General features: G+C 49.8%; 2 protein-coding genes and 1 pseudogene across 2 annotated transcripts; all 3 read left to right on the top strand.

The window, feature by feature from the left end:
- Positions 1-48,970: 48,970 nt before the first annotated feature.
- On the top strand, positions 48,971-108,337 carry Cacng4 (calcium voltage-gated channel auxiliary subunit gamma 4). The gene is made up of 4 exons (XM_059272015.1): positions 48,971-49,190; positions 99,783-99,866; positions 105,342-105,482; positions 106,886-108,337. The coding sequence occupies exons 1-4, from the start codon at positions 48,971-48,973 to the stop codon at positions 107,422-107,424; spliced, it is 984 nt and encodes a 327-aa protein (XP_059127998.1). The 3' UTR covers positions 107,425-108,337.
- A 7,313-nt stretch (positions 108,338-115,650) lies between these two features.
- On the top strand, positions 115,651-115,771 carry LOC131918194 (U4 spliceosomal RNA; annotated as a pseudogene).
- A 10,749-nt stretch (positions 115,772-126,520) lies between these two features.
- Cacng1 (calcium voltage-gated channel auxiliary subunit gamma 1) lies at positions 126,521-139,415 on the top strand. Its single transcript, XM_059269889.1, has 4 exons — positions 126,521-126,755; positions 137,177-137,251; positions 138,650-138,787; positions 139,189-139,415. Exons 1-4 carry the CDS (start codon positions 126,521-126,523, stop codon positions 139,413-139,415), a joined length of 675 nt encoding a protein of 224 aa, XP_059125872.1.
- Positions 139,416-143,106: the final 3,691 nt, after the last annotated feature.

Below are 143,106 nucleotides of genomic sequence, written 5' to 3'. Positions count from 1 at the left end.
CCTTTCTAGAAGATTGACAGGCCCATTTGGATTAACTCATGGTTGGGGATAATGGTATATCTTGCAGCTATGCGGTAGTCTTAAAGTTTTCTGGACAATTTCCAATATCACGCCTCTACCTAGGACCAGAGATAAAACTCAGACACTCATCAGAGTCCTACAGTTTCACTTCCTGGTTCCACAATGGTTGACATAAGTGAGGGGTCCAACCTCAATGACCTTCAAGCCTATTAATATCTCACTTGCCACCAAACAACCCCTGACCAAGAGTTGGGATCCTAATATTATTTAGGACATAGACAAGTCACTCTAGCTACTTCCCACTGAAGCAGGGTCTCCACTGTTGCTAACTTTCAGGCCTTGGAGGATGATAAGGAAGGCAGATAGATAGAATTAGAAAGCTACAGTACTATCCAAGGGTAGATTAATGGTTAAGAAAAAGAGATACAATTAAGAAGCAGTTAAGCACGCAAAGTTCCAAGACTGACAGGATCGCCACTAAGTACAGCCCATTTCCACCACGAAAATCCGAGGCCCAGTTCTAAAGCAACACATCCGAGGGAATGGCAGTTTCTGACATGGCTTGGATCTGATTTTGCAGATCATGGGAAGCAGAAGACATCAGCGGAATCATCAGGAATATACACAGAGCGTCTGTTGTGGTTTGAATGAAAAATGGCCCCATAGACTCATGTGTTTGAATCCTTGTGTTTTTCCTTTGGTGGTGCAGTTTGGGAAGGTTATGAAATCTTTGGGAGACAGAGCCTTGCTAGAGGAAACGCATCACTGGGGGCAGGAGGGTTTGTAGCCTCAGTCCACTTCCTGACATTCCCCCTCCCCCACCCCACCCCACTTCCCGTATGGATAGGATGCAATGAAACAGTTCCTGATTCTGCTACCATGCCATGCCTTCCTGGTCAATATGTCCTCTCCCTCTAGAGCCACAAGCCAAAATAAACTTTCTGTTACTTTTAGTTGTGGTATTTTATCATAGCAATAGAAAAGTAACTGATACGGCATTTAACCATGATCAAATGACATCTTCTAATCCTACAGATATGATAAAAATGGAAGCTAGATGACCATGCCAACAGAGAATACTTTGAGTTCACTAACAGATTAGCAGTTTTATCTTGGATGTATAAAAAGGCAGAAACAGAAGACTGGCTGGAAACCCATACAAACAGCAAAGGGTGGCTTTGAAATAAGACAGAAGGCAACAAACGTTTTTATTTTTCCTCTCATCTGAATAGGTTTTTAAGGTCACTTGTTGCTAAGTTTCTCAAGGGTCTACAGGAGATGTTCCAATGGGAAGGTCTCCTTTCCAAGGTTTGACTCAGGAATGATGAACCACCCGGCAAATCTTGAGACCTTGATGGCTGCCAGAGATGCTAAAGTATTGGGAAAAGGACTTTTCCAAAGAGGAAGCAATGCTTGGCCCTGAGGCCCTCCCCATAAATTGGAAACAGGTTTTGGTTCCAGATAGATTAGGCAGTTCCTCTAACCCATAATTTTGATAGCCTGATGGAATTCATTGGGACTAGAGACAAATTGGCTTAAAGATTAGGCTTCATTATCTAGAAGCAGATTTGAATACATAAAAAAAACAACAACTATGCCATAAAATGCCTCAAAGATGCTTAAGCCAAGAGCTCTGAATGAAGACCTAAGGAGGATTACTGCAATATTGCTCCCTAAGTGAGAATCTCCTGGCAAAGTGTTTTCTCTCTCTCTCTCTCACTCTCTCTCTCTCTCTCTCTCTCTCTCTCTCTCTCTCTCTCTCTCTCTCTCTCTGTGTGTGTGTGTGTGTGTGTGTTGTATAACCATTCGTGCTAGTATACATAGGCAGGTATACCAGTGTATGCATATATGGAAGCCACAGGTCAATGTTGGGTGCTTTATTCTTTGAGACAAGATCTCTCACTGAACTTGGTGCTCACTGATTTGCTAGACTGACTGACTGGTCAGTGAGTCTCGGGGTTCCTCTTGTCCCCACCTCCTAGCAGGGGAATTACCAGATTACGTCACCCTGCCTGGCTTTTCCTGTGGGTCCTGGAGATGCGAACTCAGGTCCTCAAGCTTGCCCAGTGAACACTTAGACATCTCTCCAGCCCCGTGGTAGAGTTGCTCAATGGAAAACTCTGGGCTCCGATTAGCTCATCCCATCTTTCCAGAGCACTGAGGTCTGCAAGAAAAATGAAGATAATATCTAATGCCCAGAGACTTAGCTAGAGAATGAGGGGTCTGGGAAATTAAGGAAAGACCATTACCACTTTGCAGTGATCTCGGGAGGACCAATCGAGCAATAATTTTAATGGCCAGCACTGAGGTAGGATTGGGTGAATGGCAAGGACTTAAAAGTCTGTAACAGAAGAATTTACTGGCTAGGGTTTAAGCCTCACTCCAGCTTTAGGCCTGAGAAAATATTGTTTGTGGTTAGAAAAAGCATGAAAGTCCTTTAATGTGAGCATGGTCACTGTGGCTGTGATCTGGTCTAGTTATCTGACATACCAGGAGTCCATCCTTGGGGGTTAGTGGAGGGACTTATAAAGACAGAATCATTGTTTGTCCTTTTAGAACAGGTGGTTGTGGCCAGATTTAGTTGAGGGTGAAGATAATTTGGGCCCCCATTTTTGTCAATTACCTGATAAAGGGAGGTCACTTCCAGGCAGACGTTACTGGATATGTATAGACAGTAAAATTTCCAAGCCTGGGAAGACAGCTCAGTCAGTAAAATGCTTGCCACGTGTGATGATTTGAATGTGCAGAATGTCCCCTGTAGGCTCATATTGTTGAACACTTGGCCTCCAGTTGGAAGTGATGGTTAGGAAGGTTCTAGAGCCTTGAGGAGGTGGCACCTTACTGCAGGAAGTATGTCACTGGGGCAGGCTTTGAGAGTTCATGGCTTACCCCACTTCCTGGCTCTAATCCTCTGGAATTGTAAGCTCAAATAAATCCCTTCCTTCCTTAAGTTGCTTTTGGTCACAGTATTTTGTCATAGCAAAAAAAAAAAAAAAGTAACTAATACACTGTGCAAGCATGAAGACCTGAGTTCAGTCACCAGCACTCATATAAAAAACCTGGGTGTCATGACACACACCTATAGCTGGAAGTTTTCCTGTGTCCCACTTGGTCCTACAGCCTCTCAGACCCAAGTAAATACACAGAGGCTTATATCAGTTATGAACTGGATGGCCTATGGCTCAAACTTCTAACTAGATAGCTCTTATATCTTAAATTAATCCATTTCTGTTCATCTATAAGTTGCCATGTGGCCCTGGCTTGCCGGTATTTTCACATCTTGCTTCTCCTGCCAGCGGCTCACAGCAGCTCCTTCTTCCCCTTTCTCCTCCCACTATCTCTGTTGGATTTTCCCACCTGGCTCCATCCTGCCCTGCCATAGGCCAATGCAGCTTTATTTATCAACCAATCAGAGCAACACATATTCACAGCATACAGAAAGACATCACATAGCACTTCCCCTTTCCTGTCTAATCATAAAGGAAGGTTTTAACTTTAACCTAGTAAAGTTATATATAACAAAACAGTTATCAACAAGAATTACAGTTACAATATCTAGTCTATTTATATTTGACAAATTTAAAGAAAATATTCTATCTATCCTATATTTGTAAGTCTAAGGTTTCTATAGCTTAAGTTTTCCTGCCTGGCTCACAGTCAGGACAAATCTCTTTCACCTGCCAGTCCCACATCCGCTCAGACCCAACCAAGTAAACACAGAGACTTATATTGGTTACAAACTGTATGGCCGTGGCAGGCTTCTTGCTAACTGTTCTTATAGCTTAAATTAATCCATTTCCATTAATCTATACCTTGCCACATGGCTCGTGGCTTACTGGCATCTTCACATGCTGTTCCTCATCGTGGCAGCTGGCAGTGTCTCTCTGACTCAGCCTTCCACTTCCCAGCTTTATTCTCCTCCTTGTCCCACCTACACTTCCTGCCTAGCCAATGGCCAATCAGTGTTTTATTTATTGACTAATTAGCAACACATTTGCCATACAGAACATCCCACAGCAGGTTTCATATCTAATTTCTCTTTTATCATAACCAAGAAAAATTATAACTATCCAGTCTTCAACTACATCAAAGACCTCAGAAGGATATAACATTACCTAAGTAAACAGGAAATGCATTATAAGCAACTTCCAAAATTCTGGAAATGACAGAGACAGCTGCCTGCCTGGACAGTCATCCAAAGTTCCTCTTTAACATTGGGACATCCATCTTCAGCCAATAGATCTAGAGTATTTTAGTCACTTCTCCCTGTGTCCTGCAGAATATCTTGCAGTTTCCTCTACAAAGCAGGAACCTGAAGGACCATCTTGCCTTGTTTTGGAAAAATTTAGTGGTCATTTTTCCATGCATCCTGAATATCTAGTCTATACAACATTTTGTCAGTCAGTCCAGGCAAGAACAGTTTCTTGCCCAAATGGCCAGTTTTGCCAAGAAGAAGATAAACTCCATATAGAGTGTCTTTGATGTCCATTCTCCTCTTTGAAGTAAATCCAGTGATGCCAGGAGCAGACATGTCTCATTGTCTAGGGAAAGTCTAAGTTTTAAAAACATTTTAAATGCCATATTCTGTAAGTCTTTGAAGAGTTTGAAGATTATCTACCTAATTGAAATATATCTACATATACCTAGATAACTTAACTAACATGATTATAATTTTGACTATCATAACTGTATTTCTTAATTATCCATTACAATTTAAATGAGTTACATAAATATAATACCTTAAACAAGAGTAGAAATATATATATACATATATATATATATATATACAGTATAACAAAATTAACTTTAAATTTGTAATAAACTAAAATCTACAGCAATGTAAAACATTTTAAACAAATTGTTGCTCTTTAAAAGTAGGTTCAATAATCTACCCTTATCATATCATATCTATATTATCCCCTTTGCTTCTTTATAAAGAGATTGTATTTATAATTAACCCCCTTTAAATAAAGATAAACATTTATAAACAATATTTTGGGAATTTGGGCATAGCTTCTCATACGACTTCCTGCTGGATGGGGATACTGGCAATCTTATGAGGATCCTGAGAAAATTAAGAATTATGGTCAAGTCCTGACTGGAATAGTCTGTGAGGCTGCATTGTCTGAGTCAGTTGCCTTGAAGCCATTCCGGATGTTGGATCATCTGGGCCATGGTGTCATTGGAAACCTTTCAGGGGGTCTTGGCTGATCAAACTATATTAGACTGGAAGCAATCCACAAGTTCTCATCTTCTGTGGAAACAAAAGCAGAACCTCTTTTTCAAAGCAACATATCCTTAGACACAAACTTTGAAGTCAAGACACCTTTAAATATATATATATATATATATATATATATATATATATATATATATATATATATACACACACACACACACACATATATATAGGCTTAACTCAGCAGCCTTTGCAATCAAATGTCTTTCCTGCAGTTTAAAATTCCAAAGACAATATAATCCAGATTCTCTGTGTAATTTCCATCTTTATGTGACTCATTTTTTATATTATTCTTATTGTCTCTTTAGAGACTTTATTTTTAAAAACTATTTCCTTATATAACTGTCTATCTTCCTTTTCCTCTCTCTTCCAAGCCTAAGTACATTTTTACATACACTATAAACCATTTAGAGGTTTATTCCATCTGAATCTGTTTCATTGTGAATCTATAATCCTTCTTTAACAAGAAGAGATCTTAAACTGCTAAACTGCATGGCTAGGACCAACACGGTGGCCTTGGCTGCTGACTCTTCGCACCTACACTTACCAGTATGGTGGAGGTACACCTACCACCATTTCTAGGAAGCAGCATGTAGCCCAGAAACCTGTTTTGTTTTGTTTGTTTAGTTGTTTGGGTTTTTGTTTGTTTGTTTTTGGGGAGTTTTCTTTTTTGGTACTAGTAAAAGCTAAATTTGCATTCAGTGCACTGCATGGCTTGGAGAAACCTCTGTGTACCTCGGCGGGAATCACCATGCTGTAGCTCAAGCCCACACGCTGAGAACCCACCACAGTGTAGCTCACAGCTTGCCTGAGCAACACATTTAGGAAGCTGTTTTTAGATCCATTTTAGAATCTTTTTTTAAAAGCTTTCTCAGGTTTTTGGTGGAAATTCTTGCTACCACGTTGGGCGCCAAATGTAGCTGGAAGTTCTCCTGTGTCCTGACTGGTCCTGCAGCCTCTCAGACCCAAGTAAACACACAGAGGCTTTTATCAATTATGAACTGGATGGCCTATGGCTCAAGCTTCTTGCTAGCTAGCTCTTATATCTTAAATTAACCCATTTCTATTCATCTATAAGTTGCCACGTGGCCATGGCTTACTGGTATTTTCACATCTTGCTTCTCCAGCCGGCAGCTCGCAGTGGCTCCTTTCTCCCCTTTCTCCTCCCACTCTCTCTCTTGGATTTTCCTACCTGGCTCCATCTTGCCCTGCCATAGGCCAATGCAGCTTTATTTATCAACCAATCAGAGCAATAGCATAAAGAAAGATATCCCACAGCACACACCTATCCCAGCAGCACTGGAAATGTGGGGACAGGAGGATCCCTGGAGTATTCTGGTCAGCTAGTCTAGCTGAATTTGTGAGATCCAGGTTCAGTGAGAAACTCTGAAAAAGTTATAAATTTTCAATAATGAGCATAAAGGTCAAGTGAAATGTTTGGTCATGAAAACCCATTGACGCCCACAGCAAAAGTCAGAGACCAGTTGTCTGGAGTATGAGGTGACAACAGAGTAAGAGGCCACAGTATCAAGAGACTTTTACACTACAAGGTTTGCTCGAGGCTGTCACCACCATTGGCTTATTGATTCCAGGAACAAAATCCAGGGCTCCCATCCAGGGCATCTTGGGGTCAGTAAGTCCTCTAGTGTCCTGTCTTGCCACGTTTAGGGCAAGGAGACTTAGAAGGATGCTCAGTATCGGGCACTCTCTTCTAGTGACCTGTCTTCCAACAGTCTGCTTCCTTTGGGCAAGATTACAATGAGAGATCTTAAGTAAGACTACAAGAAGTTCTGTATACCTTTGTTCTCTCTCTCTCTCTCTCTCTCTCTCTCTCTCTCTCTCTCTCTCTCCCTCCCTCCCTCCTACCCTCCTCTCTGTTCCTCCTCTAGATTCTGGTTATATAAAACAGAATTTTCCATACTGCTTTACTATCGGAGACTATCGGTGGGACTCCTGGTTCCCAGTGACAACTTTGGTCATTTTCTTCTGCTGTTGGGAGCAGACTGAGTAAGTAATCTAACCCAGCAAGGGATTTTGCCTACAAAGGAGGAAGAATCAGTTGGAGTATACTTTTATATGTCTTCTTTATGGAGCTCTAAAAGACAAATAAGTTTATCATGAGGTCACTGGTCGATGCTTCTTCTCTATTGGACTTTCCTCTCTAACATCTAATTTAACTTGTCTGACTACACTGGTTATGTGGAAGCAAATTAATTTCTTTCTTTTTAAGATCTGGGGAGTCTGATTTGTCTGAACCATGAACAGTATATCTGAGAAGAGAATCAATAGGGATTAAAGGAGAGTTACTCATCTAGAAGAGATAGAGAGACATCAATGGATGGTTGGGATATCCCTCTTGGCTCAAGGTTAGCTTGCCTTGCCCATTCCAAAGTTGCCTTGGCCAATGGGGATTAAGTTCCTGGCCAACAAGGGCCAAGTTTGCAAGGTAACCAGAAATCGTAACCCTGGGAGCAAACAATACAGGCTGGACCTAATATTGTTTGCGTTACATATTTACCGTGTCTTGCCTGATTTGCAGCTGCTTTGGAAGGCAGGGGCCAAGATTCACCCTCTTCATACATGATAAAGATACAATTATCTCTCTCTGATATAGCATGGATTTCCTTCCTGTAAGAATGTGGATAGATCAAGAGGAAACCCAAAAACAAATAGTCACGTATCCTGGTGGCTGAAGAGGATTGCAGGATGCAGTTAGTGTATTATGCAAAATAAGTGTCTCAAAACCTGACACCTACACTTTGCAGTCTGATGTTGCCTCTAAATCTGATATGGGATGTCTTGACTTTATCACATGGTGATAGGGACATCTGGAATATAAATTACATGAGTATAATCATCTCTTTCTGAAGAAAAAAAAAGGTACCTGAGATGGGTTAGCATGGATGTAGAGGAGTACAAAATGGAGCAAGAGTAACCTGAGTCATATAGTCCTGGAAAGTAAGGGAGATTCCCCAGAGCCAGGCTCAGAAATACATCCACCAAGGGAAATCGTGGGTAGGAAAGAGCAAAGAATTCCATGGTCTCAATCCATGAGAGAGGAGTCCATGCCTAATCATGATGAAGATGAAGAAAGCCTACTGGTAACCAAGAGACAGCAAAAGATGTCACTGGGATTTTAATCTGAGTTCTCATTGGTTCCCCAGTCCTTATGATCTCAACTGAAATAGTTAACTAAGATGAGACACAGAGAGTGGTGGGTAGAAGAAGACCCCCAGAGTTGATTGCACAGTAGGGTGATAGTGGACAATGACCAAAGAGACCACCACAGAGCAGACTTTCACAGAGTATGAGTGGGTTGTAGCCAGAAAGCCGTGTGTCAATCTACATTTTAGGTAGGCTTTTGTTCTATCCCTAGAATCTCTCAAACAGACAGCTTCCTCTAAGGAACAGGTGATTGACAGGTCTATTTGGATTCACTCAGGGGAGGGAAGAAATGGGATATCTGTTTGGTACCTAAAAGCCTCCAGCTACACAGTAAGCTTCAGGGCAGTTTAGTATGTCATGCTTCTACCCAGGACCAAAATACAACTCAGACCCCATGCTTTTGACCAGAAATCAATGCCCTGCAGCTTCAGTTTCTGTATCTATGGCTGTGGATAATAAATGAGGATCCACCCAATGATCTCCAAGCCTGTCAATATCTAGCTAACTACTGAAAAGTACCAGAAAAAGGTTAACGAGAAAAAAAAATTACAGGCTTGTTAACATGTATATTTTACACACACACACACACACACACACACACACACAAACACACACACACACACACACGGAATGGGTAGATCTCAAAGAGGTGGGTGGTTGTTGTTGCTATTATTATTATTATTATTATTATTATTATTATTATTCATAGTAGTAGTATTTTATTATTGTATGTGGGGGTGCAGCACCTAAGGAAGCCAGAAGAGGGAGGTGTATCTCTGAAACTAGAGTTACAGGTAGCTATGAGCCACCTGATCTGAGTGCCGAGAACTGAACTTGGGTCCCCTGTAAGAATGGTATGCACTGCCGGGCGGTGGTGGCGCACGCCTTTAATCCCAGCACTCGGGAGGCAGAGCCAGGCGGATCTCTGTGAGTTCGAGGCCAGCCTGGTCTCCAAAGCGAGTTCCAGGAAAGGCGCAAAGCTACACAGAGAAACCCTGTCTCAAAAAAACAAAAAAAAAAAAAAAAAAAAAAAAAAAAAAAAGAATGGTATGCACGTCTAACCACTGAGCAAAGAGGTGGTTTTGAAGTTTGTAGTATATGGTATATTCAAGAAAGAATAGTATTGTATTTTTTATTCCTCCTCCTCTTTTCTGTTTTATTTGGCTTTAGACAGAGTCTCATATAGCCTAGAACAACCTGGAACTTTCTAGGTAGACCAGAATGGCTTCAAATTTGTGATCCTCCTTCCTCTGCCCCGCTGAGTTCTGGGACCACAGGTATGTATCACCACATCTGGAAAAACAATGCATCTTTGGAGAAATTAGGAGACAAAGAAAAATGATACTGAGTCTGTGGGCAGAAACTTAGGCCACATGGTAGATACAAGGCTGATATGAACTAAAGTTCCCGGGGGGGGGGGAGGGGGAACATGTCTTTAGCCCTCGAAATAGACTTTTTGGGGGGAGGGGGGCTTACTTCAGTATCTGACCTAACATTTCACTAATCTAGCTTCCACCAATACAAAATCTAAGAAAGTCCTCAGACAGGTCCTGAAACCTGCTGTAGCATGTCACCGCAAATTTCCCGCCTCCTCTCCCGGTCAGGGTGTTTGGTAGATGCATCGATGCACAGCTGTCTTTGTTCTGTGGCTATGAAGGTTCATCTAACTGCTTGCATGGTGGAATGCGCCATTTGAGGGAACCTGAATCCATGTTCCTGGGCTATGGGTCACTTGAGGCTCATAATAAACTTCTTAGTCCCTTACAGAAAAAAGCTGTTCTTCATCAACTAGGTCAGAAGGTCTGCTAATATAATGTCCTCTGGTGTTATCTCCAGTAATGAAAGTCACAAGCTATCTGCGGTGGTTCTCTGACCCCTCTGGTAGAGGTGAAGAGATGTCTTTGTAAATCTATGTCCCACATTCAGGCAAACAGAGTAGGAGCAGAAATGGAGGGAAGGAGGCTGGAGGGTTCTCTAGCATGCTTAACTACCTTCGGCTCATTAGCCCTTCATACGTTGAGGCATTGTGTCCTGTAGACTGCAATTCATTGCATAATGTGATCAGAAATCCGCTATTCTTTACGTTGAATCATGTTCTCGTAGTAAAAATGTAAAAAAAAAAAAAAATCATGTAATCTCGTGTATTTGGAAGATTTTTTAAATTTTACGTGTATGAATGTTTGCTGTGTGAGTGTGTGTGTGTGTGTGTGTGTGTGTGTGTGTGTGTGTGTGTGCCTGGTGCCCGGAGAGGCCAGAAGAAGGCATTGGATCCCCTGGAACTGGAGTTGAGATGATTTGAGCTGTCACATGGGTGCTGGGCTCTCTAAAAGAGCAGTAACCACCTTTAACTGCTGAGCCATCTCTATAGTCCCCTCCAATTTTTTTTAACTTAATGAACTGTGAACATTTTTGTGGTATTATTTTGTATTAGTCAAATGCACTTTATTATAATTAATTGAACAATCCCCTATAGGTGGACATTTACATTATTTTCATATTTAATTTCTTAGATAATATGATTAACATGTTTATAGAGATACCTTGAGGGGCAGCTCTGATTCTGTTCTTGGGTTAAATTATTTTGCTTTGTTTTATTTTTGAGACAGGATTACATTATGTAGCCCTGGCTAGCCTGGAACTCACTGTATAGACCAGGCTGACCTCAAACTCAGAACTCACAGAGATCCACCTGTCTTTGCCTCCTGAGTGCTGTAAACAAAGGTGTGCACCACCACACCTAGGAAAGTTATTTTGTAAATGGAAATGCTAGATTAAAAAAAAATGCTTCCATTTAGCATGATGGACCATGCCAATAATTTCAACACTCAGCTGTCCCAGGTAAGTCACAAATTTTAGGCCAGCTGAGGTATATATTGCAAGCCTGTATGAAATAAGTAAATAAACAGTTTCTGTTCAGTTAAGATTGTTAACTCAGTAAGTGCCATGATGGCTGCTGTAGCTACTGTTTTTAAGGCAAGTGTTTGTGCCAGACCCCTTGGTTACTTTGTATCCCACTCAGACCGCCTAACCACAAAAATCCTGTATCCACAGCTTTGTGAGAAGGCACTGTCTATCACAATAGTTCCATGGAGGACCCAGAAATAAATGACCCCCGGGAAGACTCAAAGATGTACAGGTGGGAAACGTTCAAAGAAACAAAGAGCATCGTCCAGTCATCCCTTCACTTACTTATTTAGTAAATATTTTATCAAAGGGCTGGAGAGATGGCTCAGCTGTATAAGGCTAGACTCACAACCAAAAATGATCAAGTATCAAACTTCACAGACTGCATTAGACTCTGGAGTAGACAGGGACCAAGGATGAATTTCCCTGCCCGCCTCCGAGCTCAGAGTCTGGCGGAAGTCTTGGGATCCATCTGACTTTTTCAGAAGTATTGAACCACACGTCACGACACAGAGACACCCTGAGAAAATGAAGAGAAATGAGGTTGGTATTGTAAACAAGCTCATGCTGTAGGAAGAAGCCATACACAGCCGGGGCGTGGGAGGGGAGACAGTGTTACAGAGAACGCAGAGACGTGAACACAGTGGGTAAGTGCTGGAGAGGTGAATGATGAGAGAGTAGTGTTAGAGGAGAGGGTGGAGTTAGAGGAGAGGGCGGAGTTAGAGGAGGGGTGGAGTTAGAGGAGGGGTGAAGTTAGAGGAGAGGGCGGAGTTAGAGGAGAGGGTGGAGTTAGAGGAGGGGTGGAGTTAGAGGAGGGGTGGAGTTAGAAGGGGGTGGAGTTAGAGGAGAGGGCGGAGTTAGAGGAGAGGGCGGAGTTAGAGGAGGGGTGGAGTTAGAGGAGAGGGTAGAGTTAGAGGAGAGGGTGGAGTTAGAGGAGAGGGCGGAGTTAGAGGAGAGGGTGGAGTTAGAGGAGGGGTGGAGTTAGAGGAGGGGTGGAGTTAGAGGAGGGGTGGAGTTAGAGGAGAGGGCAGAGTTAGAGGAGAGGGTGGAGTTAGAGGAGGGGTGGAGTTAGAGGAGGGGTGGAGTTAGAGGAGAGGGCGGAGTTAGAGGAGGGGTGGAGTTAGAGGAGAGGGTAGAGTTAGAGGAGAGGGTGGAGTTAGAGGAGAGGGCGGAGTTATAGGAGAGGGTGGAGTTAGAGGAGGGGTGGAGTTAGAGGAGGGGTGGAGTTAGAGGCAAGGGTAGAGTTAGAGGAGAGGGCGGAGTTAGAGGGGTGGAGTTAGAGGGGGTGGAGTTAGAGGAGAGGGCGGAGTTAGAGGAGAGTGAGATCTCACTCCCAGGGATGCTGAGGATGGCTGGATCAACCAGAATCTACTTGTTTCAATGGAGTAGTCTGGAGACAGCAGAGATGAGGCACCCCAGCTGCTACTTCTTGTCCTGAATGGCAGATACCATTAATCAACCACCTCTTGCCGAAGCTGGTTCTTCTTCAACCCCTTGCTCCAGGCAGCCATGGCAATGCAATCAGAGTTTGCACAAACGACGAAGCCAATCTGCCATTTCTGGAATAGTCGCTGTCTCTCCTGAGGACAACAGACAAAAATATTCAGCTGGCACCAGGTGAGATGAATTATAGAGTGCAAAGCAAAACTATCTTAGGCACTGAACTTTGTGAGGTCGAGTCTTGGCTTCTCCACGTATCAACTGCAGGATATTGGATCTGGTAGAAGCTATTGGATGTCTATGGTCCTCGGTGCCTAGGCCTTCAGAAAGTAGGAAAATGGGATTACTAAGACAGTTGAGTCATGCCCAGTTTTATTAGTCACATTCCCATGACTAGGGCCAAAATCCCTGACAGAAGCAATGTAACAGGGGAAAGACTTATTCCTCACCTTGCTGCATGAACTTGGACAGAAGATCAGGGCAGCAGGACCCCACGGAAGGAGAGGTGGCTCACTCCATGGCAGACAAGAAGAGTGGAAAGACAGCAGGAAATGGATAGGACAAGACACAGCCGTAGGGGCTCCTTCTTGTAGCTAGGCTCCACCGCCTCAATTTCTCACAGCTCTCAAAATAGTGCCACCAACTGGAAGACCAAGCGTTCCATAGACACACCTGTGAGGGGCATTTCAAATTCAGACTGGAAAACTAGTCTATCCCTATTTATTTCAGTACTCATAACCTCTTTAACATAATGTTTTATTAATTCTTCTATCATTTCATACATGTTTTGATCATACTCATTTCCTCTCCCCTCCCCCAACCATCTCCTCTCAGGCCTACCTCCTCTTCCCTAGCCCCTTTCATATTTTCTTTCTTTCTTTTATTTTAAATTTAGAAGAAACGATGTGGCAGCAGATGTCCTGGTCCTCTGGCCCTTACAGTCTTTCTGCCCCCTCTTCCACTGTGTGAAGGGGTTGGTGTTATGAATGCATTAATTGGAGCTAGGTACTCACATTCGGTTGGTCTCTGCGTTTTGACCAGTCATGGCTTTCTGTAGTGATCTCTGCTGCAGAAAGAAGCAGGGTAAGAGCCACACTCTACTGTGAGTCTAAGGATCAGTAGTCAGCATGCAGTTTGAAATTACACTGATGTAAGGAAGTTGCAGTAGTAGATTCTCCTCCAGGTCCCATGGCCTCAGCGCCATGGGTAGTATAGGCTGTTTAAAGTGCCAGGCGTGAATTCCTTCCGTTAATCAGGCCTTAAATCCAATTAGGCGGCTGTTGGTCACCCCCAGGACGTAAGTGGCACTGTTAGACTTTTCAGAATATCGTACCATGTGATCATTGTTGTGGCTCACAGGCTGGGTAGGGCTATTGGTTGCTTTCCTCTCTTGACGGCTTGCATAACTCCTTCTGCTACTGTGAGAGCCTGTCTTTAGGCAGGAAACTTCCAGGTCCTGTGTCTAAAGTGTCAGCACTCACCATCTTGATTTCTTCATCTTTTTTTTTTTTCTGACAGTCAACCAACTTCCAAGTGGATCAAGATGAGAAAACAGGTCCAACAGAGGTTGGCCAAGTATAGGAATGTAGCAGCTTTTCTATGCAGACAGGGACAGAGCCTGTGACTCCAGCTGACCTCCAGGGAGAACTACCACTCACTCGAACCACGGCTTCATAGAAGCAATTCCCAGTCTGTGCGAGCAAAGAAGGGGTATCTCAGCTAATGTTCAATGCCACCGTGTACTTATGCAGGCCCGAGGACAGCCTGCAGCGGTCAGTTCTTCCCTTCCACCTTATGGGGCCTGGAGATCAAACTCTGGTCAGCAGGTCAGCAGCTGGACCCTTTACTGGCTGAGCCATCCAAATGGCCCCTCCTAAGGCATTTTGAAGATTCTCTTGGCTTTGCTTTTCCACCTCCCAGAGCACGGTTCATTTAGAGTGGACTTTCTGCACAGGAAGGCAAAGTTGCCAGTTCTAACAATTGGACTGAATTCTTCCTTCTAGAGCCAAGCAGAAATGAACAGTGAGATGCCTGGTCAGTGGCCAAAGAAAACCAATGTTTTCTGGTGATTGCAACAGGACGTGGCAGCCTTGGGGACAGTATCAAATCTACACACTCTCCAAAAAGAGGAAAGATAGTATGAGGTTAAAGTCAGGTGGAGAATTGTAGCCAAGAGAATCTTCAAAATGCCTTAGGAGGGGCCAGTGGGATGGCTCATCTGGTAAAGGGTCCTGCTGCTGACCTGAATTTGATCTCCAGGCCCCGTAAGGTGGAAGGGAAGAACTGATCTGCAGGTTGTCCTTGGGCCTGCGTAAGAACACTGTGGCACCTATGCCTACCCCCAATACACACCTATATAGACACATGCAAGAAAGGGAAAAGAATAGTCCATTTTCTTGGTGTTTTGTCTGGTCTCATTGTCTTATTGGGGGGTGCTGTTGTTTGAGACAAGGTCTTGCTATGTAGCCCAGGTTAGCTTTGAACTTGCCATCCTAGTGGCTTAGCCTCAGAAATACTTGGGATTACAGTTGTGCCCCATCACGTGGTGATTGTATAAAGTGGGGTTTTCGGCACCGAATGTATCAAGTGAGGACATAACTGCTCCAAGATATGGCTGAGGGCGAGGTTTTTATTGTAGATATGAGGAAGGGAACAGCCAGGGGCATCTGGAAAAAGGAGAGAAAGTAGTAAACTAAACATGGACAGCAGACTGAACTAGGCCACGAGAAGAGAGATTGGGGGAGAATGGGAGAGGAAGGGAAGAGACAGAGAGCAAAGAGAAGAGATGGCAGAGAGAGAGAGAGAGAGAGAGAGAGAGAGAGAGAGAGAGAGAGAGAGAGAGAGAGACAGAGAGACAGAGAGGCCAAGAGGACCAAGAGAGTGCATGGCCAAAACAGAAGGGTAGAAGGGTTATGTAGGAATGAGAAGCTGAGGAAGCCCCTGGGCTGGAGAAGTTTAGGGTAAGGAAGGAGGCTCTGAGAGAGGCTGGAGGCCAAGTGTGCACTTGGGTATGCTAATAGGCACCACAGTCAGCCATTTGTCCTGAGTTTCTTTGGTCCCTGACAGTGATAACTGTTCTTACCAGTAAAACTGGAATCTCACATGTGGACATGATGGGTATCTGGGATTATGCTTTCAGCATTATCTGAGTTAGTTATAGATTAGAAGAAAATCAATAGAGATTTCATTAAACTATGATGCATATACATAATGGAGTACTGTGTGGCCACAGAAAAAAACAAAGGTCTTATGTACCTCTTTGAATCATCTCTGAGATGTGTTTGTTTGTTTGTTTGTTTGTTTGTTTGTTTTGAAACAGAGTCTCACTATGTAGCCCTGGCTAGCCTGAAAGTTGATATGTAGACCAGGTTGACCTCAAACTCACAGAGATCCTCCTACCTCTGAAAGGATGCATGCAAATGGAGCAACACTGGCTGATCTAACAAGGACATCTGGGTGGCTATGGCCAGAAGGTAGAGGAACACTTCTCATCTATATGAGTTTTCTATCATGGGGATGTATTTACCAACTCAAAAAATTAAGTATAAAGACTAAAAATCATAATTTTGAGCATGGGCAGCTTGTTGTGGAATATTATGTAAAGAACAAAACAATGTGTTACATTTGTTTATACTGCGGAATATTACGTTAACTGTGTATAAAGGTGCATTAACATTGTTAGTGCTGCGTTTGTTTAACGATGTAAGGATGTGTGTTTAACTATGTAAAGATGTGTTGCATTTGTTTCACCTTTCCTGTGTAAGTTACCTGATTGGTCTAACAAAGAGCTGAACAGCCAATAGCTAAGTGAAGAAAGGATAGGTGTGTGGTGATATATTGTGCACCCCAATAAAGCTTACCTGGGGATCAGAGCCAGCCACTAATTTAGACATAGAGGTCAGGCAGTGGTGACACACATCTTTAATCCCAGAAAGTAATATGGCAGGACACAGAAAGGTGTATAAGGTGTGAGGAAACAGGAACTCTCTCTCTTGAGGTTGAGGATTTCGTAGAGGTAAGCTAGTGGCTGGCTGTTCTGATCTTTCAGCTCTCATCCCAATATCTGGCTCTGAGTTTTTTATTGTAAGACCTTTTAAGATTTGTGTTACATAGATGGGGCTGGCAGGGAGAGAGAAGAAAGAGAAAGAGGAGTAACAAGAGAAGAGAATGAGGAGAAAGAGGGAGACCCCCAGGGCCAGCTAGACAACCCCCAGGTTGAGAAGCAGTGACATAAGATATACAGAAGGAAGAAAGGTTTAAAAAGCCCAAGGTAAAAGGTAGATAAAGAGAAACAGGTTAATTTGTTAAAAAGAGCTAGCCAGAAACAAGCCTAAGCTAAGCCGAGCATTTATAACTAATAAGAAGTCTCTGTGTCATGATTTGGGAGCTGTTTGGTGGCCTAAAAGAAAAAGCCTGGTACAACAGCTTGCTCCTAATTTGCCTAGATTCCTTCATTTTGACTTCATAGTCATAGTCTCAAGAGCAGTTTCCAGGAAGAGCCATTATTTCCCTCTTCGTTTCCTGTCCTGCTGGTTGCCCTTCTTCATGTCTGAGCCTGGGTGCTTCAGTGAGGGAAGTGGGGAGAGGACAAGAAAAAAACCACAAGATTTCTGTGTGATTTTCACCATGGCCCCCACGAGTACCCCCACTCTGCTGTCATGGTCTTGTGTGGATCGATTCTTCACTGATTTCAGTTTGCCAGAACCAATGAAAGGCAGTGGAAATGACCCACATCATTTCTGTAAGTTCCAGGAAATCTCTCTGTAGCTTCTTTTTGCCACTCTCCTCTTGCCCTCAGCTGCCTTGTCAAGTCCAGGAAGATACAGAGCAAGAGAAGTCCTGTAGTATAAAAGATTGGGGGGGGGAGGGGAGTGGGAGAGAGGAGAGAGATGAGGGAACAGACCCAGCCAGTCACCAACTGCTGAAGGCAGCTTAGCCAGGAGCAAGCATATGAATGAGGGCTTACTGGATGCAGCATTACCATGTGGAGGCATTTGAGATGAGCTGACACTCCTGAGCCCCATGCAATTACTGAGTTAGAAGCAAATAAATGATTGCCACTCTAAGATATTAAGTGCAGGAGTGACTTCATGTTGGACAGAAATGAACTTGGGAGAGCATATCAAAATTGTTCCCTTGACATACAAACATTATTTCATCGAACATAAAGAAATCATTGTCCCAATTTCACTTATTAGGAAGCTAAGGCTACGGGAGGCTAAGTATGTGGCCAGGGTCATGAAGCTGGCATAGAACTACACTTGGGATTTAAACATGAGGCTGTCACATTCCAAAGGCTGCTTTCAATGGCTCTACAGCCCAGACAAAAGCTCTGAGGTCTCTAAGTGTAGAGAAACGGTTCCAGGAGAGGCAAAACACAGCTCTGTCTCTGGTCACATGTGATGCTCAAGCAGAAATCTATGTGTCACTGACCCTGGCCCTGAGTGACATATGAGGGTTAGCACCAGTGCCTGAGACATTTCCTCCAAATTAGTGAGGTCCCTCAAAACTTAAGCTTTCCAAGTTCTTGAAAAATGACCTGAATCTGCATGCTAATCACTGGTGGGTAAAAGGAGAAGGCTAACATAGCTGCAAATCAATAATGGATAATTGCTGTTCAGGCTCCACTTAAAAACCTCATCTCAGAGAGAGCACCAAGTGACCAGGTCTCTAGCCCACTGGCTTGAGGTCAGTTCAGAGCAAATCATAGGTTCTGAAGGAGATCATGGAATCAGGCTCATAGAAGGCAGCACATTCTGCTCATGGCTCCCATCAGAGACCCTCCTGCCACCACAAAAGGACCTCAGCTCTGACTACAAATGTGCCTTATATGGGTAATACCACCAGGACTCCATTACTGTTGCTCCTAAAAGCTTCATGCCTTTCTAACACACTGTAACCTGCAAGTAGCACCTCTCTATTGCCTTATACTCCCTGACTTTCATTGGTGGAGTCTAGGTCACATGACAACATCATAGCTGCAAGGGAGGCTGGGGAAGTGAGTTCTGCTTCCTTCTTGGGTCTGTGGGAGGAGACTCATAATGAGGAAGCCCTCCAAATATGGACCTTACATGCTCATGTGGAGCACAACTACTTATATACCGTTGATGGAAAAATTGTCTTAATCTATCAAGGAAGGAGTGTGCAGTGTCAGGAAGAATGCACATGGAGTGGTGAGGGAGGAAGGGGAGGGACACCAGCCTCACCAGCAAAATCAGCCAAATCAACCCTCAAAATCAATGGGTTACATGTTACAGCCAGGATGCCCTCACATCCTAAACATGGGAAGAGCAGAGTATTGGTTGTATTATTTGTTGTTGCTGTTGTTGTTGATATAATAAAATACCCTGATAAAAAGCAACTTAAAGAAGAAAGAATTTATTTGGTTGACAGTTTTGGAGTGATAGAGCCCATCATGGAAGAAAAAACACGACAATGGGTAGGATGTTCCGGATAGTTTTATGTCAACTCATCATCTGAGAGAAGGGAATCTCAATCAAGAAAATGCCTCCAGGAGCTGGAGAGATGGTTCAGAGATTAAGATTAAGAGCACTGGCTGCTCTTCCAGAGGTCCTGAGTTCAATTCCCAGTACCCACATGGTGGCTCACAATCATCTATAATGAGACCTCTTCTGGCATGTAGCCATACATGCAGGCAGAACACTGTATACATAATAGATAGATAGATAGATAGATAGATAGATAGATAGATAGATAGATAGATAGATAGATAGATAGATAGACAGATCTTTAAAAAAAGGAAGGAAAGCAGACTGAGCAATTCATAGGGAGCAAACCAACAAGCAGCACTCCTCCATGGCTTCTGCATCAGCTCCTGTGTCCAAGTTCCTACCCCGTTTGAGTTCCTGTCCTGACTTCCCTCAGTGATGAACTGATACTTGGAAATGTAAGTTCAAATAAACTCTTTCCTCCCCAAGTTTCTTTGGTCATGGTGTTTCATCACAGCAATAGAGACCCTAAGACACAGGGTAAGCATGGTAGCAGGAGCAGAAAGCTGATTGATAACCTTTTCACCCACACCCAGGAAGCAGAGAGAGGGAACAGGGCATAGAGCAAGCTACAAAACCTCAAAGCCCACCCCCAGTGAGATGTCTACCTCCTGAAGGTTCCATAACTTCCCCAAGTTGATGCCACCAAGGGATTAAGTGTTCAAACATGTGAACCTACAGGGGACACTTCTCATCCAAGCCATCACAAGAAATCTTCAACTCAACCATCAGCAGGAATTCTAGAGACCGTAGACAAGGTATTGAAACCCAGGGAGAGGCCAATATCTTCACTTTGACCAACTTCTAGGCCAGTGGTTTTGGTTGTATCACAGTATCTCTGTTCTTTCAGCAAATCCTCCACACACACCCATGCTAGCTAGGCTGGATGCTTATGATGAACACAGTGTCAAATGCACTGTCACACCTGCCTTCAGAAAAGTTAGTGTGGCGGAGAAGACCCCGTGTAAGTGATCCAGCTGGTGACATACCCTAAGTAGTTAGTATCTCTCTGCCACCTGGACACATCCTTCCATCACTGTCACCCCAGCTCTAAGCCTCCTCCCCTAGGGACCCATCTCTTTTGAGCATGACCTGCAGAACCTGCTGCTTCTGAGTCATCTCCTTCCTACCCGACATTTGTGGACCACAAGCATACTTAGTCATGAGCCAAACCCAGAAGCCACAGTCTTTCTTCATCCCTTAGGAATGCAAAAACATGACTGCATTCTTGTTCATATTCCAAAGGTTATATATATATATGAGATTGGCACACTGTCCCCAAGAGCCAAATAACACCCAGGGATTCTAGACATTTCTCCAGTCATCCCTCTGGACTTGACCTCGGGATATCTTGCTTATTACCCACCTGAGAGATGATCTGAACCTCACAGGGAGAGGCGTTTTCCTGTTTGTGTAAAACACGTCCTCTCTTTTCTGCATCTCCAGTTGCTCTGGAGATAAATAAACAGATAAATAAATAATTTTTCACAAAAACTAATTAGCAGATAGGAAGATGCTAATGTGTTTTGTCAACTGTATCTCTCCCCCAGCTCACTCCCAGCTGGCCAGGAACTGGGGGCGGGGGGAGGGGGGTGCAGCTGTTTGGAGCTGCATTGTCAGAGATGGACAGCACATCTAAGCACGGTGGCATGGGGGCTTCTCTCCACCCACTGGGTGGCCGGTCACCTGCTGGCTGAACTTGTGTGAGGAGCAGATGTTTGTGTTGGTGGGAGAGCCTGTAGGGGGCCAGAACCTGGGGTTGGTTGGACTCAGGAAAGTTGGGCCTGGATTGGCACAGGTGCCTCTCATAAAAGCAGGATTTATAGATGAGGGGTGGAGTTCAGTGGTGGAGTCCCTGCCAGCACGCACAAAGTCCTGGGTTCCATTTCTAGTGTGGTGAAGAAGAGAGGGTGATGGGGAGAGAAGGGAGGAATGGAGAGAAAAGGTGGGAAAGGATGGGGAGGAAGGAAAATTGACCCAGGCGGTTGTATTACTTTCTTCCTGACATCTTTTGGGGGCACTTTGTATTGCTTCCCTCACTGCTGTGGCCTGGAGGAAGTAGTGTTTGTTTGGTTCATGGTTTGGAGGTGCACTCCATCACGGTAGAGAAGGTGTGGTAGCCAGAGCTTGAGGGAGCTGTCCTCCTCACATCAGCACCCAGGATGCAGAGAGAGATGAAGGCTGCTGCCTCTGCTTTCTCGCCGGTGGAAGACCCGAGCCCGCAGAGTGGTACCACTCGTGTTTAGGGCAAGTCTTCCCACCGCAGCTGACACAATCTAGAAGCTCCCCCAGACCTGCCTAGAGGTGTGTCTTCTGTCAAATTGGCAATATTAGCCATCACACATTTGCTTTTTTAAATGGTATTATAAAATTTACAGTCTTCACCAGTGTTAGAGAAACACTCCACTTGATTCTCAAGCCCCTCCCCCAAGTCTGGCCAGCCTCCAGCTCTCTCTCTCTCTGCACAGAGAGCACAGTAGGTGTCAGTCAATTATTGAATTATAGTCAGGTTCAGTACAGGTGGGTTCAACCAATTGCAGATGGAAAATATTTGGGTAAAAAAAATTCCATCTGTACAGAATATGCACAGACTTTTTTCTTGTTATTATCCCCCAAACAATGCACTATAACAAGTATTTACATAGTATTAGGTATTGTGCATAATCTAGAAGCAATTTAAAGTGCCGGAAGGCTGCATGTGGGTTCCCTGCAAATGCAACTGTATTTTATATAATGGATTTGAGCATCCTGGGATTCTGATATCTGCAGCTGATGCTGGAGCACCACACATACACACACACACACACACACACACACACACACACACACACACACACACACACGAGGGGAGAGAGGACACTGAATACAAACGGCCTGCTCCTCTTCCTCTTTAATCCTGGTCTTCACTGTGGTCTTTGTTGAGGTCAGCAGGTGACCCACATTCGGCCTGTGTAGCTCTGTCTCTGTGCCCTGATTAACCTGAAACCACATTAATGTCTCCCAGAATTCTCCCTCTTGGGGGCAGCCTTCCTTGCCCCAGGTCTGCCCAGCTGCTGCAATGTGGTAGGATGCTCCTCACGCCTGCTTGTCACTGTGGATTTAATGCCATCTGCTCTGCTTGGTGCCCACAGAGGTAAGCCCTGTCTCAAGCATTAGTACGCACCTTATCATCTCCCCCTCCATATCAACAAATGAATGACTATGCGGGGGAAGTACTGAAAGGCCTTCCTGAACCTCCCCAGAGGGGCAGCATGGAGTTCCAGCCACTTGGCTCTGTCTTTGACTTTGGAAGGTACCAACGAGTCTTTGTGCAGATTAGCAACAACACTAGAACAATGCACTGTCCCTTGATGTCCAGTGCCAGGTTTGAGCCACGTGTGATGGTACAGAAAGGTAGAGGCAGAAGAATTCCTGGGACATGTAGGCTAGCCAGTCTAGTCACGTTGGTGAGCTCCAGGTTCAGTGAGAGATCCTGCCTCAAAAAATAAGGTGGAGAGCAATAGAGGAAGATACCTGACGTCACCTCTGGCCTCCGCGCGTGTGCGCACACACACACACACACACACACACACACACACACACACACACTTGTCTCTCACTAAGGTAACATCCATGCTTGAAGGAAGCCCCCTCCTATATGAGGCTGCCGAGCTGGGCCCAAGAGAATCAGTGACTGACTCAAAGGGACCACTCCTTTCTTGGGTCAGGTGGGAACTGGGGTCTGTAGCCCCACAGAAAACCATTCCCACGGGAGCCTGAGCCATCCCACTTCTTCCAGAGAGAGCACAGAGGCGTCCAGCGAGGCCTGCGTGGCTGAGTCTATGTAACAGTAAGGCAGTGTGGCAGGACAGCAGAGAGGAACACTGGGAGACACAGGCTGAGGAGCTGCTGGGGGGATGGCCTCCATCATCCAGGCAGAGGCATGGCGGAAGTGAGGTCTTCCCAGTGAGACCAAGTAGTCAGAATATTTCACTGCAAGGTTCTGAGGTTTCATAACTTGTGGGTGTGTTCCTAAGACTGTCTCACTGGTGCATGGTAGGGCCCATGGCATTTGGGCCAGGAAGGTCCCCAAGTGGAATGTGGTAGCCATTGTTTGAGCCAAAGATCCCTAAGGATCTTGCAAGGGCTTCTCCTGATCTGCCCTTTTAGGCTTTCTGCTCTGGGCTATGACTGAGGGAGATGCATGTGACAGGCTTAGATACATGAAGCCCTGACTGCCCAAAGGAACAACTTCCAAGTCACAGAAGTGGAGGTATGGGATGGGACTCAGAGCTACAGAGCTGACCAGGCATGTGCAGAGCCCTGTGTCCCACAACTAGTCTCTCCCCCCAATACCAGAGAAGTGGGAACATTGCCTGACACACAGCAAAAGGGACAAGAGGAGAGGAGGGAGAGACGAAGCTGGTGGACCATCAGCCACATAGAGGGTGATGCTGTGGTTAAGCTCTGTGTAGAAACCAGAAGCCCGAGCCTTGAAAATTCTCACCTAACTGAGCCACACGAGGAAGAAAGCATCCTGAGGGCAGCATAGCTCTAGAGCCAGATGGTGTAGGCGCTCCCAAGAACCTGAGTGAGTCTGGGAGCAGCTCAGCCCTCCCACATGCTGCTTCCTGTCCAGGGCCAAGGGTGCAGGCCTTTCTTTTAGATTAGGAAGTCAGAGATGCTCAGGAGCAGCTGACTGGGCATCCAGCTACTGTCTCCTCCATCCCCACCGCAGCTCTGATGAACACATGGACCACAGTTTGCTGAGCTATAGGTTGGAAGGACTAGAGCAGTGGTCTCCATGTTATCCTCCAGCTGCCGTATTGGAAGCCTGCCTACATTGGTTAGGTTATCTGGGATGTGAAAGACAGCCTCATCCAGTTACACAGACAGGAGCTGTGGAGGTGGGGAGGTGAGGAGCTATGGATCTGTGGAGGTGGGGAGGTCGGGAGCTGTGGAGGTGAGGAGGTATGGAGGTGAGGAGGTGGGGAGCTGTGGAGGTGAGGAGCTATGGATCTGTGGAAGTGGGGAGGTGGGGAGGTGAGGAGGTGTGGAGGTGAGGAAGTGTGGAGGTGTGGAGGTATGGAGGTGTGGAGGTGAGGAGGTGTGGAGGTGAGGAGGTGAGGAGGTGGGGAGGTGGGGAGGTGTGGAGGTGGAGAGGTGAGGAGGTGGAGAGGTGAGGAGGTGGGGAGGTGTGGAGGTGGGGAGGTGTGGAGGTGAGGAGGTGAGGAGGTGGGGAGGTGTGGAGGTGGGGAGGTGTGGAGGTGGGGAGGTGAAGAGGTGGGGAGGTGGGGAGGTGTGGAGGTGGGGAGGTGAGGAGGTGTGGAGGTGGGGAGGTGTGGAGGTGGGAGGTGGGGAGGTGGGGAGGTGTGGAGGTGGGGAGGTGAGGAGATGAGGAGGTGGGGAGGTGTGGAGGTGTGGAGGTGGGGAGGTGAAGAGGTGGGGAGGTGGGGAGGTGTGGAGGTGGGGAGGTGAGGAGGTGTGGAGGTGGGGAGGTGTGGAGGTGGGAGGTGGGGAGGTGTGGAGGTGGGGAGGTGAGGAGATGAGGAGGTGGGGAGGTGTGGAGGTGTGGAGGTGTGGAGGTGAGTAGGTGTGGAGGTGAGGAGGTGTGGAGGTGTGGAGGTGTGGAGGTGGGGAGGTGTGGAGGTGTGGAGGTGTGGAGGTGGGGAGGTGTGGAGGTGGGAGGTGGGGAGATGGGGAGGTGGGGAGGTGGGGAGGTGTGGAGGTGGGAGGTGGGGAGATGGGGAGGTGGGGAGGTGGGGAGGTGAGGAGATGAAGAGGTGGGGAGGTGAGGAGGTGTGGAGGTGTGGAGATGAAGAGGTGGGGAGGTGAGGAGGTGAGTAGGTGTGGAGGTGAGGAGGTGTGGAGGTGTGGAGGTAGGGAGGTGGGGAGGTGTGGAGGTGAGTAGGTGTGGAGGTGAGGAGGTGTGGGGGTGTGGAGGTGAGGAGGTGGGGAGGTGGGGAGGTGGGGAGGTGGGGAGGTGAGGAGATGAAGAGGTGGGGAGGTGAGGAGGTGTGGAGGTGTGGAGATGAAGAGGTGGGGAGGTGAGGAGGTGGGGAGGTGGGGAGATGTGGAGGTGGGAGGTGGGGAGATGGGGAGGTAGGGAGGTGAGGAGGTAAGGAGGTGAGGAGGTGGAGAGGTGTGGAGGTGGAGAGGTGAGGAGGTGTGGAGGTGTGGAGGTGTGGAAGTGGGGAGGTGAGGAGGTGGGGAGGTGTGGAGGTGGGGAGGTGGGGAAGTGGGGAAGTGGGGAGGTGGGGAGGTGTGGAGGTGGGAAGGTGGGAAGGTGGGGAGCTGGGGAGCTGTGGAGATGGGGAGGTGTGGAGGTGAGGAGGTGAGGAGGTGGGGAGGTGGGGAGGTGTGGAGGTGGGGAGGTGGGGAGGTGGGGAGGTGGGGAGGTAGGGAGGTGTGGAGGTGGGGAGGTGGGGAGGTAGGGAGGTGTGGAGGTGGGGAGGTAGGGAGGTGGGGAGGTGAGGAGGTGGGAAGGTGGGAAGGTGGGGAGCTGGGGAGCTGTGGAGATGGGGAGGTGTGGAGGTGAGGAGGTGAGGAGGTGGGGAGGTGGGAGGCGGGGAGGTGGGGAGGGGCACTCAGATCTAGGAAGGCAGGGACATACAAGACAAAGGCTGTGGACAGAGCAAAGACGCCATTGCACTCCTTTCTCAGGAAACTACAGGAGCCCACATCTCCATGTCAACACCCAGAGCCCCCAGCCTGGGACCTGGATTAAGCCCTACCAGGCTATGACCAGGGATGGCAGGTCTTCTAAGGGCTGAATGGGTGCCATTTCCCACAAGGATGGAGGACATAGCTTAGGGCCAAGAAACCATCCACCACCTGGCGTGACATGACCAGAACCCAGAAACACCGACTCTCAGTCTCATGTAACCCAGGTTGGCTTTGAACTCGCTATGTACCTGAGGATGGCTTTTCTAGTCCTCCTGCCTCCACTTCTCAAGTGCTGGGATCACAAGCATAAGCCACTCTAGGTTTATGCAGTGCTTAGGATGGAACCCAGGGCTTTATGACAGGCAGGTAGGCATTCTACCAACTAAGCCACATCGCTGCTCCCTGCTCTGATTCTGCTGTCAAGGGTTAACAGCAATGGCTGCCCTCCTTAGCGGTTGCTGCTGTCCGTGGTGCTGGATTTTCCCTTCTCTCCAGGAGTCCGCTCCACTTGGCTGTGAGCTCCTCCAAGGTCAAGGGCAACCCCAAGCGGTGTCCACTACTGCGTGTTTTAAGAGATGCTGACTGGACGGGGAAGATGACGTAACAAGGTGTGTGACACAGCAGGGCAGCTCTCCCCTGTCCCCATTTGTCACAGATGATCCGATGCTTGTAAGGCAAGGGGTGGACCTGCCCAGCACTCTAAGCACGTGCACGGACTGGATCGACCAGGATGGGCACCACCAATCACCAGAGAAAGGAGAACATGGTCACATTGCTAGCGAATAAATCCAGAATAGGTATCAAGAACGGCACTGCCTCACTTCTCACTGTGAGGAGGCATCCTCCATACAGGTGAGAGAGCATCTCACCGAACATAGAAGTGTGGGCAGAGGACAAGGGGGTAACCTTGGGGGCCCGGGGTGATGAATTTGGATCTGCAGCAGCCATATAAAAAGCTGGGCATGAAACACCAGCTCTGGAGAGACAAAGACAGGAGGAACCCTATGTGTGATGGCCAGCCAGCCTAGCCAGTTGGTGAGTTCTAGGTTCAGTGAGAAACTCTGCCTCAAAAAAAAAATTAGATCACAAGGCAATGGAGGGAGACACTCAGCATTGACTTCTGGCCCCTGCATGCACAAACAAGCACACACACACACACACACACACACACACACACACACACACACGGGGGGGGACACCTATGAACAAGACCTACAGAGTCCCACCCAATACTGATGTCTGAGCCAATGTATTCAGGATTGTACAATTTCCAGTATGCTTCTGAACCTTCCTACACTCTAATCACTACTAAAGTATGACTTTCTTCTCCAAGCAGCAGTGACCACAGCAGCATAACAAACCCACAGTTCCAGAACATTCATGTCAGGATTCATTCATTAGCTCTGTTCACAGAGATTTTTATTTCTCCTCTTTATGTGCAGTGTGAGGAAGTGAATGTGTGCCTTGTTTGGCCAAGGCAACAAAAGCAGACATGGCCTGTCTTCTGGATGGAAGTTTTCAGGGTCAGGACACAGCTTCCTATGTTTTCTCTCTTACAGCTGAAGTACCAAGGGATACACCCCTGTGAGCAGGCATGCTCTTGAGTAGACTGACAATGGGCTTGCCCTGTGAGTGAGAAGGGTGTTTGAAGTAATACCTCACAAGATTTTTTTTTTTTGGAGAGGGGGGATGCTTGTTATAGCAACATAACTGAGCATCTACTGACAGACACTGACCTACCCAACATGAGTTCTCCGTACTCCAGTCCTTGTGTTATTTCTTAGAAGATCACCCAGCAGAAGACATAATCATTGCAAGCCTGCCTCATCTATTCATCTGCCCATCAAGTGTACCCAATGAGTGCCATGTTGTGACTTCACTCCCTGTAAACAGTGGCCATAGCAGCACTTACTTCTGGATATCCCAGAGCAGCCTAGAGACAGCAGCTGGATCCATGTCCAGAATCCCCAGTCCTCCAGCCTACTGTAGCCATGACTCCCTTCTGACGTGGCCTCTTCTCATCTTGCCAATCTCAGGACCCCAAAGAGATGCCTTCCTTCCTCAGCCCTTTCTCAATTTCTCCTATAGCTGGACACTCATCTCCTATAGCTGTGACCCTCTGGTTCTAACTCTGCTTCCTTGGGTCTATTAGTTCAGAAAAGAAAGTCCACTACAGCAAGTGATAGTCGATCTTGATTGTCAACTTGATGGGGTCTGAAATCAACTAAGAGATATGCTTCTGGGTGGGTCTGTGAAGGCATTTCCAGGAAGGATTAACTGAGGGGAGAAGCCCCTCCCCCAGAGTGGGTGAAACTTCAGACAGCAGCCCAGATACACAGAGAACTGAGGAAAAGAGAGGGCTCCTCACTTGCCTGTCTGTCTTCGCTTCTTGCTGGTGAGAGCATCTTTCCCATTGCCACTGCTGATGCCTTCCTTCACCAACATCAGAACTCAGCTTCTTTGGGCTTCCATGACAGTGGCTCTCCAGGAACCCTCAAGGTCTCCAGCTCTAGACTGGGACTGTGGAGTCACCCAGCCTCGTGGACTAAGTAGTTACCAGGTTCTCTGTCTCTCCAGCATGCAGACAACCATTGGTGAAGTACCACACACTACTGTGTAAGCCAACCTGATTAGTCCCCTTTGCAACATAAATCCACTCTATGGATTCCGCTTCTCTAGAGAACACAGAATATCACCCTGCTCAAGGACAACAGATCAGTGAGGGTTCTGCCTAGAGAGCTGAAACCTGAGTGTTTCCAGCAGAGAGAGTTTAATCTAGGGTCTTGGTTCACAATGAGAAAAGTGACCAGGCTATCCAGAGTGGAGAACCTGAAGGAAGTCAAATGTCTCCCTCTCTGAAAGGACAGATGAGAGAGGACCTGGGGACAGCCAAGGAAAGCTGGAGTTACTACTAATGAGAACTGGAGCCTGTAGAGAGACACAGGCACTAGAGACAGATAGAGGTAAGAGACACCCAGCCTGCAAGAGCCTCCCACTGGCTGCATGATCCAGAACCAGCTGACACAGACCCAGATAGTCAGCTGGACAAGACTGTGGAAGAGCCAGGGCCACCTTGGAGAGCAGCTGGCCCAAGCTCGTCTGCCTGGGCTTCCTCCATGCAGCATCCATTACCCATGACGCACTTGGGCAGGGCTTTGCTTTTTGTCCCAGAGCTCAGGGCTCTCCTGGCTTTTCCCTTTAGCTCTTCCATCTTAGCTGATGTGTATTTTCTCACTAGCCTCCCCTAACTGGAACAGTTAAAAGCAAAAACTCATTTCCCATAGCCAGTATAGAGATGTATGCGCACAATTCCAGCACTCTGGAGAGGGAGAGGCTGTGGCAATAGGAGTCTGAAGTCAAAGCCAGGCTAGGCTACATAGTGAGATTTCCTCTCAAACAAACAAACAAACAAACAAAAAGAACAAACAAACCAAAGGCCTCACTTTTTGAGCCTCCATATAGATGGAGTAGCCAATGATTTGTTTCCCTTGATTACAGAGAATAGATACAAACATAGCCACCTCCACCCAATTTTCTTATCTTGCTGCAAAAAATAACCAGTGCTACAGCAGCCATCTTGCAACCGTGAGGGAAAGAACCAGTATTCCCTGGATGGCTGAACAGAATGAAAAACAGGTCTTAGGTCTTGACAATGTTATTGAGATTTTTAAGCCAGCTCTAGACGTCCTAGCGTGTGAAACAGTCAAATGCTTCCATAGCTGGAGTCACTACTGGCACTGGGCCTGGCAGTGCCCAGATGCAGATGAGGTACCCACATCAGGATCTATCTTAGTTACTTCTCTATGGCTGTGATGAAACACCATGACCAAAAGCAACTTGGGGAGGAAAGGATTTATTTGGCTTACACTTCTATATCACTGTTCATCACTGAAGGAAGTCAAGACAGGAACTCAAGCAAGGCAGGAACCTGGAGGCAGGAGCTGATGCAGAGGCCATGGAGAAATGCTGCTTACTGGCTTGCTCCTCATGGCTTGCTCAGCCTGCTTTCTTATAGAACCCAAGATCACCAGCCCAGGGGTGGCACCACCCACAATGGGCTGGACCCTCCCCCATCAATCACTAATTAAGAAAATGCCCTACACTATAGGGTCTACAGCCAAATCTTATGGAGGAGTTTTCACAGTTGAAGTTCCCACCTCTCCAATGACTATGGCTTGTGTCAAGTTCACATAAAACTAACCAGCACAGGATCTCATGGGCAAAAATCTCTCCTCAGACCCCTTTATGTCTATCGGTCAGTCACTGAGACCCAGGGATGTCCTTTTGGTCTTCTTCTCTGCGCCCCATGATCTCTGCCCACTTCGTAGGTCAGGCTCTTACCTATCCCTAACCAATCCTCACTCACTCCTAAACCCCTCTCCATTGCAGGGGGGCGCATCTTGCTAAAATGCAAACATCAAACAATTAGCTGGTGTCTCTTTAGGGCTTCAGGCTTGCCTTGGCTCCCCATTGCTTCCAAAATAAAATCTAAATTGCTTAGCTAGGCTGCCAGCCTCGTGAGCTGACTCACCAGACCCAGCCCTTCCTCCCCTTGATCTCCACTCCAGCCATGCAGGCTGCTAATGAGTCCCCAAATCCTCTGCATGTCCATCCCACCCCCACTCCCAGCCTTCCCTGGTCCTCCTTACCCACCTCCCCTCTACCCACCATTGTGGGTAGTACCTGCCCCTTTCCTAGCTGTCTCTGAGCTCTGCTGCTCTCTTCCAAGCTTGCATTTGGTTGGTTTCCTCCCTTCCCAGAGAGCCAGTTCCTTGACAACAGCGTTGAGAGTGTTATTCATCTCGGTGTCCCCAGTGCCTGCCACGCTGCTGCGAGGACGTGATAAATGCATGTGGAGTAAGAGAGTGAATGAGTGAGTGAATGAATGAGGCCATGCATTTGGGAACTTGGGGAGGCAGCTGCCGGAGGTGCTGGCGTTCTGTTCTGTATCTCTGCAGCGAAGGGAGAGCAGCGATGACCCAAGCCTTTGAAAAGCCGCCCAGCGCCCCGGCTTTCTGGAACTCTGCCCAGCCAGCTTAGAGGAGGAGAGCACCCTACCCACATGGAGCGATAGCTGGGTTGCTTCTCCTGGTGACACTTTTTCTTTTCAAGTCACTGGCCACCAGGGAACCATCTTGAAGCATGGTTTCTTTCCCCAACCATTCCATTTGTTCTGGAACACAAGACGGAAGGTGGCCTTGACTTTGGATCATCTCTGAGATTCCTTTGAGGACTCCTGTTCCCATCTGTCTTCTCAGAAGGCGACGGGGTGGGGTAGAGCGGGGGGGGGGGGGGGGGAGACCAGGCTTGCTACAGCTCTGAGATTGACACACCTGTCTTAGATGGGAACAGAGGAGTGACAAGATGAGAGTCTGAACATCCCCTTCATGACAGAAGGCACCGTTCATCCTGCCGGCAAATGAATGATTGTCGTGTGAATTACACGGCCTGCCTGTTACACAGCAGCTCAGAGCCAAAGCCTCCCGGTCGTAAAGCACGGGGTAATAAAGAATTATGGGGCCCAGTAAAATGAAAATTGAAGACAATCAGCTCTCTTCAGAGGAGCACTGCTCACAGAACATCCATTCTTGTCACCCCCACTGTAAGAGGGAGGGTGGGAGGAGGCAGAATCTGTCCCCTAACAAGTGGCTATGCCCCCCTGCATAAAGGCTCTCATCCCAGCTCCCGTGGAGGAGGCACAGCTGGCAGCTCCGGGGCCTGTTCTTGCTCTAAGCCATCTCCACTCCTGCCTTGGACTGCTGGAGTAGGGTCCTTCTCTACCACAGCTGGCGAGTTCATACGAGTTCAACCTTCCTTCTGGAAGCAGCGGCTCCTTGGCTGATGTGTTCAGTTAATTAGATGCCAGCCTCCTGAGTGCCAGTCACAGGGACCAAGTGTCACACCAACGTCGGGAAGGTGTGGTTTGCTCAGTTCCAGGGGACACAGCCGTAACGGGTCGTGGCTGATTGTGAAAGGCACATGGCCGGCACTGCGGTGGGAGTGATTGCTCCATCTCATCTCCTCTCTAGTTTGGCTCTCATGGACGCCTACGTCAGAGAAAAGCTCCTATCGCCACCTCCCTCCTGGCCTCTGCTCTGGGCCCAGCAGCACTTTCTCTAGCCCTCGTTCCCAGCCTCCCCTCAGAGGCCATTGGAACTTTGCTTCACACACCGACTGCTTCTTGAAAAGAGATCCAGCCACATCCCTCAGTTCCTTGCTCTTGACTTTTTTTTTTTCAAAGGAGAGAGTCTCATATATCCCAGGCTAGTCTTGAAGAACCTACTACACAATTGTGAATGACCTTGAACCCCTAATACTTCTGCTTCTATTTCCTAAGTGCTAGAATTGCAAGCATGTGCTACCACACCTAGTTTATGTGATGCAGGGTATGCCAAGTAAACACTCTGTCAACTGTGTCACACCCCCAGCCCCAGCTCTTCCTTTTAAATCACTTCCATGACACGCACTGGCTTCCAAGAAAGGATGGAGACACCTTGCCACTTAAACCCTTAATTCTCTCTGATCAGGCTTGGCTGTCCCCTCCCAACACTCTGCAGACACAGAAACAAGGTTACTATCTGTCCTTTCCTACTCCCAAAAGCTGGCAGCTGCATGGATGCAGTGTGTTCTTAGCCCAGAAGCTTCTCCAATGCTTTTTATCACCATTATGAGAGTTTTAGTAAATGGCTGCTACTCTGGGAAGCATCTTGGCTCCCTAGACCGGATCATGACCTCCTTCTCTGGAGTTCCCTGGTCCATACACAAGTCATATAGAATCATCCCCCTACTCGCTTGATACTCCTGGGGGCACATGGGGGCTTTGACTCCAAGTTTAGCTCAAAGTCCTATAAGTGACTCATGCTGTGTCTGCAGCTGGGACAAGGGCAGGTCCAGGCTTCTGGTGCAAGGACATTTGTGCTTTACTGCCTGGCGTCAAGGATGAAAATGAGTGTGTATATGGAGCAGGTAGAGACAGTAGAGGAGGTCTGATGGGGACAGTCCTTTTGTCTGTTTGTAGTTCAGTTTCTCAGCCATCTCAGATATTGAAGTCAGTGTGATTGGGAGACAGACTCTCTAAAGGTAACTGGGAGATGCTGCCACTGAAAGTAGCCACACCAAGCTAGAAACAGCCCCTACTAGTTGGCTCCACCCCATCTAGAACTTGTCAGAGGAGAACCTTGGGGACTCCAGGGCAGAGCCTGAGTGATCTGTGGTAGACAGGAATGATGGGCTCTCCATGGGTTTGTTTGGTGACTGTGGGTGTGCATGTTTATGTGTGGGTGTGTGTACCCATAGTGTATGGGTGTGTGTTTGTGCATGTGTGTATGGGTGTGTATGTATGTGTGCCCATATGTGTGTGTGTGTGTGTGTGTGTGTGTGTGTGTGTGTGTGTGTGTGTGTGTACAGGTCAGAAAACAACCTCCAGTGTCATACCTAAGGTGCTGTCATTTTTTGTTGTTGTTTTTTTTGTTTTTTCAAGACAGGTTTCTCTGTGTAGTTTAGGTGCCTGTTCTAGATCTCGCTCTGTAGAGCAGGCTAGCCTTGAACTCACAGAGATCCGCCTGGCTCTGCCTCCCAAGTGCTGGGATTAAAGGTGTGTTCCATTGCTGCCCAGCATGGTGCTGTCATTTTTTAAACTAAATTTTATTTTAGTTTTGAGACAGAGTCTCTTAATAGCCTGGGGCTCCCCGAGTAGGCTAGGCTGGCTCAGGTCAGTGAGCTCCAGGGCTCTGCCTATCCCTGCTTTCCCAGCATTGGGATTACAATGAGTGCCACCACTGCCTGGCTTTTTTCTTTCTTTATGGATGTTGAGCTTGAAGAAGAGTCTTCATACTTGTGCTGCAAGCGATTTGCCAATGAAGCTATCTCCTCAGTTCCCGGGCCTGGGATTAATCCTGACTCTGCCACTCACGGGTGCCTGGGAAACTGCTAGATCCCCCTGGACTTCAGACTTCACGTCTGTGCAATGGGAAATTGGGTTTTTGAAGGCACTGAGAGAAAGCATGTCTCAGTTCAGGGTGGAGTATGCTGTAAATAAAATGTGATGGTCATTGTGACTACTGGGACAGGAGGGACAATGCAACACCCAGAACTAAAGAGGACACAGTGGAGCTTGCCCAGGAGGACGGGCAGAATAGGAGGTCCCTGAGTGTCTCAACTGAACCTTGACCTTCCTGACCACAGCGCAGACCCTGGCCCCCCTCTAACCTTCCACTCACCTACCATTCTGTGGATAGATCCCAGCACCTGAAGCCAGGCCACAAAGAGCTGGTAACAGCATGGCCTGAGGTGAAGTTTGGTTTCACAGCTGATGTCCTGAAATTAATTAATCGCCTCTCATCACTCAGCCCCAGCAATCCATCACAGCATTCATCATCCCTTTTCCCATTAGAAAAGAATGGCAATTATCCCTTAAATAATCAGTTTTTACAGTTTACATTTAATTTACAGAAGGATGACGGGCCCGGCACTCCCATCTGGGACGACAACTTTGTTCTCTGTCTGTTTTCTTTCCTTGGTGCCCATCCCTTAAGGAAGAGGAAAGACACAGGATGGAGGCAACAGGATCTGTCTGTGGGGTTCTGGCAATTTCTCTGAAGCAGGTCAAACAGTATCTAGGAGACCTTGACTGGCATGAAAAGCCAGCGGGAGGTGAAGAAAGGACCCTCAAGAGAAAGGGCCAAGTGTGTGGTCCCCTCACCTCTCCCCAGCAAGCTGAACCCTCTCAGCTCAGAGCTTTAGTAAGCCTTTATTTTGATCCACTGGGCTCCATCATCTTTGACATGCTCAACTTCTGGCTGACATCTCCAGTCAGGCTGATCAAAACATGTCAGTTCCTAGCTAGAAATCCTTCAGAGGTTCCCCACGGCTCTGGGTTAGATTCCAGCAGGTCAGCCAAGCCGAAGTCAGCCCATGGTGCCCCAAGGCTGCTCCCCCGTGAGACTGCCTTTCCAATCCAACACCTCTTGGCTATACACCAGGCCTCAGGGCACACACCCCACATCACTTTCCAGACACACTTTCCATAAGCTAGCCCTTTGTGTACAACCCAGAAAACAGCAGTAAGCAACCCAGTTTCTCCTAGAGTCTCACAGCATCAAGGACCTCTGAGACCTGTGGTCACCAAGAACTTGTGGGGGATTACTCTGCCAGCAGCCCTGGAATTCTACAGAGGACACCAGCTGGATATCCTTAGTGCATTTAGTCCTGACCCTATTTAACTGTGATTAGCATCAGATCCTACGCAGGAGGGGTCCATCCTCAAGAATGCCCACCACTTCCTGTGTCTGCTGAAAGTCCAAGGTTGTCCGGCCTGTGCCCCTGGCCTATGGTGTAATTTGGGGCTTCTACATCCAGATTTACTAGGATGTCTCACAAGACTCACAGAAACAGGCTTACTAATTTATTAGGAAGTATATTACTGAAGAGCTGGAGAGATGGACCAGGGGTTCAGAGCACTTGATGCTCTTGCAAAGGATGAGGGTTTAGTTCCCAGCACCTACATGGTGGCAGACAACTGACTAGAACTCCAGTCCCAAGGGATCCGGTGTCTTCTTCCAGCCTCCTCCAGTACTAGGCATGCACAGAGTACACATACAGTCAGGCAGACAAAATGCTCATGCACATAAGGAGTTCACCAAAGGTGTCAGAGTGAGGAGTAAACTGAGCTAATCAAGCTGACCCCTGCCATGAGCTATCCAGGCTGAGCAGCGGTCTCCATCTGCCTCACTCACGTCCCTTGATCATGTGGCATAGCCATCATGGGCTCTAGGGATTAGGATGTAAGCATCTTCGGAGACCCATTATTCTGTCCGCCACAGAGAGGGTTCAGAACATGCATCCTGCAGAGATGGAGGATTGAATTGAACCTACAAAGGTCATGGACCTTTTGGCCATTATGAAAAGTAGCCATCAACAGGTCAGCTGCTAGGGGGCCGGGGAGACAAGCTGGGGTGGATAGCATATTCATCGTGTACTTCAGCCACACCTGGGCCCCACTGCCCCCCTTCTCCCACATACACAGGTTGCCTGGTGACTGTGCCCCAGGAACTCTGATTGCACAATGGAAAGCCACCTTGGAGAGTCAGCTCCCCACTCTGATACCTTTGGTGAACTCTCCTAGCACAGGTGGGTGGCTTCTCCTCTAGGAAGCCATTTATAGATACAAATCTGGGTTGCCTGCAGGTTTAAGAGGCAATCCCTCTTCAGTCAAGGACCCAACGTAGGGTCTTCCTATAGACCAAGTTGCTGGGAGCCTTTATTGGGGAAGCTGGCATGTGACTTTGAAAAGATCCAAGAGGCATAGTCCAGCAGCCTTAACCCCTCCACCACCTGCATGAGCTAGCCCAAAAGCAATGGAAAAGACTAGTCAGATCAGGTAAGTGTCCACTGCCCAGGAGAGCAAGCCAAGTGCCATCTTACCCTGGTAAGGGGACATTCCACAGCCTTGTCCTACAGTTCTGTCACCTAGGACAGTCAGCTGACTTTCTGCCCTCCTCTTCCTTCTGTCTTTCTTCTGAGGGAGAACAAGGGTGGTTGCTACAGCAACCCATATTTCTTCTGAGAGTGCGTTTTAACCTCTTTTCTCAGGAACCCTTTCCTTCTGGGCACCTGCTCACCCTGTATGAAGTGTGTGGGCCCTCCCCCTTTTCTAGTCCTGAGGGCGACTATACACATTTACTCAAGGGGGGAAATCAACTTTAAGAACACAGCTTTCTGAGGAGAGAGGAAACCGAAGTAATAACACTTCTGAGTCTGTTACCCATGCAATATCGAACTTGTAAGATCTGGGAACCGGGAAGCTCACCATACAACTATTGGCTTTTCTTCTTTACTCCTCTGCCCTCATATAGCTCAGGAAATACCTTCATTTAATTTTTTCAGCAAATGTGTGTTGAGCATTTCTATGTGAGGCCCTGTGGGTTGGGTGGGGGACCAGAAGCTAATACGGTGCCCACCACCTGCAAGTAGGAAGACAGGCATCAAACAGGTTGGCCGTGGGCTATGGCTGAGACTCTGTGGCAGAATACTTACCTCGGATGCACAGGTCCTAGGCTCCATCCCCAGCATTACAGACAGACAGAAGTCCTTATATTATTTCTTGAGCTAAGGAAAAGGAAGAAGCCAGGCATGATGATGGTACATGCCTTTAATATCATCATTGGGAAGACAGAGGCAGGCAGCTTGTCGTGAAATCAAGGCCAGCCTCGTCCAAATACTGAGTTCCAGGCCAACCAAAACTATATAATGAGATTCTGTCTTTAAAAAAAAAAATAAAGGAAGGAAAGAAGGAAGACAAAAAGAAAGGAACGGGGCCTGAAAACAGCTAAAATCATTAACTAGACTGGGGAATCTGGAAAGGTCTCTCTGAGATCATGCAAAATAGAGCAAAGGAGGAACTTTACAGATGTGCCCAGAGCTATACTGTGACTTCTCTGAGTTGTAAAAGCTCAAAGTTGGAGAAATTTGGAGAAAGGGAAGGTGGCCACTAGGACAGGAGGGTAGCTTCTTAGGGAGGAGAAATCTGAGAATGGAGCAGAACAAGTGACCAGGGTAGGCCTTGGTGCTGATGCTGAGCACGTGAACAGCTCCAATGGGATCTCAGCTGAGCATCCACCACTGAGACTCACACATATTCCCTGTGGAGGGACAGGGACACTGAAGAGCCAGCATGAACCAGGAGGCAAATTAGCTTGAGGGTCTTCTCATCATCCACAGGACAAATGGCATTGGCTTAGCCAGGTGAGGCGTCAGAGCAAGGGACATGGAAAGCTTCTAAATGTACCCTATGTGGGAGACTGGCAGAATTGATGGGAGGTTAGGAGACACGGGAATGTAGAGGTGACTGATGGGCTTGTGGCCTGAGCAATGAGCTGACGGCTGCATATTACTGAGATGGAAAAACTGAAGGAGGAGTCAGTTTACAAAAAAGGACTCTGTGTGACCTGAGTCCTTAGATCCCTCTCTAGTGTCACACAGTCAGGTCTGTCCCCTTCCAAATGAGTGGGAAGTCCCATTAGAGCTGGGGATCCCATGTCCTTAGTTTACAGCTTTGTCCTGGTTGGCAGCACCTGGGCCCTGGCATCCGAGAATCCTGGGGCTACCACAAGAAACAATCACTAACCTAAAACTAACCCAGACTAACTCTCTCCACATCCCGGAGGTCAAAAGCCTGAGATCAAGGTGTTCTTAGACAAAGTGTACTCCATACCTTGTCTCAGCATGACTGGCTGCTGGCAGTCCTTGGTGGGTCTTGGGTCGTAACACCAGTCTGTCTTCACATCGCTCCCCTCTACATCTCCTCCCCTCCACTTCCCTTCTTGAACCATATGTTTGTTCTTGATTTGCGGGGTGTGTGTGTGTGTGTGTGTGTGTGTGTGTGTGTGTGTGTGTGTGTAGGCCAAAGATCAATCTTGAATGTCAGTCCTCAGGAACTGTCCACCTTTGTTTCTAAGACAGAATCTCTCACAGGAACTCACTGATCAAGCTACACTGGCCAGACAGCAGTCTCTAGGATCCCCCTGTCTCAACCTTCCCAGGGCTGGGATGACAGGCATGCCCCACTATGCATCCATTCTACCTCCCCAGCCCTCCTTTCCATGAGGACACTTACCTTTGGACCTCAAGCATCCCTTGGTTCGGGATGACTTCAGGATCCTAAATTTGTTTCTATCTGTAAAGATCTTTTTCCCTAAATGAGCTCACATTTGCAGGTTCTGGAATTTGGACTTGGGCTTATGTTTTGAGACAGTCAATCCATCAATTGAGAGGATGATTGGACTGAATCCCATAACCCCCTACTCACAGGGGGAGTAACCTAGAGCCAGGTACTTGTAAGCTCCAGGCTGGCTCATTGGTCAAGAGAAGAACCAAGGGTAATTCAGAAAATAAATTCTGGCTTTCCACCCAGTCTTCTGCAGGGTGTTTATGTCACCAACAGTTTCTTATGCCAGCTGTAATTCCACAGTGAGGAGTTCCAGGCAGAACCCATGATGGATACACTGGAAAAGAGGGGAGCCACACTTAAAATCAGGTGAAGCATTCCAAAGGTGAACATGGATCTAGCCCCATAACCAGAGCTGCCTCTGTGTTTTCCTCCCAAGATGAAGAAGAGCAAAGGTACCACCTCCCAGCTGAGGCTCCCTGCACAGCCTTGTAGATGTAACCAACCGTCTTATTAAATAAGAAACACAGAGCCGATTCAGAGAAGAAAGCCAAGAGGTCAGAACTAAGAGCCTTACCCTTCCTGCTTCAGCCAAGAGAGCTCTCCGAAAAAGGGGCCTACTTCCTGTGTGTATGTCTTTATATAGTCCAGCTGTTCTGCCTTCTCATTGGTTGTAAACCCAAACACGTGACTGCCTTGTCACTGCCAGATCCTCCATTCCTCCTGCATAGCCATCCTCACATCTTCCAGAAGCAATGGTGGTTTCCAACCTCCTGGAGGAGGAAAGCCCATGAGAGATGATGATTAAAACACATCTTGGCCAAGGTCAATGTGACCTCCAACACTGGTGCTGGAGTCGGACACTTTATACACATCTCGGCTCTAGGTAGACACCTCTCAACTTAGACAGTCAGTGCTGAATTCCCCCTCCATCTTGGGGGCACCAATCCCAGACAGGATCTGCTATGAGTTGCTGAAGATGTGGAGGGAAGCATGATTATCCACTTGGGCAAAGAAGTCCCGAGGCAAAGGTGACTGTCTACAGAGCACACACCTGCATTTCCAAGTTACACCTAGATTTAGGAATACAGCTTCTCCCTACCTGAGGCCGATGTCCACGAGGGTCTGTCTCCCACAGATGCTGCCCCTGTTGCAGCCTCTGACAGCTGTCTCTGTCCCACAAAGAGTCTGTGTGTCCTGACCCCAAGATGGATAGGGACCAGGTAAGTGACATTACAGCAGGACCAGCCAGAATGTGTGAGAGACCAAAAGGCCAGAACCCACCATGCAAAGATACCAGCTGGGTTTCCAGGGATGCCCAGGGGTGTGACCAGAACTGGAATGTCATGGGTAAGGCTAAGGCACTCGCTGTGGGTGTGGAGTTTCTTTGACAAGACCTCCTTCTCATTGGGGTACCTGGCACCCCAGCATTATGGTTCCCCAATCTCCCTTTAGACAAACTCTTGAGCAAGAGGTATTCTACCCATACCCAGCCATCTGACCTGGGGCATACTGCTGTCTTTTGCTAGCCCTGTCTAGGTAGCTCTTCAGTCTCCTGGGGCCTCTTTGCTCATCCCTCAAGGGCTCCCCTAAAAGCCACTTTTCTCTATGCTCTACTTATCATGATGTCCCAAGGCAATTGAGTTAAAGAAGCAATTTTTTTTTTCAGTAGGAATAAAGAAAGAGCAGCCCCTCCCCGACTTCATCCATGCTTGCTTCTATGGCTCCTATCACTGGGTTCTGGCAGGCCTGTCCTCACTTCTCAGGGGGTCCGCAGGAGTAGACAGATCATGCCTGATACCCAAAGCCCCAGGAACCAAGCATGGAGACTCAGGGCTCCCACTGAGGATCGAGAAAGGCGCTCTTGCTGAAATCGCTCTCCAGAATGATGAACATTGCAACTGGCTTTCTCCATCTGTTCGGAGCAATCACTGCAGTTCCCTAACACTGGGACTTAGGGGTTTTGTCCTTTTCTCCCCCATTTCCTTTTTGTCTTTTTTTTTTTTTTTCAAATATTTATGAAGAGATTTCCCATTTATCCTGGCACGTCTTCTCCCCTGTGGGCGTCAGCTGGGAGGGTTCAGACAACAAACTCCAGAAGGTATTTTCCCCAAAGCAGCAGCTGCCTCTCTTGGCACGTGCACTGGGGCCTTCCCTGAGGACTGGCCGAGGCAGAACAGGGGAAATGGTAGGCTGGTAGCCCCACAGCCTCAATGTGGGTTCCCTGGCTCTGGGATGCCCTGGTGGAGGGCACTGGGGCAACTCAAGAGAACAAAATGTCTGAAACTTGACATTCCACAGTCCTAACACCCTGTGCCAGCCAGGACTCAGGACACTTGTGAGTACCCTCTCCTGTCCCTCACTACTTTGATGTGAAAGCCCCCACTCTTCCAGGAAAACCACCGGGGTAGTGACTGTGTTTCCAATGACCTGTTTCCAGTGGGTCTTTGGTGACAATCCTAATGGGGGAGATTGGTAAAGAACATGCTAACTGGGTCTAGATCCCCAGGCTCTCCTATGCCTGGGAGCTTTCCCTGCATGCAAGGTAGGGGACAGGCAGAAATACAGTAGCAGGAAAGCATGTTCCACCCAGGAGCCAGCTGTATAGCAAGGATAAAGTAGAGCCTTGCAAAATCCCCCAGTTCTCCCGCAGCCAGACAGCTACGCTGTCTGCTTGCCCGAAGACTCAGCGAATCACGTTAATTCTGAAAGCCCCCAGCATTCTAGTCCCCGTCAATTACCAAGAGACTGAGACAGACTGTGCATGCCCATGATAGACTCAGTCGAAAACCAAACACTTTCTCCGAGAACCTGGCCCTCTGGAAGCCTCAGCAGCAGCATCTAGTAAATGGGGTTAGCATTGCCTTTCCCATGATGAGGGGCCTGACCCCAGAAACATCTGCTGGGTCGATCAAGTTCTATTGGCACTCCAGCGTCTGAGACAAGAGGTTATTTGTGGCATATTCAGAGGAGTCTGGAATGGCTGGCCAGGTCAGTGGGAACAGTCACACCTGGTTCTGGCAAATCACAAGATGCTATTACAGGTGGGTCACCTCTCCTACCCACAGAACTACTATGGGGCCCCAGGTCTGTGCACAGACACTGTAGGAGTCACTGTGGTTACTGGGCAGTACTACCCACAAAGTGATAATACTCCCTTCAGAAACAAAACCCAAGAGTATTTTTCTTGGAATTTCAAGTGACCTGGAGCATCTAAACTGTCAATCCAGGTAGCCAAGGCTGGCAGGAAATCCAACAGGAGCAGAGACACATTGTGTGGGGTGTCTAAGAACTCTGGCTGCTGTGAGCCAAGGTGGGATGAGGCTGAGACACACAGCAATCACGCCAGTAGGCAGGTGTTTCTGAACAGACACACTGGAGATGCCCATAGTGATGCTGCGTGCTGGCTTGCGGGGGGGGGGGGTGGGGGGGGGAGTAGAGGTTGACTCAGCATCTCTTCTTCAATTACTTCTCTACTTTGTTTTTTCTTTTTGAGAGAGGGTCTCTCAATGACTCTGAAGCCTGTGTTTTTGCTAGACTGCCTAGGTAGCATCTCCCCAGGATCTTCTTGTCTCTGCCTCCAAGCACAAGAGTCACAGATGCCCACCATGCTTGGCTTTTACTTGCGTTCTGGGGATCTGAACTCAGGTCCTCGTGCTTTCACAACAATCACTCACTGAGCCATCTATCTCCCCTGCTCAATTATTTGGTGGGTTTTTTTTTTTTTTTTGAGACCATCTCACTCTGTACACCAGGCTGGCACAAAATCCATTATGAAGCTTAAATGGGCCTCAAACTTGCAATAATCCCCCTGTCTCAGCTCCTGAGTTTGGGGCTTACTAGAGTATTCCACCGTGCCTAGCAGGAAATACTGATTCTCATTACAAGCATCTACCGTGTGATGAGCTAATGTCAGGCCACTCTGTCTGGGTCAGGCAGACACCTAACGGCTGACCTTTGCTCTGGAGACCTCATACCTCCTCTCCAGATCTCACAACAGCTGTCTACACACAGCTGCTACCATCTCATTCACGGCTGGGAGATAAAGTTCTTCATGAGTCCATGAGGTGGGATGTAACTCATGCTTCTCTTCTCCTATGCCATGCGTTGCCACAGCCTTCTGGATTGGGGGAAGAGTTCCAAGAGCGTTTTAGTGACTGAAAACAATGACTTTAATGATGTGCCTGTCACCCAGGATATATGTATCCATTCATAGGTTCCCAGGAGACAATATGGACCACAGAGAAGGATTCATTGATGACAACCAACATTTCTAGCCTGGGTTAATTAATAGGCTTGTGTTGCAAAGGATGCTTGGGTCTGGCAATGCCCCTGGTTTTTGGTAGAAGAGGAAGCTGAGTACTTAAGCCTAATTGTTAAGAGGTATTAGCAAACAAGATAATAACTGTTCGTTCAGTATATATTTAAGTTGAAATGGTAAGTGTGGGCTCTAAGGCCAGACTGCTGAGTCTCAAAAATCACAGCATCCTCGGCAAGTCATTTGTTTGCTTCAGACCCTCGTTATCACTTTGGTAAAACGAGGTTATACCAGTGCCTACCTTGAAGAACTGGGAACGACGGTGAGTCAACACGAGGCCAAGCATCTAGACTATTGGCAGTGCTTACTAAACACTATTAATTAGCATTTCTGCTTCCCCTGGCCTCTGTTCCACACAGCCACCCAAGACGGGTACTTGGGTCCCATTTTACCAGAGTGGTTCAGCCACTAGTCCAAGGCCACACAGTGCAGGTGGCAAAGCATGACTAGAAGCCCCAGGTTAGCATGAATCAGATGACTTTCCTTTTCCACCCAGAGAGAGAAGAGCAGGAGCGACTCAGGGCTTCTCAGTGACCAAGTGGGCAGGGAGAGCAGATGGAGAGGAGAGAGTGCAAGCGTTCTGCTGACATGCATGATTCAGAAAGACGCCTGTAACATAAAGCAAGCCCTCCCACTCCACAGCAAGATGGCCCCCAGAGGGCCAAGAGCAGCCTACCTCCAGCCCCAGCAGGCAGCTGAGAGCTGTGGGAGGTAGGAGATGAAAAGGCAGGCGTGGTTCAGGAGGCCAGGGGACTGGACCTTCCCCCAGAGCCAACCTGGCGCAGCTGGCACTTGGCAGCAGCAGCCTTGCATGAGGCACGGCCCTCTCTCCCAGCTCCTTCACAGGGCTGTTATATTTTAGGAATTAAAGCTGTGCTCGGTAAAAGCACCAGCCACACGCATTAGCTGAGGAATGTGCCTTCACTGGCCACCCTCCCCACCTGCCGCTCATGCCCAGTGTTCAAAGGCTTCCTGTCTCTCAGTGCCTACCCATTTTTCCTTGGAGTTATCTCCAACTTTAAGAGTCAGCTCAGTTTCAGAGGCTAGCTGAGGACAAAGGAACCTCTGGCCTGTTTGTCCTGTTGAGTGTTTTTGAAAAGAATGTTCTCAGAATAACCATTTCACTCTCCAGCGTGCTGGGCTGGAAGCTTTGGCCAAGCTGGCCCTTCATATCAATACGCTCATCAGTGGCGCTGGAACCGGAACACTCTCTTGCTAGGGAGCTCACCCAGCACAGCCCCTAATGTGATTCCCTTTGAAAGTACTCTGGTCTCGAAGAAGCCCACGGGGACTTCACTCACAGTTCATTGGTTCACTATTTAACACCGACAGCAATGTGCTGGGTTTTCCTCCCACGGGCAATACCCAGGAGACCGGCAGCAGCCAGAGGCCAGCATTGTCTGGTGGGGGAGCCACAGGGCTCTTATATTACAGAGCTGAGCCTCTGTTTTCTGCTCTGGCTAGCACCTAGGGAAGGTCCTAGGAAGGAGAAGGTGAGCTCCTAAGACCAGAGGCTTCTAGCACTTGCCCTCAGTCCCAACCCATGCCTACCCTCTCTGAAGCAAGGGGAAGAAATCAATAGAAGTCCTAGACTCCACCCCCATGCGACTTCAATAGTGCTTTGAAGTTGATTTCATCTAACTGTATAGGTGAATGAGAAGTGGAGGAGGGGCCAGGGTAGGCAGAGTGGATTTAGCACCCCCTGAGAAGTGGGGTACAATATAGTAATTATCAGAGCCTGGCTGTGCTCCAGAGAGCTGTGTTCAAATCCTACCTCCAGGTTTACTGTTTATCCACCCATGCATTGTTTACAAAATGTGGGTAAAGACATCCACCTTCTAGGATTGATACCATGATGAACTTACATGAGGCCATAAAGTGACCATCACCCAAAAGGCGCCCACTAAATGCCACTTTCCTTCCCGCTATACTGCGGGGGATGGGGGACTGCCTCTGGGGCTTCTAGCTTATTGAGGTGGAGATGAAAAAGAAAGCTATGTATCCAGCTCAAATGGGATCTCAGAGATAAGCAAATGAAATGGAATAAACTTGAATCCACAAAGCCAAGCGGCATTTTCTGATCTTCGCTCTCCCTCGGAGGAACCTTCTGAAAGAAGGAAGAATAGAAAGTCATTTTTTTCTACTTTGCATAATCTGATGGAGGGGGCATTCTTCTGGATGCTAAGCAGCCTCCAAGCAGATAAGCCTCCTCCACCCCCAGTCAAGCCCTGGAACATTCCGAGACTCATCCCCAACCTTTGCCTATGAAAACTCAGAATCATTCTTTCTGCCTAGGTGCCTGAGACGCTGTCTGGGCTCCCTCAAATCCGCCCCCCCCCCCCCCCGTAAGCCTCCTCAAATCGCAACAACCATCTGCATAGAAAAGAGATATCACGAAACGTTGCCACATAAAGGTCATTCTTTTGGGGGGACAAAGGGGGAAGAAAGCTCCTAATAAAGGCTTTCGGAGACACCCACACACACACACAGTGGCTGCATCCCTGGTGGGAGGGGGCGTCTCTTCCTCCTCCTCCAGCTGCAGAGGTAGCCTGCTCTGCAGGACCAGCCACTTTGACATGCATGCTCTGACATGGATGTTATGCAGCCTAGAACTGTATTCCTCTCCCTCCCCACTAACTGCCTGGTGTGGCTGCCCAACCCTGGACCTGAGGCTAAAAATTTCACTCATGATGGCTTCACCTTCACAGCTTGTATAAAGATTGAAGGCAATTATCAGAAAGAACCAATGAGGAAGTAACCACTGGGAATTGGGGGGATGGTTCTAGAGAACCCCCTTTAACTGATAGTCTCATGCCCCTTCTTTTTATCATAGAGGGAGGCAATAAAATATGTAATTAGTTGTACAATTTGTCCTGGGTGGTTCCCTGGAAGAAGTGTCATATCTCTTTGGAATAAGACTGGTCCAGAATCTTCTCCCAAGCAAGGGGTGGATACATCTTTCTCTCAGGTCTGGAAGCAACCCAGGAGATGCTGAAAACTCTAGGGTCCCCAGGCAGCAAAACTCTGCCATTTAGAAGTCTCCAATCTAGCTGAGCAGAAATTTCCAGATTTCAATTGTGCTCACCCAGGCATGATGAATGGCCTCAGACAGCCTTGAGTTTGCTCCAGCTTCCTTGCCGGCGGTCAAGACCTTATTTGACTCCACGGTCTACATCCACATGAGCTCAAGTCCAAGCGTGGCTGCAGGTTGGGTGTCCACCGACAGACAGGTAAACTATCAACCCCCCCCACTAGGGTCCTCCCGACATAACAAGAAATAACAACACAGCCAAGTAGAACTTGACAATGGCAAGCAGGCTGGTGGATGATCCTTGAGAATTCTATCCTTGAAATCCCAGGACCTGAGCAAGGTTCTAACCCACTGCCTTCTAGTGTGAGAGCTTGAGCAAGCTCCTCCGCTTCTCTTTGTCTCTACTGTCCAGGTATTCTGGGGGGTGGGGAGGTGGTTGTGAAAATTCACAGAATGTCCTGTAGGTTCCCATAGCACATCCCGATCCCTGTCTTCAAGAAAGGTAGAAGTGGCATTTGCCGCTCATCCTGGAAATGGCTGCCCAGTACATGGGTGCCCAAAGCTGTTTCTGAGACCCTCAAATCAACTCTGAAAGGCAGACTGGGGAGGCAGCTTTCTCCCAGGTGGGTGTGGTTTGTCCAGATCAGTCTGCTCAGTACTCCAGATGGTAATGACCTTAGGCCCAGGCTCCATCTCCGATCTCTCCCATACTCTCCATGTTCCTCTGTGGGTGTAGTGCAAACGCTGGTCCAAACTTGCATGCTGGGACCAAAGACTTCTGTCCCATCTCCTGTGGGATTTCAGGATTGCTTGCTTGGAGGAGGGGTTATCGTCTCATAGCTACCTAAGAAGGGATATGGGGAAATCTATTCCTCTCCACCCCACCCCTCCAGATCAATCAGACCACTCCATTGGTTTCTTCCAAGGTCTGGAGGAAGGCTCGAGCAGAGCGGCCAAGGATGCCTCTGTGTAACCCAGCAGCTAGCGAACACCTTGTGTCATGGAACTCTAGCACCACAGGGGTGCTTGCAGCTGCAGGGTGTGGTGTGGGGGTGTGGGGACTCTCCATACCTCATTTGCTCAGAGAGCGGTAGTTCTTCACAACAAGGTGGGAGACCAGGTTAATTTGTGTTGGGGTTCTGTTGAAACAAAGATTTGTTCCCAAAGAGAAGATTGAAAATCGCCTCTCTCAGAACACGGAACCTTGAGTTCATCGTGGAGGCTACTGGAGAGAGCCTCGTTCTGAGCCAGGAGACACCATCACATGCCTTCCAGTCCTTTCAGCCATATATCAGGCACCTGCTGTGTGCAGAATACCAGACTAGGTGACAGTACATTTTTGAAAGGGAAGAAAAAGCAGTGGCCCTTGTCCTTTGAAACTTTGGAAGGCAGAACAGACAACCCCAAAGGCAGAAGAAAGGGCCAGCAATGCTGATGAGGGTAGCCAACCTGGTCCTCGAGCTTTATCGGTTTTTTTTTTCTATTTATTTATTTGTATTCCTATCCCCCAACAAAAGATAACTTTCCCAGGGCAAACATTTGCACATTGCTACTATTTACCATACATGTTAGGCAAGCGCACTCGCGGGGAAGGGGGGGGGACGGGGGTGGTGGTGGTGGTGGTGGTGGTGTCACACTCTCAGAGGAGGGACAGCGCTTCCAGCTTGGGGTCATTAACATTCTCTGAGGAGTGCTGGGAAGGTACTACAGAGAATAAAATTGTAAGGGCAGCAGCCTTCCATATACCTCTTTCAGTTTCCAGGGGTTCAGGATAGCAACCCACAGGACATCCCTCAAGGATGCAACAAGAATACGGATGTGAAGCAAGGAAACACGGGGCCTCCCAGTGCGGGTTTCAGGCCTCCTGCGGGGGAAGAGTGGGACTGGGTGTTGACAAAGGAGCTTGGAGTGGCTCCGAGGAAAAAGGAGTATATCCAGCTTGGGATCCTGCCAACACCAAAGGCAATTAAGCGAAGAGGCCAGCGGGCCTGATGCAGAGTCTAGCATTGTTAAGGGGAGGTGAGAAAAAAGCCGCTTAAGCTGAAGCAGAGCAAACCAAAGAAAAAGTAAAGGTTCCAAGAAGGAGCTAAGAGGAGAGGGGAACAGCTGGAGGCTGCAAAATTAGGCTGCTCCGCTTCAATACAGTCGCGGTGTCCCTGCCTCTACCAGCATGGACTATCAGAAGTGACTGTGGTGAGTCACATCCTCAATCCCCCTCCGAAGTCCAGAGCTTCCCAGCACCTGCCAGAACCCCTAGGCTGCCTGGGTTGGGATGGAGGTGATGTGTCCGGTTTAGCCTGTAAAGAATGCCTCGGATCTGTGACCCATATCTGGGGCTTTTGGAAACCTGATATGAGTCTCACTCTACATCCATGCCTAGATCTTCACAGCCAGGTACAGGCACACGGGAGGAGGAAGGAACACACTTCCCATTCCACAGATTGCAGAATCCCCGGGGTTGGGAAGAGGAGTGACTGGAGACGCGGCTTCCCCGGGGTCCTTCCAGGGAAGCAACCTTTCCCTCGGCTTCCTTCGCTCTAATAATGTGAATGAAGCCTGGGAGAGAAAGAGAGCGCGCGTGAGCGCGGGGAGGGGAGCGGAGGGGGGAGGGGAAATCCCGGCCGGGGGTGTGCGAGCGCCGGGCCCGAGGCGGAGGGGCGGCGCCGAGAGAGCGCAGCGGGCGGCGGGCGGTGGGTGGAGGCGCGGAGGGCGCGGGCCGAGCGCGGAGGGGAGGGCGGGCCAAGAGGGAGGAGCCCCCGGCCGCCGCCGCCGCCGCCGCCGCCGCCGCCGCCAGCCCGCCCGGCGGCCCGCGTAGCCCGCGCAGCCCTCACTCGCCGCCGCGCCTCGGAGTTTGAGCCCCGCGCAGCCCGAGCGCAGGCACGCCCGGGGCGCGGGGTCGGAGCGCGCAGCGCGGCGCCGCCCCCCGGCCCTCGGCCCCCCAGCCCCTGGCGCCCCCGGAGCTGCGCGCCGAGGGAGGAGGGCGGGCGGGCGCGGCGGGCCGGGCCGGCGGGCGGCGGACTATGAGGCGCCCACCATGGTGCGATGCGACCGCGGGCTGCAGATGCTGCTGACCACGGCCGGAGCCTTCGCTGCCTTCTCGCTCATGGCCATCGCCATCGGCACCGACTACTGGCTGTACTCCAGCGCGCACATCTGCAACGGCACCAACCTGACCATGGACGACGGGCCCCCGCCCCGCCGCGCCCGCGGCGACCTCACCCACTCGGGACTGTGGCGGGTGTGTTGCATCGAAGGTACGACCCCTGCCCCCCAGCGCACGCACATACACGCACACACTGCACACGCACACACTGCCCCGGGGAGCGGGCCGGGGGAGGGGTGGGCGCGGCGATGGCTCCACGCGAGACACAAAGGACCTGAAGCTGGAAGGGTGGGTCCCCGAGTGGACATGGGTGCAGCAGCCTCGGGTCCCTCCAGGCTGGGGACCTTCCCCAACACACTGATCCCACAAACTCTCTGGTCGCACGCGCACACCCCCTCGCGCACAGACACAATGAAACACACAGAAACTCACGCACACGCGCGCAACCCGAGAGCTGAGCGATCCCCAGGGGCCTCGCCGGCGCCCCTGGGGGAGGTGGAGGCTGGCGTGGGGGCGGGAGGAGTCTAGGGTTGTGGGGGAGCCGACGCGGGAGGAGGGGGAGGGGTTGCTTGGCAACCGGTGTCTGTGCGATTGCTATGGGAACTGGCCATCCTGGGGCGGGGCTGGCCGGGGGCGGGGAGCCCCGGGGCATCTAGGTGCTCACTCCAAGCCCCCAAGAGAGGGAGTGAGGGCGGGGTACAGATTGGGCCTCCAGCGGGTCCGGGGGAACCAGGAAGCTCCAGCCGGACGCCCTTCTCCTATTCCATGAGGCCACAGACTCTCTCCTCCCTGAGCGATAGGGACTTGAGGGGAGGCCACACCGCGTCTCCCGTAACTGAAGCAGCGAGCCCTGGGTCACAGCCCCTCAGCACCAAGGCTGCGAGAGACCCCTATAGGAACCACACTGGGGAGCATAGAGCGGTCCGCGGACCCATAGTGGGCTGGGAGGGGCGTGGTCGCTCTGTCAGGGCAGGGCGGGGCTCTGCGACCCCCTAGCATACAGAGGTGTGCTGAGGTTGAAATGCATCTAGAGATCGCGGTCGGGTTCCCTGGACTGTGGGGACAGCCTCCAGGAGCGCGGACCAGATGCCTCGGAAGCCCCGAAATGCTCTCAGCTTCTTAGCCCTCCTGGCGCCGTCAAGCCCAACTGTGAAACTCGAACTAACAGGTGTCTACAGAGGGGCGGTCTGGTTCTGCCAGGTTGTCGTCAGATCCACTGCTAGGTCTTGGCTCTGAGACGGGGGACAGAACGGGAGTTGGCGATCATTGCTTTAATTTTTTTCAGAAATCCTTGGATAGCGTTTCCTCTTTCTTTCCTGTCACCTTTTGTCTTGTGTTCACTCCGCCCCTGGGTGGTTGAGGAAATTCTTCCATCCTCTTCTTTCCGCAGCTACAACCCCTCCCGCTACTTAAGTGTGGTGGGATGTGACAGGAGGTTGGGGACCGGCTCTTAGAAAGAGGGCCCTTCCTGGCTGCGTTTGGAGCCATCTGAAAGGAGGCTTTGTGAGGTTGTGTCTGCTCCCTGACGCCCCCCCCCCCATGTCCCCGCCAGACCCCGGACTCCTATCCACCTTTGTCCCCAGCACCGATTGCAGATCAGGGCTACTTCTGCACTTTGGCGCTTCATGCCAGGGCTCTGAGCAGGCTGTCGATGACAGAAGTGTGAGGTTAACAGTTAAGGGGGAAAGCATGCCTCACAAAGGAGCTAGTGGGCCCGCGATGACACCCCCCTCTTTTCTTCTGAAAAACATCATTTTGGGTATGCAGTTGTTCAGGTCGTGCACACCTACTCCTTATCTGGAGAATGTACCCACGTCACTACCTGCCACAGCACTGGAGTTAGGCAGAGAGCGAGGGCTGCAGGGCTGTGTTCTACCTCACAGGCTCCACTGCATGCCATGTGTGGCATAGGGAATCATGCCACCGTCACCCCCCCACCCCACCCCCAAGAACCCCACGGAGCTGGGACCTTCCCGTTTCCCAAGGGAAACTTGGACGCCGCCGTCAAGCCTGGCCTGCGTGGTGACTCCAGTGCCTTCTGTATTAATTCCTCATCCTAATTAGGATTGATGCTGCACTTAGCATCTTGCCAGCTGCCTCGAGCCGTTTGAACTCACTGTTCATCAAGAGAGCCCGGAGCTGATCAGGGCAGCTGGCTCGCCTGGCAGAGGGAGCCATCTGGGGGACTTCACGGGAAGAACTGGGCTGCCTCTGTTATTCCCCAAAGCTCAGGGGGTTCTGAGGGACAAGCAGGCTGTTATCTACCTCCCAGGGTCAGAACAGCCTCCTGAGACCTAGCGCCGGGAGAGTTAGTTCAGGATTCCTTGTCCAGTGCTCAGATCCATAACTGGGCGGGAACTGCCAGCTTCTCTCATAAGAACAGAGCATGGAAGCTGGCAGCTCCCAGAGCCACTGATGCCTCCTGTGATGCCAGCCAGCACGTGGCCCAGGGCTGAGACCAAGACGGTACAGTTAGCCTCGGGACACTCCCTAGGGACACCAAGAGGTGTTTGGGAGGTTGCTACTTCTGTTAGTGTTTGTGGGTAAAATACACTATTTCTTCCTGTTTTCTAGCAACAGCCCCCCAAACACACACACACACACACACACACACACACACACACACACACAGGTATGACATCTGTACCACACACACACACACACACACACACACACACACACACACACACACGACATCTAAATTAAGAGGTGGAGCTAAAATGGACTCCTGCAGTGGGCAGTGAATAGCCGGAGTGCAGCTTGAGGAGGCTGATGGGTTTGCTGGCCACTCACTAACAGCCAGTTCCATTTCCTGCGTATTTCCTATGCGTGTTGAACATGGAGAGCTCAGCCCTCTACACTGAGGTGTCCACAGAGACATCTGAGAGGGACACCTGCCGTGTCCAGCTTCAGCAGGGCTGACTTTGCCCCAGCCTCCCTCCACCCACCTAACTGTCCACTGGACAAATGTGAGAAGACTCGGGTGCACAGTGCTCCCCGGCAGGCTCAGAGAGCCTTGTGAGGTACTGCCTTCACCCACATGTGCGGGCAAGAGAGAACAGTTCTGGGACTTGCCCAGAGGCACCCAGCCAGGCAGGAGGCAGCCAGGCTAGATTTGAGCCTCTATCGCTACGAAGTTCTTCCCGCCATGTTCCCCTGCCCTTTCCCCAGCAGCTTCTGGGTCGCCATTAAAAATAGAACCAAGTATTTGGCTACTCAGTGGAGCCCAGCTCGAAGGTTGGGTGGCTGGCAGAAAGGCATTTGGAAGCGAGGATGTACAACCAGTGCATAAATTGCATAACACAATCTTCTCCCTCTTTCTCTGTGTGTGTCTCTCTCCTTCCACTGGGTTCTGGACAAGCTTGTCCCACCGGATGCTCCTCTGCCTTCCCCACCCTACCCTCACCCCACTATGCATCTCTTTGTCTATCTCTGGCTGAGGCCAGGGACAGGGAGAAGAGGAAACAAAGTCATTTCTGTTCCAAGCATCATCAACAAATGTTTAATTCCTTGTCATTTTGGAATGTGGAAGGTGTAGATCACATCCTGCTCAAAGGCAGAAGTGCTCTTTGGAAGTGGAGGGAGAAGACGACCCTGGGTCCAGAAGCACAAGCGTAGATCCGTCTATCAAGGCTCCACACCCACCACGCACCCCAAAGCGCACACAGCCTGCTGAGGCCCAGACCCCTGAGAGACTGTTACCATCACAGCAAAGTTGAGCCTGAGCAGCACACTTCCCTCCCATCCCCCACCCCCCGCCCTGTCACCACATCACCCATAGATGCAGCCGCCTCCAGCACACTCCCAACTCTGTCAGAACCTGAACAAGACAATCTTGACACCGGGGGTGTGGCTCTTAGGCCTCTTTTGTGCAGGCTTGGTGCTGGGCACTAGAAGGAGAAGGTATAGAGAAGGTTTTAGGACCTTAGGATAGGCAAATCCTTTGCCCTAATCACATCCACCTCCATCAACTGGCCAGAATCTTTCATACTGGCATCCCAAGCCTTTATTCCCACAATGGCACACAGATTATATAAACGCGCGCGCGCGCACATATATATTTCCTAGCACTGTACCCTGCATGTGAGAAGAGAGGGCCTAACTAGGGTGCCTACTCCATGGGCTCCAGCTATCCTAAGCCCTGTCCACCTGCCCACAGGTGGGAGAGGTGTGTACTCTTCTTACACCTCAAGTTCTTCCATGGTAGCTGAGCTGGGAAGTGGGCCTTCACACCACACTCTGGGATGAACCATACCACTCAGAGAGCCTACATCCAGAGGATAGCTTTGCCGTGGACAGCTGCAAGGCCCTGCATGGCACTGGGAACATTACCTTTTCTGTTTGTTTTTCTTTAACTTGCAGTAACCCATAGACAGCCCATCCCAGTCCAGCTAAGGTGGGTGGTAGTGGCCAAGGCAAGCTCTCTATCCCTACCGCTTTGAGGTGCCACCTTCTGGTCCCCTGTCCCCTGGTGTTAACAGTCATCATCACTCACCAAAGACTTTCATAGGCGCATGTAATTGCCAGCAACACTTTTGGGTAAATATTAATTCTCTGACTTTCAGAGGTAGAGAAACTAAGGTTCAAGATGAGTGGAGCTCCTGTGTCAGGGTTGGATCCTTTATGTGAACCACTCAGGCTTGGGAAAGGGCAGCTGGGGGGCTGTTTTACCATATGCACTAACCTAAAAGAATGATTGAAAGTATGAGAAGCAGGGCCATTTAAACCATAGGCATTGCCTTCCCGTGGTTCTAGAGGTCAGGAAGACAAAGTAGAGAGGCTGGCTCCTGGACTTCCAGTGGGATGCTCTTCCGGGCCTGTTGATGGCTGCTTGCCCTAGAGAGTTCACATAACAGGAGGAAGCTGTCTGTGCAATCCCTTCTAAGAGAGCCCTCCCCTATGGTCTCATCTAAATCTAACCATGCCCCCAGCCCCATCCGCATGTACCGCTGTTCACACTGAAGATTGGGGGATCACCATATGAATTTGGGGATATGCAGCAGCTAGTCCATGACAACATTGCTTTTCTTTCCTGCCCCCACTCAGCAGCTGGCATTCACTCCCCAGTCATTTGGAGGTCCCCTCTCTCGTATCTACTTGCTGATAATGCCAGATGGTCTTGGTCTTTTCTGTTTCTGTCTGTCCTCACCTCACCTCTGTCTCACACCAGGGTCTTACGTAGCTCAGGCGGGCCTTGAACTCGACACACTAAGATGACTTTGAACTCCTTGTTGTCTTGCCTCTACTTCCTGAGTGCTGGGATTACAGACAAGCGTGCATCACCATGCCCAGTTTATGCGGGTGCTGGGGATCGAACCCAGGACCTTGTGCATGCTGGACAAACACCCAACTGAGCTGCAGCCCAAGCCCCCTCCTCTCTCTCTCCTTGTGGAAAATACCAGCTCCTTTTCACTGGAGCCGGCTAACTTAGGAAAAGCCATACATCTTGGTGGACCCTGTTCTAAGCGACCTGGCTCTGGAGAAACTGTTTGTCACAGGCTTTCAGGTGGCCTCAGTAGTGCAAGCTACAGGTTTACAGTCAATCTCTTGTGTCAGTCTTCCCAGGGAGCTCAGATTCTGAGGACTTCCAGGAAGCAAGCGGTCCCAGAAAGGCAGAGTGGGCAAGGGGCCTGTGGTCTTAGGACCCAGGGTCTCAGAAATGTGGAAGACAAAGGCCAACCCAGCCAGGCTGGAGTCACTGGATGTGGGGAAGACAGACTGCTTGGCCTCTGTCTCCTGACCTGACCCATGGGGTCTAGCTGATCTGGAACCTTCTTACCTCCCAGAGCCAGACTTAGCTGTCAGAGACAGGAGCTTTAAGCTCCTTCAGAATACCTCAGCTATGCTGTCCTTGGACACCCGCCTGCGATACAAGCTTCCTGCCCATCGGCACACTTCATTCATTCATTCATTCATTCGGCACAAGTTCACTAAACACCTGGTCTCTTTGGGCCTGGGAGGCCCTGGACCCTTGATGCAAGCAGGATACACATTCTAATGGAGCAGCTGACAGTCCTGTGCTAATTTGTTCTCTGATGGAATCAGAGGAGTGTCCTGGGAGAGACTGCCATCCAGTTGTAGTCACAGCTGAACCAAACCTGATTGGATGAAGGCGGATCAGCAAGGTGGGCCGAGGGCAGCCCAGGGAGGGTGGCCCAGGGATGCTCAAGGCCAGGTTAGGGGCCCTTCCTCCTTTTGCCCGGGATTGCTGCTGCTAGTCAGGCTGGGTGGAAAGGTATCCAATGGCTTTTTTATTTTTATTTTTTTCTGAGACAAGGTCCCATGTAGCTCAGGCTGGCCCAGAACTCTCTATGTAGTCAGGGTTGACCTTGAACCCTGAGCCTCCTGCCTCTGCCTCTCAAGTGCTGGGATTACAGGTATGATTGCAGGTGTGCACCCCCACAAACATACTTCGCTGAGACCGTTTGGGAGGATTCCAGAAGGCTAGGAGGCCCAGCTGGACTCTGTGGTAGGTGGCCACACTAGAGTCCTGGGGCCAAATGGCAGCTGCAGAGATAGGAGGTATGGAGGAAGGGTCGGGGGAAGAGGATGAGGAGTCAAGGCTATGGCCCAGAGCTGATGCTTCACAGCTGGCTGGGTGATGGTACCATATCCAAAAGTGGGAAGACTGAAGAAACTGTAAGAAATCAGATGCAGGGCCCATCAGGTTTTTGACACCACAAACCTCCGTGTTCATAATAAGCAGTAGTGCTAGAAGTCTCCATGGAACCTCACAGGAGTCTATGATAACTAACCAGGCCCCAGGTTCATTGCCACCAGCGGTTTACTGCGAGTCAGGGTTTCTAAACCTGGGCACTCTGGCGTTTCGGGCCATGTCACTGTGGTCACTATCCTGTGTTGTAGGATTTTTTTTTTTTTTTGAGACAGGCTTCCTCTGTGTAACATTCCTGGTTGTCCTGGAACTTGATTTGTAGACCAGGCTGGCCTCAAACTCACTGAGATCCACCTGCCTCTGCCCCCCAACTGCTGGGATTAAAGGCGTGCGCCACCACTGCCCGGCTGCGTTGTAGGATCTTTAACTGTATCCCAGCCTTGAACCACTAGGAGTCAGTAGCACATCTCCTCCTGTTGTGACCAAAGTGCCTTCAGATGTCACCATGTCCCTCTGGTCCCATTGGTCTAGGGGAAGCATCATTTAGTCTGATGGCTGTGGGGTCAGGCAGGCAGGCCTAATCCCAGATAGAAGCTCTGCTCAGTTCTCTAACCTTCAGAGATACACAGGGAACTCAGGCAAGAGCTGGGGCCGGCCTATTAATGGGGTGACCTGGCATCTGCTTTAAGTGCCCAGCTCCTTCCTTTATTAATAGCAAGGCTCACCTGCCTGTGCCACCCTAGCACGCGGCCTCAGCCGGCCTGGTAGCTGCTGATGGAGGTCACTCCTCACACACAGCAGGCAAAGGAACCTCAGGACCAGCAAAGCAGAGTGACTTGCCCAAGGTCACATGGCAGTGACGAGGGTCATGAACAACAGAGCGCCAGTGAGTGCAGAGGCCACCCTGCCAGGGTCTGTCCCCAGCACAGCTTCCACTTGGGCAATAAGCTGCCACCACAGCATATGCATCAGGGTAAAATGCATAAATGCAGAGCCACTGGAAGTTCACGGCTGTGGGCTCCATGTCTCGGGGCATCACTGCTACCATGGCAGCCTCTGCCTTCCACCACAGCCTCGTAAGGACCTTCTCCCTGGTATGTGTTCAGTCACTCTTGGGACACCTTCAAAAGGGAACACATTGGTTCCGTTGTCCCAGGAGGAGACCCTCCCCCCGAGTCCCCACCCCTAATTATTTTTTCTTATGGTACCCCACTCTTCCTAGCAATTGCTTTACCACAATTGTACCCTCAGCCCTCTATTTATTTTAATTTTTTATTTTGAAACCAGGTCTCACTGAAATGGGATAGTAGGACAGTGAATAAGAAAGCAACCAGCATACACTTACAGAGTAGGGATTCCCAAATAGATGGTTTGGAGGGGGCTGCCATGTAGAACTGTCCCGGGCTCCTGCATGAGGCCCCAGAGGTGAGCCCTGTGAGTCTAACTAGGCAGGTGAGTGACAGCCTCCAGCATACACAGCAGACCCTTCCAGTGCAGCTCAGGGGTCTGTCCCTCCCAGACCCCAGGCTCTCTCTCTTCTGGCTTCCAGACAGCAGAGTGGACTCTTAGCCATACCCAGTGTGGCTGAGTACCTGGACCCAAGATGGGTTCAGGGACTCCATCAGTCAGCCCCTCCTTGGGATTTTCAGACATTCACCTGGGTGTCCCCAGACACTGGTGACCTCTTAGGTGTATGGGTTCCGATTTGGACTGTAGCCACAACCCCTTTTACCCCCAATCGCTCAGGCAGTGCATACAGCTGCATACAGATGTAAAGGTACCTGTAGACAAAAGCCTTGGTCTCTGTGTTAACCCAAGACTGCATTTGTTTATTGTTTTGGGATTTTATTTTTGGATATCTGAAACAGGGCCTCATGTAGTTCAGGCTGAACTCACTTTGTAGTCAAGGCTGACTTTGAGCTGCTAATCCTCCTGCCTCTGCCTCCCAAGTGCTGGGATTGCAGATATGTACCATCAGGCCCAGTTTACTTCTGTCGTAACTCAGGGCCTCGCATCTGCCAGGCAAGCACTCTACCATTGAGCTACCATCCCCAGCCTGTTTGGATTCTGTAAGATGGTCTCACCGAACAGCTTGGGCACTCTTGCAGCCTTCCTCCACAGCCTCCCAGGCACTGGGATTGCAGATGCACACCACCACACCTGCTGCAAAGTGTTGTTAGTCCCTGCTACCCTCTCCATGGCTGCCTCGTCTCTGAGAAAGAGCCAAAGGGCCTAAGAAGTTCCTTAACACAGCAGAGTTCCATCCACACAGAGCCCAAGAAAGAAATGAATGAGCACAAATTGTCAGTCTGCCTGCCTGCCTCACCTGCCTCCAGCCTTCTACTTCCTGGCCGGCAGAGGCAAGACCCAAATGCTCATCACCGATAACCCTTTCTCCTCACATCAGTCCATATAGAAGCAGCAGTAGCACTAAAGTCACAGAGATCTGGGTTCAAGTCTAAGCGCCACCACTCATCAGCTGTGTGTCTCCAGACAAATTACCTAGTTTCTCTGAATACCAGTTCTTTCAGTATAAAGCATGGTATTGTGAGCTCAGCTCCTGGGGTTGTTTTCATGTTAGTCTATGAAACATGCAAACGGCCTTTCCTTGTGCATGGCACCTTGTAGTCATTTGAAGCATGCCATCACTTTTTTTTTCCATTTCTGTAATTCCTGAACTTTGGAAGTCTTCACACTAGAAATACATCTCCCAGATGTTGCAGCTGACCTGGGCGGGTCAGCTTCCAGGCCTCCAGGGTCCGGGGATGGAGGAGGCTGAGCCTCCCCTGATGGAGCTCATAGGTGCTAGCTCATCACTCCGGGAGACAGAGCTCCACATGACTGCCTACCGAGAGCCCCAAAATTGATGGCTGAGGCAGAAGCTGAATGGCCATTGGTAGCCCGCAACAAAAAGACAACATCTGGGGTAAAGCTGAGGATGGTCCAATGCATCCCTTCTTCCTGCCTAGAGCCAAACTCCGCTCAGGCTCCAAAGCTACAGCTGCGATTCCCAGTGTCAGAGATGGGGACAGATAAAGCATAGCTGGGTCCCAGGATGTGGAGACCATTGCAGAAGGTCAGCGGAACTGTGGACTGGTTCCCATTTTGTCACTAACCATCTGGACACTCTTCAGCTGGTCCGTTAACCTCTTGCACCTTCTTGACTTGCTCAGTCATCAGATTGGAAAATGATACCCACCCTTGCCTCCCTGCTTCCTCCCTCCTCCCTGCTTCCTCCCTCCTCCCTGCTTCCTCCCTCCTCCCTCCTGTGGCTCCCTCCTCCCTGCTTCCTCCCTCCTCCCTGCTTCCTCCCTCCTCCCTGCTTCCTCCCTCCTCCCTGCTTCCTCCCTCCTCCCTCCTGTGGCTCCCTCCTCCAGCTTCCCTTCTTTCTAGCTTCCCTCTCTCTCCTCTCTCTAACCCCGCCCCTCCCCCAGTGGTGTGCAAACATGCAGTGTGAAGAGATTTGGGGAGGCCTGTGATGGTGGCCATGCCCCCATAATGTCAGGAACCGAGACTTCAGAATCTTTTTCTTGGAAACGCTCTGGGCTTGCCCCCGACCCCCAACACACCTTGACAGGGAAAGGTTTGCACATGAGAGCCTCACGCATGAGGTGTGGGGCAAGCTGTCTGCCAGCTGGAGGAATCTCCCTTCGCTCTCCCACAGGTTGTCATCGGCCTCCATCAAAAATTGGAGGGTTCTGCCTTGTGCCCGGCATGACACTGGCTGCTGCAGAGACAAGGGCAGAGCCTGATGCTTGCTAGTTGTCTGGGCTCCCTCCAGAGCACAGCTTCTACCTCCTTTCCCAGTCGCTTCTCCTCTGTGTGGGGCTGCTGCTCAACCCGCCCCTGCACCTCCACCTAGATGCCTGCGGTGGCATCCCTCCTCATCCCTTGGCTCTCTCTCTCTGCATGCAGCCACAGAGATCTTGCCAAGCTACCAGTCAGATCACATCACTCCCCAGCTCCCTCCAGTGAGAACGCACCCACTTGTGAAAAAGTCAGGCTTGGCCCTGATACCTCCAGCTCTAACCCTGTCCAGCTCTGACATTTCCCAGAGTCTCAAGTGAACCCGCTGATGCTGAATAGAAAGAGAGGTTGGAGGCAGTCGGAAAGGCCTGTGTTGGAATCTTGCTCCGGTCTGCTTGGACACGTTCCTTTGTTTCTCTGAGCCTCTGTTTTTTCATCTGAGAAATGGCGGTATGGATGCTAGGCAGTCCCCATGTCATAGAATAGTCACAAAGGTCAAATGGGATTGTACCCAAGGAACCCCACTCTGACCAGGAGCTGAACCAGTTCATGAAGAGTTACTAAGTAAGATGACCCAGTGGGTAGAGGTACCTGCTGCCAAGCCTGAGTTTAATACCTGATTGTCACGTGGTGTGAGGACAAAAGAATCAACTCCTACACATTGTCCTCTGACCTCCATAATCTTGCTATGGGATATACAACACCCCCCCACACACACACACAATAAGCAAATATATATTTAAAATTTTAAGTCACTCTTTTACCTGCCAAGCTTGAGAGCTTGTGGCTTAGACTTACGTGTTGTAGGCAGCCATCAAGTGGGTTTTGTGGGTGCACACCTCCTGTGGGGCAGAGATGGAATGAAGCTGGGAGGCCACCAAGGCTGTCCCTGAGGTGAAACGGTGAGAGTCGAAGCCAAGATGGTGGTCTGAGGGAGGTCAGTAGCTGTTGGATATCCAAAAAAGAAGAGTGTGTTCCAAAGGCTGAAGGAGGACCGCCCAACTGGCTGGGTGTCCTAAGTGGCAGTTGGAGAACAGGTCCAGAAGTAGGAGACCAGGAAACCCACAGAAGAGCCATTTTATTTTCCAGGGCTGAGTGGGGAGAGGAGGGTTCAACTTCACTATGTATCTGGCTGAAGACCTCCCCTCTCCTGGGCTTGCGACAGCCATGGCCTGGAAATATAGATGTGGAAGTCCCGATGGATGGATGAAAATAGCTCCCCCTGGTGATGTGAAGTAAGTCCCAGTGCTTTGGACTAAGGTGCCAGTGATACTTCTGAACTAAAACTCTGGCTGAGAGGCCTGGCGGTAGACTTTTGTTGTAGATGTTAAGCTGAGATACAACAGGTGCTGTCGGGATCCTGGAAGGTGGACATTCCGAGTTTGGGTAGGAAAGGGAGAGACATCTGGGAAATTTGAATCAAGATGGCTGGAAAAACCAGATGCCAGGGGCCAGAGATATAGCTCGTTGGGTAAAGTACCCAAAGCCCTAGGTGTGATTCATAGCACCCCACAGACCAGGTGTAGTGGTGCACATCTGTAACTCCAGCACCTGGGAGAGAGGGAGGCAAGGTCAGGGCCAGTTCAAGGTCATCCTCAGCTACTTACAGAGTTCAAGGACTGCCTAGACTGCAAAGACTGGAGGGAGAGGAGAGGAGAGGAGAGGAGAGGAGAGGAGAGGAGAGGAGAGGAGAGGAGAGGAGAGGAGAGAGATCATTTTCTCATGGTGGGGGAGTGGGGCGTGTATGCACACACTATGTGAAGGCCCAAAGTTTGATGTTGGGACTCATCCCCGCCACGAGTTTCATTCCCTGAGGCAGGGTCTCTCCATCAAACTCAGGGCCTGTCTATATGGCTAGTCTTGTTAGCCAGTTTGCCCTGGGAATCCTCAGTCCCTTCCTTTCTAGGCTGAGATTACAGTTACACCCAGCCAACCTGACACTGAGGTGGGATCTGGGGATCCAAACTCAGGCCTCATGCTTGTATGAGACGCACTTCTGAGCCAACTCCCCGGCTCCTTAACCGCTTCTGACCTAGAGGACCCTGCAAATGCCAACAGTGATCCTGAGTGACCTGCTCTGCTTCAAGAAGGCCTTGGGGTACAGAAAAGCTAGTGCTGGGGGAGAGGGTCGTGGAGGCAGCTGCTGCTGAGAGACAGAGGTAGGTGTGGAAGCTAGACCTCACTTGTCTGGCATTTTCTAAGAGCTATCACCAGGATGCACCTCCCATCAGGATCAGGGGCTGCCTCAAAGGGAAACACCACTACCAAGCGTTTGGAGGGGCCCTGCTGAGTACCTGGTCGTGGGCTAGGCACTATGGGTCCAAAAAGCCTGCAAATACTTCCCCTCTGACTCTCAAGAGCCACCTGCAACAAGGGAGACATTTCACAGGATGGGGTGTGGAGTGAGTGTGCCATGTAATGGCTGGAACTACACAGTACTCTTGTAATTGAAATTGTAAAGAGCAGGCAGGGCAGTGAGGCAAACCCCGACCTGGTCTAAGTCAGGATTTGAATCCAGACTGCCTCCTCCTAGCTGGGGAACCCTAAGCCAAACACTCCACCTTCTCTGAGACTCAGTTGCTTTCTCTGTAAAATGGGTTGGTAGCAATCCCTGCCTTGCTCATTTTCTGGCAGGAGTGAAGGGTGGACAGGCAAGAGCTTGGCGTGGCACTGGAATTGTGGCCACGTAACCATCTGCAGCTCATTTGCTATCATAAAGGATACCCAGCACCTAGAGATTTTGTGATAGCCCAGAATGAGCATGGGTCTTAGAAACAGAAATCTTTGGTGTTTATACCCCAAGACTTCTGCACACTTCACTCCTAATCCATACCCCAAACCATGGGCAAGGGAAAAGGCTGCGACACCCCCCCCCCCATTTCAAGACTCCCTCAGGACATCTCAGGACACCCAGGCTCCCATCCAGGGGCTGCACAGCCCAGCCAAGGCCATGCCACCAGCTCATCATTAAGATGCTGTGGGTGTGGGCTGAGGCTCCCCGGCGCTGCTTCCGGGCCTCACTCTGAAAAGCCCTGATAACAAGTGTACATTGACAGCAAGGGTTCCCCAGGCGAGCACGCTGCCCCCGGCTCGCATCTGAGCCCTCGCCCGAGACATTTTCTCGCTTCAACAGTTTGGCTTGTCATACAAAAGGGCCTCTGATTCTTCCTGATGGCTGACTCCTCTTGCATGAAAAATGGCTTTTGTTGTCTTTGAGTCCAAGGAGCCCAAGGATTCCTGAACGTGAGTCGGGGCCAGATGCCTGGTGACTGAGAGGTCCCACTGGCCTAACCATTTCAAGGGGCTCTCTTCTTCCACCTTGGTGATCACTTGCAACCTGTAGTCTGAGGCCCTGAGGCTGTTGCCCTCTGGCCTCTGAGTTTCTGTCTCCTATCCTCATACTAGTCAGCTCCTTTTTCCATGAGTGCGTTTGATGTGTCCCAAAGGTTCCCTTCTGGGTGGCCACCACGCCAACATGGCCACCATCCCCACCATTTATATGTCTGACCACCTCTGGAGTCCTCTTTTTGTGTGTGTGTGCCCCCCACCGTGTGTGTGTGTGTGTGTGTGTGTGTGTGTGTGTGTGTGTGTGTGTGTGTGTATAGAAAGGGGGGGGGGCTAGAGTTCAATGTCAGGTGTCTCTCATGGTCTTGCTCCACCTTGTTTTTTGAGACAGTCTCTCACTGATCCTACAGCTTACCAATTCAGCAATGCTAGCTGGCCAGAGCACCCCAAGCATCTGCCTGTCTCACTCCCCAGCACTTAGGTGACAGGCACATGCCACCTCTCCAGGCTTTTGTGTGGGTCCTGGGGATCAACCTTGGGTCCTGGTACTTGCATGGTGAGTACTTTACCCACAGAGCCATCTCCCCAGCCCCTCCCCCTCTTTCTTTTCCTTTTTATTTCTAATAATTTCTCCTTTCTTTAAATCACGCAAGCTTCCTGTGCAAGACAGACTGCCTTTTTCAAGTTCTTGACGCATTTCCTAGATTAAAAAAAAAAAAGTATTATTTTAACTCTGCCCTGATTAGGAGGGTTCTTAAACACAGAGAGAATTATATTAAAGAGCAAACTGAGTGAGTGAAAACCCCACAGTTGTGGGACCTTTAAAGATCATCTGGTACAAAATAGATATGACTGTGGCGATGGTTGTTTTATTAGGCTGGGAAAAATATTGGAAGGAAATTCACCAGAATGTTAATGCAGTAGTCACAGCAACCAGGAGTGATTTATCTTATCTCCTATGGTTTCCAAATTTTCTATTATGTTGGGGGAGAATGGTATAAACCTCATGCTTAAATGAAAGGAAACCACTGGGCCTGGCTCCAGACAGATGAACGGATAGATGTGTTCCTTCCCCACCGACGGTGTTCTGTCTCTTTAGTCTTAAATGCATCTAGGCACCACGCCCATGGCTTCTGGCCAGGGTTTCACAACTGGCCGCCCCTGACTTATAACCAAATTGATTCCTGGATCAAAGCTTTCAAGAGCCATCCAGAGTTGAATCTTTTATTTCCTGTACGTTGCAGTTTATACTCTGGGTTTTCATCCAAGAGACCTGGCTCCGTCGATACAAAGTGCCCAAAGTAATTGAGGGGAAAATGAAATGCAGATGTGGGCTCTTGGAGACTTCTATCACAGATGTAAAGCTGAGTGCCTCAGAGAGGGCCCCAAGGCCCTGAGACCTCCAGAGGGGACAGCCAGACTGACCAAGTTTCTTCAAAATAGGACTCGGAGTGACCCTGAGACAGAGGCAGCCTTGATCTTTTGCTTCCCCCAGCCCCTGGGATTCTTCCCCTGTGACAAAATTAAACAATGCTTCGATGCACCAGAAATCCTCACACTCTTTCAGTAAAGGGCTCTCTCTCAAAAAAAGAAAGAAGCCGGGCGGTGGTGGCGCACGCCTTTAATCCCAGCACTTGGGAGGCAGAGCCAGGCGGATCTCTGTGAGTTCGAGGCCAGCCTGGACTACCAAGTGAGTTCCAGGAAAGGCGCAAAGCTACACAGAGAAACCCTGTCTCAAAAAAAAAAAAAAAAAAAAAAAAGAAGGAAAGAAAGAAAGAAAGAAAGAAAGAAAGAAAGAAAGAAAGAAAGAAAGAAAGAAATTGCCACTGCCAATTTCATTTGTGTAAAGTTTGGACAAATCTGTGCATAGAGAGTGCACAGGAGGAAAACCAGCTTCCACGGGGGCCTCTTCACGCTGGTGACTGGTGACGTGACCTCTTTCTCTTGGTGTCACAGTCACTTGACCCTTGAAATGCCGCTTGATGCAGAAGTATCAGCTCCCTGTCTTCCTGACGCCAGGTCACCATGCTGCTCCCTGTTAGCAGGGGTCTCAGTTAGGACAAAGGTGTGAATGAACACAGCGGGAGAGGCAGGGGAGGACAGCACAGGCTCTCCAGCTCTCCTTTCCAGCTCTTGACCTGGGAAGGTTATTCTTGATTCTGATCAAAATTGCCGTCCCTCAGCAGTGACGTCACTCCTTTCTCCTTCTGCCTTTCCTGGAACCTGAAAACAAAGCACTTGTCTCTGGCCCTTCAAGGCCCTTCAGATTCTTGGAAGTGGTTATTTCTCCTGAGTCTGCCCATCTCTGGAATATAGGAAAGGAAATTTACCTGGATTTTTGGTTTTTTGGTTTGTGTGTGTGTGTGTGTGTGTGTGTGTGTGTGTGTGTAAAATATATGGTGGTTGCATTATAGCTTATATGTCGTGTTATAGATTATATATATTTATATATATATATATATATATATATATATGGTTGCATTGTGTGTGTGTGTGTGTGTGTGTGTGTGTGTGTGTGTGTGTGTGGTTTGCCCGTTTCTGGCTTAAAATCAACATATTGTAAAACGTGGGCTGGTCCCAAGCACTAATGAGATGCTGAGACCAGACCCCTTCAGGAGACCCTCTTACCTTTTAGAAGTGAGCCCAAGCAGGAAGAAGCCCAGGTTAGCCCATTCCAGTCCTGATGGTATGTGCCTTCTTTTCCACCATGGCGGCTTATCCACCCCACCCTCTCCTGATCACCTTTCTCTTTAGCATAATTACAAATCCTTTAACAACTACCAAGTGCTCTCTGTGGACCGAGCACAATGTCTATTATCTCGCATTCCGTGCATTTCCCTTATGTTATTCTGTTTTCTCCTCCTAACAGCTAGGATTTAACAGTGTTTAATTAATTATTGAATTAACTACCAAGTAATCAGGTAGCTCGTGGGCAGAAGAAGAGCTAGTAGTTGCAATGGTCATTACTGTGTGCCTGCAGCTGCCCTGAGTGGTTTATACACATTAGTATACATTAACCTGGTTAATCCTCAGCTTCCCTCCGAGGCAGGCGCTGCCACTACTTTCCACAGATGGGGAAACTGAGGAACAGAGAAGTCAAACCACTTGCCTGAGGCCCCAGAACCAGCAGGTAGTGACCTCAGGGTAAGTGCCCCTAGCTTTCCTTTCTACCCCAGCTGTACCACCTCCCGATGACAGTGTTGGCTACAACCTACCAAACTGCGACACAGGCATTCCACAGCAAGCCTCATCTTGGCAATGCAGCACGCATGGCATATTCCTGTGACTGCCTGAGACACGGTGGGTGTCGACACCCAGGTCTCTGGCTCCAGCGCCTGCTCTGAACTCTTTGTCAGCCTTCTGCTAAAAGCTGTCGTAAGGAAGAGAAGGGGACTGCATTGTTTCTGAAATATTCCAAAGAACCTACAGTGACACTAGAAGATTGGGGGGTCACGGTACAAGCAGTGAACACCACGGGGAGAGGCTGAGTGTAATCAGGGAGCAGGACTCACAGGGCAGTGGTTGCTCCATGCTGGCTGTGGGCCAGGCTGGCATGACAGGCTTCACGGAGGAGGTAGGTAGAGCTCTGGGACCACAACTCTGCCTGATGCTGGGTCCAGATCTGACTCATGCAGCCCACAGAGGACGGAGGCTACTGTGAGACTGGGGGCGGCTGTGAAGATGGGGTGCCCTCAGTGATACAGGGAGCAAGCAGTCTGCTAAGACACCTCTTTGAGAAGACATTCACCACAGACATCAAACCCCCAGAGAAGGTTCCACACACTTCCACACGCGGCTTCCAACCATGGCATTCACCTGCTGACTGGCGCAAATCAGTGTGACCACACTGCAGGCTTCATTCAGATCCAATTCAAAGGCGGGCAAGACTGTCTGAGGTGGTGGTAGCAAGATGGCTTCTTTGGGAGCCATTGATGGGGAGAGGCAGAGGGAGTCTGCCAGGCTGTGAACATGTTCTGTCTCTACGAGGGTGGGAGTTACATGGGTGTAGACACGTGTCCATCTAACTCTTCTCTGTGTTAGCCTCAATAAAAGTTACCCCCCCCCCACCGACACACAAAAACGCCATCTGGGTGACAAAGGCCCCCAGGTGGCCTGCTCCAGCCCTCAGATGCTTGTCCCCCGTGATTCCTAGTGTGGGTCTTCTGGTTGTTGTTGTTGTTTGAACCCGATAAACTCAGCGCATGCTCATTGGAGGTGTATGTAGCTAGTGCTGTGCTAAGTTCTGGGGACGTGAGGACTTGTTCATTCATTCATTCATTCATTCATTCATCCAACTGCCTTGTGTGGAAACTGGAACCTGGGGGAAAAGGGTCTTTGTCACAAGTTCTGGGATGTAACGCGGTTTAGAATGGCGTGGCCACCCACGGGTCCGTGCCTCGGGGTCTGTGGCCTCATGGAATTCTCACAGACCCCGAGGAAAGGAAGAGAATTGGACTTGAGCTCACCCAGGTATGTCCTAACCTGAGTTCCAACGGGATCCTTTCAGCCACTATAGCATGATTCGCATGAGGCCTACACTTGGATGGTCCCTAAATGGGAGAGGAACTGCTGGAGCCCTTGGTTAGGAGAAATTCCCTAACGTCTCAAGCCTAGAACAACTTGGCTTCTGTCAGCCAGGGGGAAATCAGGAGAGACTTCACGGAGGAGGTGGCGCTGCCTCTGTGCCTTACAGAATGTTCAAGCGTCCCTTAGGCAGGAGGAATGACCCCAGAGTCGTCTGTCTTCATTCACTCACACAAGTTGACCCCTTTGTTCACTCAGCTGACTCTTAAAGGAGTTTCCAATGACACATAGAATGCTGGCCTTGTCCTCAAAGAGCATGAGCATCCAGTGTGGAGAGAGGGACAGGCATCCCCGTCACGGTTTCTCACACACACACACACACACACACACACACACACAAGGAGCTTCAGTAGCAAGACAGGGAGAAGGAAGTCCTCTAAGGAATGGGGGTGTTGTGGAAGTTTTTGTAGGTGACACCCATGTGAGCCAGGTTGGGGAGTTAACCATGAATTTGTCAGGGTAACAGGGAAAAGGGGGTTCAGAGCAGATGGTGGGTGAGGAAGCATGGAGGGTGCTCTAGGCATCTACAGCCATTCAGCAACAACTCCAGCCCTGAGCATGGCCGAGTCTCTGGGAAGGTGTGGACACAGGCCATGGACTGCTTGAAATGGAGCGATGTCCGAGCAGACAGCACAAGCAGAGGAGGCGCAGGAGTCGGGCTGGGAAGAGGCAGGGGCTGATGGCCCTGTCCTCCTGTCCTGTGAGAAGCCTGTGTCTGCCCTCCTGGCTGGACATGCTCGGTGACACAGTGCTCACTGCCTCTGGGCCGTGCAGAATGGGACGGAGGGAGCAAGGCCCAGGGCAGGGCATCTTTAGGAGCACATGAGAAGAATCCAGAGTAGGTACGGTGGGATGTGAATCGGGACAAGGGGCTGAGCGAGAGTCATGGCATTTCATTGTTTTTCAGCAGGAAAACAGACTAGATGCAGGAATGTGACAGAGTGAATGGTGTGTCATAGTGTGGGCATGTGCAGGGCTAAGCCAGCTTGACTACCCTGGTCTAGTTGGACCAGACTGCAAGGCTCTCGTGCCTTAACTAATTTCTTAACTGTTTAACAAACTGTCTTCATTTCGCAGATATGGAAACCGAAACACCATGAGTATTAAGAATTCTCTCAAGTGGCAGGGCTAAGGTTGAGATTTGAACCCAGGGAGTCTGGTCCCAGAGCCATGTCCCTAACCACTGTCCAGGGAGGCCTTTACCCTCCAGATACTGGATGAGAGGGATAGACTCTGGGGCGGTGATAGGGGATGCAGGAGATTCAGGAAGACACAGGGCAGGTGGCACTGTCCTGTGGGAACCCACTGGTGGGACATGGAAAAACTTGGGGCTTCTCAGGAGGCTTGCCTGCTCTGCTTCCAGGAAGAATTTGACAAGCTGGTGCTCCTCCCCACCCTGCTCCGTGCTCCTCCCCACCCTGCTCCATGCTCCTCCCCACCCTGCTCCATGCTCCTCCCCACCTTGCTCCGTGCTCCTCCTCACCCTGTTCATGCCTCCTCCCCACCCTGCTCCATGCTCCTCCCCACCCTACTCCGTACTCCTTCCCACCCTGCTCCATGCTCCTCCCCACCCTGCTCCATGCTCCTCCTCACCCTGCTCCATGCTCCTCCTCACCCTGTTCATGCCTCCTTCCCACAGTGTTGCTTGGGAGGCAGCATGGCCCCTACAAACTGTCTAAAGAACTCTGTCTGTCAGCACCCTGGTTCTGGTCTCTGGAGAAGGCCAAGCACAATAATGAAACGGGGGTCACCCCTTGGGTGGCTTCAAAACCCATGAGGCGGGGTGGAAAGGATAGGCTAGAATATGCTGCACTCCCTAACCAGTACTGCTGTAACAGAACCAGAGGCCGGGTGGCTCTTGTCATAGACTCCAGATACAACCTCCCTTTGGCCAAGCGCCAGAGGCAGGGGAAGGTCAGAAGTGCAGTTCCTTGGAGAACAGGGAATGTCAGTAGGCAGGCGACTGATGAGCAGTGTTTCCTGTTGGTGCTGGTACCAGTTCATGCATGCTGGCGTGCCTCAGATCACACAAGCTCCTGGTGTGTGCAGGAAATCAAGTGCAGCGTGCATGCGTGTGTAAACACCTCACAACTGTGCATCCTTCTTTCATACACAGGACATGTGAAAGTGCGTGGCCGCAAAGCCACTGTCCTGATAGTCCCCAACCTGGCTGCATGACTCCCTGTTTGTGCCCACCAGGGAGCACATGAGCCCCTCATATGGAACCTGAAGCTGTGTCTACCTGGAATCTGTCACCCACACTCAGGTGGGGTAGTGGGACAGCCCAGGCTGGAGTATGGGCATCGAGACTCTGCCGTCTCCTCCCTGTGACCTGTGACCTGTGACCCGTGACCTGGCCATTCTGGTTGTCTGAGCCACCCTGTGGATCTTCTCCCTCCTCCACTCCGCTGCTGAGGAGAGAGAAGCAGGCAGAGGATCCAGAGAGGAGGAGGGGGCCCTGGGAACCTACAGAGCTGCACTCCTTTGAAGCCATGGGGCCGCTTTCCTGTTGTCCTTAGAAAACTAACCAGGGAATTCACGGTGCTCCCTGCCATAGCCCTAACCCCGTCTCCCACCCACACACCCACACTCACACCTCTAACTCACCTCGTCTGCTGAGTTTCACCTGCCCCTTGCTTTGGTCATTCATTTGTCCCTCAGGACCCATGCCATTCACTGTTCTCCAGAAGTCGGTAAGGAGTATGAGACATCAGGGGTCAGAACGTTCCAGAAAACTGTTGGCAGAGGCATCCCATATCATACCGTCTGAAAGAGGCAGGAGTGGCAGGTGAGAATTGGGGGTTGCCAAGGGCTTTTTAGTCACATCATATGTAGCATGGGGGGGGCGGTTGTAGACTGTATTGTGCCCCCCAAAGATGTATTAGAGTCCTAACTTCCAGTACCTGAGTGGGACTTTAGAACCAAATGTAATTAAGTTAAGCTGAGGTCATGCTCTGTTGAGGTGGCCGGAACCAATAGCCTGGGTGCTTATGAGAACAGAGGAGGTGTGGGAGGAGGAGAGAGGAGGAGGCAGTGTCTTCCTTCGAGCCAGAGAGCCTGGCCCTGTCCACACCTCAGGCTTCCCAAGTCCAAGAGAGAATGAAGTCAGATGTTGGAAGCCACCCACCCAATGTGTGGTACTTAGTGACAGCACCCCCAGGAAGTGAATTCGAGATGAACTCAGCCTACACATGACTGCCAAGTGGGTTCCAGAACATTTTTGTGCATCACTCTCCAAGAGACTAAAATTCTCACAATTTTGTTAGCCACTGTGCGTTGATAGCTCCCTGTGGAAGAGCCGGAGGAACAGTTCATTCAGTAAAAGTACTTGCCTTGTATGCACAAGGACCTGAGTTCAATCCCCCGAACCCATCTAAAAAAAAAAAGAACAGCCAGGCATAGTGACTCAGGCTTAAAATCACAGGAGCGGCGAACTGGAGACAGGTGGGTTGCTGGAGTTCATGAGCTGGTCTACTTGGGAAGTTCTAAGCCAGTAAGAGACCCTGTCTCAAAAAAGAAGTGGACAGCAATTGAAGACCCATACCCAAGGTCCTCTGGCCTGTATATATGAGTGCATCCATATACATGTGAACATGGACACATGCACGCACGTGTACGCACGCACACACACACACGCACACACACACAGTTCGCTGTGGAGTCTAAGAATGCATACACGTGAATACAATGTATTCATTGCTCCCTCCAATCAGCCTGGTGACATAAGTCTTGACCGTAGGCTCATTTCAGTTGTAAGAACTTGAGTCTTAGATGAAACAGTTTCCCAAAGGTGACGTGAATTTCTCTCTGGAGCCACGACTCCTTTGAAGGCTGGATTGAGCTCCCAGAGGCAAAATGGACTTTTTCTGTGAAACAGATACTCATTAAAAAAAAAAAAAAAGCCTTCCTAACACATCACCAAAATCTCAAAGAGTATAGACATTATCTCAGTTTCCATGGCTTGGAAATGGGAACATGTGCATAGCCCCTCTGCTCAAGTGTCCCAAAGATACACAGATGGGATATGCCCCTTCCTGGGGTGTGGAGTCCTCTATCTACAAGCTTGCTGGTTGCTAACAGAAAACAGTCAGCTGTGGTTGTCCATTGGAGGTCTGCTGACCTGCTAGCCATCAGCCAGGGGCCTTGAAGCCATCGATGGTGGCTTGCCCCATGACCCCATTGACAGTTCACAAACAAGACCCTTTGCTTGCTTCCAGGCTGGGAACTGAGGGGACACACCTCCCTGGCTCCTTCCTCTCCAGCCTACATGGGAAATCTATATTACATAATCCCATCAACATATTCCTAGGTCCTACCTACCATCCAGGAGATGTCTTGAGGCCACCTTAGGATTTTCCTGCCACAGATGGAGGGACTTCGCTACAAAGGGTAACTCTCAGGCAGGTGAACTTGACTAGGAAGTCGGCCTTTGTTCTTGATTAGGAGAGTGATCTCAGGGAATTTGCTTCTGCTCTCTTTAAATCTGAGTATCCTTATTTATAAAAGGAAGATGATAATACCAGACTTAAAGGGCTATTGTGAGGATTAGATCAGCTCAACCACAAACCCAGGCAGTTGCTAGATACTTATAAATGACAGCTCCCTCCCTCCTGCCCTGTGCAAACAGATCTCACAAAACATCGGCTTGGTGTTTCACACAGAGGACACCACGTCCTGGAGCCTAAAGGCCTGGGGGACTCCAGCCTGGTCTTGGGTGGGATTCACCTAAAAAAAAAATCATATAATTTCCCACACCCTTCTGTTTCTTCCACTGGTGGGAACCACAGTAGCTCTGCCTGGAGAAAGGAGAAGATGAATTGAGATCTTCAGTTAGAAGCACTTATTCCACTGTGATGGACTACCATTCCCCTTCTCAGCATCCAGAGCCAGAGGACTCTATCCTGAACACTACCTGGTGTCGAATCAAGGGGGCTCGGGATTCCTGCTAGTGACAGGCATCTTTGCTCCTGTGTGATCAGTGTGTTGGTCCATTATATTGGTTCAGACCCTTAGAAGAAGCTTGTTAGGCTATCAGTGTCCCCTGATCACGTGTGTAAGGACACCAGCCTATGAGGGTATCCCCATCCAGAAAGGAAATAATCCCCCACCCACCCATTCCCCCAAATGCAAGCCCGGGATACAACCTGATAACTGCCAACTACACACTTAAGATTCTTGCTTGTAAATCAAAGTCGTCCCTAGCTGATGGCCGGAAACCGTGCACATCTCAGAGTGTGATGTCCAAGAGCGCAGGAAGCAGGAAGTAAAGGATCTGAAGGCTGAACTTGCTTTCCAATTTCAAAGAAGAATTGTGGTTTGAAATCCCTCTGTCTGCTCTACATTTTCAGCATGTCATCTTGCCTGGAATGGACCCATTCAGGGAAGCAACTGCCTACCCACTCCATGCATCCACCAAGCCTCAGCCATCCCTAGTTATGGTGACACTTCCTCACTCTGCTCTCAGAATTCCAAGTCTGTGCCTAAACTTGGGCACGATGTATCTGCCATGTCACCAGATATCTGCTTAAGGCTCCCGGAGGGCAAGGATAGTGGCCTTCACTCACAATTTCAGAGCATCCAAGTCCATGGTCTAAGTCAACGTTTGCTGGATGAACCAATGTGCAAATGGATCTGGAAAGGAGATTAAGAGCAGGGGACCTTACTGTTCTCCACTGTTCAGTACACCCGTTATCCACAGGGCGAGTTCCAGACCCCTTCGGACACCCAAGGATATTCAGCCCTTTGTATAAAATGGTAGTATTTGCGTATAACCTTCAAATATCCTCCTGAGTACTTCCGATCGTCTCTAGATGACTTACAGTACCTAAAACAATATAAATGCTGTGTAAAGCATTGTCATGCTGTAGTGTTTAAGGAGTAATAAGGAAACCATCTACACACACACACACACACACACACACACACACACACACATACACACATTATATAAAATACTATTTTTTCAGTGGTTAATCCACAGAAGAATCTTCCAATACAAAGGGCCATCTGTACTTACCTCCTGGAACCCCACATTGGGTCAATCAAAGAGTCCCCATGTGAAGTTGTAAAATTTGAGACAAGCAGAGTCTGTGGCTGACATTCTAACCCTGGGTACTCTCAGGTACTCAGCATGTAGCAATATGAACTTTTTGGGGTGCTAAAGAGGCAGCTCAGGGCTTAAGAACCAATGAACTGCTCTTGCAGAGGTTCTGAGTTCAATACCCAAGATCCATATGAGGTAGCTCATAACCACCTGTAACTCCAGCTCCAGGAGACTATGACACCTCAGACCTCTGAGGACATCTGTACTCACAGTCACACACATACACACACAATTAAAATTAAAAATAAACCTTAAAAAAAAACATTTTCCCAATAGCATTAAAATCCCTTCCCGCCCCCGTCCACCAGCACACCATTTCTCAGAGAAAGTTATCTTTACGTAGCTTGAAGCAGTCCTACCTGGGTTGGATTGAGTGATGGGAGAGAGGGGCGTAGTGAATGTCAAGCAGGAAGCTGTAGGTCCTAAAGTTCCCTAGACCCTGATTCAGAGCCCACCCATCTGGTGAGGGGCTTCTGCATACAGTACCAGTCCTGTGGCTGGGGAGCCCCAGCCAGGTCGGCCCAGATGTAGCCTTGACAGCTGCTTAGGCAGCCCCAGCCCCACCAAGGCCTAGTCCAGCTCAGCATTTATTGGGTGTTCTTTTTTTTATAAGAGGACCGGCCCAGTAATACAAACGCAAGAGCCCGTAAAATCTGCATCTGCCCTTGGCTAGACTGTAGATAAACAAGAAGGACTTCCCATGAGAGTAAGGCTGCTCTGCGGGGCCGTTTTGGAAAGGAGGTGTGGAGGTCCACTGTGGAAATGCCCACCTCTGGATGTAGCTACGTTCCCCCTTGGAGTCTCCCTCTGAGGATGGGGACAGTAGGCGTCTAGGACTTAAGCATAGTGAGTTTCCAGAAGTAGGGTTGGCGACTTCTGGACAGAGCTAGCTTTAATTCCAAAGCTAAGTCTGCTCCTCCAGTAAGGCCCATCATGCATGTGTTTCCTCACCTTTGTCTGGTCTCCATCTCCCCAGACTATCAGAAAACATGTCCCTCAGTCTGCCCTTTCCAGTACCAGCTGTCACAAGCCCTGTCAGCAAACAGAAACCTTCAAACCTTGCTGTTCTGAGGTCCTGGAGGGAAATCCTCAGAGTGTGCCTCATTCCTGTCTCCAACAGTCAAATGTCAATAGTCAGCCCTGCTCACTTGCCCAGGGAGACACTGGCTGTAATGGCCCTGGGAGTTCACACAGGGTAGGGTACTCACCAACCCCAGAGTGCCTGGGACTCAGTCTGCTTGGCTCTCAGGTCCCCAGCAGGGACCTCGGGGCCCGATGCAGAGCTCGGCGGCATTTGCTGAGAGCTTTTTCATCATTTATGAATGAGTACTGGCAGCAGCCATGTGAATTAGGGCCCAGCTGGAGGCCTGGCCTCTGAGAGGCTGGGCGGGCAAGACCCAGCTTCCAGGCTCTTCCTCTTCAGCCCTGCCAGCATCGTCCCTGCATCCCTGCGGCTGCAGCTGCCACTGTGGGCCATACCTGCTAAGCACTGTACCTTCCCAAAGCTGCCAACATCACACATTTGAGGGGGAGAGGCAGCTCCCTACCTGTAGCCATTCATCTGCCTAAGACCCCATTGCTGTGCCAGCCAGAGCCCACTGTGCACCGCTCACCCTGTGCCTGAGAAGTCAGCCCACCCCTGCCCCTCCAGGGATAGGGCTACTGGTGACCATGTGCTAGCTCCTCCTTAGTCTGGAAACCCAGGAGGCACACCAGGGCTATGTGCCGGGAACTCCCATGTTTTCCCTAACTAACCGCAATCAAGGCGATCGATCCTGTTATTCTGGCTGCTCAGAACACGAAAGTGAAGCATGGGTTTGGGAGCAAGAGGTTGTGCTGTGGCCACGAACCGCCTCAACTAGACTGTGAATTGGTCTCCAAAGTGGCCTGATTGTGACCATCAGTGACCACAAGCTGGGTGACATGAGAAAGCAGCAGGAACTTTGGAGCCAAGTATAGGCAGTTTGAAAACCAGCTCTCTGTATCTGTTCATTCTGTCACTTTCTGGAGCCTCAGTTGCTTCCTCTGTGAAATGGAACTGCAGTGTCCATCTCCTGGACTTCTGGGGTCCGTTGGTATACACCAGCAGATTATTGTGATGGTACAGAGTTGGCAGCTTTGGGGGGAGGGACACTTGAGGAGGTGGCGCATAAGCAAATGCTAGGTGGGCATGGCAGCCCATCTGTAATTTCAGCCTCTAAAGGCTGAGACGGAATCCCTGGAGCTAGCTAGCTGGTCTCATTGGTGAGCTCTGGGTTTGATTGAGAGACTCTGCCTCAATGAATAAGATGAAAGAGCGATTGAGGAAGAGTCTTGATATCAATCCCTGGCCTCTGCCTGCCCGTTCACACGTGTCCCCATATCCGTGCAAGCATGCATGCACACCACATACGGGACACATCCAAAGAAGTAGGGCAGGGATTTGCCTACGTCTCCACGGTACTTCTGTAGAGGCTGGTAGTGGGAAGAGGAGAGGGGGCAGAGAAAGGGGACAGATTTCCAGGGCAAGGAGGGGAAGGTGGGAAGGCAAGAGCTGGCACCTGGATATTTCCAGAAGTACACAGCCTTCGACTGTAGACAGAGCCACCTTACAGAGGACATCAGGCTCCATCTAGCATCTTCATTTTTCTTTAACAAATGTCCTCCAGGGCCAGTTTCAAATCGAGTTTCATCTGAAGCTGAAGCTCTAAAGCCTATAACTCGGAGCCACTAGGTGTAAAATATTCAGACCTCAGTGGACACGGTGCTGGCTCCCGGCCACGGCACTCAGGCCGCTGACCTGCTTTACAGCACCTTGGCAAACTGCTTTTCTACAGCTGCCATCTAAAGCACTGCCTCTGTCTGTGACCCGGAGAGGGTTGCTGGAGAACTAAAGATGCGTGGTCCATGTGGCTGAGCGGGGATCTCAAGCGTGAGGAAAAATGGCTTAATGAATAATGGAAGCTTTGCGGTCACAAGGTGGCTTCTCGCCATGCCTGAGGAGTCTGGCTTTTGAGCTCCAGCCAGGCAAAGGGAGGCATGAAAAGGGCAGGGTAGAACCTGGCAGGGGTTGAGTCTTGGGATCTACCTGCAGCTTGCCACCATCTTGGGGGGTGACCTGCTTTACTTCTGAAACAATCGGACTGTAGGGCTTGAGAACAAGATGTATTGAGAGAACAGGATTCAGATAGATCTCTGGGGTTTGTGTGTGGAGCTATCCGTCCATCCTGCTTATTGGTGGTTACTTCATTTCGACATTAAAATCAGTTAAAGTGAAGGCTGGTGACGTAACCCAATCGACAAGCATAAGGACCTGAGTTCAGTGCCCAAAGCCAGGCTTGGTGGCATGCGCTTGTCATCCCAGAGCTGAGAGACAGAGACAGGCATCTGTGTCCCCGGAGCTCAGCGGCCCATTAGCTTAGCTATATCAGTGAGCCCAAAGGCCAGTGAGAGCCACTGCCTCACAAAAGCGGGGGGAGGGAACAGTTTTTAAGGAATGGAACCTGAGGTTGACCTCTGACTGCCACATGTGTGTGCACACATGGGCACTTGTGCACAGGCACACACACAAGTCAGTTAAAATCGTACTCGTCTGACATCTGATCACATTGAATCCAGCACTGTGGTTCTTGGGGGTACAGCCCATGGATTTTCACCTCCAGAACATTTCTATTTATCATGTTACATCAACTTGGGCTTCCAGCACAGCTGAGTGGACTCAGGAAGGCAATTACAGAGAACTCAGTCCACTGGCATCTTTTGGTCAGAGACATTGATGTCCTAACCGTGGCTCTCCCTGTCCAGATTGGGCATTCTAGGTCCAGGGGTATTTCTCTCACTGCAGGGCAAAATGAAGAAGAGTGTGGAGGGAGCATTTCTTTCTGTCTTTTGCACGTGAGCACAGAACCAGGGATTCAGGAGAGACCAGTGCTCCCTGCATCCCCAGCCTCATGGGTCCTTTGGTTTTTACCAACATGAATCAAGCAGGTACTCAAAGACAAATTTTGTCAGATCAAGGACTCTGGCTTAGGGACTGAAACACAGTTTACTCATAGATAATGCAAGAGGCTGGGATGGTGGAGGTGTGCAGAGAGGATGGATTGTCCCCCAACCCCAGCATGGCTAAAAAGTCCAGGATGCTCAAGTCCCTCATGCGAAATGGCTACGGATTTGCATATCACTGGCACAAATCCTTCTCTATGTGTTGAGTCATCTCCAGCATCTAGTTCCTCATACAGTATTCTGTACATTGTATTATTTAGGCAATAATGATGGAAGTCCGCATGTGTTCGGTACAGACGCACTCTTTCCCTGCATGTTTCTGACCTGCTGTTGGTTGGCTCTGTTGATGCGGAACTCGTAGGGACAGAGGGCTGGTTATAGGGAAAAGGGGAAGGGGTGGCAGCTCGAAGGCTTCATAGGTGTGGCACCTGCCCTGATGACCTTTGAAAGTTTGCAAGGAGATGTGGCAGGGGTCAAAACAAAGGGAACATGCTTGGGAACAGTTTAGGGCAATAAGGGTTGCACCTAGTGCAGTGTGGTTGGAGGGTAGTGCCCACAACAGGACTGGAGAGCAGGAGAGAGCCTGGCATACCGAGATCTGCTCCTGAAGGAGGTGGGAAGTCAAGCGTAGCATTGAAGTCCCATATCATCAAATCACCCTAGCGGGGGATTTTGAGTGAGGACTCCAGTTAAAAGTCATGCAGATCCAAATAGGGGCAGAGGAGGAAGGAGGCAACATCAGGATGTAAAACTGGAAGACTGGCTGGTGGATTGATTGAGTGATGAAGAGGGAGTCCTCCGGGAAATACGCCTCCAGAAGACTTCAGTTAAGAGAGAGGCGTGCACCTGTTATCCCAGCACTTGAGAGATGGAGACAGGATGATCAGAGACCCGTGGTTATTTTTGACTATATAGAAAATCTGGGGCCAGCCTGGATTACATGAAACCCTGACTCAAACCACCACCACCACAACAAATAAAACAAACCAAACCAGGACTGTCAAGATGGCTCAGCAGGTTCACTCCTGGTGACCCGAATCCCACGTCTAGAATGCTTGTAAAAGTAGGAAGGACCCTGGAGTGGTGGCACACACCCTTAGTCCCAGCACTCGGGAGACAGAGGCAGGCAGATCTCTGTGAGTTCAAGGCCAGCCTGATCTCCAAAGTGAGTTTCAGGACAGCCAGGGCTGTTACACAGAGAACTCTTGTCTCAGGAAAAGAGAAAAGGTAGGAGAGAACTGATTCTACAAGCTATTCTGTGACCTCCACATGCATTGTTCAGCACATACACCCTCTCGTGTCACTCACACACATAACGGGGACAATGGTGATAGTAGATATATATTTTTTAAAAATAGGTACATTCCAGAGAGACCTGGGGCTCCTCCTTGGTTCCTGGGTACCTCGTATGGTTCAGAATCTGGCCGACGGGGAGACGATGTGGAACATTCCATCTTCTATGCTGGGCAATGTCAACCCTTTAACTCCCAGCTGGTGCCTGTGTGCACGTGTGCATATTTGGTTCCAGAGAGAGTAGAGCAGTGTGGACTAAACACTTGGGTCCTGAAGATGACTCTTTGGGTTCCAAACACAATTGTACATTTACGGAACCTCTGGGGACCTCAGTTTCTCCCTTTGGTAACATGAGGCTCACAGCAAGGGTCGACAGCATTAAGACAGTGCACTCAGAACTGATGTCCCCACGAGGTGCCAGCTGCTGGTATTGTCATTACTAATGTCATCAGAGCAACACTTGATGCCCACACCACTCCAGGCTTTGGTTTCATGCCCCTGTCTCAGCTCTGAAGGCTGTGAGAAAAAGCCTGGGCTAGTGCAAAGTGTTAGGACAGTCAAGGCTTCGAGCTCGCGCTGTCCACCTGGATGGCTTCTAGAGACCAAACAAAGCTTTATCTGGGTGAATGAGCAGAGTCCTCCCCTCCCTGACTAGCTTCCACTGCCCCTAGTAAGCGGACAGTGGGTAAGAGGTTAAGAAGCCACCTGGAGAACTTAGATGAAATTGGCGATGTCCAAACCTTGACCACCTTCCTAATGAGGTGATGGATGTGGCCCCGCCCCTTCCTCCAGCAAGCTGCCATGGCTCTGCTCTCTGCTGCTTCAAATCCACCTCTTTGTGTGGTTTATTTGCCAGCATTGCTCTTGCTTAATGGTGGGGGCTGAAGTACAGCTTCTCATTAACTTTTATCCTCCCCATAAACGGCCTGCTTAACTCACAATGGCAATTGTTCCGCTCTGTTCCCGAGGGTTTCTCTGCAGCCTGGCTCCAGGCCAACATATCTTCTCTGCCTCGGGCTCCCACCAAAGCCTGTAGCTCACAGACCTGCTGTGCCTGTGTGGAGGGAGAAAAGCTGGCTTTTACATTCTTGCTACTTTTTTCTCTTCTGGCAAGCAAAATCCCCAAGCCTTAGCTCCAGACCTCCTAGAAGAAGCTGAAGGAGAGAGAGCTGAGACTGGGGCATGAAAGAACGTGCAGAAGGACCACAAACAGCGACAGCTGATCTGGAACAGCCAACAGGGAGCCTGGGATGTATTGGTCTTAAGGACAGACTGTGGAAGGGTCACTAGAGGCCTTAAGTGTGGGTACAACCTGGAAGAAGTAGCCCAGGAAAGCTACTGTGGCCCTAAGCCAAGAGTGCTCGGAAGTGGGGCATGGGTGGTCAGATGATGGACAGAGCTGGGGAGACACATTGCTCTGAGGGAATCCTCTCTCTGCCCCAGAACAGCAGGTGAGCATCCAGGAGAAACTGTCCCAGAGTCTGGATTTTGACTGGCCCCTCTGCTTCTCTGTCCCTGACTCTTGAGGACAAGAAGCAAACCTGATCTCATTGCATTGCTAGTTTAATACCTTTCCTGCCTCCCAGGTTCACAAAGCCCCCAGGCCATGCCGCTTTCTCCTCCCCACATCTTACTATGTCCATAGTCACCTTTTACCCTCGCAAGGCATGCCGGCCTCTGGCCCTGACTCTGCCATGTGTCTTTGCTGGAACATCTACCTAGTTTTTGGCTTGCTGATTCTTTGTGAGGCTCAGTTCAGATATTAGTTTCTCTAAGTGGCTTCCTTGTCCAAGTCACCAAGTCACTGCTAAGCTAAAGGCAGGGATGGGACAGCTGTGGCACACACATGTGGCCAGGCACCTGGTACATGACAGGCTGTGGCCATGTAGACATTAACTTGAATCCAAGACTGAGTTCATGGCTGCATAGGTACCTGCTCTTCAGTGCTGGGAGACCCACCTTAGGTAAGATAAGGGGACATTTGTCTCTGCTGCCATAGAGAGTGGACCATGTAAGGGCCAAAAATAATGACTTTCCCCCTGGAAAGCAGCCAATGGGCTGCATAAGCAGGACTCTGGGTTCCCAGGAGGCTGGGACAAAGGACATGGGCATCAGGTGTGGCTGATGAGCCCAGAGCTCTGAGGCCCCATCCAAGCCTTGAGCTAGTGGCTCTTCACCAAAGGACATGTAAGCACCAGAGCCCCAGCTGATGACTCTGTGTTTATTTGGCACTCTGGACCACAGGTGTGGGGGGGAGGGGGAGGGCATTGAAAATCGGGCACGGATTGGGTTTCTAGTTGGCAGGCATTGCTACCCCAGCCCCAGGTGTACTCAGTGAACAGCTCTGAGCTCTCGGCCCTGCCTGGCTACCAGAAGGTGCCGGTGACTTGGCAGGTGTGTGCCCTCCCAGATGCTGCCCCCCAACACACACCTCCTTTCTCTCCCGGAGAGTTCTGTGGCTCCTTGGGACTCTGCTAACAAATGGCTTGCCCTCTCTGAGCCTTTGTTGTGTGTGACAAGCTTATAGGAGTGCCTACTTTTTCTTTTTTTCTTGTCATATTAGGAATCGAATCTAGGGCTTTGCGCATGCCTGGCAAGCACTTTACCACTAAGCTACATCCCTAGCTGTGGGAGCTCCCGCTTCTTAAGGCATTTTTAAGGCTTAAGTAAGAAATTGGAGAGCGCTTAGCTAAGAGTTTTGCAGGGCTTAGCGCTCAAGGGCAAGCTGCTCTCGTGAGGTGAGTCCGTTAACAGTGGGGCTGAGGGAAAAGCAGTCACTCCGTGGGCCCTCCTCACAGCCAGGCAAACTGAGGACAGGGAGGACTCCAGGGCTATCCCGTGGAGGAGGCAGGCAAACTGGGCTCTCTCGGTCAGAACTGCTCACATGTTTGAGGCGCTTACAGTATGCCAGGCTCCGTGACCTTTCAAACCCCTGTTGTGTCACCTTCAGAAGTCCCTCTGAGGTTACCCCTGTGTAAGAGCCCCTTTTTACAGGTAGGGAAAATGAGGCACGGGGAGGTTAATTAGGACCGACGTCACACAGCTGGTGGGCGGGTGGCAGCAGTGCCCAGACAACCACCCCCAGAGAGTGCTGAAGCCCCCACCTCTACACTGTTCAGCCACAGAGGAGCAGCTAGTCCCCATCAGGAGTCCCTGGTGGAGTGCTGTGTTGAGACGATTCAGACTGAGTGACTAGCACTGCGATTGGTTAGCAATGTCTACCGTGGGGGTGGTCACTTAACTCGCCTCAGGCCCCTGACTCATCATCGACAAGGACGTCTGACATTTAGGATTAAGTTGCAGTTTGTTGGAGTGGGAGGGCAGTGTCTTAGAAAATGTTTGACAGTGTCGCTGCCCTCGGCCACCAGATATCAGGAACACTGGGGAGGTAGAGTCATGTGTGGAGAGCCCTGACACAGAGCAGGCAGCCGTGGGTGAGCAAAAGAATGCTGAGCTCGGGAGTCCGGAGATCGGCGATCTAGGCTTGGTGGCTGTTCCACCAGCTAACCTGTCACCATGGAAACGGTCTTTCACCTCTCCAGGCCTCGGGTTCCTAATGTGTGAAGTGATGGAGATGAAGGAGTCAGTCCCGGGAGACTCCTTTTAGAAGTTTGTGTGTCTCCACTATGATTGTCCCTCCCCCACACAGGCCTTCCAATTAAAACGCTCAGGTTATTGGGGCATAACTTTCCAGAGATCTGCAGAAGTGAAGCCATGGAAAACTCTGGAATCTGCAGAGAGCTGTTTTGCCCCTTCCGAGCACCGTATTTCTTCCTCATTATAAAAGAAAGAAGGAGGCAAAGAGGAAAGAAAAAAAAGCCCAACCCTCAGTACCAAGCTTTCATCCAAGCAGTAGTTACGGAGCAGATACAAGGAGAGAAATCACAGAGAACACCATTCCCCGGTGCTGGGGGAGAAAATGGCTATTGGTTGGGGAATCGCTCCGGCTCTGTTCAATTATGAATCTCGGCAGGAAGCCTGGAAAATCCCGGCAGTTCTGCAGAACGGCACTGGAGGAGGTGAGGCTGGAGTTGTGACGCCCTCCAAGGACTCACTGAGCCCAGAAGGGATGGAGAAAGCCAGAGGCCCAGGGTCCGGAGATGGGCCGTGAGCCGCAGGCCCAGCAGCATCACCTCTGAGGCCCCTGTGATGGCTAGTTTTAATTGTCACCTTGGCACAATCTAGAATGGGCTGCAAAAGTCTCAATGAGGAATTATCTAAGTTAGACTGGCCTGCAGGTATGCCTGGGAAGGATTTTGTTAATTGGGTTAATTGAAGTGGGAAAAGCCCACCCTGAATGGGGGAGGCACCATTTTGTGGGCTGGACCCTGGACTGAATGGAGAGGAGGAGAGCCCCCCCCCCAGCACTAGCCAGCACGCATGCGCATGCTCTCTGCGCCTGACTGTGGGTGTCATGTGACCAGTTCTCCCAAGCTCCTGCTGCTGTAACTTCCTAGCAATGACTGGCTGTAACTGGAATCGGCAGCTAAGCCCTCTCTCTTAAGTTGCTTTTGCCAGCGACAGGAAACAAAACTAAGACAGTGCCCAGGCAGGTCTGTGTTTCCTGAAAAGGCACCCTGAGGAAGGAGACTGCCAGGGCTTTCATTGTAGGCTGTGAGCAAGCAGAAGGGCTTTTGTATTTTTTTTTTTTTTTTTTAATGAGTGATAGAAGAGAACCTGCCATTTGTGAGGCCCTTCTCCCTCTTGGTCTTATATCATCTCATTTCTTCTATGGCAACTCCATGGGGTTCATGGATACCCCTATTTCAGAGATAGTACCTCAGGGCTGGTTAACTTCCAGGTGACTGAGACCTAAAGAGATTGGGAGGCACATGTCATATGCTTCTCCCGTGATGGCGTGCAATATTGACGTCTTCTGATAAGGTGTCCTTTCTGTCCCCTGAGGTCTGTGATCTCTTGGAAATCTACACTTACTTTCAAATCTCAGAACAGTGCTCCCAAACTTCCCGTGGAGTAAAGTGGAATCCAGGCTTCCAAGCCAGCCAGGATCAGATATCCTTCCCCCAAGCAAAGGTTCAGCTGCCTGGGAACTGGGACCCTCTTGATTACAAGCATAGATAATGACTTTAGTGGAAGACTGTGGACGGATCCTTAAGGGTGTAGGGAATGTAGGGAAGGGTACAGCCAAGACCAAAGAAGAGAAAAGCCAGGGACCTCCATCATAAACCACTCAAGTATACTCCACTTGTGAATTCCCCCCGGCATCTCCTGGGCTTTCTCTGGCTAAACCCAAATATGTATTCATGGGGGAGTGTCTCATTGGTCAGCCTGGGTCCCTGGGGGGGGGGGTGTCAAGACCATGAAATATGGCCACTGTGGGCACAGAAGGACAGGATGGCTCGCCTCCTTCAAGACTCATGTCCAACTGTCCATAGCACAAGACCTTAAAGAGATGCCTCGGTTTGGAGGTAAAAATTGATTCAGAGCCTCCCACCTCTAAAGGAAGGGACTGTGAGTCTCTGCATTCATTACTTTTCTTGCTACTATGACAAGATGCCCGACAAACGCAACCTCAGGAAGTGAGGGTTCAGTTTGGCTCAGACTTTGAGGGTGCAGCCCATCACAACCAAGAGGGGGCAGTAGGGCAGGAAGCAGCTGGTCGTGTTGCGTCTGCAGTCGGGAAGCAGAGAGGGATGATTCATCTCTCTTCTTTTTATTCAGTCCAGACCCCCAACCCATCGGCTGTTGCTATCCAGGCTCAGAATGGGTCTTCCTACCACCTCACTTAAAGCCTCTCTCACGGCCTCACAAACACGGCCGGAAGTTTATCTCGTGGGGGACTCTCAATCTCATCAAGGTGACCATCAAGATTAACTGTTACACGGTCACCCCTTGCCAACCTGACACCCAGACACATCCTTTTAAGTTCATCACCTTCTACCCCTGGCCCCAATAGGTTTACGGTCATCTCGTAATGCAGAATGCATTTATTCCAACTTCAAAACTGTCCATAACTCCAGCAGTTTCAACACTGTTCAGAAACATAAAATCGCTTTTGAAACTCAAAGCAATCTCTTCAATCTGAGTCCCTGTAAAATCAATAAACCGGTTACATTCTTCCAGTGTTTGATGACATAGAGTAAATATTCCCATTTTAAAGGGAAAGGATGGGGAGAATGTCAGGGAAAGACTGGGCCGATGCGAGACTGATACCCAGCAGGAAAACACTGCAGCTCCATGTCCAGCATCTGGAACTTGTGGTGTCATCGTCTAGGTACAAAGGACATTGAGTAGCCCCACCTCCCAGTTCCGTTTCGGGTGGCATGCATAGACTATCTCTCGGGCTGGCTCTGCCCCAGGCCTCCATCTTGCCTCCACAGATGTCCTGTGGTCCTGGTATCTCCAACATTCTCCTGAACTTGCTACTGCAACTGATGCTTTATGCTCACATCGGGAAATTGTCCTCTGAGGACTTCCTTGTAGGAAACCTGACCTCAGCAGTTTTCTGGAACATGGATGCAAGCCTCTGTGACATGGTAACTCTTGGTTTTTGCATGCCTGCAAGGCCAGCCCCATGTGGATGACACAACCAGGTTCTGGGGCCAGCTGAAGCTGTAGTGTGCCCCCTCCTCTACCTCCACAGCTGTAGTGAGCTCTGTGTGCCTTGACTGCTGAACCTAAGGAAACCACCTCTCCAGGCAGTTTTGAAGCAGGGAACCTCTTTAGTGGCAGTCTCAATTCAGGTTCTCTTCTTTCGAATGAATTTATTTTTTCCCCCCAGTTTGCTATGACCTTGCTTCCTCATGGTCCTGAGTGCTGAGATTATAATCACATTCTACCATACCTGGCTAGCCCAACACCTCTTACCATCACCATATAGGACACAAAGTTTCCAACACATGACCGTGGGAGCCAACCCATAGAAGATGCCTTCTTCCCAGGCCCCAGGCCCTGGAACCCCTCTTCTGTTGTGTTCAAACAGTGTGGTTTGTGATCCAACACTTCTCACAGCAGTGCTTTCCTACAACTGACAGTCTGTGAGGGGAGAGATGGGCTGATTCTGAAGCACCCACACCTACCCATCCACACGCCTCCCTGTTCTCTCCCTGCACCTTGCTCTGATGGCAGCCAGCAAGAGGCTTCCCAGGGTCCTCAGGCAGCTGCAGGAAGCTGCTGACCTAGAGCCAGGGTTAAATGTATCCTTACGAAGGGTTCCAATGTGAGAAGACATGATGAGGAGAGAGCTTGTTAGTCCCGGGCAAGCACAGTCTGCCATCTCCCAGGCAGCTGAGCTCCTCTGGGACTAGAGGCAGACACCCAAGAGCCCTAGGGTAGGGCAAACCTAACAGACCAAATGATGCCCAGGCAGGCTGGGAATAGCATCAGAGACATCCAGAGCCTCCAAAGAGTAGCACTCACTGTATGAGTCATGAGGGGTTTTTCTAGCTGCCAATCACTCTCTGGTCTCACAATATGATCTCTCCCTCCTGGTGGCACCTTGAAGCAGGTAGCATTAAATGCAGCCCCCTTACAGGGAACCTAAGGCTGTCTTTTTAACTGAGTCTCACCTACATTTTTAAGTCTTAGTCCCTCGCTTTTTCTCTTCCAAATCTCAGGGTCTTCTGGGCCTCCTTTCTGGGCTGCTATTTGCCCAGCACTGCTTGGGGGAACAGCCCCCTGCAGCTTCCCCATATACCCCATCCAGCACTGAACTTCTTTGAACCCTCATATACCTGCTCCTCCCTCATTGTTTTGGGTAGGATGTCCACTCACCTCCCCATCTGAGGTGTCTGTTCTCCCAGACAGGATCTGTGTCTTTTCACTCCCATGAGGCCTGGCATCAATATAGGAATGCTGAATTAAAGAAAAGAATGGATAAAGGGTCAAATGGTTGAACCACATTGTGGTAGTTTAAATGTAATTGGTCCCTATACCATAGTGTCATAGGGAATGGCACTATTAGGAGGTGTGGCTTTGTTGGAGTATGTATGGCCTTGTTGGGGGAAGTGTGTCACTGTGGGGGGAGGCTTTGAGGTTTCCTATGCTCAAGATACTGCCCAGTTCTGAGTCTACTTCCTGTTGCCTTCTGATCAAGTTGTAGCCAGCACCATGTCTGCCTACATGCCACCATGCTCCCCACCATGATGATAATGCATCGAACCCTTTATAAGAGTTGCCGTGGTCATGGTGTCTCTTCAAAGCAATAGAAACCCTAACTAAGGCACGCATCTAAAAGGAAATCCCTAAAGATCATAGAAGGACAAAAACCTTCCAGGTGCTAAGTTAAGGCTTTCAGAAGAGATTGTGGGCTGGGGATGTAGTTCGTTTGGTAGACCCCTTGCATAGTATGCACAAAGCCCTGGGTTCAATCCTCAGCACTTCATAAACTGAGTGTGGTGGAGTACACCTGTAATCCCAGCACTCTGGAGGTGGACATAGGAGAATCATAAATTTAAGGTCATGCTCAGATGACCTTGGGAGTTTGAGGTCAACCTGGGCTATAGAAACCCTGTCTTAAATGTTTTTCTTTAATACAAAAATTAAATAATAGGGCCGGCGGTGGTGGCGCAGGCCTTTAATCCCAGCACTCGGGAGGCAAAGACAGGCGGATCTCGATGAGTCTGAAGCCAGCCTGGTCTACAGAGTGAGTTCCAGGACAGACTCCAATGCTACACAGAAAAACCCTGTTTCGAAAAATATTAAACAATAGTAGGGAGAGCAGTGTGAGGCTTTCTTCAGGCATTAGTGTTAGGCTTGCTATTTGGCTGAGAAAACTTTCCAACCTCTGAACCCTGTTGTTAGATTTTCCTCTACTCTAGCCCCTCGTTGGACGCCAAAACGTTGTTGGTTGTTTTGCTCTTTTGAGGGCCCGCCACCCAGCTCCCAGATAAATCACACGCAGAGGCTTATTCTTAATTATAAATGTCTGGCCTTAGCCTGGCTTGTTTCTAGCCAGCTTTTCTTAATTTTAAATTATCCTGGCTACATTTTGACTCTAGGCTTTTTCCTTTTCTCACTTCTGTAAATCTTACTTTCACTCTTACTCTGTGGCTGGCTGGGTGGCTGGGTGGCTGGGTGGCTGGGTGGCTGGGTGGCTGGCCCCTAGCATCCTCCTCTCCTTCTCTTGCTCTTTCTTCTTTTCCTCCCTGGTTTCTCCTTCTATTTATTCTCTCTGCCTGCCAGCCCAGCCTATCCTTTCTCCTACCTTGCTACTGGCTGTTCAGACCATCAGGTATTTTAGACAGGCAAAGTAACACAGCCTCACAGAGCTAAACAAATGCAGGATAAAAGAATGCAACACATCTTTGCATCATTAAACAAATGTTCCGGAGCATAAACAAATGTAACACATCTTAAAATAATATTCTACAGAACCCCTCATAGCTGTCCATGGAGAGGACATGGACAGCTCTTCACCAAACTCCAGTCAGAAAACAGTCCAGGCTGAAGACAGCCCTGAGATGTAGGGAGTTGAAAACTGTCCTCCTCCTCGTGACACTGAGGTAAGAAACAGCTTCTCTGAGCTCGGCACCACAGCCTTGGCCAGGCTCCTCAGCCGAACATTCTCTGAGGCCCTGGACTCTCCTGTAGAGCCTTTCCTTCCTCACCATTGAGGAACTGCCAAGAGAAAGCTCTGAAAGGCAGAGGCCGTGTCTGTCATAATCTCTCTTATCATTGATTTTTGCCACAGCAGAAATACTCTGAGATGTGGAGAGCAGCTAATACAATAGCTGGTCACCTGCTGGAGTTGACAGTCTAAAGTGACCGGTCCTAGCCGAGGACCATCCTCCACAATCGTCCTCCACAGTGTGACTCTGGCATCTTGTCGCTCCTCCATTGTTTGGGCATGGAGATAAATGGGTACACTTCCTGCCCCAGAACTGCCTCAGGCATGACATGTATCACTTCTACTTACAGTCCAGAGGACAACACGGTCACCTACCCCATGGCCATATCCACGGGAAAAGTTGGAAGTCCGTACTAGCCACATGCCCAGTGAAAGGGAAACAGGTAGAATGAGAAAATATTCTGCTACATCTCCAGACTCCATCACCTAGAAAATAGCAGGGCTCAGGAAGTATAAACTGCACAAAGAAAGTGAAGTCTGTGATTATCCCACAGGGTCTTGAAGTGTCACTGTAGGCCAAGAATCTAGCGCTTCCTTGGAGTGCAGCCCAGCCCTCCCTGCTTCTCAGAGCCTGGCATTTCTCTGTAGGAACCCAGGGAAAGGTTTTTCAGCAGCCAGCCTCACTGCCACTGGAGAACAGCCAGCCCGCAGGAGACCAGAGCATGCCAATTGGGAAATCATAGTCATTAGGAAGTTTCTTTGGAGATGGGCGTGGAAGTGGATTATAAAGAGGACCTCTAAGTGGGGAGCAAGGCAGGATATGGAGCCTAATGAGAGATCGGTCACTCTGGTTTATTGGCCTATGTGCCTGGCCAGTGCACCCACTCCCAACTCTGTTCCAGGTTAAGCGACTACCCTGTCCCCAAATCTTGCATTGACGTCATCACTCCAGTACCTCAGTATGTGACCTTGTTTGGAGATACGGTCTTTAGAAAGGTCACCCGAGATCCTAGGGGCTGGTGAGATGGCTCAGCAGGTAAGGTGCTTGCTGCCAACCCTGAAGACCTGAGTGTGATCCCCAGGACCAAACACACATGGTGGAAAGAGAGAAGTGACTACCAAAAGTTGTAGTTGACTCTACCAGCCTGCTGTGGCTTGTGCTCATGGTGAATAGAGCCACAGTGTTGAGTATGTGCTGCTTCTGTACAAGAGGTATAAAAGCCTGGTCTCTGAGGCCTAGTGGTCTGGGATCAAATCCCAGGGAGGTCCTTAGCAGCAAAGGATGGTGGTCATACACTGGGTACCCTGGGATAGAATGAAGGCTGTGTTGATAAAGCATGGGTGCTTCACACAGTGCCCAGCATATGATAGAAGCTGAGTGATGCTGTGGGTTTCACTCCTGGGAAACCCTGCCATGAGGAAACCCTGCCACTTCTTCCTGCCCTCAGCTCTGCTGAAGCCTGGCCACCCTCTCAGATCTCTACCTGGCCCACAAAGTCCCGGATTGCTCCTGGCCGAGGTGATTTAAAATGTGGAATTATCTGCCCAGGGTTGCCATATTGTTTCTTCCCTTCCCCCTGGGAATGGGATGGAAGCTAGCCCGTGGGTGAACAGCCCTCGAAAGTTGTGGCAGTCGATGGGAGCACGAGACCCAGAATGCACTGCTCTGAGGTAAAGACTTGGGCCATTTGGTCCCTGTACCAGAGCTGTGAGCCACACATTGTCACCCCACCTCAGTGCTCCACCAGTGAACTCTCTAATTTGGACTAATTTGGAGATTGCCTAAATAGGACATATTTGCAATATTCATAAGGTATAAAGTTTGGAGTTGATAAAATGACTCAGACACAGGTGGCAGAATCTTGAACCCGGTGTGGTCTCTGCCTTGGCTGATCTGGGCATTCTCTGCCTATACCCTTTCTTAGCACTAGGCTGGGCCTGGGTCTTGTTTTCTTTCTTTCTTTTCAATTCTCCTTTTTTGTTCTCCTCTTTCTCTCTCTGTCTTTCTGTCTCCTCTCTCTGTCTCTGTCTCTGTCTCTGTCTCTCTCTCTTTCTCTCTCTCTCTCTCTCTCTCTCTCTCTCTCTCTGTGTGTGTGTGTGTGTGTGTGTGTGTGTGTGTGTGTAACAAGATAACCTTGTTTCATTCAATAGGGGCCATCCATCTTCCCCCTCCCATTTTTACATACTTGTGTGTGGTGTGGGGGTGTGTTTGCATGTATGAATGCATACGTATTCAGGTGTATGTACACGTTGACGCCTAAGGCTGATGTTGGGACTCATCCTTGATCACTCTTCCACCCTATTTGCTAAGGCAGGGGCTCTCAGTCGGACCCAGAGCTCGCAGATAGGGTTGGTCTCAATAGCCAGCTTACTCTGAGATCCTCTGCCTCTGCCTCACAGACCCACCAGCATCTGTGTAAGTTCTGAGAGTCCAAAATCAGGTGGGTCCTCATGCTTCCACAGACAGCGCTTCAACTGCTCGGCCTCTCCCTGGCCTGCATCCACCTTTTCAAGACAGGACTCGGGGATTCAGGTAGAGTGGCTGCCCCACAAGCTTCTGAGATCTGCATCTCACTCCACCTCCCAGTGCTGGGGTCACAGAAGTGTGCCACCATGCCCATCTTTTTTATGTAGGTGCTGGAGACCAAACTCAAGTCCTCTGGCTTGTAAAGCATTCCCCCATGATTGCTAATTTTGAGACAGTGTCTCCCTGTGTAGCCTAGGCTGGCCTTAAACTCACAACCATCATGCCCCAGCCTCTAGAATGCTGGGCTTACAGGCTATGCCCCTGCACCTAGCTAAATGTTCTTCTGTATGTAATGGTGCATCTGTACCGATTCATGGGGCACAGTGTGACGTTGCCATGCTTACACACAATGCTTACATTTGCATGATTAGAATATCTGTCACCTCACTTACCCTTTCTTTAGGATGACATCTGGGGCTCTTTTCCTCTCTTCCTGAGTTGACCCCCAGAGGGTGAGTAGCCTCTGCAGGGGTCTTTCCCTGCATCTGGCCTTTGTTCCTTCACCACCACCCAGCCCTGAAGTCAGCCTCAGTTTCTAAACAATGGTCCATGGCTCAAACCTTCAGCCCCTCCTTTGTCTGCTTCTCCCTACCAGTCTCCTCGTTCACGTCATGTGGAAAATGATATAGATAACTGTTTACGTTGTCTTCTTGGGTCTCAGTTCACTCTCACAATAGGAGTTCTGGGAGAGTACCTCCTCTCCAGCACCTCACAGTGTGTTCGCTAATCCTCACACACTCAGCAGAAATGCAACAGAGGAGGCTGGGAATGTGGCTTAATAGGTAAGAACACTTGCCACACAAACATGAGGACCTGATACCAGCACCCTTGTAAAAATCCAGAGGTGGCCACATGGACACCTATAACCCCTGAGGTATTGGGGGACAGAAACAGGAGGGTCTGGGGCACTTGCTGGCTCCAAGCCTAGCTCCAAGTTAATAAGAGACCTTGTCTCAAGGGAACAAGGCCAAGGATGCTAGAGCAGGACACCAGATGTCATCCTTTGGCCTGCATGCATGAGTAAGGATAGGCACACCCCCACATACACCTTTGAACGTACAGCGTGTGCGCGCGCACACACACACACACACACACACCCACCAGCTGAGAAGTGAATGAGTGGGTCATGACCAAGCAATGAAAATCTCATTGAGGAATAAATGAAATGGAGGAATGAATTCATGTTGAGGAGGGAATGGACAAATGGTTTGGGAATGAACAGATACGTCCCACAGAGTACCCTCCTCTACTTGCCCCTTCCTCATCTACACTGAGCCCTGAAGTGTTCCTTGACCCTGCCCCACCCTTCCTGGCAGATAGGAAGCTAACTGTCATCTCACGACTTAGACACTGCCATTACCTCCAGCTTCACAGTCAGGAAGCCGTCTCTCCTAAGCGAGCTCGGTACCCACTCTGCCTGCACTCCCTGTAGATGGAGGCGGCTGCAGGGTTAGGGAAGGGCAGTTGTCAGGCAGCCAAGAGTCAGCAAAGGGATGCACATAGACTCATGCAGCGCCTCGGCCAAGCACACAGCAGGCCTCACTTTCCAGAATAAGGCAAATGCCTAGTGCTCAGCCCTTGGCCCTCTGTAGTGGGCTTGTGTTAGTGGGTCTTTGGGCCTCTCCAAGGCTCCTCCCTCCATCTCCAAAGGAGCCTCATTTTGGAGATGCAACAGGTCGATGCATGGAGTACCCAAAGCACACCAGACTTGAGCCCAGGCCCAGGTTTTTCTACAGATAGTATTTGTGCTAAAGGTGGCCATCCTAGGGAGCCAGACCTGGAGGAGAAGGAAGCCCTGGCCCCAACTTCAAAGAGGTAATTTAGAGTGGACCGCAGAACGTGTCCCCAAGGGACAGAGACTGGAAATGTTTCTCCACCTGCTCCCATCCGATCCTTCCCTACAGGAAATCTACTGGATGGGTGACCAGGGAGGGATGCCTGCAGAGCTGTTCCCCCAGGCAACCTACCCATTGCTGTGAGCAAAAAGCAAGAAGTAATTGGTGCCGCTGAGTTGAGGCATGGACAGAGGACATATGCACAAGACTGATGGCTGCTGCAGATGTGGCTGGTGCAGATGTGTGTGTGTGTGGGGGGGGGGGCTCTGTATGTTTCTGCTAGGGGATCCTAGCTGCTGTTAATGCTTGTGGGGCTCGAGTGGTGTAATACTCTGGGAAGGCTATGTAGGAGATAAAGGATTATGTGAATGATCACTGTTATTATGAAGTCAGCAGCTGGAATTCTTTTCCCTAGGATTCCCTTAATTAGAATGGGCTGCTAAGGTGCCTCGTACCAAGACTGCTGTCAGATGCCAGCATCCTTGAAATGACTCAGAGAGTGACTGACTACCCCAGCTTGCATACTGAAAGACTTGTCACCAGAATACTTTGGGTCCATGGGGTTGGTCACTTAGGCTCTCTGGAGGCATAACCCTGAGGTACAGCCTTCAAAAGGATCATGGAAGGGGAAGCTACCCCATCCTACTACACACACACACACACACACACACACACACACACACACCACTCCCACCACCACAGTTCTTACCTGGCTTCCACAGCTGAGGGCATCTGTAATCATTTCAGATAGGCCTCCTCCATCACGGTGTTTTCTCTTAAAATTAAAGGACCCAGCCTATTTTAATTGAAGACATGGCAGAAAATTCAGAAAACACAAAGGAATTCACACACTTAGCCCACTCATCATCCTATCACCCAGAAATAAAACAGTGGACATACACTGGGAAATTTCTTTCCAGATGTTTCCCGTGCCGGTAGATCTACTCTTGAGGAAAGTGGCCGTGGTAGAATGAATGGCTGAACTGGCTGACACATCTGCTCATCTGCTCCACAGGAGACCATGGGGTCGCAAGCAGGGCCAGCCCCTCCCTCGGGCTTCTCATCGGGGACCACGTGATTAGCTTCCTGATCTTCCTGAGGGCTGCTGTGTCTCTGTGAGCATGCGCCAGTAACCACCCTGCCCCGTATTCTTGTAGTGGGGTCAGTCCAGGGTCTCCAAGTGAACCACCCTAAATCTCACTTCGCAGATAACACAGCCCGTGTCCCGTCTTGCTGGAAGAGAACTCGAGTGAGTTGGAAATGGCTTTCTCTCGGCCTTCTCTCATCAGCCATTAATTTTCTCCCTGTTAAATGCCTCAAGCCAATGCTAACAAAATTAAACTTGACAGAGATAAATGTGAAGTCGTCAGGACTGAAACTGTTGCGCTCCCCATAAACAGGTTGAGGGAGGTGAGGTAGCTCTTGTGGAAAAACTCCCAGGAAACTGAGGCAACAGGAATGTTAGGTCCTATTACCAGAAGCAAGGGGTGCAGAGGAGGGGAGCGCACCCCGAATGTTGGGTTCGCTACAAGGTGCCGTGTTCAGGGCACAGAGTTTCCCGACCGACCCTGAGGAGAGAATGGGAATGGCGGAGGGCTCTTGGAGCCACCAGGGGGAAAAAAGATGGAAGATGTCTGACCAAGCAGGCCATTTAAGGGAAATACCTCAAATTCTTAGCTTCAGGGACAGGGCGGAATCTTTTTTTGTCTGGTCAGTGGGGGCAAAAACAATGGGTGACCACCTGCTCCATCATCCACTCCCTTCTTAGACTGTGATGGGGTACAATTGATTGCTGTGGGTCTAGCTCCCCACATGTGAATTAGGGGAGGCCCACCAAAACCCTGAATGACCTCATCGTAACTTTATTTCATCTGCAAGACCCTCTTTTCAAAATAAGGATCTGCTATGTTGGGGACCCAGAAAGTCTCTCAGAGGCCCGGGTTTAAAGGTTGGCCCCCAGCTGTTGGCTCTATTGAGCAGCAGTAGAGTCTTTAAGAGATGGGCCTGGTTGGAGCAAGCTTGGTTATTGGGGGAGGGGTTGCCCATGAAGGAGATCGGGACCCTAGCTCCATCTTTTTTTTTTTCTTTGCTCCCAGCCACCAGGAAGTGAATGGGCTTCTCAGCCTTACGCTTGCATTACAATGTACAACTAGACACTGGACCATAGGCTCGGAGAACCACAGGCTGGAACATCAGAAACTGGGAGCCAGTCCTCTGGCCATTCTTTGTCTCCTGTGCCATGTCACAGGGATGGACAGCTGACTGGCATAGGCACCTTCACAGTTTCTGCCGTTAGGCTGCAAGATCCCTGAGGGCAGCAAAGCTTAGCCGCAGTGATGCTGATCTCTAGTCTAGGCTAGTTTTTCTCTAGGTATGTGAGAAAGCAGGGGGAAGGAGGAAAGAGCAAGGGAGGACCAGAAAAGCTCTTGCAGAGTACACGAATTCAGACTCACTTTGATCATTGTCCCACAAAGGGTGGGGCCCACCATGTACACAGAGACCCCAAGAAACAGAAGTGATGTATCTGGAACTGTAGACATTCATGCAGCCCCTGGAAATAACATGCTAAAGAATGAGATGCCAGGGAGATAGTTCAGCCAGTAAAATGCTAGGCAAGCCTAATGACCTGAGTTCGATCCCCAACACCTGATCAGAAACCAAGAGTGTTGACACGTGCCTGCAGTCCCCACCCTGGAGAAGCAGAGGTCTCTGGATGCCAGCCTAGACCGTTTGGCAAGTTCCAAGATAGTGAGAGAGCATGTCTCAAAAAACAAGGTCAATCGTCCTTGAGGAAGGAAACCCAAAGTTGACTTCTGGCCTCCACACATGTACACATGTACCCATTACACAATGTGTGTCCATGCACAGAGAGAGAGAGAGAGAGAGAGAGAGAGAGAGAGAGAGAGAGAGAGAGAGAGAGAGAATGAGTTAACAGGCTATGGACGTTGCTTAGTGTCAGGGTGTTTGCCTAAAATTCACAAGACTTTGTGTTCCATTCCCAACACTTTAAAACCAAGGCCACAGGCCAGGCCTGGTGGTATTAATTTCAGCACTTAGGAAACAGAGACAGGTGAGTCTCATGCATTCAAGGCCAGCCTGGTCTACATAGCAAGTTCAGGCCATCCAGGGCTACATAATGAGGCCCTGTCTCAAAACAAAAGCCACAAAAGCTAATAAATGGACTACACAATCTTGTTTACAGTTTTATAAAATGAAAAATAAACAGTCGGGCAGTGGTGGCGCACACCTTTAATCCCAGCACTTGGGAGGCATAGACAGGTGGATCTCTGTGAGTTCAAGGCCAGCCTGGTCTACAGAGCGAGATCTAGGAAAGATGCAAAGCTACACAGAGAAACCTTGTCTCGAAAAACCAATAAATAAGTAAATATATAATATATATATATATATATATATATAAAATAAAATAAATAAACAAACCAACACATAAGTAAGTAAAAGGCCTGGGACACAGTTCAGTGGCTGAGCACTTGCTTAGCATGCTCAGGGCCATAGGCTTAGTCTCCAGTGCCACAAAAATCAGCTCATTCATTTAGTTAAATAATGCTCTAACTGTAGAGTGGAGAACAGTGAAATACATCCGAAGGATGCTTGGAGCAGATGTTTCTGGGAGCGTGCAAGCTAGTGTCCCGGCTTTGTCTTCAGGTTGAACATACAAATTCACAACACCCTTACGTAGGCTGAAGCTCTTTTCCTTTGGCGACCTCGATGCTGAGGGGAGGGCCTCCTTCACCTCTCTCATTCCTGGGGTCTTCATTTAGGACTTTTCCTGCATCATTTGGATGGATAGCGACTTACTATTTTTCTCATTAGAAACTAAAATTTTCTCAATACTGAAATTCTTGATTGGAGAGATGTTTATGATCGCGGGTCAGTGGCAATGGCAGGCTATAGATTATGTCTCTGATATTCCATTAAACACAGGGCACTACAGCCATACCAGAGCCCAGTTTGACAGTCTCTCTTAAAACTAAGCATGTTGCTATCACATGACCCAACAATTGCACCCCTGGGCATTTCTGCCAGAGTGGTAATAGACATATTTTCTCCCAAGACCTGAACATGAACACCCACAGCAGCCCTGTTGGGAACACCTGGAAGCAGCAGACATCCTTCAGTGGAGGATGAGATTTCCACGCCATGGAGCACTGCCCAGCCATGGAAGGCACAAGCCACCAACACACAAACTGGAGATAAACCTCAGGAGAATTGTGCTGAGTGCAAAAAGCCACTCCCCAAAGGCTACCATAGCGTGCCTTAGAGCCCATAAGTATAACAGTTTTTAAAGGGCAAAATTACCGCGATTGGGAACCCCGTGGAAGCTGCTGTGGGGTCCGGACAGACTGGGGTAGACAGGAATGTGTGTGGCTAAAAAAAGGGGGGGTTGGGGAGCGACTGGAGAGATCCTTTTGATGGAAGAAGGTTCTGTATCACATGAAGTTTGTGTCACCGTCCTAGATGTGACATGCTAGTTTGGTAAGGAAACTGAGTAAAGGACATCCCATGTCTTTGTATTACTTCTTCCTCTTTATGTATGTGTGGGTGTGGCTGTGTGTGGGTGTGGTTGTACATGTGAGTGCTCACCAGTATGGGCATGTGTGGAAGCCAGAAGTTGACTTTGAGATGTCTCTCAACTGTTTTATTCTCATGCTTACTTGTGTGTGTGTGTGTGTGTGTGTGTGTGTGTGTGTGTGTGTGTGTTCATGTGTATGAGTGCACATGTATGTGTGTATATGTGGACTGAGTTACTGTTGGGTCTCCCTTCATGTTCTTACCGAATGTATTGAGGCCGTCTCCAGCCAAAGCCAGATCTCACCATTTGTGCAAGTCTGACTGACCTGCTCTGAATCCCATGCATCTGCCCACCCCACCCCACTCCCACCCCACCCCTCCCGCACACACACCTCCCAAGCACACCCCACCTGGGATTCCAGGCCGGCCTCCTTACCTATCAGACTTTTCCATCCTTTCTGGGGATCTGAACTCTGGTCCTCACACTTGCATGCTGGGTCATCGCTCCAGCCTTCTCCACCTTATTTTTTGACACAGGGTTCCTCACTGAGCCTGGAGCTTGCTGGTTGTGTCTAGACTTTGCTGGTTGGCTGGTGTGCTCGGGATCTTCCTCTCCCTGCCCACCTTCCCAGCCCACACCTTGAGGTTACAGAGCACCCCCACACCTAGCTTTCTACACAGGTATGGGGACTCAAATTCAGGTTTCTACCTGAGTGGCAAGTACTTTACCCACTGAGCCATCCTCCCCCCGCCCTGCCCTGCCCCGTCCCTCTCTCTATTTTTGTTTTACAAGGGCATATGAATCTACAGTAATTCAAAATAAGGTATGATTTTTTTTTTTAATGGAGACTGGGGTCCAGGAGCAGAATATATGCTTTGTCTGAGCAAGACTTGGGATCAACTCCCAGCAGCCCTTAAAACTGGAGGAGAACCCTACCTGTATGCACGGGCGTAGGAGGCTGTGGGAAGACAGACCACAAACCTGAGAAGTCGGCCGCAGGATTGTGGCTCTCGAGAGCTTATTTTCTTCTTTTCCATCCTCTTATTATTTGACTTGTTCTAACAAGCAGGTGTGACTTGGTGATTTCTTCAGACCCGTGAAGTGGCAAAAAAAAAAAAAAAAAAAAAAAAGCAACAGAGAAGTGTTGGGGTGGGCAGTGGCAGCTCTTGGGAACGCTGCTCCACTCATTCCCCCCGCCCAAAGGGCCGGATCTGGGTCTGTGGGAACATTTTTTAATCTGAGGTGGCAGGAGGTCCTGGGAATGAGGTGAAGGCTGTGGCTGGCCCACTCGAACCTTTGCCAGGCTACCAACCCTCAGACATCCCGGAACCAACCCATTCTAGCTGTCTGTCCCTCGCTTCACCAGACCCTGCATTTGTTCCCCACTCAACCGCTCAGGGACACATGAAGTAGAAGACAGGAGACTCCAAGGCCAGCAGCAGCGTACCTCTGAGTCATCACCATAGGCCGAGAACCACCTCAGTACCCTGCTGCTACCATCTCATGTTCTGAGGGACCTAGGAGGCGAGAGCTGAGGCTGTTGCCACTGTGTAGGTGGGGAAACTCCAGGTTAACTGTGTTCCCACAGAAAATACTGTGAAAGTACACCCCACCCAAGGTATTGCCTCTGAGACCCTCAGTCTGTCCTCTGCACCTCTGACCTGGGGTGCTACAGTGCATACAGGTCTTTGGAGGAGCAGCTGAAGGGAGACAGAGGGAGAGCTTGGTGTTGGACAGCTGGTCAGCCGCTCATTTGTAGCCAGGTAGGAAAAGGGCATGCTTCCGGAAGGCTCAGCAGGGAGCCCTTAGTTGGACACACGGGAAGACAGATGTGCCTCTGGCACACACCCAGCCTCCAGTACTGCTCCCACCCACTGTGAGGTCAGGCTGGGCTGCTCGAGGCCAGCAGGATGCTTGGCAGCAGCTGCGAGAATCGAGGACGCACTGGCTACAGCTGGAAATAGACCAGCTCTGACCAGTTATGGGGTGGGGGAGGAAGAGCTCGGAAAGAGTCAGGCGGCTGACTAGGCATGAAGAGTTGGCAGGCACAGGCACAAAGTGACGTGACTCCTCCCTCCCTCATGTGACTCCCTCTCTGCTGGGGTGTTTAGTGATGGGCATTCCCAGGCTACAGGGCAGCAGAGGATTGGGAGAAAATGGATGGAAGACTCTGGAAGGGAGAACTACCCTGTCCTCCTGCAGTTACTGAACAAACTGGGAATCCTGCTCTTCCACCCTTTTAGCCCTTCTGGAAGTTTCTCGGCTCTCTACCATCAATCAGATGGAGGGGGGTGGAATCTTGAGTCCATCCCAGCATTCGGCGAAAGGGATTGGCACCATACTGTATATGTACCACCTGACTTTTGCCTTTATGAGTCTTGTTCTGCCTAGAAGACCCTCTGCCCATTCATTCGTCAGGAACGAATTCCTGGTCATTTTTCAAGCTGCAACTCTAGAATCCCCTTGAGTCTGGGGATCTCACCTGCAGTTTGGAGCCTTTCTGACTGACAGTGACTAATGGTGTGTTGTTTCATTCTTGAGGATGTCAAGGCTCAACCAAAAGTGATACGGTTGTGATTGAGGTTCATCTGTTCTCTGTGTGTGCATCTTCTCTTCCCTCGGCCCCTGTGACCTGCCCAAAGTTTCCATGTCTGGAATGAATAGTTCTGTGAACCCACAGGACACTCACAATCTGTTTTCCCTTGTCTCTTCCAGGCATCTATAAAGGACACTGTTTCAGGATCAACCACTTTCCAGAGGACAATGATTACGACCATGACAGCTCAGAGTACCTCCTCCGTGAGTGACAAGTACCCCCAGCTCTTTGTATGAGGAGGGGAAAGGAAGGGAGGGGCTAGAGAGGTGAGCCCTGGGGACTTGGCCCCAGCTCTTTGCCCTGGGGACTGTGAGCATTTTTATTCAGAAGTCCTGAGCTCAGAAGGTGGGGTTTAGCCCAACAGTGCCCTGGCATGTGGATGCCCTGTGTATGGATGGGTACACAGGATGGATGGATGGCCAAGGCCCCAGGTCCACAAACAGTGAGGCCCAAGCAGCTTCAAGGGACCTCTGATGGGGCAAAGGAAGTTACAGATAAGCACTTCCACTGGGGATGGAGCTCAGTTGATAGAGTGCTTGCCTAGCATGTGCAGAGCTCTGGGTTCCATCCCCAGCACCGTTAAAACCCAGCTTCATGGCACACGCTGTAATCTCAGTACTCGGGAGGTGGGGAGGGTCAGGAATGTGAGGTCATCCCTCTGCTATATAGTAAGTTTGAGGCCAGGCTGCGTTACATGAGCCCCTGTCTCCAGTTTTTAAAAAGAAAAGATGGGGCTGGAGAGATGGCTCAGTGGCTAAGAGCACTGGCTACTCTTCCAGAAGACCTGGGTTCAGTTCCCAGCTTCTCAACACCCACGTGGCAGCTCACAACTGTCTGTAACTCCAGTTCCAGGGGATCTGACACCCTCACACCAATGAACATAAAGTTAAATTTTAAAAAAAGGAAGAAAGAAAGAAAAGATACGAGCTCTCTGAGCCCAGTACGATTGTTCACACCAATAATCGCAGCACTCAGGAGGCCAAGGTCCTCCTCTGCTGTGGAATGGATCTGAGGCCAGCCTGAGCTCTATGAGGCCCAGTCTTGAAAAAGCTAAAAAAAGCTCTGCCCAGGCCTGACGAGCATCCGAAGCACACGATGCAGGGATTAACTCACCAGCCAAGACAGCTTCCTGAGGGGCTAGACATCCCTGAGATGGTAATGGAGGTGGCAGGGTATGCCCTGACAGGTGGCCCTAAGACCCTTCCGCCCTGACAAATGTGGCCACTGCCTCTGCCTATGCTCTGCCCTTAAGCCCTTGCTCCCAGCTGATCCTGAGTGATGCCTCCCAGGTGGTACCCGCAGTACACGCTGAACCCCAAAGGATGAACTTCCCTGCTCCTGAAGTCTATGCAGAGTTCACCTGTGGGCCTCTGAACACCTCTTCTCCAGAACACAGGGAGCCTCAGCCAGAGAGGGGCTAGAAGCGGATGCTAGAATGCCTGCCGTTCCTCCTTCCCCGTCAGCGAAAAGACACAAAGAGCTGCTTCTCACAGCACCCCTGGCGCTCAGGCTCAGCCTCACACATGGAGAATCGATACCAGTGTGTCCTTAGAGAGAGCACAATTCACTGTGCACCTGATTATGGCTCTTTTTTTTCCCCTACAAGAAAGGATTTGGATTATGAGTCATCTGATGAAATAGAACAGTGTGCGGTTCCCATGGAGCTGAGGCCATGTCAGGCTGCTCCAGCCAGGCCCAGAACCTGAAATAATATGGCCAGAGCCCTGCCTCCAATCTGCCTCCCTTATCTTCTCCTCTTTCATCTTCCGTCCTGATTCTACATATTAGGGGCCACACTCTCCCAGGTAGATGAGAGCCCCTCAGAGTGGCCGTGGGTCACTGTGGAGGTTGCCCAGTGCACCACTCAAGGACTGCTGCTTGCATAAATTACATCCTTCTGGTTCTGCAAGGCAGAGCACGTGAAAGGGAGCTGGGAGGACAGGGCTGAGTGGCAAGAGCTGTGACCCTTAGGACAGAATGTAGCAGCTTCGCTTGGCAGCTTGGCAGAGAGAAGCCTTGGGAAGAACTCCGTCAGTGGCACTGTCGCCCAAAAGCCAGAGTTGGGAGCCTGGGTGGTCTGGTCCACACGGTCAGCCTCCTGGGGTCCAGGATGGGATAGAGAAGGACAGAGTAAGGATCTGGAGTCACACAAAGCATGTGACCAGAAGCTCCGGCCCTGATGCTACAGGTCTCCCTCCAGGAGTGTCCCCTGGTACCCAGGGGACTGGGAGTGTCTCAGAGTGATAGTATCAGTGTGACAGTTGCCTCTCTCACAAAGGACGTGTTCTCAAATGTACCAGATCCCCAGGGTGACCTGCTGGTTCGTAACAAGCCCAGAGGTGCCCAGGGAAAGAATGACAGATGGCCCCCAGGCCTGCAGGCTTTGGCTAATGGTGAGTTTGCAGGTAGGAGGCAGAGATGACTTCTTAATAAGCTAGTGTGTGTCCATTCAGTGGCTGTGGAGATAGGGACACTTGGCCCTGAAAGCTGATTTCCCCAGAACATAGAGCAACCTGAAGCCAGCTGTAGATACAACTCTGAGACCTGTGAAGGTCATAGTCCCTGTAGCCACGGGGCCTGTGTCCCCCTGATTCTCAGTATTCAGCCTCTGGTCTCCGTCCAGACTGTTATTTCCAAACTGTAGAGAAGCCCAGGAGAGTGGTCTCTAGGGGCCCATGTGATGATCTCATTTATTTCTTCATTCATTTAACGGAAACTCGTGACTGTATCTTGTGCCTGTCACCATCCTGAGCAAGTGGGGTACCATGGCATGGAGACAGCTCTACCCTCCAGGTGCTGATCTGGTGGCAGAGCATGAGAGTTTGGAGATCACAGAAGGCTCTACGGCAGGGGAACGCCTCCTGAGACAGCAGCCCGGCAGCCCCGAGGCTAGGCAGCTCTCACCCTATGTTAGAAACTTCCAGAAACAAGTCACCTCTGATGCTCAAGTTCCCAAGCCTCCCAGAGAAGCTGGATTTGCATTTTGAGTCACATTATTGTCACTGGATTCCTGGGGGCCCCTGAGCATTGCATATTCACAGCGTGGGGTTTGAGGGAGTCACCACTTCACACCCTCCATAGAGTCTTATCTAGTGTCATATCTCCATCACCCCTGCCTGTCTCGCCCCCAGGCCTGGCACCCCCCTCCTAGGTTCAGGATTTCCAGTTACATAGAGGATGACTTGCCAAGCCACGGTGCTGGTGTCTGTGAGTCCACAGTGAAGCCTGGAGTACGTTAAAAGATAGGGCCCATCCTCCAGACAGATACATATCATCCCCATGGCTTGACGTGGTCATGTGGTATGACTGACTCTAGCCTCTCATCCCTCAGTCATGTGTTCAGCAAGGCACTGAAGCAAGGGCCAGGTACTTGGAGGACTCACCTGGATGGAGGGCTCTGAGCCACGGGCCTCCACTGTCTTTGAAGGAGCACCTTCTCTCTGGACCACCTGACTGGTCTTCAGAAGGCAGGGCAGGGTCTTGACCTGAGTCTGGCCATCTCAGCTCAGAGGCCTGTTTCAGAAGCACACAGGAAGCCTCCTCCCAGAGCCTGTAGCTACAAGAAAGCCAAGAGGAGTCGGGAGGAAGTGCTGGGGAAAGGCGTTTCATTTAATACCCCCACACAATCCCTTCTCTGTGGAGCAAGGGCTCACACTGTGGGTGTACAGAAAGGAGACAAACACAGCCTTCAGAGGCTACAAGGCCCCAAGCCAGTCAGCTGGCTCAGGAGGGGCACCTACCCTCACTTCCTGACTCACAGTCCTCTGCCGGCGCCACCAAGGCCCACGTAACTGGATTTCTCTAGAGCTATGAGGACACAGAGAAGGCCGAGCTCTGAGCATCATCTCCCATGCCTTTGTTCTCTTCCTCTGACCTCCTTGCCATCTACCCAGATGCTCAGGGTGGAGACCGGAAGCCTGCTGTGTGCTCTGGTGGGCGTTCACTTCCTAAGGGGCTATAGCAAACCATCATGAACCGTGTGTCTAAAAGCAACAGAAATTGACCCCTGGGTGGCAGCTGGAAGTCAAAAAGGGGACACGTTTGGCAGGACTCTGCTCCTCCGCATGCTCAGGGAGTGAGACTCTTTCCCTGACACTATTGCAGTTAGGGAGCATCAGAATTTCCTGACCATGTCTCTGCCCTCTGACTCCATCCTCATAACTTTATCCGTCGTCTAAGATGCTTATCCCTGGACTCAGGGACCTCTTGGTCCATTCAGGATGGTCTCATCTTGAGGCCCCTAAGGTCCCTAAACACATATGTAATACCTTTTTCCAGAGGAGGCCACATCCACGGGGAGAGGACACAGTCAAGCCCTCCAGCATGGTATCACTACTGTGGCCAAGTTATGAAAAAGTGAACTCGGGTGGTCATTGAGGTTCCCTGGCCCTGACCCCTGCTGGTCATGGGTAGGACAAGGATTCAGACAAGGTTCTGCTGGCCAGCATGGTAGACAGTGTCTCGCAGTGCCCTGCTGCCTCTTCTGTGGCTTGCACGTGTTGTGAGCTTGGATATCTTCATCTGTAGGCACGGTGAGGATTTGCTGGACATAACTAGTCACTTAGAAAGTGCATGGTGCAGCTGGCCTTGTGCTTATCACTTCACAGAGACAAAAAACAATCACAGCACAGGGGCCCCACTAACCCATGGTCTTAATTTGTGAGATTTTAGTCCTTATTCATGGCTTTACTTTGTGGGATTTTAGTCAACAACAGTTCAAACTTATGAAATGGAAAGTGCCAGAAATAAAGAAGCCATAGGCTTTAAAAGTAATTTTTATTACAGTATAGTGTGTTCCAATGGTTATATTTTATTATTAGCCACTATCAGTCCTTTCTATATTTGATTTGTCAATTAAATTTTATCATGGCAGACTGGCAAGAAGGCTCCCGATAAAGGTTCTTGCTATGTGTGTAAGCCTGGTGACCTGAGTTCTATCATGGAGCCCACATAAAGACAGGAGAGAACTGAGTTCACAGAATTGTTCTCTGACCTCCACACATGGGACTGTGGCACATGCACCCACGTGACAATAATAATAAATGAAAATTTTAAATGTTAATTTTATCATGGGTGTATATGTGTAGGAAAACACAGGGTCCTTATGGGTACTTGGAATGTACCTCCTCACAGATGAGGAGATGCTGAGTTATTAAACCATGTGTTACAAGTGGGGCAAGTGAGTTTTTGAAGAGTGAAGCAGGTTGTCTAAGAACACACAGCATGCCACAGAGCAGGATGACACCCAGTCCCATTCAGTGTGCTAAGGCCTGTTCCTCCGACCATTGATCTACGCTGGCTCTTGGGCACACCATTCCCAGCCTTCTGATGAACCTATGGGACCATCCAGGAGAGAACTTAGTGGGCTGTGAGCTGTTGCATGAATGTCATGCCATCCAGAACATTAGTGACTGTTAGTGTGGCCTCTCCAGGGACACTGAGGGACTCCAGTCCCTCTCACCTGAAAGAAGTGTTACCTACACCCAGAAAGAGGCCCAGTGACCTGCAGGCAGGTGTGACCATAGCTCATTTGGCTTCTTCTGAAAGAGTAAATAGCCAACCTAGAGCCATCGTGCACCCAGGGCCGCAGGGGGACTCCTGGGAGAGACACCCATGGCCATGGCGGGGAGGATGGCCGGACTCACTGCCCTCTCTGCTTTGTTCCTACCCTGGCCTAGGCATCGTGCGAGCCTCCAGTGTCTTCCCCATCCTCAGCACCATTCTGCTCCTGCTTGGAGGGCTCTGCATCGGCGCTGGGAGGATCTACAGCCGCAAGAACAACATCGTCCTCAGTGCGGGCATCCTCTTTGTGGCCGCAGGTGAGTGGGGGCTACCCCTCGGGGACAGGAGCGGAGGCGATAGTGGCGCACCTGAGCATGTGGTCTCCACTGCCAGGAGTGTGCACCCTGGTGGGAGGGCAGTCCGAAATCAGTGCATGGTTAGCATTAAGAGGATAGATGTGTAAGACTGAGGCAGGGGATGGGGAGCGACTGCTTTACGGGGTTTCCTTTGGAGGAGATGACAGTGTTACAAATGGGATTTCACACATTGTGAAGGGGTGCACACATTGCAAGTGCACTAAATGCCACTGGATTGTGTCCTTCAGAAAGGTTAATTTGATAGTGTGCGAATTTCACCTCATCTCAGACAGTCGGGTATGTGAAGTACAACCAAAGCACTAGGTTCTGGTGCTTTCCAAACCTGTAACAGGGTCGGGAGCTGGCTGAGTTGGTGGATGTCAGGAAAGAACCTGGAGATTCCTGGGATGCCAAGTCCCAAGGGTGTTTGCCGTGTAAAGACGGGGTGAGGGACTGGAGTAGAGAGACAGAATAACATCCATTTACTTAGCATAGAATTATGTTGGCTGTTACAAGCTAGCTAGACATGAACTGAAGTATATTGGGGATTGGGTGGGTTATAGTTAATGCTGCACTGTTCTAAGAGACGTGGTCATCACTGATTTCTGGTTCTGCTGGGAAATGTAGAACTTATCTCTCACAAACACCCGGGGGGGACAGGACTTGAGGGAAAAGTAGCCACCAAGCTGGCCGTGGTGGTGCACAGCTCAATCCCAGCTGGGAGGTGGAGGCAAAAGAATCAGGAGTTCCGGACTGGGAAAGATGGTGCCATGGCTTCTCTTGCGGAGGACTGGAGTTTGATGCCCAGCACACACGTGGTGACTCACAACCATCTGTAACTCCTCTTCCAGAGGATCTAATGCCCTCTTCTGGCCTTTGCAGGCAGACACACCGTGCACAGACATACATGCATGCAAGACACCAATACACATTTACATAAAATAATTTTTTTAAATGAGGATCAGGAATTCAAAGCCAGCCTCGGCTACTTAGGGAGGTCTGAGCCAGCCTGGGTTATATGAGACCCAATCAAAAGGAAAAAAGGAGGGAGGGAAGAAGGGATGAAAAGAGGGTAGAAAGAAGGAAAATTAGTTACCAAGCCAGGTGTGGTAATGCATGCCTGTAATCCCAGCCCTTGGGAGGTGGAAAATCAATTGGAAGTTCAAGATCATCCTCAGTTACCTCGGTTCAGGACAAGCTTAGGCTACATTAGACTTTTTCTCAAAAAATAAAAGTAAGTTACCATAATTAATAGATTCAGGGAGAAGACCAGCCACCATCCCACATTCAGCAGCCTGTCCTCTGTCCCGTCAGTCATGCTGTGAGTCTGACCTTTAGTCTCTCCCGCCCCACCTCCCTTTCAGGCCTCAGCAACATCATCGGCATCATCGTCTACATCTCCAGCAACACAGGCGACCCCAGTGACAAGCGTGACGAAGACAAAAAGAACCATTACAACTACGGCTGGTCCTTTTACTTTGGAGCCCTGTCATTCATTGTGGCGGAGACCGTGGGCGTCCTGGCCGTAAACATTTACATTGAGAAAAACAAAGAGTTGAGGTTTAAGACCAAGCGGGAATTCCTTAAGCCTTCTTCCTCCTCTCCCTACGCCAGGATGCCGAGCTACAGGTACCGGCGACGGCGGTCCAGGTCCAGTTCAAGGTCCACTGAGGCCTCGCCCTCCAGGGATGCGTCTCCCGTGGGCCTGAAGATCACTGGGGCCATTCCTATGGGTGAGCTGTCCATGTACACGCTGTCCAGGGAACCCCTGAAGGTAACCACAGCTGCCAGCTACAGCCCGGACCAGGATGCTGGCTTCCTGCAGATGCACGACTTCTTCCAGCAGGACCTAAAGGAGGGTTTCCACGTCAGCATGCTGAACCGGCGGACGACTCCTGTGTGACCTGCCCACCCGTCTCGGCACCGGCCTCCCCCAGAGTGGCTGTTTGTGTGACACACAGCAGGGTGACCCTTAAGATAATAGACAGTGAACTGGAGCCAAGGGCAACCCTCCCTAGCCTCCAAACGATGCCATGGGCTGGCTAAGCGTGAAGGGAGCCTGGAGACTGGAATCAGGGCTAGGGTAGAAACTGAAGGCTAACTTTCTCCCAAGACAGGGTGTATTGCTGTCCTGAAATTTCCCAGGAGGCCCAAGAATTTTCCAGAAGCTGCGTCAGCCTGCTTCTTGGAAACCAGGAAACCAGTCATGCCAGAAGATGTCAAACTTTTCCCCCTTCCCTGGGCACAGGGCCACAGGAAGGCTTCTTCCAGAACTGGGACCTCTGGGCTCCCATCAGCTGTTTCCCACCCGGAAGTTCCTGTGTCCTGGAGCCCAGAATGAGCCGAAGCTCACTCCACTCCCCTCTGCCTCCCTCCCTCAGCCTCTGTCTGGCAGCCTGGTGGAGCCTGTGGTTGTAAACATCATCTGTCCTAAAGAGAAAGCTCTATGGCTAACTGGTGCTTCGGCCTTGAGCTGTCCTGTGGCTGGCGTCTCTCCACCTCAGGAGACCAGGGATCCAGGGCAAAGGCAGAGACTGCAGGCTTTCCTACCTGCTTCCGGAAGTTTCTGCCGAGCTCGGAATGGACAGGACGTACTCACTCAACTTGGAGATCTGGAGGATTCCATGGGTCTGAGGAAAGGTAGGCACTTGCTGTGTCCTTCCCGACTTGCCCGAGGAACCACACTGTCCCCTGAGCCACAGGGGACCCTGCTAGGGGCGGAGCCATACTCCCACTTCCAAACTGGTGTTCCGTGACAGATGTGCAAACTTCAGTATGAGAAAGGGGAACCGAGGGTGAGCGGAGACGGAAAAGAACAAAGAAAGAGCATCCGTTTCCAAGTGGTTCTGAAAGGTGGCGCACCGAGAATCAGCAGCAGCAGAGCAAGCCACACTCAACTCCTCATCCTAAAAAGTAGCAATGGCGTCTCCCCCGACTCCTGTCCTAATTTATTCTGCCGACACCCAAAGGACTCTGTGGACATTTGACTCAAGGGGCCATCCTGGGCTTTCTCACTTTACCTGAATCTGAGGATCAGGTCTGTGTTTCACAGTTTGTTCCGCCGTTCCCCCTTTCCCTCTCGAGGTGAGCAAACACCATGTGAGTGTGTCCAGATTAGAAAGAACTCTCCAGAAAGTGGAACTTACCCCCTTTTCTATAACACGCGTGCTTTCTAAGGATCAATTGTTTCTTACTTTTTGAGACTTCTTAATCCAATCTTGAACAGTCCTCTGTGACCCCAGTAACTGTCTCACCTAGAAGTGACAAGCCAGTTCTTACCTCAGTCACCTGTTCATGGAGCCCCCTAGGCTGACTCGGAGTTCAGACCCAGGTCCATTTGTCCTTCCCTGCCTGCCCTTCATTCCCTCCCCCCCCCCCCACACACACACACACGCACACTCTCTAAAGAAAGACATCCCATGTCGTAGCTCCAGCCGACTGCCCATGAGCTGGTGAGCTGAGATGTGAGCATGTCGGGGCTCCTTCGTTCTTGCTCAGAACCATCCCCTCCGGGCCAGGTTGGCTCCTCAGCGTGTGTCAAAGCACGCACAGCAGTGAGTGAGCACCAGTGTCAAGACGTGTGGTCTGTCCCTGCCGCAGGCCCTCACCCTGCCCACCTCCCCCACCCCTCCTCTACCACACTAACATCTTTGGAGGCTGAAGGAAGCCCCGACCCCCAGGGAGACCCGAGACCTGTCTCATGTCTCTTCTGCACACAAGTCATCTTCCCAACTGTAGTTCCAGAGGTTTCCACGGTTCCACATGAGAAAGCCGTGTTCTGATGAATCCTACCTCTTGTCCAGTCCTAGGCAGAGTACACAGGCCCCCTGCGGGGACAAGAGAGAGCCAGAAGGAAAAGGAAGAAGAGGCAGGGTAGAACACGGAGAAAAGCCTCAGCTGCCCGGCCCTACAGCCTTTCTCCCACTGACTGTTGGCCTCACTCTGGGGACCCTGGTCACTAGCTTGCCCTTCCTGTGGGAAAGGGAGTAGAGCTGGACCGTACCGCTGACAGGCTCAGATCTGGCTCCTTCTCTGAAGGGACATGAGGCCTGAGCCCATCTTCCCACCCCTCCTCTGTCCCATCTCCTCCCCTGTGTGTCTCACCAGTTAAGCCCCTGTGATCCTGTACCCACCAGTGGTTTGGGGTTCTTAGTTCTGTCTCTCTCTTTTTTTTTAATTAAATAAAAACATTTTTAAAATGTTCTCTTTTTGATATGATAGGTGGAGGAGTGCTTCCCTGGGGTCCTTCCGGGGGTCTGGTATCCCAGGTGTAGGAATTGTGTGGGTCATCCAAGAGAAGGAGGGTGACAGGGTAAGGGCGGACACCATGTGGACAAGACTCTGGCTTGACTCTGAGGACCAGGTTGGGCTTTGACCTCTGGAGAAGGTACCGCTAAGACGCTTTTCCATGGATAAGCTCGGAGCAGCTGAGCAAGACACTGGTGGGACTCGGCAAAAGCCTGAACTCCCTGAGCCGTGGGAAATCAGCAAACCCAGAGACACCTGTTTTCCTAGGCGCCCTTCTAAGGCAGAAGAAAGAGGGCTAAGAAACCAGGGCAATGCGTTTAGACAAGCTGGCACAGAGGTGTGGGGACAGCACTGTGTTCTGGTTTCTTAGTCCTCTTACAAAAGCATGTCCCCAGGTCTGCTGAGCCACCAGGACCCACAGCCTGGGGAGTTCGGGCTTTTGCTGGGTTCCACCAGTGACCAGGCTGAAGACCAGCTGTGCTGCCAGCTTGGAGCCAGTTCTGCCTGGAGCTGGCACCTTGTGCCAAAAGGCCCGTGTCTATGGTTTATTCTTAGCCTGGAGGAAACCCTGGCTCAGCAGAAGCTGTCCAGCCCTCCTGGGCCGAATCCCGTGCCAGGCTGCATTTAGGGACCTGCCACCACCTCCCGCAGTCACGTGGTCACGTGTTTAGTTCAGCTAAAATCGCTGCGTCGGATAACTTGCAGAGCTAGGTCTGTTAGAACCAACACAGAAATCAATGTTGTAGTTCCTTAATGAAAATAAGCTCCAGGGCTGCAGGTAGGGGGACGGCTCAGTTAGTAGAGTGCTTCGCAAGCATGAGGACCTGCGTTCGATCCTCAGCACCCACTTAAAAACCCCAAGTCTAAGGTGGGGGCACTGACAATCCCAGTGCTGGGAAGGCAGAGACAGGAGGATCTCTGGTGCTCTGTCTGGCTGATCAGATGACCTCCAAGGTCAATGAGAGACCATGCCTCAGAGGAGGAGGACAGGGTTCCCGCAGATGGTCTCCATGCATACGCGCACACATGTAAACCACCACTCCCACACACAGACATTTATTTATGAAAGAAGGAAAAGGAAACACAGCCTAGCCATAGGCCACCTCAGTGGCCACCATTCTAGCCTTGCTGTTACTTAAGAGTAGGCCGACCACACACTCAACAGCCCCCAGTGTAAATGCTGAAGATGAAAGAATGTCATTTCTCATACTAAGTGCACCCAGTGGAGTGTGGAGCAGACCCTGGTCTATGCTGTCAGTGTAGACACTCAGAGGCCCAGGCTGTGGAGGTTCCCCTGAGGCAGGTGGAAGATGAGAGTAGATGATTTGAGTTTTATTGGACCAGGAAGTTGTGACCAGCTGTCCACACTCCATCAGCCAGAACTCAATAACGTCATCAATACATCCAAGAGAAAGTAGTTGTCTTGGGGTTACTGCTGTGAATAGATGCCATGACCACGGCAACGCTTTTTTTTCTTTTTTCTTTTTGGCTTTTGGGTTTTGGAGACAGGGTTTCTCTGTGTGGTCCTGGCTGTCCTGGAATCTGGCCTTGAACTCAGAGATCTACCTGCCTCTGCCTCCTGAGTGCTGGGATTAAAGGCGTGTGCCACCACCACCCAGCACTCTCATAAAGGAAAACATTTAATTGGGGCTTGCTTACAGTTTCAGATGTTTAGTCCATTGTCATAGTAGGAAGCATGACAGCATGCAGGTAGATATGGTGCTGGAGAGGTAGCTGAGAGTTCTACATCTGGATTGGCAGGCAGCAGGAAGAGAGAGTGACACTGGGCTTGGCTTGAGCTTCTGAAACCTCAAAGCCCATCCCCTGTGACATACTTCCTCCAACAGGTCCACACCCACTCCAACAAGGCCACACCTTCAATAATGCCGCTCCCTATGAGCTTGGGGGGGGGGCATTTTCATTTCAACTACCACAGTAGGAATGTAATCTATAGGAGGAGAAAAGAGTTTGGGGAACAGCTGACCAGTCTCTGCCCCTGGTGGACACCTTTTGGTACCTCTCTCTTCTGCCTTCCTACTCCCAAACTTTTTGAGGCATGCTCACTTAGAAGTAAAATTTTTGTGACAGCACCAACCTCTATGTGTCCCAAGCCCCTTCTTGGGATCCTACATGATATCTGGCCTCATTTGGGCTCCAGATGTCCTTTGTATAAAATGAGCCTGTGTCACCCTCTTCCCAAGTGAGGAATAGGTTTGAGCTTAGGCCTTTATCACACATGAGCACACCACCATTGAACACATGACCAGAAGGCCTGGCCTCACCTCATTACCACCTGCTCATCATAGAAGAATCAAGTTCGAAGATGGAGAGAGAGAGAGAGAGAGAGAGAGAGAGAGAGAGAGAGAGAGAGAGAATGTGGAAGAAGTAAAAGGAAAGCATTCTTTTAAGTTTCTTAACTATTAAATGGGAGACACATCACCTGCCCAATGGGAGAAGAGATTCTGTACTGCAAGGGACACTTGCCAATGTCTGGAGACATTTCTGCTTGAAGCGGGTGCATTTGGGTCTTCTGGGAGTGACCAAGGATGCTTCTAAATCTTGTAGAGTGCCCAGAATAGCCTCTCAGCCCTCAGAATGGTCTGTTTCAAACATCAGTAAACCCAAGCAAGACCAACTTCAGGGCAGAAATCCAAGGCACAGAAAGGGGTGATCACTCACGCAAGATGACACAGCAGCTCTGGGGTACTTGTGTCTAGTCTAGACCATGAACATAAAACATGTTTTTAGCTGGGCTGTGGTGGTGCATGTCTTTAATTCCAGCACTCCAAAGGCAGAAACAGGTAGATCTCTTTGAGTTTGAGGCCAGCCTGGTCTACAAAGCAAGTTCCAGAACAGCCAGAACTGTTACACAGAGAATCTCTGTCTTGAAAAATACAAAAAAACAAACAAAAAAACCACACACACACACACACACACACACACACACACACACTTTTTTTTTTTAATTCTTCAAGTCCCTTTTTCCTACCACATTAGGATTTCTGCATCATTGTTGAGCCACACATTTCCAAAATAGAAATTGGGAGTTGAAGAAGGACATGGGAAAATGGCCCATCGTGGGTGAAGGATGGAGAGGCTCCTTGAAGTCTTTGTCCCTGGATTTTAGGAACAGAATATTAGTAGAATTGAACAAACCCAGCGTGACACATGGGCATACTGCACAGTGGTGTCTTCCTCCTCTGCCCACATCCAGCAGCTGCAGTGATGTGGCCAAGGGCCAGGAAAGATCCCAATAAAACCTCAGTTCCTCCTGCCTTCCCCCTAGGGCAGCAGCAGTGAGCAGCTATCACAGCCCCCCATTCCCGCCATCCAAGGAAGAGGTTGCCACCAGGATCTTCCTTTGAGAGAATGATTTAAATTTTAAACAAGGAAATGCTGTAAAGTACCCAGTTTAAACACTTCATCTGAGGGTCTGGAAGGATGACACAATGGTTAAGAGATGTACTATTGTTGTTGAGGACCTGAGTTCAGTTCCCAGCATCCACGTAAGGTGGTTTACAAGCTGTAATTCCAGCGCCAGGAGATCGGATAGATGCCTCTGGCCTCTGCAAACACCTACACTCATGTGTACATACCCACACACGGACACAAACATCTACACATAGTTAAAATAATAAACCAAATCATTTTTTTTAAAGACTGCATTTGAATCCTCAAGAGTGTTCACTGAATGGGACCAGACTAGACCCTCTGCATATAAGCACCAGTTATGTGGCTTGGTCTGTTTGAGGAGCGCCCGGCAGTAGGATCAGGATCTCTCCCTGTTTGAGGGGCCCCCGGCAGTAGGATCAGGATCTATGCCTCCTGCATGAGCTGGCTTTTGGGAGCTCATTACCTATAGTGGGACACTTTGTTCAGCCTTGATGTGTGTGGTGGGGGTGGGATGGGGGGGTTGGGACTTGCAACTAGGGTACTTGCAGGGCCCATCCATAAACTTCTATTACCCCATGGGGGAACTTAATGTACCAGGCTTTGCTGACTCCCCATGGGAGGCCTTACCCTTTTAAAGGAGGGGATTGGGGGGGGGGGGGTGGAGGGGATGGGAGGAGGGATGAGAGGGAGATCCGTGGTTGGTATGTAAAATGAATACAAATAAAAAAAGTGTTCACTGAGGGGACTAGAGAGATGGCTCAGTGGTTAAGAGCACTGGCTGCTCTTCCAGATGACCAGGGTTCAAGTCCCAGCACCAACATGCCAATTCACAGCTGTCTGTGGCTCCAGTTCCAGCGGATCTGACGCCCTCACATAGACATACATGCAGGCAAAACACCAATGCACATAAAATAATAAACAAACAAACAAATAAATAAAAAAGAGGGTTAACTGACAGCTCTCAAGGAGTTTCCAGTGTTGGGTTGTTCTAGAACAGCTCTTGAGGGGGAGAGTCTGAGGACTAGACCTGCAGGTGCACACTACTCTTAGACAGTGTACCTGCATCTGGTTGAGTCCTCCTGTGGCCAGTTCCACTGACCAACACCTAGTTCAACTTCCATGTCCCTGAGACTTTGGGGTAGTAATGACTAGGGTACTTGCAGGGCCCATCCATAAACTTCTATTACCCCATGGGGGAACTTCTGGCTTTATAAAGCTCACACACGGCTGAAAAAGCCCAGCAGTGACAGAAGGGTAGCTGTACCAGGAGCGTACCTGTCCTGTGTCACCCAAGTGGAGTCACTGGAGCTGCCTTCTAGGGAGGGAGGAGAGCCCAGAATGAAACACTTGACTTCAGGTCCCTGTTGCAGGTCCCAGATACAGCACCTGGCTTCTCTGCTCCCAAGATGGGGGAGGGGGCGCTTAGAATCCAGAGGGGAGGTAGAGTAGATACTCTCGGCAGAGATATTTTTAAACTTGCAGCTTTCAACAAAACTGCTGAAGCGACCTCAGAAGCCAAAGTCTGCAGTCCAGGAGAGTTACCACCACGTGCTTATGTCTGCAGGGGAGGGGCTTGCCCTGCCCAGCCTTGGATCCTGAGGAACGCCCAGAACCTACAAATAAAATTGCAATAGATACGTCCATCTAAAAACCAACAGTACACTTCTGTTTTCAAAAGTCTATGGTTAATACATTTACCTTTAAAAAAATAGAAAATTATAAGGGATTGACCTGTCAGGAGACCTGAGTTTTAGGATCCCCAAAACCCATGTAAAAAAGCCAGATGTGGCAGTGCTTATCTGTCACCTCAAGGCTGAGATGGGCTGAGACAGGTAGATCCTTGTGGCTTGACAGCCAGCCGGCCAGTCTGGCTCAATCAGTGAGCTCCAAGTTCAGCAAACCTTGTCTCAAACAAAGATGAAGAGCGGTAGAGAAAGACACTCAGGGCCGACCTCTGGTTCTGCATACATACACATGTGTACATACTTGCACATATGTGCACGTGCATGCACACGTACACAAGTACACCATACAAAGAGATAAAACAGAGAGAGAGAAAATTTTAAAGAAGAAAAAGTATCAGTCAAAAGTCCTTTTACCCAAGAAAAAAGCAGTTGATATTTCAGCACCTATAAAAGGGGCTAGGGGAGCTCGGCTTCAGGTGCTATCTCTTTTTCTATTTGCTGATTTTGATCATGACACTCTTCCCACAGCTTTTTTTTTTTTTAAACAAGGTTTCATGTGTCCCTGGCTGGCCTGGAAACTTACAGTGTAGCCGTAGCTGAGGATCACTTCAAACTTCGGATTCTCCTGCCTCCACCTCTCAAATGTTGGCTTTACAGGTATATACCACCACATCCAGTTTATATAATGCAGGGGGGCATTGAATTCAAGGCTTCATGCATGCTATGTTAGTGCTCTACCAACTGAGCCATATGCTCAGCCCCCTCCCCACACCTTTAAGTATTCTTTAAAAATGGATTTTTGCAGCTTTGCGCAGTGGCAGTATCGTAGCCAATGAGGTTTATCTGAGGCGTGATTATTGCTAATTGAAAACTTTCCCCAAAAATGTATTTTTGTTTTGCTGTGCTGGGAATAAAACCCAGAGCCTCAAGCATGCTAAACATGAACGAAGGGGCTTTACCACTGAGCTATGGGCTCAACTTAACACCAGTGTTTAGTGGCCACCAACAATAGAGAGAGAGTATTTGAGTGGTGTCCTGTTGCTGAACATGGCTATTTGCTTGCCAGAGGATGACACCTGAGTGGCACCGAGAACCAGGATTCTCATAATGTATTTGGTGGAGATCTGCTGAGCTCTCACTTGGAGCTCTGGACTGGGGACGGCAGTCCCAGAAGGTGTGGTGGCAGAGATACTGCTGTGGTTGTTTTGACAACCTGGCCTGTCTCTAGGACCCTGCTCTGGAGCTAGCCTCCCACCCATCCTCCATTTCCACTGTGCTCTCTGGACCTCCCCACATCTTCAACTGTCTTCACCACGTCTCTCTCCACCTACCTGGAGAAATGATTCCACACCCTCCTGTAAAGACCCTGCCTCCCCCAGGCCTCTCTGAAGAAAGCTACCCGCCCTGGAAAGGCCCCTACCCAGTTTTCCAGTCAGCAGCCTTGGCTGCCCAGCCCAGGAGGTATGTGGTGAGGAAAAAGGGAGAACTGGGGACGTGTAGGTGTTATGGAATATTAGTTTAAGATGTGTTACATTCATTTCTGCTGTGGAATATTCGTTTAATGGTGCAAAGATGTGCTGCATTCTTTTAAGTTGCCTTTGTTTAACTCTGTAAAGCTGTGTTACTTTGCCTGCCTAAAAAACCTGATTGATCTAATCAAGAGTTGAACAGCCAATAACTAGGCAGGAAAGAGACTAGGCAGGCGGGGCTGCCAGGCAGAGAGAATAAATAGGAGGAGACATCTAGGCTTTGAAGAAGGGAGGAACAAGAAAAGGAGAAGGCTGGAGGACTCCGGGGGCCAGCCACACAGTCAGCTGTGGAGTAAGAAGGAAAGAAAGATATAGAGAATAAAGAAAGGTAAAAAACCCAGAAGCAAAACATAGAAAAAGAGAAATAGGATAATTTAAGTCAAGTTAGAAAAGCTGGCTAGAAACAAGCCAAGCTGAGGCTGGGCATTCTGAAGTAAGAAAGAGTCTCTGTGTACTTATTTGGGAGTTGGGTGGAGGGTCCCTAAAGAGTAAAAGGAAAAGAAAAAGAAAACTACATGTAGAGTCCAAAAAGATGCTGGGACAGACATGCCTGAGACATGTAGCTTCCAACAAAACTGGCAAGATGATCTTAGGAGCAGAAGTCTGGAAATAGAGGGTCATGAACTCCCAGACTTAGAGTTACAGGTAGAGGCAGACAGCCATGAATGAACCACCATAAATCTTTCCTGTCTACCATCCCCTAACTATGTCTCCACTACTCTTGCATGTGTGCTGGAGGTGGTGCCTTTGGCACCAGGCTTCCTTTATGCCCCCACCAATACCCCCATCACATGAGGGAGGATCAGTGTCCGTGAGGTAATTCACTCTGATTGACTCCCTGGCCTCACAACTCTCTGGCCCCCTCACTTATGTTGATACATATATGTACATACAAATAAATAATCTAGTAAGTCGTTTTTTAAATGTTGAAGATTTTGAGGCATGGAGATTGCCCTGGTTTACCCACGTGCCCCCAGTGTTATCACGGGGGTCCTTGTAAAGGAAAGCAAGAAGTGGAAGATCCAGGAATGGGCTGGAAGTGAAGGACAGAGTAACAGGATTGCTGGCTTTGAAGATGGAAGGGGCCATGAGACAGAGGTGGCCTTCAGAGGGTGGAGAGGCATGGAGTGTTTGTTTTCTTCCCCCGAGCCTCAGGAGTAACGCAGCCCCGTGGCCATCTTCCTTTTAGCTGGGCAAAGCAGCTTGAACTGTGAAATAATAGATGGTATTGAACCACTGAGTGTGTGACAATTTGTTCCCAGAGCAATAGAAAATTAATACAGGCAGGGCTCCTGGATGTGCCTCAGCACTTCACTGCCTCCCAGCAGTTATTCTTGATGCTCCCTCTAAGCAGTCATCCCCATCCTCACAACAGCCATATTGGCTTTGCTAGTCCCTTGGAGCCTTCCCTATACTCCTGGGCTCATCAGCACTTGACCTGATGTCTTAGGTCACCAAGGAAACGAGAGGCTTTGGAAGGTAACAGCTCCGATCTCTCTCGCACCTACACACTAATCTGTTCCATGATCCTCCTCTTCCCTGCCTAGGCAGAGATGGTAGCTAGCCTTCCTCCTGTCAGATGCCAGCCCTCTCATCTGCTCTGACTGTTCCTGCCCTGTGTGTATATGAAGGGGGCATGTACCACGGCACTTCTGTGGAGGTCAGAGGACAGCTTTGTGAAGTCATTTCTTGTCTTCCATCTTTGTGTGGGTTCTGGGACTTGAACTTAGGCTGATAGGCTGTCCGTTAGGCTGCAAGCACTTTTCACCCCCTGCTGAGCCGTCTTGCTGGCCCTCTTCTTGAGTCTTGCTCAAGTGTGTAAGTATATTCAACTTATCTCTTAAAACAGCAAAATTAATCTTCCTTTACCCTACGCCCTTCTGGATTACCAATCCTGGCCTTTTCATTTTTTTCAACCACGTTTTTTATTTATTCATTTGTATGAGGAAGGGGCAAATGCATGTGTATGGAGTTCAGAGGCCAACTTAAGTTGGTTTGCTCCACCATGTGGGTTCCTGGACTTGAACTCAGGTTGTCTTTACCCACTGTGCCGTCTCCCCAGCCTGTGACCTTCCTTTCTAAGCTAAGCATGTCACAGGAATGGCCTGTGCTAGCTGTCTGTCCTTCCTTTCCTGCCCTCCGTTCCTCAGCTGTAATCATCAATTATTGTTTGTGGCATTGCTTCATCGCCTGTCAGTTGTTAACATCAATGGGTACTCTTTGACCTGGGTCTCTGTCACACCTCATCTTACTGGCTGTTGCCTTCTAGCAACCCCAGGCGTCTATACCTTAAGCTCAGAATTGCTGACACTAAGGGAATTGTAATCTGCCTAGTCATGATTTCCTCCAAATGGAGCGGCAGACCCACCAGTCCATTGGCAGCAGTGAGTTCAAGTTCTTGCTCATTCAAGAGCTTTGTGCAACGTGAGTCTTCACTGCACGTTTGGAGCATTTGATTTGAACTTGAACTCTTTCCTCCTCCTTGAGCGTTCTGCAATAACAGTGAGCCAGCTCCAGCCCCACAGGCAAGAACTGTACGTACGCACTGGCAGGGCAGCAAGAGGAGAGACTCCTGGGTGTGTGGTTTCCTGCATGAGAATGGTCACACTATCGGCCAGAGTGTCTAGACCGTAACCGGAAAAGGAGGTGTACTATCAAATAATGCCATTGCCTTTGAGGCTCTTGATTATAGCAACACAGACGAGACCAAAAACATAGACTCTGAACCCAAAACCCAGTTCCTCCTTAGAGTGTCATGTTCTAGTCAACACCACCACGGCCCACCAAGGCCTCCATGACCACCATCTTCACCCCTTTCCATAATCAGTCTATCACCGAATCCTTTTGTGTCTACACCTCTGGGTTTCCCAAATGGGCCCTCTTCTTAGTACCTGCCTTGGTTCAGGACCTTGGTGACTGCCACTTTAACCATTTCAGCTTCACTCTCTTCCATCATTTGTGGACTAACAGCCTTGGCAGATGTAAGTGTGGTGGTCTGAATGCAAATGGCCTCCATAAGTAGTTCGTGTGCTGAAATACTTGGTCCCCAGTTGACAGGACTGTTTGGGAAGGATTAGGAAGTATGGCCTTGTTGGAGGAAATGTGTCATTGGGGGTGGGCCTTGAGGTTTAAAAATCCTTATGCCATTATGAGTTAGTTCTCTCTCTCTCTCCCCCATCCCTCCCTCCCTCCCTCCCTCCCTCCCTCCCTCCCTCCCTCCCTCCCTCCCTGCCTTGTGGTGGTTGTTTCAAGTTGTGAGTGCTCAGCTACTGCTCCAGTGCCATGCCTGCCTGCTGCCATGCTCCCTGCCATGATGGTCACAGATGAACTCTGTACGCCCTAATAAATTCCTTCTTTTATAAGTTGCCTTCATCATAATGTCTCTTCATGGCAACAGAAAAGTAACTAAGACAGTAAGATACATAGATGCCTTGTAAGTCTGGTGGTTCAGGCTTGTGACTGCAGCTCCTTGGGAAGCTATGACAGAAAGATTGTATGTGGGGTTGGGGATTTAGCTCAGTGGTAGAGTGCTTGCCTAGCAAGCACAAGGCCCTGGGTTTGATCCTCAGCTCCAAAAAAAGAAAGAAAGAAAGAAAGAAAGAAAGAAAGAAAGAAAGAAAGAAAGAAAGAAAGAAAGAAAGAAAGAAAGATTGTACGTTTGAGAACTGCCTGGTTACAGAGTGAGTTCAGGGACCCTGAGTGGAACTCTGTCTCAAATTAACAACAGATGATCTGGTAAGATGGTTCAGCAGGAAAAGGTGCTTCCCAAGAAAGCTTGGCCACCTGAGTTCTCCCAAAAGGGAGAACGAACTCCACAAAGTTATCCTCTGACCTCCACATGCTTACCATGGCATGAGACCCCCCCAGCCCCCATCACGTACACAGTACATTAAAAAAAAATTGTCAGGTAGTGGTGGCACATGCCTTTAATTCAAGACAGTGTTTCTCTGTGGAGCCCTGACTGTCCTGGAACTCACTTTGTAGAGCTGGGTGGCCTTGAACTCATAGAAATTTTCCTGCCTCTGCCTCCCAAGTGCTGGAATTAAAGGTGTGAGCCACTATGCCCAGCCCAATTAAAATTTTTTAATTAAAAAGTAAATAAGAGGGGGAAATACTTCAAAACTTCTCAGCATTCTCATGACTTATGACTCTGGCAGATCCTATCTTTTTACATGTTTTTGGGGACCCTGCAAGATCTGACCCCTGATGGCCTCTCTCCCTTCATTTTCTTTTTAAAAAACACATGCAGCCAGGCAGTGGTGGGGCATGCCTTTAATCCCAACGTTTGGGAGGCAGAGCCAGGCGGATCTCTGCGTGTTCAAGGCCAGCCTGGTCTACAGAGTGAGATCTAGGACAGGCACCAAAACTACACAGAGAAACACTGTCTCGGAAAAAAAAAAAAAAAAAAAAAAACCACATGTAATTTTTAAAGTTTTGGTCCTTTTCTTCCCAGTGGCCTCTGCATTTACTTCTTCCTCTATCAGCCACATCCCCTCTGCCCTAACCTCCATCCATCTGCCAGTCCACTCCTCTGCTCCCTCAAGATCCACTCTGACCAGCGCTCCTGCCTTAGTATGTTCAGGGTCCCTCCCGTGACCTCAGTAGCTCCCAAGGAGGACTCGCAGAATGAAAAAGCTGTTGTCCTGGTCATAACCATTTGTTCTATTTAATCTTTTAATTTACTATTTCATCCTTAAGGATAAGGATTAAAATCAGCAAGGGAAGAGAGTCCACATGGCAAAGTACAGGGGAGACCAGCAGGAGATTTTCAGCTGAACTTGTCCAGCAAAGTAATAAGGTCAAGTGTAATGTCATATATATAAAGTAATAAGGTCAAGTGTAATGTCATATATATATATATATATATATATATATATATATATTGCATGTGTGTATATATACACAATGCATGTGTATATATACATATACAATGCATGCATATACAAACTCCTGCCAGTCAGGACGGCTCCTATGCCTTCTGTTCAGAATAAGAATGTAGTGCTTTTGAGAATGACTTTAGCATTTTTAGTGTCTAGCTTGAGTTAAACTACTGCTGAGGTTAAACTATTTGGCATGGTCAGGGGCAAGGCATATATCCCTTCCCATGATGCATCTGACTTTAATCATATGCACACTCAATTATGCATAGGCATAAGATGGTAAATAGGGGTGTTTCCCTAAAAGTTCACTCAGAAAACACAGTCTGCTTTACTGCACGTGCACCCAAAACCAGTCCTTCCAGGATGGTTGCCCCGCCTCCCATTCCCTGATCTGTCCTGGAGAACTTTGAACAGAAATGAATCACAAAAGGGGAAGTCAGCAAGAAGCTGCTAATGGGGGAGAAACTTACTTCATTGTTTGAAGGGAGCTGTACGTACGGCTCAATGCAGGTGAGGGGCGTGGGGTGCAAGGTGCATTATTAGAAGATGGATCTGTACCTAGCCCAAGGCAAGTGGCACCCCAAGTTGCAATGCTCTTCCCATCCTTGCCTGCCTCCATTGTGTCCCCCATGACATCTCTCAGAAAGTAAAGTAAATTATCCAAGTGTTACCAGATCTACCCCATTGCCATCTCATAGGTCCTTGTGACCTTAAACACATGGAAATTTCCTTTGGGCCATCTGTGGATTAGAGTATAGGATCTATTGTCCCTTCTTCAGCCTATCCATCCGTCCACCAGTCACTCGATAATCATTTATGAAGATTGTACCATGGGCTCAGGTCTTGACTAAGCCATTGAAGGGGATCTAGAATGAGTACCTAGCTTGCCTCAGTGCTTGCCTTCTGGAAGTTTCTCACCCATCCAGGAAAATAGATCCATGTGTAGTCTACAAATAACACTACCCTGAATCAACTGTTTACTATAGTAGTCTGCCCAAACTGCTGTTGATATACCAAAATGCCACAGGCCGGGTGTCTTAAACAAGCAGGAATGTATTCCTTCACAGTTCTGGTGCCAGCATGGTCAGATCCTTCAGAGAACTCAGACTCCTTGGCTTGCAGACAGCTCTCTTCTCACATGACCAGTGGAGACCTAGACGGCACTGACCTCATCTTCTAATCCTATCAGGAGGCCTCTACTGGTATGACCTCACCTAAACCTAATTCTGTCCTCAGACCTATGCTGTTCAAATACCATGGCTGTCATGCTTAGGACTTCCAGATGTGAATTATGGGAGCCATAATTCAGCTCATAGCATCTGTCATGGGCTAAGCTGATAAAACCATCATCTTAATCCTTACACCAGCTCCCTTCAGGCCCATTGCCCGCCTTCACAGAGGAGGAAGGAGCAGCTTAGAGAGGCTCAGGACCTGCTGGAAGCCACACAGCTGGAGACCGGCCCAGTGGGGTGTGATCCTGAGGCCACTGTGGCCCCAGTAAACGTCTGCCTACTCTCCTGCTAGCCCAGCCCGACACTCCTGGAAGCCCATGGTGGGCAATGTCAGCTCCCAGTGAAGTTCCGGCTTCTAAGCCCCTTCCTGGCCCAGCAAGGCCCTAGATGAATTGACCAAGGAAGCCTGTGAGTGGCCTTTGAGCAGAAAAAGGTGCATCGGGAGAGATTGAGCGAAGAGAAGAGAACCGACTCATCTGCAGTCGGGGGGGGGGGGGGGGGGGGGGGAGCAGGAGGGGGGCGGGAGTTGCCAGCCAAGCTGCATGCTTCACACAAAAATGGCTTCAAAAAGAAAAGGCCATCAATGTTTAATGCTTCCACTCGCCAGGGTGGAGGACTCAGCACACTCCTGCCCTCCCCCCACCCCACCCCCTCCCGCAGAGGAAAATGCAAAACGAAGTTGCTAAATGGCTGCCCTAGCCACTCTTGGCTCTACAGTGGCATCCTGGCTGACACTGAATGTACCCCTGGGCTATGTCACATTCTAAGACCCCCCCAAGGCAGTATGGGAGAACAAAGGGTGCTCCCCCCAATACCAGGAAATTCAAAGTGTATTTGTACATCTTCACACAAGCCCACAACTACTAAAATTAAGTCTTTTTTTTGTTTATTTGTTTTCTAGATCCTCTGTCTTCAAACACCAGACCTGTCTAGTTCCCAAACTCGTGCTTTGCTGGGCATCTGATGACCACTGGCTGTACCCGAGGCCACCCAGTATCTCCTAAGCACGGGTTGCCTAAAGGGGCTCAAAGGCTGTGCAAAGTCTTAGGTCCTCGGAGTTCTGCATGGGAAAGACGGACTCCACGGAGACAGTCACCCTCTGAGCTGAGTGGGGACAACAGCGGGCGTCAGCAAAACATTCGGCCATGGGTCATCTGTGCTTGATCAGCTCCATTGAGAACGCAGAGCTGGGGCCAGGGAGGAGAAGCAGAGAGAGAGGGGTTTGTACTGGAGCTCTTGAGAGATTACACCCTGGGGTCAGGATGCTCTTGTAACGTGACCAGCCCCCCGGACACAGGCAGCAGGTCTCAGTTTACCCCGGTGGCCTAGACATCAGATCATTCCAGCTCAGTGCGTGTCTCTGAGCTGCCGATTCCTCATCTGCCCCAGGAGGCTTTAAAAGTTTCTCTCAGCTCCGGCCACTGGCTCGGAGTTCAGGGCATGAGATTCGTGACACCTGGCTTTTCCATCTCCCCGCTGTGTGAACAAATGACCCTTTGTGTCTTGTCCGGTGTGCTTATCTATACAGTGGGAGTGATGGTTGTACCCACCCCATGGATTAGTGTGAAGATTACCTTACAGCCCGCTTTTGTTGTCTGTGACAGACTAGCTGTCAGAGGTGACTTAAGGGCAGAAGGATTTCTTTGGCTCACAGTTGAAAGATTACAGTCCAACGTGGCGAGGAAGCCGGCTTGACAGCCGGGGCTCAGCGGAGGCAATGGGAGCTTTGTGGCATGACTTGTCACATCTCAGTATATCAGGAAGCAGAGAACTCACCAGAAGCAGGGCTGAGCCATAGATCTTGCCTTAGCTCTCAGGAGCCCTCCTCCGGTGACCCACATCCACCAGCCACGCCTCCCACACCACGCCAGCCTGAAGGCAGGTCTCCAGGAGAGGGCCACGGAAACAGTGGCACTCTCTGAAGAGGAGCTGCAATCACTTTTACCAGTGGGGTCAGCACTCTGTGATTTCCACATCTGGATGTTTCTGCACACCCTGGGACAGCCTTCCTAAAACCATAAACCTGAGGCTGGGACTTTGAGGTGCAGCGTCCTGCCCAGCTCAGGGGTCCCAGTTCCAGTCATGTGTCAGCCTCATGGATTCACCCAAAAGGGGCCACCTGCTGAACTAGGACAGAGGGAGGTGGCAGAACCTCAGGAGCCAGGCTAGGAAACATGTGACCCTCAGACAGGGCTCCCAAACTTTCCCAAGTCGTTGTGTGTCCTTTGTTTCCTGTCGTTCACCTGTGAATCTACCTCCTTCTCTTTGTGTTTGAAGGTGAGATGGCCTGGAGATATATCCCGGTTGGTAGAGTGCTTGCCTGGCATGCACAAGGCCCTGGCTTGAGCACCAATACCACAGAAACTGGGCATGGTGGTACATGCCAGTAACCCCAGCACTTGGGAGGCAGAGACAAAGAGGGTAAGAATTTCGAGGACTCCTTGGCTACAGAGCACGTTTGAGGCCAGCTTGGGCTACATGAGACAGTGTCAAGAAAGAAAAGGGGTGAGGGGGGAACATAACAGAAAATCTTTATTTCCTGTCTCTGGAAAGGAGCAAAACTGGAAACAGCGCAAAGAAACGGCTTCCGTCCAGCTCGTGGCCTCGTCACCCTCCAGGCTGCTCCCTCCGTGTGCTGCAGAAGCTCTATGCAAACAGCTGAAAGGTGCCAGGACTCCTAAGCCCCATGCACAGCTGCTCTTCTGGTCCCAGTTGCAAGAGTAGATGACAATAGAAAAAGAAGTAACTTCTCAAGCTAGGCTCCGGTCTGGGAACCAGTCAGAAGTGGCTGGAGGGATGGGGGGGGGGGGGGTAGATAGGTAGGACTTGCCACTAAAGTGCTTGCTTGGGAGGTGGGTGGGCTCTGTGGGAGTTCCTTCTGGTGTCCTCCTACAGCTTCCTGAGTTCTTCACATCTGCTGGTGTTGGTGGCTGCCTTATCAGTGTGAGACAGGAAAGTTGTGAGGCCAGTGACTTGTGAGGTCCCCTGCCCTTACCTGGTAATGCCTTCTGGTCTTGAGCACGCATACATCTAGTGAGCCTGTTGCCCATTGCTCTCTCTCTCTCTCTCTCTCTCTCTCTCTCTCTCTCTCTCTCTCTCTCTCTCTCTCTCTCTCTCTCTCACACACACACACACACACAAAGTAGATGAATTTCTAAACAGTCTTATTAAATAAAAAAACACGGAGCCAGATATGGGGTGAAAACCTGAGAGATCAGGGAAATAGGGAAATCCACAGCCAACCTCACCTCACCAACTCCGCAGTTTCCAAAGCGAGCTGCTTCCTGTCTACCCACACCTATATGCTTTTCTGTTCTGTTCTCTCATTTGCTCTCTCAGCCCAGCTACATCACTTCCTCTTCCTGCCCAGCTCTGTTACTTCCTGTCTGTCTGTACAGACCTCCAGACCTCTATGGTTGGTGCTGGGATTAAAGACGTGTGTCACCATGCCTGGCTCTGTTCCCTGGTGTGGCCTTGAACTCACAGAGATCCAGACAGATCCCTGCTTGCCAAGTGATAGGATTAAAGGTGTGTGCTGCCATTGCCTGACTTCTACATAGTGGCTGGCTTTTTCCTCTGATCTCCAGGCAAATTTTATCGGGAGACACAGTATATTGGGGGACACAATATATCAGCGCACGCGCGCGCACACACACACACACACACACACACACACACCTACTCCATAGACCTCTCAAGTCACTGTCTAGAGCTTTCTCTCTCCTTCACCCTGGGGGGTATTTCTAGCCCCCAGATGGGAGAAAAGCCCTGAAACCTGAGCAGAAGGCATCCTCGGTGACACGCCTAGAGACAAGCATTAATAGAAGCCTCCCTCAGGCCCAGGACACGTCTGGGCAGCTGCTCCAACTGCCCAGTGTTTCTCAGTCCCAAGGCCAGCCCACTCTGGCTCAGCCAGGCACACTAAACTTAGCTTCCACTCCCAACTCCATAGCCACCATCTAGCCAGCTGTCATTTATCCCTGGGAGACACTGCTGTCCCCTGCCCAGAGCACCCACACCTCAGCGACCATCATGTCACAGACCGAAACCCTGAAGGTTCGTGTGACCCTCTTCTTCATCCTGGTGGGGGGAGTGCTGGCCATGGTGGCCGTGGTCACCGACCACTGGGCCTTGCTGAGCCCACACCTGGAGCACCGTAATGAAACTTGCGAGGCAGCCCACTTCGGCCTCTGGAGGATCTGCACCACGCGTGTTGCTGTGCGCGGCACAGAAGACAAGAACTGTGAACACGTCACGCTCTCAGGGGGTAAGGTACCCATTCTCTCTGCCGCTTTGCATTTCTTGTCCTTCCAAGACCCCAAGAGAAGGGGGCCAGCTGTGGGAACGGAGTTGTTGCCTGGGGTAGTGTTGACGGCCAGAGCCAAGGTGGAACATGACGGTGTTTGTCTCCAGCTCCAGCTTCTGAGGCCTGGGTTCTTCATCCAGGGCAGGTTGCTAGAGTTAAGAGATTTCCCAAACTGCTGGTTCCCAAAACTTCTGACCCCAGCAGCAGATCCTCTGGGGTGATACTCAGTGGCATCTCGGCTCCGTTCTCTCCCTGCACAGACAAGCTGGTGACCCTAAGATTTCAGGCTAGAGGAACCGATGGGCAGGCTGGCTCCTTCCTCAGCCTCTAGGCAACAGTATAAACAAGGCTACCACCTCGTTTGTCAGGCCCTGCAAAAAGGAAACACCGGGTTCCTTGTTCTTAAATACTGAGGATTTCAAGTTGGTAATGGCGAGCATGAAATCAAGCATGGGGTACTTGGCAGTCAGGGCGGTGGAGGGGGCTACCACATGGCTACGAAGCAGATGTGCTGTGGATGCCTTGTTGGGGCCTGTGCTCCTACTCTGTGTTCTCCCTTAGTTCACATCACTCAGATCCTCAGTGTTTCCTTCTGTAAGGATGGAACGGTCTTCTTCCATTCTCTACTTATCCCTTGCGAGCAAGTTCCTTGCCTAGGAGGTCAGGCATCAGTGTAATGTGTTTCTATCCAGCCAGTGTAGAGCCTCTGAGATTTAGGGCAAGCAAAGATGTGTGGTGGGAAAGAGCATGCTAGGGAGAAAAGAGGCCCTGGCTGTAGCCACTGTTCCACACTGCCCTCTTAAAGGACATTTTCTTCTCCAGACAGTCTTGAGCTATCATCTAGTCAGTTCATGCCATGCTGGGGATGAAACCCAGAGCTTTGTGAATGCTAGGCAAGGACTCTACCACCTGAGTTACACCCTTAGCCCTGTGAAGGACTAGTCAGAGAGGACAAGGCCCATCTCAGCCTCAACATCGCCTGTACAGAAGAGTCACTTCTAAAGCTCACAATGTCTCCAAGGCCCCAGTGGACCACAGCGTGTGTGGCTCCCACCCTGATGTTCAGAATGATTCCTTCCACGTCCTGCCTGGCCCTTGCCATTCGAGCGATCAATCCTGGGTCTCAAAGACCCAGCAGTCTGCATGTGGAGCAAAGAGCCTGCCCTCCCTCGCTTCTCCCTCCTCTTCCTCAAGCACTTGCTTCAGGAAATCCAGGCGTCACTCATCACTGCGGGGGGAACCAGAGATTTGTAACCACTCAGCTATCTTGGCAACACAGAGTCTCAGGGTGGAGGGCTTTGATGGGCATGAGCATGTGCTTGAAGGCTATCACATAGCCAGATGCCCACACCCCTTGGCCACTCTACACACTCGTAAACAGATGCATCATCCAGCCAACTCCCTGGGCAGGGCAGGGCAGGGCAGGGTGAGGCAGCTTCTCCAGGGATCATACGTGAGGAGGGACGTTATGGCTCTGTCCACCTGTCCTTAGAGCCCTATGCCTTTTAAAGTCAGAGCAGATGAGCCATGTCTACGCAGAAAGAGACGGGCTGACGAGAACACCAGCCTCAGGGGACCAAGCGGCAAGGCTTGGCCTGCAGCCTAAGCGGAGTCTGTTTGTCTGCCTTCTCGCCCTCATCAGCTGTGAATCATACGGCCCACACTTGCGACACTGAACCTAACCTTCCCCAGTTGTCTTCCAGAGCCTGTCCCTGCATTCCTTCCCCATCTCCCTTTTCTGTGCTCCCTAGGAGCACCTGTCTTTTCTGAAAGAGAGTTCATACAGAGAGCTCTCATTTATCAACGATAATAACAGCATGCCCACGTAGGGCTCTGTGCTTTAGGAGCTTTGTGTATATTAACTTTGGGTGATACCAGGAAAAAAAAGGGGGGCGGGCACTGGAGAGCTGGCTCAGCGGTTAAGAGCACTGACTGCTCTTCCAGAGGACCCAGATTCAATTCCAGCACCCACATGGCAGCTCACAACTGTCTATAACTCCAGTTCCAGGGGACCCATGGCAGAACACCAGTGCACACAAAATAAAAGTAAATTATAGAGGAAGAAAAGTAAGAGATAAAAGGGGTTAAAAAGAAGTCAAAGTATTTAAAAAAAAAAAAAGACTGAGGAAGAAATAACCCCTCCCCCATTACCCCTCCCCCACTGGGTCTTCTCCCTTGCTGAAAGCAATGAGAATGCTGGGAAGTGGGAAGAGTCTTTATTCTTCAGAATTCCGGAAATTAACCTAAATCTTACAGCAACCTGGCAAGCCTTTATTCAAGAAAAGCAAGAGACTTGGGAGAAGCAGTGAATTTTTTGTTTTGTTTTGTTTTGTTTTATTTGGTTAGTTGGTTTTTTTCAAGACAGGGTTTCTCTGTGTAGCCCTGGCTGTCCTGGAACTTGTTCTGGAGACCAGGCTGGCCTCAAACTCACAGAGATCTGCCTGCCGTCCCTTCTTGAGAGCTGGGACTAAAGGTGTGCGCCCCCACCGACCATGGAAGCCCTGAGTTTTAGGGGGCTTTGATTTCCTCCCTTCTGCTGTGTCCCTGAAAACAACTACTTCGGTGAAACAAAGCAAAACGCAGAACTATCTGGCTGACACTAGAGGAGACAGAACAGGCTTGGACCTCTTGCAGAGTCCCTCTCCTGCCATTATCTGAATTTTTTTTTATCATTTTGCAAAAGTCCTCCATTGCAAAGCCGTGCCTGGGAGATGATTGGTCCCTGTGTGTTAGGACATCTCTGTTAAGGGATGGTCACACTAAGAGAACAGAGGCTTCATGCTCAAGAATATAGATGTCACAGTATTAGCTCAAACACAGCAGCAGAAGCAAACCTCAAGAAGGAGAACCAGGCTTCCCAAGCTGCCACGTTGTGTGTATGTTTAAAAAATACAAGCCATTAAGAAGGGTGTGGTGGTGCACACCTTTGAGCCCACATTGGGAAATAGAGGCAGGTGGATATCTGCATCTTTGAGGCCAGCCTGATCTTTATAAGGAGTTTCAAAGCAGTCAAGGCTGCATAGTGAGACCCTGTCTCAAAAGCAAGCAGACAGAAACAAAACAGAAAACAAGCGATGCAGAGAACTGAGATGACATGGATAAGATATGAAGAGGAGAAGCAGAAACTAGAGTAGCTAGAACGGGCCTTTGGGATGTCTAGATGCGGACAAAGACTTTATTACATTTATTAGTTTGTTTGTTTCTGGAGGCGTGTCAGAGGATGACTTGAGGGAGTCGGTTCTCTCTTTCCACCACATGGGTTCTGGAGACCACACTCAGGTCATCAGGTTGCTGGCCAGGACCTGCTAAGCCATCTCACCAGCCCCAGCTAGACAAACACTTTAAATCAATGGTTTTGAATATATTCTGAATACTGAAAGAAACCATATCTAAATAACGAAAGAGGAGGAAGATGCCTCATGAAACAGATACCAATCAAGAGGCAGAAATTAGTTTTAAAACATCAAATAGAAATCCTTCTAAAAAGGGCAATAATTAAAGAGGAAAGTTCACTAGAGGGACTCGAAGGCCGGTCTGAGCAGGCAAATGAGAAATTCTATGAACTTTTACAAAATACCCCTTGAGATTCTCCAGGCAGAGTAACAGGCAGGAGGAAAAGAACAACAGCTCAGATACGTGTGGGACACCATCATATCCATCATGGGAGTCTCTGGAAGAACAGAGAGAGAGAAGAAGAAAAACGATTTGGGAAAGAAAATGGCTAAAAGCTTCCCACACCGGATGAAAAACATGAATATACAAATCCATGAAGTTCAATGAATTCTAGGCAGTATAAACTTGGAGAAATCCATACCTGCTAGGTTGGTATGTAGCATGCTTGCCTATGAACGATACATTGCTTTATCGCTCTCTGCTCTTGACTGTGGATGTGACCAGCCGTTTCAAATTCCCTACTATAAAGCTGGAACTGTGAGCCAAATCAATTATCATGGCAACAGAAAATGGAATTAAGATTAGGAACTGTCTCAGGTTGCTTCTCTGCTATGATAAAACACTGACCAAAAACAACTCAGGGAGGAAAGGGTTCATTTCAGCTCTCACAGAGAGAAGCCAGGACTGGAACTCAAGGCAGCGGCACAGAAGCAGGCCCTGAACTGAGGCCATGGAAGAGGGGAGTGCTGCTCACTGGCTCGCTCAGCTTGCTTTCTCATACAACCTAAGACCACAGGCCCAGGGTGGTCCTACTCCCAGTAGTCTGTGCCCTGCCACATCCAACATTAATCAAGAAAACTCTCCTGGAGCCAGAGCGATGCTTCTATGGTTAAGAGCACTTACCGCTCTTGCAGAAGACCCAAGTTTGGTTTCCAACATTTACATGGTGGCTCACAACTGTCTTGAACTACAGTGCCAGAGGCTCCGATGCTCTCTCCTGACCTCTTCTGGTCACGTACATTGCATGTACATAGTACACATATGTATACTCATGCACACATCCATACACATAAAATAAATATTTTGAAAAAAGATGCCCCCACAGACATGTGCATAGGCCATCTGATGGAAGCAATTTCTCAGTCAAGATTCCCCCTTCCAGGTGACCCTAGCTTGTGTCAACCACTTATCACATGCACAAGATTCCTTTTATTATTATTGTTATTATTATTTTGTGTGCATCCGTGTTTTACCTGCATATACGTCTGTGTGAGGGTGTCAGATCTTGGAGTTACAGTCAGTTGTGAGCTGCCATGTGGGTGCTGGGAATTGAACCTGGGTCCTTTGGAAGAGCAGCCAGTGCTCTTAACCCCAGAGCCACCTCTCCAGACCCTCATGAGATTCTTAATAAGATAAACAGATGATTTTCTTCCCCCAGACACCACAGAAGCCTGAAGATAATGGGAGGCCACACATATGCAGCTGTGTACTACACATCAATATTTTGGTCATCGGTGGGCCATATGTAAAAGAATGGCCTCATGGAGTTATCTCACCTGGTGGTGGTCACTGTCATCCTAGTTTGTGTATGTACACTCCATAATGCTTACACAATGACAGAATTGTCTGATGATGCCTTGTTCAGAACTATCCATACTGCTAAGCAACACACAATTACACCAACTCATTTAATCTCCCAGAAACCTCCAGGAGACCCATCATCATTCCATGTCACAGATGGGGAAAATGAAGACACAGATAATTTGAGTGTGGCTATGTGATTAACGAGCAGGAATTTGTCCCTAGACAATTGCCTGCTGTGTCCACTTTCTTAGTTAATGCATCATAGAAGTTTTTGTTCTACAGAAGGTTTTCATTTGACAAGGAAGAACCCTGAAGGTGAGCGTAGCCTTCCCCAGGCTAACTCCCTAACAAGGAGAGTTAACACTCAGGCCTTAAATCCCTAGCCTCCTTGATTTCCAGAACCATCCCATGACTTCCAATGTTCATACACAGCTCCTAAAACCTTGTGACTCAAGAGGCCACAAGGAGCCCCACATATGACATGACATGGTCAGAGGCAGCCAGACCAAGAGCTGATACAGGCGGTGTGTATCATTTCTGCCGTGGTGTGTTGGAGGCTCCTCACAGGATGGACAGGACAGGATGCCTCGTGTGCGTTTTCCACTGTCCACAAAGAGCCATAGAAGTTCTGCTCTGTACAAAATCAACACTTAAGCTTGGTCCCAATGCCTCTTGAGTGGGAGGAGAGGCTTCCTCAGTTTACGGGGAGACCATGTGTCAGCCAAGAAGCCCCAGAAGGACCATTCCATACCCTTGTTTCTTTCAGGTTCTGCCTCTCCAGGGCAACTCTGGCATCCCATTTCTCTACACACACATCTCTCCTCAGCGCAAGGATTGTGGGTGTAAGAAGAGCATGATGTCATTGAGCTTGGGGATCTCCAGGGCTCCCTCCCCTACCCACAGAACTCATGCCGAGGCTGGCTGCCTTATCCACAGAACTCACGCAGAGGCTCCCTCCTCTACCCACATGAACTTGTGTTGGGTGGGGGCTGAAGCTTTAACTAGACTTCCCCATGGAAGAACAGCACTCTGAGGATACCCCTAGCTCATCTTAGGAATTCTTCAGTGATGATGGGGAGAGCACTCATCTTTATAAGCTTGCTGAAGGCAACATGGGCGTCATAGGTGAGACTGTCTCCATTCTCCATAGCTCTAAGCCACTAGTTCCTGGGGATTTACACAATCCAGTTATTTTAAATCTATTAAATCTGCACTACGAGGTGATAACTCAGTGATAACTCAGAGCTATCCCCTGTTAAAGGTCACCTTGGGCTTTCGTATGCCTGCTACTCTGGTTCTTTGAAATTGCCACCCTGGATTCTGCACAGCCGGTGACTGAACCACACTATGGTAGCCAGCCACCCCTGCCCCAGTTCCCAGGCAAGCCTGAGCTGAGCTCACTGTTTTTTGTTTTGTTTTGTTTTTGAGACAGGGTTTCACTATGTAGCCTTGACTGGCCTGAAACGCACTGTGTAGACAAGGCTGGCCAGGAACTCAAAGAGATCTGCCTGCCTCTGCTTCCCTAGTACCAAGATTAAAGGCGTGTGCCACCACAGCTGGCTGTGTATATTTTTAAGAATAGCCCAGTTCACATCTTTATACCACTGAGTTTTGTAGAAAAGGGAAATCTTAGAATCATTATAAGCCAGTTTCAGAGACAAAAGAGGTGGCAATAACCTCAGAGATGCTAATCATGGTCCTGGATCCTCTTGGTCCTGGGATCTCTGCCTGATCTAAATCACTGTCTGTGTCTGCACAGTGAGGGGACAGGGGCTATCAAGGCAGAGCTTGAGGCCCCAAATCTACGCAAGGGTGTTTGTTATACCTGGTATTAGAGACAGGAAATGACATCAGAAGCAGGAGAGCTCAGAATCTGTGCCATACACAAGATCGTCCCCATCCCTCTCCTCTCCAACCTTACCTGTGACTAAGTGACCCACTTATGGCCTGCTTTAGATGGTGTGTGTGTGTGTGTGTCTGTGTGTCTGTCTGTCTGTCTGTCTGTGTCTGTGTGTCTGTCTGTGTGTCTGTGTGTGTGCACAATACACACATGTATGTGCAAGTTCACATGAAAGACAAAGGTCTACCTGAGGTGTCTCCATTATTCTCCACATTATTGTTTGAGACAGGGTCTCTCACTGAGCCTGGAGCTCACTGATTTAGCTTGGCTGGCTGGCTGACAGCCCTAGGGATCCACTTGTCTCTGCTTCTCCAATTTGGCATCACAAGTGCAGGTCACCAATGCCACCGTTACCCCACGCCCAGAGGTTCTGAGGATCAAACTCAGGTCCTCATGCTTTACAGCAAACACTTTACTACATCACCTGTTTCAGGCTTTTTTGAATGCTCGGTTTTCCGAATACTACCATCCATCAAAGGGGCAAAGGTGTAAAAAACTAAGTCACCTGAGGCGTGCCCATTTATAGGACCTTGCGCTGTCCTCTAAAGGTGCTGGCTTGGTTGGTGCTGAATGAGACTGAGGTCTGGTGTGGCTACTCCATCTTTGAGGCCATCAGGGACTGTGAATAGGTTTGTGTTCTCCCTCGGGCAGCCCTCTGGGTCTGGAGCACATATATTTCTCTCAGGTTGAAAGCCAAGGACACAGGCCTTCTTCATGTGCCAAGTGCAAGAGAAGATGTGTCAACCTGTCTGTCCTCTGGTCCAGAGTTGAGGATATTATGGAGAAACTGACGCTTCCAGTAATCCTAATGTCCCCTATCCCATCACCCACATTTGAGAGCATTTAACAGAGGAGGAGGAGGAGAAAGAGACATTATGTATATTGCCCAAGGAAAAGAGTCCCCCCAGCGACACCTGCCTGGTCCCTGCAGGCATTCAGCTTATCCCAGTGCACCTGGGCTCAGACTTCTTTGCCCTGATATCCAGAACGTCTGTCTGCACATTGTTGTCCACCCTGAGTGGAACCCGGCATTTATTTGGTGGCAGCTGACTCCCTAGCATGCTATGCAAGAGTCGCCTCTGCAGCCCAGAAAGGTCAACCATCCGTGGTCACCAGACTCTCCAGGCTGCCTGTACCTCACAACCCTCCCTCAGAAGGCTCTTAACTCACAGGCAGCGAGTAGCTGGGAAAGCAGCTGACCATGAAATGCACTTGAATTCAGCCGATTCTTCTTGGAGGGTTTTCAATGGCAACCGAAATTGGCCCTTCGAGAACGAAACAGAAATGTTCCTTTGTCCAGAGGGAGACCCAGGGAGACATGTCACATAGCGTGATCCATTTTGAGACAGTGATTCAAGAGAATCTACAGCTACTGATCTCATAAATATAAGAGGGTTGTATTATGCTTTAAAATAGCTGTGGATGCTGGGAGAGAAAAGAGCAGTGTTGAGTCTGACATCACCACTGGTCTTCAGACACCCCAGGTAGCTTGGCTCAAAAGAAAAGTGATTTAAATATAGAAGCTTGGGAGAAAGGCAGCTTGCTGCCGGGAACAGTCACTGCTGCTGCCAGGCCAGACCCCAGCTCCAGGCGCCCTGGTCCTCGACCTCAGGAAAGGCAGCAAACAAACCTAGGGGGCGTGGGTAAGGACAGGATTAAGTAGCAGTAAAATGATGTAGCCAGATAGAAGGAAACCATCCCGCTCAAAGCCATGACGGTGGCAGCCCAAGGCACATATCTAAAAGAAACTGGGCACTGGTCTTAGGGGAAGGAGCGTTCAACTGTAGCCTGGAAGTGAAGCTGTGAGTCCATGCTCAATGGCATTGCAACTCGAAGCAGAGATGCTTTTTATACTAAGGGAGACAGAGACACAAGAAAAAGACACCAAGACAGGACCTCACGTAAATAAAAAGCAACCTAATTTGGTTTTCCTAAGAAACAGGAAACAGGGAGGAGGGTGTGGCGCAGTTGGAAGAGCATGCACAAAGCCGGGGCCCCACCCCCAGCACCACATAATCCAGAAATGGTGGCCAGGACTTGGAGCCCCAGCACATGGGAAGCAGAGGCAGACAAATCGGAAGTCCCAGGTGTCATTGGCTGTATTTGGATATACAGCCAATTCAAGGGTAGCCTGGGCTATGTGAGACCCTGTCTCAAAAACAAGCAAACAAATATGAAATAATATAAAAATAACCCATTCTTATACTTCCTAATTCAGTAATTCATGGATAAAGAATATCGAATGTACTCAGTAAGGACCGCAGCTATGCTTTGGCGTCACCTCGAGTTGTGGAAGAGACTAATGGAGGACGCTAAAGAAGAAGACTGCCAGTGGAATCGTATCTAAGATCCTCGTGGCTCTGTTTACACTAAACCCCTCCCTCTCCGGCTGCCCATAACATCTAGTCTAACTGTCCACATGGCTTGCCTGACATTGCTCAGTGGCCAAGGAGCTTGCCAGGAGATGTTTTGTCTGGGGTCCACATGACTCAGGTCCTGAGGGTCTGAAGAAATGACACGCCGAAGAGCCCTTTGTAGGGCAGAGCTGAGGTTGCCAACCTGGATGAGCACCAGCATCTTCTGGAAAGCTCTCTCCCTCCCTCCCTCCCTCCCTCCCTCCCTCCCTCCCTCCCTCTCTCCCCCCCACCTCTCTCTTCCTCCCTCTCTGCCTCCCCCCACATGTGTGGGGTTCACACACACCTGTACGTATGTGCACGTGGAGGCCAGAGGTTGACATCTGGTGTCTTCCTCAATTGCTCTCCACCTTGTTTTTTGAGACAGAGTCTCTTACTGAACTGGAGCTCACCAATTGGCTAGGCTGCTGGTCAGTGAGTTCTAGGGATTGGTCCCTCAGCACTGGGACCACAAACTCACATCCCTGTACCCAGCTTTTTACATGGCTGCTGGGAATCCTCATGCTTGTGTGGCAAGTACTTTAACAGCTAAGACATCTCCCTAGCCCCTGGAAATCTTTTGAAAAAATGCTGCTCCCCAGGCCCCACTGTGAATGGAGGATAGGGGTCTGCCTCTAATTTAACCCAAGGTCCCTCACCATCACCACTATTAACATTTCACACTGGATAACTCCATGCTGTGGTAGGCTTGTTTGTGAGCTGAGAGGTTTTAGCACAACCCCTGGCCTCTAGGCATTGCCCTGGGCCCCCAGGAGAGGGATCCACATGCTAAGATCATTGACTGGTTATCTGCTAAGCCTGTATGCCCCCTACTTCAGGAATATGAGCCTGGGTCTCAGTTATCCCAACTGCCTAATGGGCTCAGGCAGTTGCGTGCTGTCTGCCCTGAGAATCCATCATCCTTTACTCCCTGATGCTGTCCCAATGTCCTTTGCCATCCTGTGTCTGCTGGAATGGTGTGCTAAAGGCCAGGGAAATGTTTGGCTCAGATTCAGAATGTGGGGGAAGTTGGGCAGTCATAGGCTTCCGCATGCCCTATGGGGAGACACCTGCCCTTTCTACCAGCTCACAGACTGTCTCCTCCTTTGCAGACAAGAACTGCTCCTACTTCAGACACTTCAACCCAGGAGAGAGCTCAGAGATCTTTGAATTCACCACTCAGAAAGGTGAGGCTGGGTGGCAGGGGCGGTGGCAAGTGGCGGTGTCACAGCTGCTGAGCTAGGAGTCACTTGGCAGAAACGTGCTGACTTCTGCTCAGGATGAAAAGCAGCTGTAGGCTGGTGCCCTGTCACATCCCGGCACACACAAGCCGTTCTGGGTCCAGGTACTCAGAGTACATTTGTTGGTGTAAGGGACAGTGGATTAAGACTTTCTGGCAGACTGTAAATTGCAGCAGGAACACATTCCATCCAGCAGAGCCCAGAGGACTAAGAAAATGGTGCAGGTACTCACAGTGCTGGAGCAGGATCACGGGGTGGGTGGGTGAGAGTTTCTGTGGGGACTGTGGTAGTCCTGCCCGCACTTACTAATAGCCCCCTGAGCTGAGGAAAACATGGTATTCCTGCCCTTCATCGGTGGAACTCAGAGACCTCAGCAGCAGGAAGAGTCTGGGGTGTGTGGGAGCAGGTGGCCACACAGTGTACAAGAGCTGACACAGACACACTCACACACATGCTAGCAGATCCTCACACGTAGTCACATGCACACACCATCAGATCCTCACACACAAGGCACGCATACACACAGAGTCTTATTGCAGGGAACACTCATGCATGCATGCATGCATGCGCATACCAACAGAGCCTTGTGCAATGAAGGGAACAATCACACATGCATGCACATACTAAGAGATCCTCGTGCATGGAGAATGCATACACACTGAGAGCCTAAATGAAAGGAACACTCACACATGTATGCACACGCAGACAGATCCTCACGTGTGGATATGTACGTGCTGACAGCCTCGTGAGCAAGGCACACACACGTGCATCCACATATACCGACAGATATTCTCTCTCTCTCTCTCTCTCTCTCTCTCTCTCTCTCTCTCTCTCTCTCTCTCTCACACACACACACACACACACACACACACACACACACACACACACACACGATGCAGACACGGGCACACACTCTGATGGATTCTTAGGCAACCCACACACATCCTCACACTCACGTGCCAGGTAACACCCACATGCTGTCAATCTCCCAGAGTCCCCTTGTCAATCTAAGACAGACCACCTACAGCTCAGTGCCTCCTTCCACCTGTCACTCAGGAAGGCTTTGGCTCTAGGAATGTCTCTAGCCACGGGGTGTCCTGCCTCCTTTTGAGGCCTTTGCCTCAGGGAACCTTGCAGTTTAGTACCCTGGAAAGATACGGCTGAATCCATCCTGTTAGCATCTGGCCCCGCTCTTCCACAGCACCCGACATGCAGTGAGTAAGAGAGTGAGTTAGCCTCAGTCAGGTGTGAAATGGGAATCCAGGCTGTGGCAGCTCACTGAGCCACCTGATGGTACAAAACACTTGGGAAGGCTCTGGTTCTGAGGCCCCCTTCGTTTTGCAGAGTACAGCATCTCAGCAGCGGCCATCGCCATCTTCAGCCTCGGCTTCGTCATTGTGGGCTCCATCTGCGCATTTCTGTCCTTTGGGAATAAGCGTGATTATCTGCTGAGGCCAGCATCCATGTTCTATGCCTTTGCAGGTAGAGTGGGGCCCTGCAGTGCCTGGGTAAGAGGGGGATTCCCTGGGGCTCCCCACTCAGTACTCAGGCTTCGCCCTGAAGGCTACGAGGGGGAAAGCCCGCTTTGTTCCTTTTTCCCCAAAGGCACTACCCTTGGGAGGAACACTGAGGAACCTCCCCAGAGAGCAATTAGCAAAAGAAGGAAGGAAATGTGGCCAGTCTCTGGCTAACCTCCTGCAGGATGTGGGAACTGCAATGGTGGGAAGTGGTAGACAAGGATCACTTTTGCAGACTCCCGGTTAGAACCATCTAGAAGCATTTTCCTCTCAGGATCGAGTCAAAGGCAGGGAACAGAGGTTGGGGGAGGCTTGGGTGGCAGCAGGAATACCATCAGTCACTGAGACTCTTGGCTTTGTCCCCAGGGCTCTGCCTTATTGTCTCCGTGGAGGTCATGAGGCAATCGGTGAAGCGCATGATTGATAGTGAGGACACCGTCTGGATCGAGTACTACTATTCATGGTCCTTCGCCTGTGCCTGTGCCGCATTCACCCTGCTCTTCCTCGGTGGGCTGTTCCTCCTGCTCTTCTCGCTGCCTAGGATGCCCCAGAACCCCTGGGAGTCCTGCATGGATGCTGATCCGGAACACTAGCTCTGGGGAGATGAAGCCCAGACCAGAGTTTCACATCTGCCCTGATCCCCTCCCTCTGAGTTCCTCCGCCAACGGTGCACATGGACATGAACCCAGACCTGCACAGGGCCAGAGCAAGCAGGCAGGCAGGCATCTGAAGGGCCCTCTCTTGAGCCTGCCCCAGCTCAGGCTTGCCCACCATGCCTGTTGTCTTTGAAGAACTGGTCTGGTCATCTTTAGAAACCTTCCAAGGACAGCCTGTGCTTATTCACCAGCTCTGAGCTTCATCAGCATCTGGAGCCAGCTCCCCCCCCCTCTCCTCTTCCATGACCCGACCATCCCCCCCTTGGTTTCCAGGGTCCCCAACAGACATTTTTAACTGGATAGAATCTGTGGTTTGAAATAAAAGATTTCAGACACTTCCCTTTTCCCCTGTGCCTTCCATAGCAATTGCGAGATTCCTGGCTATAGGCCTGGTACCCTAAACCCTGGAGAACAGGAAGGAGTGTCCCTCTGCCGCAGCGGTTCTCACTGTGTGGTCAGGACCCCTTTGGGGGTCACATATCCAATATCCTGCATATCAGATATTTACATTATGATTCATAACAGTAGCAAAATTACAGTTATGAAGTAGCAACGAAAATAATGTTATGGTTGAGGGTGGTCACCACAACATGAGGAACCGTGTTAAAGGGTCACAGCATGAGGAAAGTAGGGGACCACTGCCTGGGGCACTGGGGACTTTTAGAGGTGAGGTGGGGATAGCTTGGAGGTTCTGAATTCCAACTTGAATGTCTGAGCTCTGGAATTGTTTGGAATGAAACTAGAAACCTTGTGACTTGGGCAAGGGTGTTAAAAATAGGAGGGGTTATTTCTAGAATCATCCAGCCCCTCTCAGCACTGAAGCCCCATGGTCTCAGTCTAGCATCAGCCAGATCCTTGTTGGGAAAAACAAAACACACACACACACCAAAAAAAAAAAAAAAAAAGCAACAACAACAACAAAAAAAAACAAGAAGCAGGGCCTCACAGATACTTAGCACCATCATTTAATCACTCCTGCCTCCTCAGACCCCTACTGTACCGAACCTAGAAACAGAAGTCAGACTTGACCGGCAGACAGGGAGGATCTCTGTGGTCCTTGCAGTGAACACTGGAGTCCCACGTGGAGCTAGCACAGTTGGCAAAGGGGAACGCCCCCACCTGTGGGAACGACCTGGCCCACACCTCTTGTATAGCCTGCAACACAGGGGTGCTTTGTACAGCTTGAAAGACATCAAAAGAACTTATCATGAATATGAAGACTATCTCATGACATGGAGATTCTACAAAATTTAAACCTCAGGGTCTATAAATAAAGTTTTATTGGCACACAGTCACACTTGTTCTCATGGGTGTTCAGTGTCGCTGCTTTCCTCACAACAGCATTGAGCAGCCTCATAAGAAAGGTTTTTGCCCTGTAATGTAAATAATATTTACTTTCATACTGGACACAGGGGCACATACCAGTAATCCCAGCACTCAGGAGGGATTGAGGCAGGAGGACCACTTCCATCTTTATTTCCTTGACACAGAGTGTATGAGTTACTTTTTGCTTCTGTGACAAAGCACCGTGACCACAAGTGATCTATAGAAGAAAGAGTTGTTTTGGCTTATGGTTCCAGAGAATGAGTCCATAGTGGCAAGGGAGGTGGCAGCAGTCAAGCATAGTAGCCAGAGCAGGAAGCTAAATGATTTTTTCAACCACAAACACAGAGAGAGCAAACTGGAAGTGTTGTGAGATAATCTTTTTGTACACTGTGAAGATGTGTCTCTGCTAAGGCACCTTGTGATTGATTTAATAAAGAGCTGAATGGCCAATAGCTAGGTAGGAGAGGATAGGCAGGACTTCCGGGGAGAGAGAGAAACTAGGGGGAAGAATCTGAGAAGAGAGGAATTTGCCAGTCAGACATGGAGGAAATGGGAGGCACGCTATATGTTGGGTACTGTGTGAGTGAGGGCACAGTGAGAGAGAGGTTACTTCCTTGTTTTTCAGTGCTGAGTGGCTTTATGTATGGTCTCTGAGGTTTGAGAGCATCCTGTGGACACTCAGAGGGTCATGGGCATGGTACCCGTGGAGCCTACAGAAGTCCTACTTACTCTGCAGGAGCCGGATCAGACAACGTGAGGTGACATCTTCTCCGATCCCTCACATGACATTCATGCCTCTCTCCTTTTGTTCTTGGTGCTCTGCTCATATTCCCCATATTTAACCCATCTTGGCACAGTTCGGCCTTCCTGATTTTATAGCTCTTTGAAGACAAGGCCCACATTTTCCTCAGAATCATTGTAGTAGCTTGGACCTTCCTTACACTGATCGTTTCCCCAAATCCTGCAGTGTCCAGTTTGCAAAGCCTCAGGACAGGCTGTGAGCCTAGTCCATGAATTAGAACGTGCTGTCCACAAGGGAGACTGGGTACGGCACAGTTCCTGCAAGAACGCCATGAGGAAGAGAAACGGAACACAGAGAATCCTTTGAAGCAAGACAAGAGTTTGAAAGGACTCCTTCCCACTCCAGGTATCCAGCCCCTGCTGTCTCTGTCACCACAGTGGATTCCATACACACACGCTTGAGTCAGATCAGTAACACTGAGCCAGCTTCGTTCTCCACAGAGGAACTCAGGGCTCCAGAGATGCAAGATGGAATTATTTTCCAAGCTAGAGCACACCAGCAGAAGCATTCAGTACAGACAGATTTCCTAAGAGCTTTGACAGAGGTACAAAGCCACCTTTAATTATATTAGATCACAATCTTTTTTTTTTCTTTTTTCAAAACAGTTGATCCTCCACCCTGTTAGTGAGCCAACCACAGGAATCATTGTACTAGACTGCCTGTAGGTTCACTTCAAATTGGTCAGCTTTCCGTTACTGCAACAAATACCTTGGATTAAATCAGCTTACAAAGAGGAAAGTGTTTTGGCCCACAGTTCTGGAGGCTCTACATGACTGATCACCCCCTTTACTTTAGATTTATGGTGGAACAACAAGTCAGATTCACTCACCTTCTTAGGAATTACCCATAATTCCCTACAATGGTATGCTCCCAGTGACCCAAAGACCTCAAACCAGGTCCCATCTCTTAAAGGGTCCACCATGTCCAATTGCACCATAGGCGTGAGACTGTGCCTTTAGCCCATGGGTCTATGGGACATACTCGTCCAGACCTAACACCTTGAGGAATATAGGTGTTCCCACAAGCTAAAGTCTATTTGCTGACCACTTTCTAGTTATCTGTTGCTTTGTCCCAGGTGATGGAACTTGCTTTAAACTTGGTCGCAGAACTAAGGAGACTAACTCTGCAAGATCATCTCTTTAAAAAGCCCTTGGCCTAGAGCAATCACTTAGCCTTATGAACATCAGGAACAAAGAGAAGACTCTTATTCCTGTGACTTCATTTCTCTTTTAGTTCCCCCGACTCCATGTATAGAAAACAAAACTTGCTGGGCATTGTGGCACATGCTTATAATCTGGGAGGCTGAGTCAGAAGGAGTACATGAGTTTGAGGGCTAGCCTGGACTACATAGAAAACCATTGCTGAGGGAGAGAAAGCAAGCTTTCAGTACTAATTGGAATATTCCTAGAGCCTCCTCTGCAAGGTCTATGACCCATATTCTTAGGCACCCACCCACATCCAGACAGCCTGCCATCTGTGCTTCTTTTTAATTAGGGAGCA

The sequence above is a fragment of the Peromyscus eremicus genome, chromosome 8a (genome assembly GCF_949786415.1).
Source record: "Peromyscus eremicus chromosome 8a, PerEre_H2_v1, whole genome shotgun sequence".
Taxonomy (NCBI): Eukaryota; Metazoa; Chordata; class Mammalia; order Rodentia; family Cricetidae; genus Peromyscus; species Peromyscus eremicus.
The sequence above is the reverse complement of the archived record's forward strand: the minus strand, read 5'-3'. Positions and strand labels throughout refer to the sequence as shown.

Coding starts and splice junctions, on each gene's coding strand:
- Cacng4 (XM_059272015.1), top strand. CDS start 48,971: ATGGTGCGATGCGACCGCGGGCTGCAGATGCTGCTGACCACGGCCGGA. Junction 49,191..99,782: donor GCGGGTGTGTTGCATCGAAG/GTACGACCCCTG, acceptor TGTCTCTTCCAG/GCATCTATAAAGGACACTGT. Junction 99,867..105,341: donor CAGCTCAGAGTACCTCCTCC/GTGAGTGACAAG, acceptor ACCCTGGCCTAG/GCATCGTGCGAGCCTCCAGT.
- Cacng1 (XM_059269889.1), top strand. CDS start 126,521: ATGTCACAGACCGAAACCCTGAAGGTTCGTGTGACCCTCTTCTTCATC. Junction 126,756..137,176: donor ACACGTCACGCTCTCAGGGG/GTAAGGTACCCA, acceptor CCTCCTTTGCAG/ACAAGAACTGCTCCTACTTC. Junction 137,252..138,649: donor TGAATTCACCACTCAGAAAG/GTGAGGCTGGGT, acceptor TTCGTTTTGCAG/AGTACAGCATCTCAGCAGCG.